This window comes from Typha angustifolia, chromosome 11, assembly GCF_048772165.1.
Source record: "Typha angustifolia cultivar Huaian chromosome 11, ASM4877216v1, whole genome shotgun sequence".
NCBI classification, from domain to species: domain Eukaryota; kingdom Viridiplantae; phylum Streptophyta; class Magnoliopsida; order Poales; family Typhaceae; genus Typha; species Typha angustifolia.
Window position 1 is genome coordinate 8,642,019 of NC_133249.1, and position 144,179 is coordinate 8,786,197.

General features: G+C 37.9%; 5 protein-coding genes across 10 annotated transcripts; 1 reads left to right on the forward strand and 4 right to left on the reverse strand.

Moving 5' to 3' along the window:
• The first annotated feature begins 3,638 nt into the window (after positions 1-3,638).
• Positions 3,639-5,463, forward strand: LOC140770955 (senescence-specific cysteine protease SAG39-like). The gene is made up of 2 exons (XM_073112294.1): positions 3,639-4,237; positions 4,697-5,463. Exons 1-2 carry the CDS (start codon positions 3,817-3,819, stop codon positions 5,284-5,286), a joined length of 1,011 nt encoding a protein of 336 aa, XP_072968395.1. The 5' UTR covers positions 3,639-3,816; the 3' UTR covers positions 5,287-5,463.
• A 4,294-nt stretch (positions 5,464-9,757) lies between these two features.
• On the reverse strand, positions 9,758-10,744 carry LOC140770694 (RING-H2 finger protein ATL79-like). The gene has a single exon (XM_073111945.1). The coding sequence runs from the start codon at positions 10,562-10,564 to the stop codon at positions 10,073-10,075; it is 492 nt and encodes a 163-aa protein (XP_072968046.1). The 5' UTR covers positions 10,565-10,744; the 3' UTR covers positions 9,758-10,072.
• Positions 10,745-41,565: 30,821 nt separating this feature from the next.
• On the reverse strand, positions 41,566-52,724 carry LOC140771096 (uncharacterized). Its single transcript, XM_073112492.1, has 10 exons — positions 52,316-52,724; positions 52,163-52,241; positions 51,976-52,070; positions 50,087-50,191; positions 49,908-49,987; positions 47,427-47,517; positions 47,257-47,364; positions 42,479-42,565; positions 42,128-42,196; positions 41,566-41,931 (listed from the first exon to the last, which is right to left on the reverse strand). Exons 1-10 carry the CDS (start codon positions 52,529-52,531, stop codon positions 41,746-41,748), a joined length of 1,116 nt encoding a protein of 371 aa, XP_072968593.1. The 5' UTR covers positions 52,532-52,724; the 3' UTR covers positions 41,566-41,745.
• A 6,727-nt stretch (positions 52,725-59,451) lies between these two features.
• Positions 59,452-65,464, reverse strand: LOC140770295 (probable methyltransferase PMT18). 5 transcript variants are annotated; one of them, XM_073111405.1, is made up of 9 exons: positions 65,315-65,459; positions 65,136-65,196; positions 64,971-65,038; positions 64,831-64,891; positions 63,749-64,437; positions 63,466-63,676; positions 62,948-63,245; positions 60,541-61,008; positions 59,452-60,041 (listed from the first exon to the last, which is right to left on the reverse strand). In XM_073111405.1, exons 5-9 carry the CDS (start codon positions 64,430-64,432, stop codon positions 59,816-59,818), a joined length of 1,887 nt encoding a protein of 628 aa, XP_072967506.1. In that variant the 5' UTR covers positions 64,433-64,437; positions 64,831-64,891; positions 64,971-65,038; positions 65,136-65,196; positions 65,315-65,459; the 3' UTR covers positions 59,452-59,815. The 5 variants fall into 5 exon arrangements, with proteins under 5 accessions (XP_072967506.1, XP_072967504.1, XP_072967505.1 ...); XM_073111403.1 differs by lacking the exon at positions 64,831-64,891 and having other exon boundaries at positions 64,962-65,038; XM_073111404.1 differs by having other exon boundaries at positions 64,831-65,038.
• Positions 65,465-105,706: 40,242 nt separating this feature from the next.
• On the reverse strand, positions 105,707-136,416 carry LOC140771332 (sphingoid long-chain bases kinase 1-like). 2 transcript variants are annotated; one of them, XM_073112821.1, is made up of 8 exons: positions 136,293-136,416; positions 119,762-120,127; positions 114,327-114,420; positions 114,216-114,253; positions 113,294-113,440; positions 112,352-112,451; positions 108,757-109,595; positions 105,707-106,141 (listed from the first exon to the last, which is right to left on the reverse strand). In XM_073112821.1, exons 1-8 carry the CDS (start codon positions 136,317-136,319, stop codon positions 105,995-105,997), a joined length of 1,758 nt encoding a protein of 585 aa, XP_072968922.1. In that variant the 5' UTR covers positions 136,320-136,416; the 3' UTR covers positions 105,707-105,994. The 2 variants fall into 2 exon arrangements, with proteins under 2 accessions (XP_072968922.1, XP_072968923.1); XM_073112822.1 differs by lacking the exon at positions 105,707-106,141 and having other exon boundaries at positions 108,896-109,130; positions 109,216-109,595.
• Between the last annotated feature and the right edge of the window lie 7,763 nt (positions 136,417-144,179).

The window sequence follows — 144,179 nt, forward strand, 5'->3', positions numbered from 1 at the left end:
AAGAATGAATACACTTTAGAGGTGTCTTTTATTCTTATTTTCATGTTTATTTCATTGAAAAATAAGTTTTATCTAGGTCGCGTTCGAATACACGCGCTTGCGAACACCTTTATCAGGTTCGCAAAAATAGAGAATGCAAAATATACATTCGGACATGATCGGGCACGTTCAAACGCGAGCATTCAAACGCCTACATTAGGTTCGCATCGACAAAGAACGCTTTTAGTGCGTTCGAATGCATTCGAAACCCTCGGCAAAAATTCACTGTTTCTAGGGTTAATAATTGTCATTTTTGAATTATTTGGTTAGCCTCTAAAGGTGGAGATGGCAACCAATGAGTCATTATTGAATTGAGTTTTACCTAATCTCCTTCTTCTTCTTCTCTTTCGTTCTCTCATTCCCCACTTCCGCCTCTTCTAGCCTCCCTTGATTAGCCACTCACCCTAGTCCCTTAAAGGCAGCCCACTCCTCCCCCTTCTTCAAGTCTCTATTACCTTGCCCTAACCCCTTCCATCATCCATAATCCTTCCACCACCACTTACTCATCGATGCCACCTCATTACCGTCGGTCTACCACCATGCATCTTCACATAGGATCTCGTGCCTCCATCCACGGATCCATAGATGGACTCCTTGATGTTTGACTACTTCTCAGATGATATCTCAAGATCTTACCGTCCGATTTTCCTCAAACTAGATTTGTTGGTAAGCTCTTTTCCAGGGCTACAACATATCAAAATTTTACGTTGATTCAATAGTTACAACTTCCAAAATCTTTTTTCAAAGTTTCATGCTATATCTTATCCAGATCTGAAAACGGGATAGATCAAACCTTATCCCAAAGGGAGATTGTATCAGTTGAGAGCAAGTGGCTATCCAATGTGGGAAAGACATTCAAACAAGATTTTTTTTTGGAAACCCGTACGAATGTGTTTTGGAATGTAATGTGGAACTTCACCCTGTTTGAATGCTTTAGATTTGGTTTAAGCTATTTTGTTAAGTTCAGTCTCATTGGTCCAAAATAGGTATTTTTGGAGGCTATATTTCTAGTTATATAAAAGGGCAACTTGATAATGTGAGGAGCACATCTGAAGGTTACATTGAGCTACACTTGAGAGAAGAGATGCTCTTAAAGATGCTAGAAGCTTGAAGGTATTGGAGTCATGTCATGCTCAATTTGTCCAAGATTGAAGAAGATACTTGAGATTGCCTTAATGGTCACCGAGGCTAAGCTACGACTTGTAGAGTCAACAAGGTTAGGGACCAAGCATAAGAGACGTGTATTGAGGGAAGTCAAGCAAAACACTATCATAACAATTGTAGGTAATAGCAATCGATTTGTAAGTATTCTTGTAATCGCTAAATTCATAGTAGTTGGTTTTACCTCATAAAAGGGGTGGGGTACGTGGTTTTATCACCGTTAGATGGAAAGGATTTTCCATGACAAATTTGAGTTGTTTGTGAGTGTTTCATTCGAATCTTTTAATTCGTAAATGGTTCTGTTAGTAGTGTTCTTTGTCTAGTAAGTGTTTAGTTTTTTCAATATAAGTAATGGAAGTAAGGAATTAAATAATAGAGTTCGGTCTTTCAAACGGACTTGTCTAAACAAAATTTAAAATTGATACGGTTAAAATGGTACATTATGGGTGGATGTACATAGAAAAAATTGCCAATATGAGTTTTCAAACTCCTCATCAAATCACAAACATGTAAACAGTGAATAGGTGGACAAACAATTATTAGAGTGAGAATAGGTTGTTACATTGTAAGTTTTATGGCAAAGTTCCCAAAAAATAATATGAAATTTCTTATAAAATTGAAAGAAATAACACTATAAGATCCCACTAATCTATAGAAGACTATAAATTACGTTGTTGCGATGGGGGAAGAGCAATACCAAACGTGGACAACAACGATGATAGAAACAGGAACCAAGGATAAGGAAAGGCGACAACACGAGGAGATGGCGGAAAGAGGAAGCGACAACAACAGGGAGGGTTGCCGATGACAGAAGGCGGAGACAACAACTATAGAAGAAGCCAATAGGAGAGCAGATAGGGCAGTGAGAGAAATACTTGAAAACAAAAATAAGGATATTTTTATCTTTTTACATTGTAAATGATTCAAATTTTAATGTTAGTTACTCCAAGTGGTATTCATGCAAAAAATAAAGATTTTAAAAGATTTCTTTCCAAATTTTATATTTCGAGAGATATACATGTAAATATAAACTTTAGATAGACATACAAGCAAATAAAGAACTTTTTAAGGGTATATCTGCAAGAAACCTAATTTCAAAACACCAAATATGTTATAAACTAAATATTTTTAAAATTTTAGGACTAAAATACCATTATGATATAGAAAAGAATAATTAAATATTAAAGATAATTATCTAACTTTGCAAAAATAGTTGACTAGATCTCTTTGCCAAAAATCAGCCAAGTTGCACGGGCCACTAGCTCAACCATCGGGTTAATTAGTTTCTACTAGATAGATTACTTATCCGGCCTAATAACAAAACCGAACCGATTTGGTGGTCGATTCATTGGTTCACTAGTCCGACCACCTAGTTCGGTCCGGTTCTAATAATTATGGCTTTTAGGATGTAGAGGTGAAAACTTTCATGGCTTTATACTCACCGCCTTTTGGTGGAAATATTTTTAGGTTAGCAGATGATCCCGATTTCACATAGGAGTTAGCATGGATTACTTTTAGTTCTTTTATTTATCTTATTATTATAAAATAAGTTAAATAAATTGTAATCACTATGCGGCCATTTATTTTTGAGGTGTATGGAAATTTATTTCGAGGCTTGTTGTGCTTGAGATATTTTGGGCTTCATTCTGCTTATATTACTTATGAAATTGTCGTATTTTTCTCTTGTACATTGTGTAGTAATATTGACTAATAGGTTATGTGGAAACTACGTGAGTTTTATTAACATGAGTGTGTATTTAGTGGCGGGTGTATTATCATTAATAAAAAAGGTTAAAACACAAAAATGCCCTTTTGAGTACAGTGTATAAAGGGTTTAATAATATTTCTCTTTCTTTATACCGTTAAAAAAAAGGGCATAAAATTACATGATAGCTGATGAATGGAAAATGCGACGAAAGAGAAATTTGAAATAGTTTGAGGGTTTATGCGCCCAAAAAAGAAAAGCTCAGGTCGCTATTCAATAGTTTATAGGGTCAAAGTTGAATTTTCTTTTATTTTTTGCGTGAAGCAAAGAAGGTACGACGTAAACGTTTTCATTATGCTATTATGTACACAACTGCGCGTACAGCATTGAAGACATTATATATGTCTTGCCTTTGCAAGTATATATAACGACAGTGATATTATGTATGTATGTGTTGTTTAATATCTGAAAATAACCGCGTTTTGCTTAATTTGCTAATTCTTTTAAGATCTATGTGGCAACGTTTTCTAATCATATATGACCTGGTGGCTGGTGCTACTTCATATAGCTAGCTTGGTGACGTAGGTGTGGACCGAGTGGATGTAAATCTAACTGAAAGAGGGAGTTTCTTGGGAATGGATTAGAAGGAATTAAACGGGATTGAAATTTTAGCATATTTAATATTTCAAAGCCTGAGTAATTTATTTCATTGCAAGCATCTTTACGTATAAATTGCTGCCCAGCTACATAGAAGACCGGGCTATATATTGGCTGACAGAATGCATATCGCAAATTAAATATTGATCAAGTCTATCCTCCAAGCACTATATAAACGTACCTTATCCTAACGAGTTCAATATCGCCAAAAAAGAAATAATCCTTCTACTCTTAATACAGTTGGAGCATCGATCATGGCTTCTTGGCTCTATTTCTTTTCTCTTTTCCTTGTTATTTGCACGTTATTTGTAGGTCCAGTAGTCTCCGATGGCAGCTATGACGATGCCATGAAGGCGAGGCATGAGCAATGGATGGCTCAATATAAGCGAGTCTACACTAATGCGGAGGAGAAGCAACGTCGTTTCCAGGTGTTTAAGAGGAATGTTGAATACATAGAGTCCTCAAATAATAAACCTGGACAGAGCTACAATCTTACTGTAAACCAGTTTGCGGACTTAACCAATGAGGAATTCATGGTCACTCATGGCGGACTAAAGGTCACAAATGCTTCCAGGCAATCGACGTCCTTTATGTACGCAAACTTTTCTGCACCACCTAGGGTAGATTGGAGGCTCAGAGGTGCAGTGACTGAAGTTAAGAACCAAGGATCATGTGGTAAGGCAATCTGCCGAACAATTTCTTTTCTTTTATTTTTATTCCCCCAGTACTTCAGAGCTGACAAACTGATTTATATATAAATTTGGTTTACCCTCGAATATGTACTGCTGGTTTCTTATGAGCTGATCCTTACTCATTACAAATTCTCTGTTCCTTTCTTGTTTCAGAAATGTTCCTCAATTCATCATTTTCTTCCTTTTTATTTGAGAAATATCATTCATTGTTAATTCTTTTCCTTCAACGTGCACTAGTTACTCAGTGCATTTCCTCCTCTTAGTTAAAAACTATACAGTAGTCTCAGATATATCTGTTATTATATATATAACGTTTTAACTTTGTTGACCTTCTTGTAAATTAAATCATGCATGCCATACAAGAAAGTTTATTGGTTAATTAGTATTTGATTCTATATCTTGTGCTAATTCTAAATGTTGCTTTTCTATAAAATACATATAGGATCTTGTTGGGCATTTTCTGCAGTAGCAGCAATTGAAGGAATATTTAAAATCAGGAGAGGAAATCTAATCTCTTTGTCAGAGCAAGAACTAGTGGATTGCGACTTCTTTGATTCTGGATGTGATGGTGGCTTAATGGACAATGCATTCAAGTTCGTCATACTAAACAGAGGTATCGATTCTGAATCAAACTATCCATATCAAGGATATCAAAGCAATTGCAACGTGAGGAACCTATTGTTGAATCACGTAGCGACCATTAGACGCTATCAAAAGGTGCCTCGCAATAGTGAACCGGCACTCATGAGAGCTGTTGCAAGACAACCAGTGTCAGTTGGAATAGATGCTGGTGGTTCTGATTTCCAATTCTATCATTCTGGTGTCTTCAAAGGTAGTTGTGGGACTAGTCTAAATCATGGAGTTACAGTTGTTGGTTATGGGATAGATAGCGAACGAACAAAGTATTGGATAGTGAAGAACTCATGGGGCAAAGGATGGGGCGACAACGGTTATATTTTGATGCAGAAGGACATAGCTGCACCTGAAGGGTTGTGTGGAATTGCAATGCTGGCCTCATATCCCACGTTGTGAGAAGAAAATGTGTACCAAATACTTGATCCCCATATGTGGTGTGCGAGTTCAATTGTTGTGATCTTGATGAGTGAAAGTGTGAGAAATAAATTATTTGAGGGTGAGAGATTTGGAAAATATTATATATGTCAATAATGGTTCTGGAATAGCTTTGCAAGCACTATAATATCAAATGAATAAAGCAATTATGATTTGTTTGTTCGATTGGTTGAAATTGATAAAACATTTACGGATATACTAGGCTAGATCAAGAGTTGCCTCATATCATGCCCATAAAATGTTTATTGCATCCTTCTATATTTATGGAAATTATTTTTAGTGGCAGTTATATATAATAATTTCTCTAATACATACAACTGAGCTAGATTTTCTATGGACCAGATCTGGAATGATTCGCTCATAGGGAAATTATGAAATTTTAATATATGATGGCATGTTGGGGTTCTTTTAGCTTTAGTTTAAGTGAATTTGGAGACTTGAGCAAGAAGTTATGGTCAAAAGGGTGAGGGAAGGTTAGAATTGGGCTAAAATGGATTATTCAACGTTGTAGCTGTTGTTGGAGAGTGGCGGACTATCGTGGATAGGTGGAGGTCGACCATAAGAGTGAGTGGATTGTGAGTGGAGGTGGTGGCTAGGGTTTTGAAGCTTGGAATGATTTTAGGGTTAACATCTACTCCTAGGAAAGTAAGACAATCTAATGGCTATGATAAGATAACAATGAAATAATAAAATAACTAAATTCAATATCCCTTCCAAACATAATAATAACCTATGATCTCTGCTCCTATTTATAGGAGTAAAGTCATAGCGAGTCGGATCGAATTCACCCCATTAGGCTTATATCTGCTTTAATTTGAAATTAAAAGCCATAAATAAAATTACTAACTCAACTCGACTCAACTCAACTCGACCAAACGGACTTGACTTGTGGTTGGATTATAACAATATACCATGCTTCTAATGTCTCGTCCTCATGGTGACTGATCCCTAACATCGATCCTTGTACTCATATAGTCGATCATGCCAATTAGTTAGAGGTGATCATCAGGTGGGCTAGGCACTTTGTTCGCAGCTTGTTAAATAGAGAGTCGAGCTAGAACGGGTTCGGGTCGAGCTAGAATGGTCAAGCCTGTTGCCACCCACCAGCCCGAGAGAGGTCAGGCCAAGCTAGGTTAAATAGGCGAGCTTATCTGTATTAGCTTTTAGCAAAGCGACTACTACACAATTCACAATTCTAGTTTGAACATCATGTTTATAAGGTCATTAGCCTTTAAATACTCAAAAATCTTTGCACCCATTATTGGAATCTTATTTTGCAACCAAGATGTTAATATTTTATCTAATTCTTTCTACAGATGAAATCATTTCCTCTCTCTATATTTATTGCATCTAAATTTATGAGATGGTCGAGCACATCTCTACAGAACCATTCACAATTTAAAATTTGAAACCTAAGTTCCTCAAAAAGGCGAATGACTAGGAATTGATCCCACACTTGTCGTGCTCGTGCTCCTGCCCCGAGGCCGAATCTTATCATGCATTCAATTAGACTGATCTTATATATGAGTATGCTGGTTTGTTAAAAAGATAATTAGAGATAACTATACTATTATGACATTATGTCGAGATAATTATGAATATTCATGTAATAGACTAGCATGAGTATGCATGTGATATATGTGTGATTCGAGATTGCATCGCATTATTTCTCTTTTAACTCCTCTTTTATCAAAATTTCTAATATATATGACTTGACATAGTACTGAATAAAATACATATGATCTGTCATTTAGAAGAAAATCATAAAATTTGATCGATATGATAGTTAATAGAAAGCGTGGGGATACTCGAGTAGGTGCGAAGGTTAGGATGCACTTAGTGCATAATTAATCGCTTGACATAATCGTGATCCTATGGTCTTATGTCCGAGATCATTAGTTTGTGTGCACAATAGACATTTGGACACATGCCGTTCATTAAAGCACATGTGGCAAATTATCCTCACGTATTTCTATTGGCTAGAATGGCGTCCGATCTATATGGATGTTAATATCCTTAGCGGATGACAAGGTATAGTTATGATTGAGATACTCTTTGTAGATGGCAGAGTATACTCTGAGCCTTCAGGTATAATGTTGAGACTGGGTACTAGATGTTGACTATGCATAGTGGCCTAGTATGATGATAATATTTAGAGATGACATTAATGTTGAAAAATGCATATGATTTTATTATCGTCTGATATACTTAATTATCGAGTATATATTATGCATCATATGTGGCTGTATTTGATATCATAATATGGTTATGGTTAGCATGCATCATATGTAGCATATTTGATAGAGTTATGATAATGGTATGACATGAAGATTTATTTATACATTGTCAAGAATTATATACTTGATCAATTATGACATAATTTAATTTATATATTATTGAGGATACATTCATATACGCATTCATAACATGATGCTCCTTTTCTGATTCATAGTATCCAGTATATGATTTACTCTCTATTTGGCATCACTGACTTAAGGTAAAGTCTATTTACTAAGCATTTAGCTCATGACTCTTTTTATTTATTTTCTAAACCCCTTAGATATACGGTCTGTGATAACGACTTGAGATATCTTATAAAGATATTTTAGAGCAAAGATGAGGTGAGTTGTAGACGTAAGATGGTATAGAAGACAGTTTATCTAGATATTAAGTTGTACTCATATATTAGTAGTTTTAGTTATATCGTGATGGTTTGTCATGGCCTATGTAGGTCCTACCAAATTATGTAGTGGTTTAATGTATATTATTGTGAACTTAGACTTTCATATATTAATAGGTTTATTTGGTTAATAGTATGTATTATCTCTAAAATGAATTATGTTGATGATAAGTGTATCTATGCATGGCGGCTCCGCCCGTCCTATCTAGTGCGTTGCATATGCCATGTGGGCGTGCACGTGCCGAGCAAGGGCGTTACACTTCTTGTCACAAACGGAAGCATAGCCCCTTGGAGTGTTGCTCCTCCACCTAAGCAGGTGTGAGAGTCTGTTTAGGGGTCTAAGTGGATGCTTCACATTGTTAGAGAGCCTCAAGGGAGCTCTCGCTCTAATAGCAATCGTCAATGTCCTCCACTCGGTTGTGGCATTCCCGGTTGTTGCGCTCGATCGATCGGCTTAGCATGTGTCATATCTGATCCACAATGTTCTCTAGTGCAATCTTAACTCGTGTGCTTCTCCTCCATAAGTAGTGCATCCTCCACCATCTCCTCCATGGTACTTAACCTTCGGGACTTGACATCTGCTTGGATATCGCCATGAAGACCAGATAGGAAAGCGTTACATTGGTGAAGATCAGACTATGGTGGATCGCATCAGCTACAGATGTGCTTAAACTCTACCATGCACGCTTTCATCAGTCTTTCGGCAAACTTTGGTAGGCATGGTGTGGAAGTTGTTGTACCCGGTTGGACCAAATCACTTGCACAAGGCCTCGATGAAGTCAATCCAGGTCCGAATTTAGCAATAGGAACTTGTCAAGCAAAACCACCGCAACAGGGTGTCCTTGAGATGGAATGATGCTAATACTTTAAAATTTTCCATCGAAATGCTCACCATATGTGCATATCTTGTGCTCGTTGCACCCAGTTTTTTAAGGCCTCGTTCGGTTCATGTATATTTTTTTTAAATAACTTTATGCACATCTCTTAAACATAAATTAGGTATATTTATAACTTTACTCACATTTTATTGTGTGGTTATAAAATATAATTATTATATTAAATAAATTTATGCAAGAATTTGTGTTTGGTTACTATAAATAAGTATGTTAATTGTACTAAAAATTTCGTTTAGAAAATGTACATAACTTTATCACACACCCTCTATTTGTAATAAGATTGTGAATAATATGTTACATGATTTATCTTATATAAAGTTTAACGAAAATATACATAAATGAGTATTTGTTTGTAAAATATATTTAAGAAAATTCTAAATTATAAAGTATTTCTTATGCACAAAATAAAACATATCTAAAAGAGTTAGCTCAAATGTCCCATCTATATACTAGAAAGAGCAAACATATATCCTATGGGCTTGTGATTAATGAAAAAGAAAACTACGGCTTGCAATCGTTGTGGGAGTAAAGTTAATTCTCTTTTAAATAATTTAATATTATGGGTCCTAATAAAGTCAGCATATACCCAATTATTGCATATTCCATTATTAAAGAAAAGTATGGTCTAACTAATACTAGCTATATTTTCATCCAAGTCATCAGTTACTTACATTTCCGGGGCAAATCATTTGACTACAGAATTTTACTGCAAATAATGGTGTAAACGATTGGCTTGTTTAATAAACAAGTCTTGTTTTTCTTACTTTAGGCTTGGCTCAACTTAAACTGAGTCGAGCTTCAGCCAAGCCGCACCGAGCTCAAGTTGAGCCGAAGTCGTAAATGTGCTGAACTAAACTGAATCAAAACTCAATTTGACCAAGTAAAATTCTACGACCAACCAAAAGCTGCCAAGTATTCATATGTATGAAATTCCTGCATCTGGCCCACAGACAACCATGACTAAATAACCCAATCCCAATTTTAATCCACAATTCGTTCTAATAGCAGAATCCAGACCAAAAAAAAAAATTGCAGCCCAACTCAAGTGCGAATTCTTCATCGGCTACACGGGATTAAAAAGAAAGCCACAACGATTAAAGAAATACGCACCGTTGGATTCTCACATCACGGTACAAAGATTAGATGCTAATTTTATTCACACGCCAAGCCTCTAAGCCTCTCCCGCCCCACTCTTCTCCGGCGCCGCCGCCGCCACGTGGCAGCTGGTCCTGCAGGTCGGACAGGAGCTTCGTGCGGCCAGCCACCGCTCGATGCATCGCACGTGGAATCCGTGGTTGCATGCGGGGAGAACCCTGACGGCGTCCCCGTCGGCGAACTCCGCCAAGCAGATGGCGCACTCGGCGCCAGCTCCGGCGAGCTTCGTCCCAGCGGAGAACACCATGGCAGGCTCCTGCGCCGGAGTACTCTTCTCTAGGTCGTCCGAGGATGGGCTGCGGCGGCGTCGGTGGCGGCAGAGGAGGTAACGGATGGCGGCGTTGAGGGCGAGTGCGAGAGCAAAAGCGGCGAAGAGCGCGGCAAGGATGACAGCTATGTTGGCGCCGAAGTCGCCGGGTCCCGAGTAGGGGCCCCACTTCTGGTTGGTAGAATGTGAGGGAGAAGGAGGAGGAGGGAAGAGGGGAATCTCGTGGTAGGGAACTGGCATGGCTGTGTGGAATGGATTACGAGAGAGAGAGAGAGAGAGAGAGCGAGAGCGAGGAGAGAAGTGGGAAGTGGGTGTTGCTTTTTATTTAGTTTCTTTTTGGATCCAAATGAGTAGTAGTGGAGAGAGGCTGCGGGATAAGCTAGTGAGTAGTTATTAATATCAGAGGAAGTTATAAAGTGGATGTCTACTTTGCTTGTCATGTTAATCTTCTGCGCTTATTGGGTCTTTTCAATCATTTATTAAGGATTAAGGATATATATTAGGTAATCATGATGGGTTGTGGATTGCCTGCATCTTTATTAGTTGCGGGGGTAATTCAATGAGCTGGATATAAAGAATAACCAAGTTGGGCACAGTAGAATTGCAGAACTAAGCAATCCACTTGGGTATTTGATTGAAAAGAGGAATCTTGAACAGAATTAGTAGCGAATGATATTTTGACTTGTAGGTTGGTTACAGAAATTTACTAAAACCTGAACTGTAGAGAATCTAATATGGTCACTGAGGTGGCGGGTAGCCTATACTTGGGTAGCATTTGGGTTCAGTGATTTTCAACCAAAAAAAAAAAAGTATTTGTATTTAATTTAACTCCAAAACTTAATTAATAATTCTCATTTCTTATATAATCTTGAATAAAGTATTTTAACTAGATTTACGAAAATTAGATGTTTGATTATAAACTAGATTAATAGTGTCATTATTATTTTATTATGGCATAAATATCTTTTATAATTGATGGAAGACTAGAAGAGGACAGAGGAATATGATACGATTCGATTCATATTGGCTCCACGCGTGACATTGGGTTTATAGGAATGAGCCTATTTATCTAGTTGAGTATGTAGAAGCAATAAAATCAATTTTTGTCAGGATGCGTCTGAACAAAAAACGGTGCGTTTGAACGCCTACATCGCGTTCGCATCAACAAAGAACGAAAATTTCGCATTCGAACGCAATTTGGCGCGTTCGAACGCACCGCGGCGTAACTGTGGATTAAATTAGGGATTGTTAAGGTTGTTTGGAGTGTTTTTATGTTAATTAAGGAGTTCTTAGGGTAAGCCTCTATATATATGTGGAGGAAACCCTAATTAAGATTATCTTGTTATTGGAATTGGTTTTAGCCCTATCTCTTTCTTTCTTGTCTCTATCCATTGGCACCTTCTCCCTTCTCCTTTCTTCCTCCGCCCAAATCTTTGGTCGGCATCTTCCAGCCTCTAACCACTCTCTTCCACAACAACTTTTCTTATTTCACACCAAGAACTAACCCTAGCATCTCTATAGCCATTGGAGGGCTATCAAGCTAGGATCTAAGTTTCGGAATCGTCGCGGATCGGATTAGGCTGGTTCGTAACAAAATATGAGAAAAAAAGAGAAAAATTAAAATAATAATTGAATTTGTAAGTAAATATAAAATAGTTGGATGGATGACAAGCTAGAAGAATGATTATAAAATAGATTGCTGGTAAACTTATTTTAGTTTGGATTTTTTTTCTTTAAGAACACACTTAAACTCAGTGCCGACGCATAGGCATTTATTAATAGGATGTACTCCACATTTGTGTAACCAATCGTCCGAATCCAAACATAGTAGATGGAAGAGTGCAGTAAATCCGAAAGAGAAGCAGGTGGGCATAATTAATATGTTGTACCTGGTTGAAACAACGTTCTCAATTACAACCTCATGGAAGAGATAAGTTTTTGCTATATTAATTGCTAGTACTAAGGGGTGCTAGATCCACTAGCTAGATAAAATTGAGTCCGTTAATTAATGGAATAGTGGAATCCCCAATATACGAGTAGAAAATACATCAGCTATTGTAGAAAATACATCTGCAAGGTCATGGCTAAATCAAATCAATGAATCAACAAGTTATCCTCCAATGAACTCCAAATTAATAAAAACCTTATCAATGTCAGATTGCTAGACTGTCAAATATTATTAACTCAAAAACTATCAAGCTATATATGAACTACTCAAAAACTATCATTCTTATTTCACATAGCCAATGCCTTGTATGACCAACAGAGGTGGTGAATATGGCGGTGTGGAATACCTCTTTCGGTGGTGAGAATACACATCTTTGAACAAAGGTATGCACCCGCGGGTTGTAGTCTTGTTCTTCTGAAGTAGTTTTCAATATATTTGCTCGGTCTTTTGTTGGACATTGACAATGTCATGTCCCCTTGAGCAAAAGCAGCTTATAGGCTAATTAATTTGGAAGTAAATGATCATGAAGTAGAGAGCATCTCGGTGATTCTGTAAGGTTTTTATGTAATTGGTAATGTGTTTCAAAATATATCTAAAATATTTTGTACAAGCATATACACAGGTTCTATATAGGTGAAGAAAATTGAAGCGAAAGTAAATGTTCAAGAAATGGTTCTAACCCAGTGGAAAGTGGTTCGAATTAAAAATGTCAAAAAGTTTGGTTTGAAGACAATTTCTTACATTTATATAGTTAGAGAATTTTGATGCACAGATGTTTAAAGTTTGGTTGAAACAATCTACAAAAGGAGATTGGGTACATATGCTTTTAGACCTTATGCTCGAACGCACTTAATTTTTCACTTTTTTCATGACTTTGTAAATCAATTTTGAGAACCATTACGTCCTATTTGGAAGAAGTATTTAAGGAGGTTTTAACTTGGCCCTTGTAAGCCTTTTTTTCTTAATTTATTTGAAATATCTTTTAGAGGCTATTGGAGATTACCTTCTAGCTTTGGACAAAATGTGTTGAATTATTCTTTTACTCTATATATCTATATTGGATCCAAAAGAATTAATCTTGAGAGTCACTCAAATGGAAAAATCATCCTTGAGAATCGTTGAGGTTGAGAACTAGTCATGAAAACTGGTGCATCGTGGATTTTAGCAAACAAGATTTTATAAAAATAATCATGGGGATCAATGGACTTTCTGTAAGTCAATCTTATAATTGTTATGATTATTAGTGATTGATTTTTGATCTAAGTTTGAATTGTAAGTTCTTTACGTAGTGATTTGTATTTTTCTATGTAAAAATCTGTATTTGAGATTATTCTTTCTATACTTATTAATTTGTATTTTATTATTGATAAAGTGTGGTAGATCCGTCTCTTAGGACATTATTATAAATTTTCAAATCTAATCTAGGTAAAAGGTAAGGTACAACAGGACCTAATACGGTATTCATGTTGCATGCGGCTACTTTAGCAAGAAGTTGGAGTAGAAGAGTGACTAGTTCAAGTCGATCTTCTCCATAGATGAGATCTCTAACTTGGTTGATCTTATTCGAGAGTAGAAGGTTAGATAGATCTATATAAGAAAGCTATGGATCATCCTTGATTGAGATAGAGGCGCTACCTCCCACAAGCCACCCAATGCCTACACTTAGATTCTTACACACTTTGATAGTCAAGGACCACACCCAAGATGGGTTGTCTCATATGGGTGCAAACCAAAAGCAAGACCTAGCATAATATCCACCCTCTCTGTCGACAAACCCTAGTTTTCCTTTTGATATGTCCATCACCCTTGGTGGACCTTTTACCAAGGAATACATCTATTGGATTTATACCGCCTAGTGTGGAGGCCTAGCTTGGGAAACTCGACATCTTATTCCATAAATTTTCTTTAAAGTTAGATATGGACTGAATAAAAAGTCAATCATCCTTTGCTATAAAAACACTTAAGTCTCCCACTAAGTTTTTTTAGTCAACATACAAAACCGTCTTAGTATAAGTTTCAAATCATTATGCCGCTAAGTTATTGCTCTATCTAATCACTGTTGAGCTGCTCCTCTAATTCAACACATCAATGAGCCATTGTACTAATTTGAGCTCAGTAGTATCATGCCACTAAGTCAAGCTAAATTATCAAATAATTAGATAATTTGTTTATAATAAATTTGTAAATTTGCTTAGAATTAGAGTTGAACTAATGACCTTCTAGATCATCCATGGATGCTCGTCCAACTTTCTAAAATTAGTTTAAAATAATATATAAATGCGTGTCATTTTTTTCTTAAAAAATAAAGGGATAATAGTTTGTTTTCTACTCATGAAGGTCCAAGTAACCATACTTCCAATGCAGATAAAGTTCACCCTTTTTTTGCAACAATCATTGAGCTATGTATAACTTCTATCGTCTTTGTACGGCGGAACGAAGACAAAAAGAAGAGGCGGACAAAATGACTTTTACCTCCATATCCGGCGTTATGCTCTTTCTGCTATCCTTTCCTGTGTGCCAAGTACGAACTGGTTTTGAAATGTTGTCACTGTGCCTTATGCTGTCTAATTTGCAAGATTCAACAACTTTTTCTACGTTGAATCGATTTAGATAAAAGTCGAGTAGTCCAAGATCTTCTATTTTCCACCACAAAAAGAAAAAAGAAAAAGAAAAAAAAAAGAGAGTCTTCATTTATTTCTTCTTCACCATATATATGCCTAAGTATTTGATCATTAGATGAGAGTACTTAATTTCTTCAATGCTTTTAGGGTCTGATGATTCAAAATCTGAGTAGTTTAACAGTTAATACGGCTGTCGTGGTTCGTTAAGAATAGATATAAAAAGAATATTCGAAATGCGCTCAAAACAATAAAGGAGACATGGTCACCAGGGTATATAAAGGAGCAAGGTTCCAAAGATAATAAGTTGAAGTATGGAGACATTGCCGTATGGAGGAGGGAACTAACCGACATGATCTTAATTTATTCACCTGCTTATTTCATGCAAATAAAAGAGAGTAGGATTTTACCAACTTCAGCCAAGTTTAGCTGCGGAAACTACCTCTCTACTATTTAACGGACATATTCTGATAGAACAACCCTAATACTATATTAACTTATTAATTATATATTAATTCTAAACTTTTAAGCTGATATGAAATGATGATTTTATTTGTTTATATTTTAAACACTGTATGTAATTTTTCCTCCCTATATTTCATGCGCAGGTCTCTTTCTTATAAACTGATAACTCTGAAGTTGTTCATAAAGGGAAAAGAATCAAATTGTACGAAAATTAAATACACTTTCAGACTATAAGTTCCTGATAAGCATAGGGTCAGTTTCTAAATAAATAACAATGGGACCGCAACATTAAACGTCGTTCCAGTATACTCATCCTCGAGATGAAAGGAGAATCTAAGGCAACTCTAACTAAACTCCCAAAACTTTAAAGCTAACTAGTTAACTTTAAAGCGAACTAGTTAACTGGTTCATCAATGAAAATCTCAACACTGTGCAAATTTATAAAGAACAGTAGAATTCGGTTTTTATTATTCAAGAGTGAAAGCTAGAAATAGGTTTGACAAAGGATCAATCATCCTTAGATACAGAGACACTTAGGCTTCACCAAATTATAGTCAATATATTAAACCGTCTAGTCTAAACTTCAAGCCTTATGCATCATCGAACTATTGCTCCAAACTAAATATTGTTAAGATAATACTACAAGCAGCTATGCTATTGAGTTGCTCCTCTAAATTAACTGCACTGTCGAACTATCAATCAAGTCAAACTATTGAACCAAATAATAAGCCACTAAATTATTAAATAATTTTTTTATATTAATTATTTAGAGTCAATTACAACGAAGGATACGTACCAATCCTCCTAGAGTAGTAGGTCGGTTAATAACACTGAAAATGAAAACAATACTAGATGAAATGAACTTCTTTTTCCCCAATTCGATTTTGTCTTTAAAGGTTCACATGGGGATGGAGGATGATCTTCTTGGCTGCAAGTCATATCTCATCGTGTCAAGGTAAGAGACTGTAGCTGTTACCTTTGTTCCTTTGTGGTCCTCTGGAATTCCGAAGAAGGTTCCAGATATGGATAGTTCTATTCCGTCGGTATGTCAGATGTGACTCTTCAAGAAAGGATAAGGCGTGGCGCTTAGTGCGGTACCCTTCAAAGTTAGGTATCAAAAGCGTGACTATATCTCGGTTGTTGCAGCTTGCGATTTGGAGAAAGAGAAATTTGGAGAGAAGTGTTAGCCTTTTATCTTTTATTGGTCTAAGTTAATCATAATTATTAGATTAAATTATTTTATAAAGATATAATTAGATATAAATCTAATCAGATAAATATTTTATCTTAAGTTGAGATTGGAATTACGATAGGGTTACTTGATGGACTATGATACCTATTTATTACACTGTATATATGGTCAATCCCTAATCTTATATATATATATCAACAAGTTTTTCATGACATAAGATATTTAGGGACTAGAAGGTCGTTTTCATGACAACTCAAGCAAGGACGTGGATATTAAGAATAGCAATGCTGGTAAGTACATGATCTACTATATAGATAATATAGTCTTAGTACAATTTATTAATTGATATCAGAGCAAAGATATTGTTCGAATTCATAAAAAAGTTAATATTAATTATGTTCTTTGATATATAAATTATATATTTCTAGATTTAATAAATTATAGATTTAGTTGAATGGTACGAACTATTAATAAAATGTTTATCTCCATCTCTTCCCAATTAAAAAAAGAAAAGAAAAACACCTGGTCTATTAATAAATTATAGACAATATAGTTTTTTTTGGGGTGTTAATTACGTCTACACCTCTCGAACTATACTTGATTTTCACAGAGACCCTGATACAAACTAGATATGGACCGATCTATTCATAAGAAAATTATGATCATTTTATATGTGGTAGCCTCCTGATTGAGTTAGGAATTTGTAGCTCGAGTTTCACATGATTCTAAGATTGTAATGAAAAGTTGAAATTGAAAGACTAAAGGAAGATCGAAATTGGATAGATACATAAATAACCGACATTGCGGTGTGCGGTCATTAGAGGGTGGTGGACAGTCAAGGGTGGTGTAGAACAATAGTAAGGTAGGATAGCTCATGGAGAAAGATAGTGGTTAGATTTGGAAACTTAGAAGAGTTCTAGAGTTAAGATCTATGTTAGGATTCAACTTGTGGTTTCATTTATTATGTAATTTCTAGTTTTTCGTAGAAAATAAAGTTTCTGCCACGTGTGCTCAAATGCCAGGAAAGGGCGTTTGAACGCGGCCGTTCGAACGCCTAAGTGTGTTCCTAAAGATAGAGAACGCATAAATTGTGTTCAATGACTGCGTTCAAAGGCCTTAGTGCATTTGCAAAGACAAAGATCACTCAAAGTGCATTCGAACGCGTTTCAGGCATGTTTGAACGCACTCGACGAAGATGCTTGTATTAGGACGTTATTTTTAGGTTGTTTTGCTAGTTAGCCATCAATACATAATGTGGATGGCAGCCATATTAGGGTTTATAAATTAATCAAATTATCTTTTCTTCTCCCCTCTAGATTGAACTCTCCTTCCTCCTCCTTCAAGCCCAAGCCATGCACCATCGTCGTCGGATACCCCTAGCCTCCTTCATTTGTTAGACTCTCCCTCCTTCTTGGGACACAGACTCATTTCTTCCTCCTCTTCCTTCACCCTACAGCCCTCGGGCAACCCCTATCATTACCCCATATTCATTACATCTCCACCATTGCCATCACTTCCCCTCATCAACCCTTCCACCAAGATTTCCTTGAACTTTATCCCTCCGAATCTACAAAGGGAGAAAATACCAAAAGCTTAGTTCAGAAAGATACGAATTGAACCCAACTAGTTTCATAATTTTCTAATAACAGTACAATATTTAGCGAATATTTTCCACAGACTGCTAGTCTGTCTTCCTACAACTATGGTTAACCTGGGGTAAGTTTGGTTCATATCATTCTTGGTATTAGAGCTGGTCAAACCTTGGCCACCCATAGCTACAATAAGATCCATGGCTAGAAGAGGGGAAGAAGAGGACCACGTAGGAGAAACTACTCAAAGAACTTGAGTAGACAAACCTCCACCTGAGGTTGAAGCGCAACGTGAGAAAGTGACTCTGTCACCATCTACCAAAGCACCGACAGTCTAGATCCATGATCTCAACCATCTCATCCTCAATCTTATCGCAAACACTAACGAGAATACCATGTATTTGAGGCAGATGAGCAAGAGGCAAGACTGTTTTTTGGAGGAACTCAAAAGGTTAAACCCAGAAAGCTCTACCAAACGAACGATTTCAAATCCTCAACAAGACACCACTGATATACCTCCAAGATGTGAGGGGTTGCTGCCCAACCCTGGGGAGCATTATCTAGAGGCCAGGAGGCATCAAGAATATTGTGGCCCAGAGGTGAGAGGGTTAGATCATCAACCAGCACCACTTGGACGCCACCCGAGGGCCAAACTGATAGATTGGATAGGCTTCAATCGCGACGACTTCTTACATGACGTTCCTAACCGAAGGAGACCCTATACAGACATGAGCAACACCCTCAGCCCATTAGAGAGGGTTTGGGCTTGGACCCAAACTAAGAAAATGCCATTCGGCCGACTGTGCGTGTGGAATTCTCAAAGTTCAAAAGTAGGGGTGGCAATCGAGTCGAGTTAGCCGGGTTTGGGTCTAGTCAGGTTCGGGTCAGGTCAAAGTAGTACTAACACGAACATGACTCATTTAATAAACTGGTCAATTTTTCTAAACATGAACACGACTCGTTTATTAAACGGGTAACACGACACGATCCATTTAACCCATTTAATAAATATATTATACTTTTTATTCAACCCATTTAACCCATCAATACAACCTGTTTAACCCATTTAAAACTCTGTACTAAGTGAATTTTCTGTTATAATAATATTGCATCAAAATAGGGTAGCTAGTGAAAAATAATTATTCTTTCATTTAGCACCCTATACACTACTAACAACCAGTTTAACTAGTTTACATCCATTTAACACAACACTCATTTAACAAAAATATCACACATTTACACAAATCCATTAGATTTATAATATTATGGGAATATTTAGTAAAAATAAATTCATCGGCAGCTTCCAATAGGTGAGGCATCGTGGGAGTTGGCGAAACGGCGGCGGCAGAGGCAAGGCTCTAGGAGCTGGCTCTCATGGCGACGAGCTCTAGATCTACCAAGGAAGACGAGGCAGGAGAGGTCAGAGGTGGTCGATGTGGCTGAAGACGGAGAGGCGATGGCAGGCGGAGATGGGGACGCGCAGTAGGCGAAGACAAGGAGAGAGGCACTACGGCAGATGGTTGTGGTAGGCGTAGATAGGAGCAGGGATGGCAGGCAGAGAAGGGGAGCAGAGATGTAGAAGGCAAAGACGCGAGAGGCTGTAGGCGGTAGGCAGCAAGCACGATGGCAGGTGCGGGAGGAGGTAGGCACGGGAGGCGGTAGGTGAGGGAGGTAGCAGGCACGACTGCAGGTGTGGGAGGCGACAAGCGTGGCAAAGCTGGAGAGAGAGGCGGGGCAATTTTTTTCTTTCGAAATGCTGAGGTGGCTAGAGAAGGTGAAGTTGAGAGATTGAAATTTGAGAGAGAGGGTTAAGTTAGGGTTTATATATATATATATAGGTTAGCGGGTTGACTGGATCCAACCTGACCCAATTCGACCCATATACTTAAACGGATCAAACAGGTCAAAATAGGTCAGTTGTGTAAACCCGAACATGACCCGTTTATTAAACGGGTTAGGCGAGTTGACCTGTTTACAACCCGAACCCGATTATAGTAAAACCCAAACTAGATTAAGAGCCTAGTTATTGTGTCGGGTTATCAGGTCAGGTCAAATTTTGCCACCTCTATTCAAAAGCGACGACCCAACTAAGTGGATATATAGGACCGAGAGGTACTTCACTTGGCAAGGTACCCCTAAGGACCGGAAGGTTCTACTAGCCTTGATTCATTTGGAGGAGTCAGCCCTTCATTGGTTTAGATTAGCGGATGCACAAAATGAGGTGAACACGTGGAAAAATTTTAGCACTGAGATTTACCAGTGTTTTGGTACCTCCAGATATGAGGATTACCATGCCTTGCTGACCAAGATCATTCAGAAGACGACGGTGGACACTTTTAGAGAGGGATTCAACAAGATAAGTGGAAAATGTGTTCCTCCTTGGTCAAACCTACAATTGAAATCCATCTTCATTGTTGGATTTTGACATGACATTCGAGTAGATGTGAGGGCATTGCGTCCAACCACAGTGAAGCAAGAGATTGAGGATGCTCTCTTGATGGAAGAGAAATATATGAAGTTGCAATCGATAGCGAGGAATTCATGGACCAGTAGAGATGGACGGACAACAGCACATCCATCGCAAGCCACGGCATACCCGGTGGCGGGAAACCAGACCGCAGCTAGTTCATTGGGTTCAAGGGCACCACTTTGGGTGTCCAATGATGTCAAGGGTATTGTCAAGACCCCTGGGAGAGTCCTAACACCTGCTCAGATTGAGGAATGAAGGGCCAAAGGATTATATTTCAGATGTGATGAGAAATTTGTCCCCAAGTATCAATGTGCAAAATTGATGGGTACCGTTATGTTGATTGACAGACTCGAAGGTGCTGAAGAAGATCTGTACCTAGATGGACTAGCGCATGATGTTACTATTGAAGAGAACCCAGAGGACGTCGAGGAAGAGCTAGAGGTCAATGACATGAAAGCGGAGATCTCATTCCATTCCTATTCCGACGTCAATGCACTGAAGACCCTACGGGTGGACGGAATCATCAAGAAGGTCACCGTGAGCATCGTAATTGACGCCGGGAGCATGCACAACTTCTTAGATGAGCATCTGGTCCGAAAGTTAGGCTTGGTGACCGACGACCCTATTGTGGGATCTGAGGTGGTCATTGGAGATGGAACGACGAAGCTCAAGGAGGAAAGCGTGTGCAACAGAGTCCAAATGTGGGTGCAAGACCACATGTTCACATTGAATTTGTACCCTATTACCTTGTGAGGAGCGGATGTTGTTTTTATAACTTAATTCTATGACCTCTTTGATCATAGGAAATGATACGTACCAACTCTATTAGAGTAGTAGATTGATAAATAACATTAAAAATGAAAACAATACCAGATGAAATGAACTTCTTTTCCCCATTTCGATTGTCTTTAAAGGTTCACATGTGGATGGATGATGATCTTCTTGGCTGCAAGTCATATCTCATCATGTCAAGGTAGAGACAGTAGCTGTCACGTTTGTTCCTGGAATTCCGAAGAAGGATCCAGATATGGATAGTTCTATTCCGTCAGTATGTCAGTATATATGGTTGCAATATAGAGAACGTATGCCAGGGAGATGTGACTCCTCAAGAAAGGATAAGAGGCATGGCACTTATTGCGGTAGAACTTCAAAATTAGGTATCAAAAGAGTGACTATTTCTCAGTGAGTTGCAGCTTGCGATGTGGAGAAAGAGAAATTTGGAGACAACTGTTAGCCTTATATCTTTCATTGGTCTAAGTTAATCACAATTATTAGATTAATTTATTTTATAAAGATATTATTAGATAAAAATCTAATTAGGTAAAATATTTCATTTTAAGTTGAGATTGGAATTACGATTGGGTTACTTGATGGACTATGATACCTATTTGTTACACTATAAATACGGCTGGTCCCTAATGTTGGATATATATCTATAAATTTTCCATCAAGTAAGATACTTAGAGATTAGAAGGTCATTTTTGTGACAACTCAAGCAACTACTGTAGTTAATAGACATTATAGTTTTATAATTGTTGGCTAAATTATTTGTGTCAATAAATATTTTTACTAGCTAACATATTTATTATGGCACTGAAACGTTCACTATTCTTACTAAACTAATATAAGAATTTTAAGAAAAAGTTGCATATATCCTGGTATCAGAAAAGTATGACAGTGATTACAATTCGATTAAGTTCCTAGTTCTTTCACTTCGGAGATTTAGTAATCAACAAAGCTAATTCAATTGCCTAGCTTTATTGGAAGTGATTAACTTAGAGCTACAGCTGAGAAGATAACGGAGAATTCCAAATGTTTCCCTTCCACTTAGTTGCAACTAAGAGTCATCATTCAGATTACTATTTGCAGTATATTAATCCAGCTTGCTTTTTCTGAGAAACAATATTCCATAGCCAATTAAATGTTGGCTGGCGTGAGGCTTTAGCAATAAGATCCTAGTTAATTGGCTGTTGGCCTTTTTATAGCTAATGAAATAAGAAATAGTAGTTGCAGCTAACAAAATTATCTGCAATAGTATATGTCTTAATTGCCCAAGAAGTTGGGCCCCTCGAGAAATCCTGATGCTCAGATTTTATCTTTGATTGAAGTGCTAGCACTTGTGACCAATTGGATTTAAAGCTGAGTATGTATAAAGAAGGCACTTTCAACTATGAGCATTTTTATTTGCATGGATGGCTTTACAACCTTCGCAGTTGTATTAATAGATTGATGTAAGCGATGATCCAATAGATGTATAAACTTTTGCATACGTTGGTTGCCAATTAATTTCGACCACTCCAATCAGAAAACAAAATCTCAACCAAGGTGAAGTGAAAATGACAAGCAACCACAACAATTCCACTTGGAGCTAGCTAATCGTTTTCTTTCAGATCAGTGCTATTTTGTGATCTTCCATAGAAAGTCTATAATAAAAACTGATTTTAATGCTGCCTAATACTTCCCGCTAAAGGGTGGATTAGTTAATTATTTGAGTAGGTTTCTTTTTTTTTTTAATAATAAATTTGAGTACTTCCATAATTGAGTTCATCATCTGTTCCAGATTTTTGGTTTGGCATAATCTAAATATTTAGATAAGAAAACTTGTTCCATTGAAAAAAATTTTGTCTTACGATGATGTAAGAGTGATTGTGTGTGTAAACTTGGATCAGCAGACAAAAAAATGCTTAGAAAGCAAAAAAGGGGTTAATTATATTAAGTATTTACCAAAATACTAGGTACATACCTTACCACTATTAGAGATAGTACTCAGAAATGATCATATAATTGAGTATTCGAATATATACCTAACAGATATCTTTCTGGTTTGGTCTAGTTAGCATAAGCAGAACCTATGATAGCAAACAGAACGGTGGTAGTCTATAAGAAAAAATTATGTATCTAAAAGATTTATGTTATTAAATTGTCAATTTGATCACGAGGTTATGAAACTAGAAATATGTATTTTAGAGGAATGATTGGAGATGAATTATATTGAGTTAATCTCTAGTATGAATAGGCATATGATAAATATATGATTTAAGATTGCATTATATTATTATTATTATTATTATTATTATTATTATTATTATTATTATTTTGGACTTTTCTTACTACCTAAATTCATGATATATTTGATTTATTATAGTATTGGACAAATGCATATGATTTATCATTTAGAAAGAAAGTATAAAATCTCATTAATTAAGATAATTGATCGAAAGAGTAGGGATACCTGAGTTGGTGCTAAGGTTAGGGGTGCCTGGAAGTAGATTGATCGATGCGATCCTGGGGCATACATCCGACGTGAGTAGTTAGGTGTATAATAGATATTCGAACACATGTCGTTTGCTATGACCTATGTGGAGAGTTATTCTCATGTGATTTTCATTAGTTGGTAGGTGACCGATTTGAATAGATGTTGATATACCTTTAGTGTATAACAGAGTATGATTATAACTAAGATATACTTAGCATATGTAGAGTATGTTTTGAGCCTTCAAGCAGTATTGTAAAATTGGGCACTAGGTGTAGGTCGTGCATGGTGGTTAATATGATTTTGTCATTTAGAGTTGATATTGATGATTTTGATATTGATAAATATAATAATTCTGTTATATATTGATATATATGATTATCGAGTGATTATCATGCATCAAATAATAGTAATATACTTGAGGAAGTTGTAGTATTGTTGCATCATTGGATATATATATATATAGTCTTTGAGGATATATATACATGCTCATTTATGACATAATACTTATTATCTATTTATATATTATTTAGGATATATTTATGTACTCATTCATGACATAATACTCATTTCTAATTTAGATTATTTAATATATGATTTACTCTTTATTTGGCATGACTAATTCGAGATAAGGTTTATTTACTCAGCCTTTATTTTGTGACTCTGTATTTAATTTCTAATCTCATCAAAAATGTGATACCTAATAGTGATTGAGATATCATGAAGAGACATTTTAAAACGAAAATAATATGAGTTAGGCATGAGATAGTATGGAAGATCATTTATGTAGAAATTGAGTTGTACTTATGTTGTAGTATTTGTATTCCATTATATTATAACAGTGATTTGTGTAATACATGTATGATTATATTTTACTCATGTATTAATCGTAACTTGATGGTTTGTCATTGCCTGTGTGAGTCTTGCAAATTATGTAATGGTTTGATATTGTTACTATAAATTGGGAAATTTATACGCTATTATATCTATGTGAATTGTAGTATGATCTCTAGGATGGATTATCTTTAGTACATATTTATCTTTGTGTTACCGCATTGTCTGCCCTGTCGCATGCATTCTACGTGCCATATGGGACCTTGGGCAAGCACATGGCCACTGGATAAGGGCATATATTACTAGCTCCTCCAACCTGCACGTGAACCTCGTGGAGGGCACATGGCAAGTTTGGGGTGTCTTAACATGTTATTAGAGTCTAGGTGTTACAGTCAACCTCTAAGAAGATGAATCCAATCCGAGATGCAATTATGGAGAGAACTAAACATAAAAATTTTGAATGCAATGCTAGTTGATCTAACCATTGAAATAACCAGAGATTTGGATATGTCAGTCCTCCAGAAGTCAGGAATCTAACTCAATTGAGATCTCATCATTTGGATGACAAGATTGCAAGTTATGGGTAATACAATGAATGAAGGTTTGGATGCGAGATGGATGTGGTTGGTGGAAAATGGTGAGATGGCTAAGGTTAGGTTGTGGATAGTGGTTGATGGCTAAGATGGATGTAGGTAATGTTGGAGCTAGACGAGAAACGAGAAGGGGACCAACCGTACGGGAAGGGAGATGGTGGCGGTGGCCATGGCCGGGGTCAAAGCTCGACGTAAGGGAGAACGCATGAGAGGGAGAGAGAGAGGGGGGGAGATCGAGTTAGGGCAAAAGTTCAATTCATTCAATAATTCCCAAAGTGGTCTACACCTAAATATTTATAGGAGGCCACGGTAAAAGTCGGTTCAGCTACCCTAACCAAATCAACTTAAATCTAACTAAGAGATAAAAGAAAATGCACCTAATACAATGACTAAATTGCAAAAGTAAACAATCTAATTAGACTAAGGGGTTTCAACCCTTATCTGGTCAGCATGAGATGATTCAATCGACCTGAGTCATATCACTCCGTACTTCCATCATCTTGGTCTCAAGGTGTGAAATATAGAAGTAGATAGTTAGATCAATATAGATGTGATTATCAAGGTAGCTCATGGAAGCGTGGAAAATAGATTTATTTCTGATGTTTGTGAGAAGATGGATGAATTGCTTGTGCTAATGATGATATGGATATATTGATTTATTATAATTTAGCAGTTTCAATTTAAATTTATTTGCAATTTAGATGACTATTTGGATTTGGTGTTATAGTATTAAATTGAAGATCTAGCCATTTCTAGAAAGTAATAGAGATTTGATTTTTATGTTTGAAGGTAATTGAAATTATTTTTGGATTATTACTTCATAAATTCATCTAATGGAATTATATTTTAGTATTTGATTATTATTTAGGCTTTCGTGTTCTCTCTAATTTTATCTTAGAGATTCGCGGCCATCATGTTCCCGGATAGGGGCGTGACAGAATGGTATTAGAGCCATGTTTCAATCCTAAGACCTATGGGTTATGAGACCAAGTGGACTGATTCGTCAGCTTGACAAGCCACTCGATTAGCATCGGCAATCTAGCCCTATGGTGCCTCCTACGTTGTGCCAACACTTAGACTGGCTTAGGTGGTCCATCTCCTATTGTTGGTTTGTTGGCTTAGGTAAAACCTGATGGTCGACTCGGGTCTAACTCGGCCCTTAAGGACCAAAACATGGAAAACTAGATGGAGCTCCCTCAGATAACTCCAATCGATAACTACATGTCCAATCCGTTCCACGATTCAGTAGGGTCCAAAAAATTTGTAATTCAACTTCTAATTTTGGATCGGCCTCAAGATAGCTTGATGATAGGGTTGAACCCGACCGTCTGACGCACTTCAAATTCTTTCTCACGTCAGCCTTTGTCGTTAGTCTATTTCATCTGATTTTGAGTTGTTGCTAAATGAGTCTTCAACCTCCTCAGCATTTCATCTTAGTCCACTAGCTTAAGATCTATCTCATTCTAGTTTAAAGCTGTAGGCTGATTGTATGCATGCAAAATAGGTGTGCGTGTGCCCGTAAACTGCCTCAAATAGGGTCATTCCTATGCTCAAATGGTGTAGTGTATTGTATGACCATTCAGCCAAAGTTAGGAACTTGACCTATGAGGATGGAAGGATTCATCAAACAAACCATTGCCAAGATCTTGATAGATACAGGAAGTACCCATAACTTCCTAGATAAGAGACTCTTGAGGAAGATAAGCTTGGAGGTCGAGTCAACGATAGGCTTGGAGGTGGAGTCAACGGTAGGCTTTGACGTGACTATAGGCGACAACATAGCTCTACAAGCTAATGGTGTATGCCACCGAGTATCACTACGGGTGCAAGGCTTTGCCTTCACCCTCAACTTGTACCCATTGGCACTAAGAGGAGAGGACTTGGTGTTGGGCATTCAATGGTTGCACAGCTTGCAGTCCGTCAATTTCAATTTTGGACCTAACTCTCACATTCCAGCGCAACGATGAAATAGTCTGACTAGACGGTAACCAAAAGCACCTATTGAGCTCACGAGCTTGTTGCATTTTTAGTTCTGTCATTTTCATTTTCACAGACCAAAGGAGAGCTGGTGAGGATAATCCAGAGGTAATCAAGTTGGTGAAGAAATTGGCTAAGGACCCGTCGAGCCATCTGGCAAGACCCATGACAGACTACTGCTTGAGCGTGGGCTAATTTGGGTGCCTGCGGATCCAGGCCTTCAGCAGGCCTTGATCACTCGCTTCCATGATGCACCTATTGCTAGAAATGAAAGGACCTTGCACACCTACAATCAGTTGACCTAAAGCTGTACTTCGGCATCGATGAGGATTGACATGAAGAAATAATGTACAAGTGCGAGACTGGTCAAATGTCAAGGACGAAATAGTAAAACCAACGGGGCTGCTAGAGCCACTCCCTATACCTAAGCAAATCTAGGAAAATATATCCATCGACTTCATCAAAGAGCTGCAGGAGGTCAAGGGACAATCCATGATCTTGGTGGTGGTGGATCAGTTGAGCAAGTACGTATACTTTGCAACATTAGCACATCCATTTTTAGCAAAAAAGGGTTGTTGAAATTCTTTTTATGTGAGGTGTTTCAACTACATGGCATGCCCAAGTCTATTGTTTCAAATTGGGACTGGAGCTTCATCAGTGAATTCGGGAACAAGTTTTTCAAGTTGCACGGTGCCAAGTTCACGCTTAGTTCAGCTACTTTTTGGTGCCATACCCAAGTACGCGTGCATCGAGATATCAGCTACTATATCTTCTTCATTCTCCTCCTTCCTAGCCACCATTATCTCTTGAGACTCCTCCTTTAGGCATTCCACAGCAGCAAGGTCCTTCCTGTTGGGCATGTGCACTGCTATTCACTCCCCTCCCAACTCCTTTTCTCCCTTTTCCTTCCTCCCTCACCCCGCAACCACCATTCTCCCCCTTCTTCTTCCCATCATGTCAAAGCGCTTGCGGAGCCTTTTAACCTATGGTTCGATAAGTCTTCTTCCAACTTATGAAATTAGTTTTAGTTTAATCAGCCCTATAGTGTCTTCTTCCTTTCTTTTCCTTGTTGCTAGTCCCATCAAGTGATCGGTCGGCCGACAGCCTCAATCCTCCTGACTGGCCATGATAGTATCCCCTCATTATCCCCTTGTTGGTGGTACCTCAATAGGTTATTTCTCCCCTCAGATGAGGCTACACATGTTAGCCTCTCTCATCAGCTTGCGAGCCTTTTTTGGGCCATCTCCTCGGCGTCTCCTATCCCCAATTGGTTGGTAACTTTCCTCTTCATGAGGTAAAGTCTTCAGTGCTCTCATGGCGCGATGAGTTGTAGTGGCAACCTCCATGGCCGTCGGCTATGGAGAAGGTTTTTCCTCACAGCCAGCTGCTCTAGTCAGCCAACCCTCGAGTTGTGTGCACTCCCCTTGATCTCTCCTCATCTTTTTAGCATGGTTTTCTATTGGTCTCCCTAGTAACTCACGATTTGCTCTCTTCCTCACCATCAAGTTTCTACAGTTGAGATGAGCTCGTGCTTTCTCTCCAACATTGTTGGCACCTCATGTGTTTCTTCCCCGCCCCCCCCCCCCCCCCCCCCCCCCCCCCCCCGACTATCAACGAAGGTAGGTGGCATTTGCCGCCAACCACCCCTTGTTCTCCTTGGTTGGCCTTCTATCAAGGGTGAGAAAGGAGGGGGAAGGAGTGTGGTTGGGCTACGCTAGGTGCAACCTAGCCTAAGTGGCATTTTGGGGTTAATTGCTTTGAGGCTTTGGGCTCAATCTTGGTAGGTTTGTGTTGGGGTCTTTTAACTTTGAGCTGACCCAAGTGGATTAGTTGCTCTTTAATTTAATTTATTTATTGTTGTCAATTTGAGCTTTAATATTAATTATCGATAGAGAGTGGCTTTGTTAGTTATAATAATTATTATAAATCAATATTAATAAATGAGGCCGTGGTATAAGATAACTTCTACTAATTTGCCCCTAATAAGGAATTAACTCTAATTGGAGATTGATAATCATATTAAATGTGTTTTTATATTTAATAAAGTATGTTAATTGAATGTGGTCTATTTTATTTACTTTAAATCGATAGTAATTAATGGAACAATAAATATAATGATAATTGCATTAATAACCCTTAATAATGTGTTAGAACATCAAAATTAGTATAACCAGCTCTACCTGATTAATAAATGTAAGAATTCCTAGATAGAACTACCCAAACTTGTATGATTATTTAATTAATTAATGGTAGGAGTGCTTATATTTATTACTTTTATTATCAAGGTAATCGGTACCGTGCGAGAACGATCTGTGGTATAGTTGGAGTTAATTAACTTCAAAGCGATGTCAAGCAAGTAATTTTTCACAGTCTAAGAATAGTGTAGTATTGAAGTGATGTTTGACTTTATAATTTTATGACATTCATATCGTATATGTCCAGATATCTATTTACCATTCAACATAATTATATTTATTTTACAATTTTATGGTTATTCATAGATTTTGGTGCATTTATGAGTATGATAACTTCGATGTGCATGTCATATGATTGATGATATTGGTCACCGCATTACTTGCATGTATCACCACATAGTTAAATCTCATACATGTGCAGATATTTATTTATCGTTCAACATAATTATATTTATTTTACAACTTCATAGTTAGTCATAGATTTTGGTGCATTCATGAGTATGATAACTTCAATATGCATGTCGTATGATTGATGATATTGATCATCGTATTACTTGCATGTATCACCATATAGTTAAGTCTTGACTAGGTAGTGCCCTCCACTCACTTAGCCCATAAGGTGTATTATATGGTATTTATATTTAGCGATCTGCACTTGAAGTCATTAGCCTTTATGGCATTTAGGTGATCACACTGCCTTAGTGGAGAATAGACACTAGATGATTTGAAACTGTGATTGGGAAATAGTGGTCATAAATCTAGTAGTACTCGATGATGTAAGGTTATGACATCCACGAGCTATATGCTCTTGATTCCGTTATGTGTGATATTTTCACTGTATGCGATGATGATGATGATAGAGGTAGAATTGTGGGCTTACGATTGAAGTCATTAATCTGATGGACACAAACAACCGGCCATATACAGCATCGCAAAGCATGTACACGGTGATATTACCACTAGATATCTATCCCTTCTTGATGTGTAAATGATACACTTAGTTAGGATCTTTTCTTATTGCATTAGGTGTTTATTTTTATTAAAATAAAATTCCTGTAGGTTGCGTTCGAACACAGGTAGGGTCGCGTTCGAACGCCCTTGTGAATGCCAATATTAGGTTTGCAAATATAGAAAATGCATATTGTGCGTTCGAACGCATTCGGGTGAGTTCGAATGCCTGTATCGCGTTCGCACATCTAGAGATGGGGCTTTTTGAGTGCGTTCGAATGCGATCGGACGTGTTCGAATGCAATCGACGGGAATCCTCTAGAATTAGGGTTTTATATTGTTTTAGGACTTGTTGGCTAGCCTCTATAAATATATGGAAGGCAGCCAACTTTATTATGCTATTAGATTATTGATTTCTTGCCTCCTATCTTCTCTCTAGACTTCTCCCTCCTCCCTCTTCACCATCCTTCCACATCTACCGTTGGCAAGGTTTCTCCTCGCTTCTAATCTTTTCCGTCAATCGAGTCATTCCTCTTCCTTGGGATCTCGACCACTTCATTCCCTTCATCTACTTCCCTTAATCACTTTCACAATCCTCCCTCATCTTCATACCCATCCATAACCCTAACATCCACTTCACCCGTCACCACCACCATCACCCACGTTATTCCATATTTTTGTCTTTACTACACTTTGAATTTGTGAAGAGCATAAATACAAAAGTTGTAGATCAGGAAGTTATAGATCCAACCTAATTAGTTTCGTAATTTTTTGACTACCGGAGAATATCTGACAAATATTTTTCTACAGTTGTGCGAACTGATTCTTATAATACATTCAGATCTTGAAGGAATCTTAGCGTAGCCTATCTTTCGTTCCAAACCCTATCAATTGGTATCAGAGCCCATAATTGGTATCTGAGCATACAATTTGGTATCAGTGCCCATCAAATTGGTATCAGAGCAGGCGAACCTCAGACCTAAATTAATAGTTAAAATAAGAAAGATGACATCAACAAGGAAACCTATGGAGAACACACTGGCAAGAGAGGACTCAATGCATGATGATCCTAACCGTGAGGCCAATTCCTTTCGAGCGACCACGGTAGAACCGAGTCAACCAACGTCTATCGGTTCGAATATGGATGAACTTATGGGCATATTCTAAACATTGTTGCATAGAGTTGACAACATGCAAAAGGATCACAATGAATTCAAGAAATATGTCGTGAATCGATTGGGTTCGTCATCTCCTCGATGATGAATAAAGTTTCAAGAATGACCAGCGGTGGGACCTCATCGAACCGATAACCCATAGGTCCAAGTGCGTCATATGAGTATCAATGATCTCATCCTACCTATGCCTTCACATCATCTCCCACCTCCGTTACAAAACCCAAGACCGGCGGTGATGGAACCCAAGAGGCGTGCAGCACCAGTGCGCTTCGTCAATGAGGAGGTTTGGCACTATAAGGATGAGGTTGATCCCTATGGAGATGGTGATGGACGTGCTCGGGGATTTAGAGAAGGTGATCAACATGCACAAAAGTTTAGATCTGAACCAAAGATCTTTCGCGAACCCGACAACTCTATTCGGGGGACAACCACACGTTTGGACTTTCCAAAATTTCAAGACGGTGATCCAACAAATTGAGTGTTTTAAGTTGAACAATATTTTGATTGTCAAGGTGCAGCGGAAGATGAAAAAGTATAGATGACAAGTTTTCACCTCCAACGAACGGCATTGCATTGGAATAAATCAGTTATTCGTGGTGGTGGATTTACCGGATGGGCTGATTTTTGTAGGAAGAATGTATGCAGATTTAGGACAGCGGCATATGAAGATTTTGCTGCCATATTAAGCAAGATGGTTCAGAGGACTACCATATTGGAGTACCAAGCTAAGTTTGAAAAAGTTAATAGTCGCTGTGAGCCACCATGGCCCAAACGTACATTGATGAGTATATTTATTTTAGGGCTGTGAGAGGAGATACAAGTGGATATTCGTGCTCTATGTCCTACTACTCTTGAGGAGGCCTTTGAGAAGGCCGTAAGGATGGAACAAAATCATAGGGCTTTAAGGATGGCAGTGAAAAATAATTGGGGCAATCGAGATAGGTGGTTTGCACGTAGAATGCCGACTGGAAATTCTACGGTTTCAAAAACAGTGGTTGGGAGTACTATACCACGACCACCTTTGAGACCTTCTTCCGATGTTAGAGGAGGCACAAGACCCCCCATTCGAACTCTCACACCTACCCAGGTGGAGGAGCAAAGAGCGAAGAGCCTTTGCTTTCGATATGATGAGCGTTTCACCCCCGATCATCGGTGTCTAAACCGATCGAGAGTGTGATGCTTATCGATGGTCCTAAGGAGGATAAAGAGGTTGATGATGATGGAGTGTCTAGAGGAGACCCATGAGGAGACCGTTAAGGAGGGCGTGGAGGAAGATATCCAAGCTGAAATATCGATGTATGCATATTCGAGTACTTCCGCATCGAGGATGTTACGAGTGGACAGACTCGTTAGAAAGCATTATGTGCACATCCTCCTCAATTCGAGGAGTACACACAATTTTCTAGACGAGAGGTTAGTGAGGAGATTGGGTTTGGATGTCGAATCGACTACGGGGTTTGATGTTGCTATTGGAGACGGCACGAAGCGTAGGGCGGAGAGCTTGTGTCGTCGGGTCGATATACGGGTACAAAGACATGACATCATTGTGGACTTGTATTTGTTGGCGCTGTGAGGAGCGGACATTATCCTTAGTGCTCAGTGGTTATAGAGTTTGGGACCCGTCACATTTGATTTCTGAAGCATGTGGATAAAATATAAACAATGAAACAAAGATGTGCGGCTCGACGATGTTTGGTCTTCGCCGATTCCTACGATGCACCCTATGGTAGGGTTGCCTTGTGCGTATGATTTGGCCTATCTTCTTTAGTTAGGACCAGTAGGAGATGAGCCTCAAACAAGTTCAGGTATTACCATTGAATTGTCTAATTTATTAGATAACTTTTCTAAACTATTTGAGGAGCCACAGGAGTTGCCACCAAGGAGAGCGACGGACCATTACATGGAGATTGTACCTAGGGCTGCACCGATGAACGTGAGGTCATATCGGTATCCACATATGAAAAAAAAGTTATCTCAAAGATGGTAGCCAAAATGTTGGAGCAAGGCCTTATACAACCAAGTTATAGCTCATACTCATCCCCCGTGCTTTTGCTGCAAAAAAAGGACGGGACACGATGTTTTTGTGTCGACTATCGAGCACTAAACTCTATTACCGTCGAGAACTAGTATCGCATTCCGATTATCGAGGAGTTGCTGGATGAGCTTGCATGGGTGACTATATTTTGTAAGCTTGACTTGAGGGTCGGGTATCATCAAATTAGAGTTCACCCTACAAATGTGCACAAAACTGTATTTCGGACTCCGGACGAGCATTACAAGTTCTGAGTGATGCTTTTTAGTTTCACCAATGCTCCAGCTACCTTTCAAGGCCTCATGAATGATATATTTCGGCCTCTCTTGCTAAGGTATGTGAAACACCCATTTTCAAAAATCACGTGTTCCTCACATGGAGAGTTCCACGTGATTCTCACGTGACTTGTCAGTGAAATAATCTCATAAAGTATCTGGATAAGTCTAGAAATACCATAATAATCCAACAAATAATCCAAAGTTATAATTATCACAGGCCTCAACAAGTTTTGTAGGAATACAAGTCCATACACAAATTTTAAATATAAATACCATCGCAGGGGCTCAATCCAACTAGAAATAATAGAATAAACAATACTAAATATGGAAATGAATCTACTACTCCTCGATATCCGTGTCCTCCATAATTAGCTCTGAAATATTTCCACCAAAATGGTGGTGGGCACGGGGCCCAGCAAGTATAATCCAATAGTAATCTATGAATATTGTATTGCATGATAAATAGAAATACAAATCCATAAACATGTCAGGGAATGTGTACATTACAACTTTTAATAACTTTCATTATCATAGATCAATTTACATAAAAATCCACACAGAAACCGAATCACTAATGGCATGTCTCACAAAGCATCATAAAATCGAGGGAGACTAGTCATCTAGTAGTATTATCGCCCATACATGCCTGGCGACGCTCCATATGACCGGTTGTCTGTGGCCACCAGACTAAGGACCCCAGTCGTAGGCCCATCAACACCACTATAGTAAATCATCGCACAGAGCAGAATCATCGCATACGGCGGGTAAGAGCACACAACTCGATAGACGCCCTGACCCTGCGTCCTCAGGTACAACTAAAACTATAACCCTACCTCTCAATTATCTTTTCTAATATCATATTAGACTAGTCTCCAACTAGGGCAGTGTAATCACCTGAATACTCCACCAGCTAGCAGTCTCAGGTGTAGACCGCTAATATAATACTATATAATACACTCTATCCTTAACCCTGGGTTGAGTGGGTGAGAGGGGCACTACCTAGTTGGGACTTGACTAACAATAATACGTGCACATGGTGCCATAACCTCTATTATTTATTATATCATGATCGTCAAAATAACATGTATTATAAACAATACATAGAGCCTATCATATATGTGCAATAAGTAGTAAATAATGCAAGTAAGAATTGGCATGTAATTAATACAAGTATGAAATAACATGTAATTATTACAAGTAAGAAATGACATTTAATTAATGCAGGTAAGAAATGACATAAGTATACATTTTTCGTAGACTAATATAGGGTTCTACTCGCCTGGAATATCTCTGGAATCCGTCTCTCTCTCCTAATCAGTCGGTCCCTCCTGAATTTCGAGATCCTCCCCACATAGTAATGGGTCTAATAATTTATAGATAAAATAAACATAAGAATGATGAACTTATAGGACTAACTACCTTATTGTATAAATTAAGTTTGATTCTCTAGGTTCGAATATATTATTTTGTATTAATTTAAAATGGCCATTTATGGTAAAATTAGAATCATTCACATTTGCAGGTGTCGAAGATAATTGAAAAGACTAATAAATTCAAATGCCTATTTTAATTATGTATTGTTCCTAATTTTATTAATAACATGGTTGAGAAAATAAAATAAATACAATAAATGTAGCTAACAAAAGTTAAGAAAATAAAAGACTAATAATAATTAGTCTATGGTCCATATGTTGGGCTGGGCTCAAGGCCCAGCATTTCTTAGATGAGAAAGTGGGCTGCTAACCTACTGTAGCCTACTAAGCCGAAAAGAGGGGTGGGCTACGGCCTATTGTAGCCTTAGAAAAGGCTTAGAAAAGAGCCCAGTCCATCGAAGCCTTAGAAAAGGCTTGTGGGCGTGGGCTACGGCCCACCCCACAACCTAGATGAAAACGCGGTGGGGGTTGGCCCAACCCCCACCTCTTCTCATCGTCTCCTTTCTAGAGAAGAAAACAGAGGAGAAGGAAGAAAAGAAAAGAATTGAAAAGAAAAGTGGTGCTGCTACCGGTGATCCCCATCGCCGGTAGCCAAGCTCTATCCGCTCCCCAAGTTTACGAGGTCGACTTGGGTTTGCAGGTAAGTTTCAACCATCGGCTAGTGTGGCCGATGGTGAGAGTTGAGGAACTCCATGGCCCGCGGCCATGGAGCTTCCTAATTCAGTGAAAGATGGGATCAAAGCCCTCATCTCAAGTACCCACCTCTTCCATGTGAAGAGGTGAGCAAATCGAGGCCAACGAGCAAAACCACCACCGCCGGTGGTGGCCGCTTGTGTCCAAGTAACCCGGCGGTGAGAGGCGACATGGCATCGCCTCCCTCGCACCCCGTGGGTACCCATAGCAAGGGGCTGAAGCAGGGAAACTTTCCGGACCGGTGGGTAGTCGACCCGAAGTCGCCGGCCAGCTAATTTCTCCGACGAAGGTAGTAATGAATATACTCATAATTAATCATGATTTACCAGGCATTATTCAAATTAAACTAAAGAGGAGATGGAGGCTAACCAGAAGATTGAGATGGGGGGTTTTGGTTGGCTGCCGGCGCTCCGGTGACCCACTATCCGTGACGAGGTCTTCGGCGGTTCGGAAGAGAAAAAAGAGGAAGGGGTGGAAGAGCAAGAAGGAGAGATTGCGAAGAGTAGAAAACTCGAAGGGGAGAGGTGACGAAGTTTAAATAGGGATGAGGCGGAGAGGGAAGCGGAGTGGAGTTTGTTCCACTCCAGCGCACTTCTCTCCCACCTCTCGCAACAAACTACGAGAGGTAGGGGAGAAGGAGAAACAATCAGCGCACGCGCCAAAAGCATGTGCTAGCAATTAGAGTGCACGCGCCTGGCGCATGCGCTAAAATTTTTTTTTTTTTTACATGGGTGTTACAGTATGTTTTGGTATTTTTTGATGATATTTTAGTGTATAGCAGGACTGAATTTGTTAAAGCAAAACCAATTGAAAATCAAGAAGTCCAAGTGCCTATGGAGAGTACCAAAGGTGGAGTATTTAGGCCACATCTTTTCAGCGGATGGTGTAGCGGCGGATCCTCATAAAGTTGCATGCATGACCACTTGGCTTATCCCTACTACTACCATCGAATTAAGAGGATTTTTGGAGCTAACCGGATATTATTGATGCTTCATCTCCAAATATGGCAAGATCGCTACTCCTCTCACTTCTTTGTTGAAAAATAATTCTTTTAGATAAATCGATGAAGCCACTCCAGCCTTTGAAAAATTAAAAACAGCAATGACGATAGCACCCGTTTTAGCGCTATTGGACTTCACTTAAGAGTTCACTATGGAATGTGATACGTCGTGTGTTGGCATAGGAGATATACTAATGCAAGAAGGACGTCCCATTGCCTATCTTAGCAAGGCTTTATCACAAAAATCTCAACAATTATTGACTTATGAGAGAAAGATGTTGGTAATTCTGTATGTAGTGACAAAGTGGATGCCTTATTTGATCGGTAGACGATTCATTATACGAACCGATTAAAGGAGCCTTCCATACTTTATGGGATAGGCATACACACTTCGGCATAGCAGCGATAGGTCACAAAATTGCTGGGATATGATTATGAAATTCAATACAATAAGGGAATGAAAAAAACAGCGACGGATGCACTATCGCGCCAACCCGATACCGCCGAGCTTTTAGCCTATTCATCTCCTACCTTTCCCTTCCTTGACAAGTTGAGGTATGCATGTATATCTCACCCAGATATTTTGAGATTGTTACAGGAGGTGATGGATGATCTGGAGCACCATCCCAAGTTGGAGAATCGAGGCGGTTTGCTGTTGGACCGTGGATGCATTCAGGTGCCCGCAAATAATAGATTGCGATAGAAATTGTTGGAGCATTTTCACCAAACTCCAGAGGCTACTCATAAGGATGTCTTGAAGACTTATAGGAGAATATCTCATAGTTGCACGTGGCTAGGATTGAGACAGGATGTGAGGAGTTTTGTCCGTGCTTGCGAAGTCTGTCAAAGGGCTAAAACAATCATCTTGAAACCGACCGGATTACTACAACCTTTACCTATACCGGACTGTGTTTGGGAGGACATTTCTATGGACTTCATAGAGGGTCTTTCGCTGGTGCATGGTTATTCTATTATCTTTGTGGTGGTTGACAGATTGAGCAAGTATGCGCACTTTTCAGTATTGTCACATCCGTTATCAGCTAAGTCGATGGCTGAAATTTTTGTTAGGAATGTTGCTCGATTACATGGCATGCCACGCATGATTGTCTCGGATTATGATCGTGTATTTATGAGCGACTTTTGGATTGAATTTTTTAAATTGCAAGGGACTCGATTAAACTTCAGTTTGGCCTACCATCCATAGACGAACAGCCAAAGTAAGGTGGTTAATCGAGGCATTGAGCAGTATTTGAGGTGCTTTGTTTGCGAGATGCTGAGACAATGGTTGGAGTTCTTACCGTGAGCGTTGTGGTCTTATGACACCGCCCATCATAGCAGCATTGGCATGACTCCATTTGAGGTGTTGTATGGACGCACGACTCCGACGTTACGTGCTTATGATCCAGTGGCATCTGCAGATTAGACGGAGGTAGACTTAGCACTGATGGATAGAGACACCACATTGAGGAGGTTGCGTGCTCATCTTAAACTTGCGCAAAACTGCATGAAGTAAGTTTATGATCGTAGCCATAGGGAGCTAAAGTTCGACATCGACAGTTAGGTGTTTGTGAGGGTGCAACCATATCAATAGGTGACCTTATGTCCGATGCAAAACCAAAAATTAGCACATCGTTACTTTGGTTCGTTTCGAGTGTTGGAGTATATTGGTCCGGTTGCATATCGTTTAGAGCTGTCGGAGGGGTCGAGAGTATATCATGTCTTCTATGTTTCATTGCTGAGAGAGCGCATTGGAGATCATGAGATTGTTAGATCGGTTCTACTGGAGCCATTGGAGGAATAGAGATCGTAGAGCCAGTTCGTGTAATTGCTAGGCGCCGACGACGACATGGTACCAGATTAGAGATGGAGATTCTAGTTGACTAGCTTGGCAAGCCATTTGATGAGGTAAAATAGGAGTTGGAAACTGATATCTTGGAGCATTTTCTTGACTTTTCACCTTGAGGGCAAGGTGGGGGAAGCGTGGTGGGCTGGCTGATACACTTAGTTAGAATCTTTTTTTATTGCATTAGGTGTTTATTTTCATTAAAATAAAATTCCTGTAGGTCACGTTCGAACGCCCTTATGAATGCCTGTATCAGGTTCGCAAATATAGAGAACGCATATTGTGCATTCAAGTTTGAACGCCGTCGGGCGAGTTCGAACGCCCGCATTCGAACGCCTATATCGCGTTCGCACATCTAGAGATGGGGCTTTTTAAGTGCGTTCGAATGCAATCGACGAGAATCCTCTAGAATTAGGGTTTCATATTATTTTAAGACTTGTTGGCTAGCCTCTATAAATATGTGGAAGGCAGCCAACTTCATTATGCTAATAGATTATTGATTTGTCTTGCCTCCTATCTTTTCTCTAGACTTCTCCCTTCTCCCTCTTCACCATCCTTCCACATCTACTGTTGGTAAGGTTTCTCCTCGCTTCTAATCTTCCTCGTCTATCGAGTCACCCCTCTTCTTTGGGATGTCGACCACTTCGTTTTCTTCGCCTACTTCCCTTAATCACTTCCACAATCCACCCTTATCTCCATACCCATCCATAACCCTAACATCCACTTCACTCATCACCACCACCATCACCCATGTTATTTTGTACTTTCGTCCCTGCTACAGTTTGAATCTTCGAAGGGCGTAAATACGAAAGTTGTAGATCAGGAAGTTACAGATCCAACCCAATTAGTTTCATAATTTTCTGACTACCAGAGAATATCTGACAAATATTTTTCCACGGTTGCACGGACTGATTCCTATAATACATTCAGATCTTGAAGGAATCTTAGCGTAGCCTATCTTTGGTTTCAGACCCTATCAATTGGTATTAAAGCCCATCAAATTGGTATCTAAGCGTATTAATTTAGTATTAGAGTCTATTAGTAAAATAATATCCGAGCAGATGTTTATTATATGATTGAGAGCTCTATGATCACATGTTTATTTATGTGATGGATAGCTTTACGAGCATATAAAGATAATTCATAACTATGGCTCTGTGTGAATCTGAGATTAAGAATTTGACAATTAGAATAATACATATCATATGTTCTTTATTAGCTCCAAACCCTTTACGAAGATCTATCATCACATCAACGTCACCATTATACAACTTGGCGTCATGCAAAGCCAATCCCAACTATCTTAACCTCCATCCTCACTTCATTTAACCTAAAACCCTCAAGAACACTTGAGGAATACCTTAAATCCCAACATATACACTGTGGGGTTCTATGCCCGATTTTGTAACACCGAAGACAAACCAAACTATTTTGCCAACCGACAGCCCAATAATCCTTCTCACTCATTAGACATGATCAAATGGCCCAGCCCGCCCATGCCCGGCCCAACCCGGCCTGGTTTGGACCGGGCTAAGCCCGGCCCGAACCCGGTTTAGGCTCGGCCCGGCCCGAGCCCGAACTACCCATGGGCGGCACGAGCCAGCCCTTTGCCCGCCCGACCCGGCCCGAAAGCCCGCCCGTCTGCTACAGTGCTTTGCCCGTTTTGCTACAGTAATTTACCATTGCTACAGTAAAAATATTTTAGTATTATACCATTTTGCATTATTTTAAGCAGACTTTTAAAAAATTTTAATTTTTTTAAATTTTTTTTAAATAGAGGAATATAAATATTTAAAAAAAAATAAACTAATAGTTAAAAAAATTCTAAAAATAGCTGAAATATGGATTGGGCCGAGTGATTGATGGGTTGGGCTGGCCCGGCCCGATCTCTCACGGGCCAACGGGCGGTAACGAGCTAGACTATTCTAGCCCGGCCCGAACCCAGCCCGGCCCAAGTGATTAATGGGTCGGGCCGTGAACAAAGACTTAAGCCCGCTTGGCCCGAAAAGCCCGACCCGAACCCGGCCCGGCCCGCGCGGTTATCATGTCTATCACTCAGCAAAAATACCCACGAAACCCTCATCTTTCCAGAAACCCCTTCAACTCTTTTTGTAAACCAAAGAATTCAAAACCGGCCCAGACCTACTCCATTACAGAGGACGTCTGTGTAAGACCCCTCTACAATCAACCACCACTTTGCCCAACTTCTATCAAACAACATCCCCTTACTCTTTTCAGAAAGTGGGGCTTAAGTATCAAGATTACCTTGAATATTGCTCTTCGCATCTAATACACCTGCAGAACTGATACCGAAATGGGACCTATATTTGAACAAGACGAACTTAGATTAGGATCAAGAAGAGAATCTGATACCGAAATGGGAGAAGAGGCCAACTCTCTGTAGGTTTCTTATCGTGCAGCGGCCAAAAGAAATTGTAGGCAAGTTTATGCTCACACAGACAAGTGCAGAAGATTAGAACAAATTTTAGATCCTCATAACGTAGATGCTAATTCGACCAACTTCTCTCTTATAATGGCGATGTTGCAGCACACAATTGGACTCAAAAAAATTTCAGTACCATTTATCTGCTCCCCACCAACAACGACCCAAAATTCTAACAAAACCTTACTATATAGTAACCCCTTTTATGAGACAAACTTTAAAGGAGAGCTGAAAGGCTCTAATAAATAGTTGCGCTTCATCGTAGAGGCTAAAGTAACTTTTTTGAGGCATCCAAGGTGCTCATTGTGGAAAACCGCCCACTACCTCAATATTGTACATAAGATTAACAGAAAGCTTGAGGGCATTCGGATGGAAAGCTGCGGCAAACAAAAATAAGGCTTTACAGAGATGATTAGCATCAGAAAAGACAAAATATCTTTGATTATGATGTTTTTGATGCATCTGAAGCCCGTGACATGTCCGTTGGTGAAGGGCACTGATTGAAATCCTGCTTGCTTCTAGTCTTCTTCATCTTTGCCTTGAACCTGGACTTGGTCATCAGCGTCTGCACTGTGTTGGCAAAGTTGCCGACTGCCATCACAACAAGCAAGATTCCACAAACTATGACCTGTTGAAAGTAGAACAGTTAAGGATCATTCATATAATACAAAGAATACCACATTCTATCAGAAATCCTTTGGAAATTATAAGAGGAAGCAATTAATTCAGCTGTACAAAGATAGAAAATTTCTTGTAAAAGAAGAAAGGCACTATAAAAGCAATTATTAAAAAGAAAAAAAAGGAGAGCCATAAATTGTCCATGCCTGCCATTCAGGGATGACACCACCCAAAGCCGTCCGAAGTAGCAGCAACCCATTATATGCTTCAAAACCCTGAAACCATGAATTTCAGACAGCAAATATGTACTAGATCAGTGCATAGTGTAATCCTAGTGCAGTGAGAAAAATAACACAAGAACTAATACTATTGCATAAACAGTGAGGGCCCTTTTTAAAAAGTTATTTACTCAGATCTTTGAAAACCATAATCCTTATGTTGTCAATAATGGGGTTAAGATGAAATTGGCCATCTATCTAGATTTCTAGACATCTTGCGACAAACAGCATTGCATGTAACAGCTACGCTGACATGATTCAAAGTTCAGATCATCATACCTGTAGAATGAAAAGGATGGGGCATAACAGCAACAACTGGCCTTCAACACCAGCTGTTTCTCCCCACACAACATCCATTCTCTTAGCCTGCAAACACCAAGATGAATTGAAGTTCTTTTAGACCATGAACAGCAAGAGATGAAAACAAGCAAAGTAAGGTCTATATTCACATACGACATTTAAATAAACTCACAAAATACAACATTAACGAACACAAAAAGAAGATATCTGCTTAGCCAATTTATGTGCAAGAATATGAAAATTTGTCCATCAATTATAAGTTCACAACCACCACCACCACCAACCCTTTTAGACCCGAGTATTTGGGATTGGGTAAGTCAAATGCCTTTATCAGTCCAATGGATTTTAAGTCAAATCAAGCAGTATCATGCCTTTGTCATGCTTTTATTAATATGCTTGCTTGTTTTATTATTTCAAAATATACCGGACTACAATAAGTTCAGTTGATTCTGGCTGAAATTCAAAATTGCACTTGTATGCCTGTTCAAACCTCAAGGTAATTATAGAAAAGCATCTAGATAATATTCCATACAGCTTTTAGAAGCAAACATCATTCAACAACTTACAATTCACCATGTGGATTCAGATAAATAGGTTCTTGATTACTTCAATAAAAGCCAAAGAAAGTACTTTTTTTCCTTTTAATAAATAGAAAAGAGCATAAGTAATCCAACAAGTGAAACAAATATGCCGGAATCCACATTGACCAAAACAGAGACATACCAGTTCCAATTATGATTACAAGAAAACCTTTCAATTATGTAGTATAGACATACACAAAGAATCTGGACGTTGGATTTGAGTCCACCGATAAACATGTCTCCTGATTTTATAAGAAAAGAATAACACACATACTTATATATTTACACATGTAATTTGTGAAGTTTCGAACTGACTTGGTCTTTTATTGACACTATCAAGCTCCATTAGATCACATAAATTATTTGAGGCTGATGAATAATACTTGTTAGTTAAGTATAAAGAAAAAAGAAAAGAACAAACCTGATCATATAATTGCATTTGACTAGTGATCCTACCAAAACTGGAACAAACCTTATCATATAATTGCATTTGACTAGTGATCCTACCAAAACTGGAGCAGATATTCCTTTTTAAATCAATGCTAATTTCTCTAGTTGCTTTGATCAATCTCAGCAATATATCGGGGTAACCTTTTTCTATTTTACAACTAGCTTATGGTTACAAGTCAAGGTACAGTTTAATGATTTTATAATAAAATAAAGACAAGTACTCACCATAACCCATATTCTAGAAAGAGATATTTAACCAATTAGCAGCTAATCTGTATCAGCATATCATCAGAAAAGACATTCAATTATAGTAGAGATATAGCATTACACATTCATTAAATGCTTAAATGTTCGGGTATTCTCTGTTACATATTTTGGGTTAGCACCGAGATTAAGCAATTCAAGGATTACTAAGTCCCTCTCTTCAATATTTAAACAATGTTCCTTCTTTAAGAGAGATCTATCTCAACAATCATAAATTCATGCAGTAAAACATAACCTACAATTCCTCCATACTATTTTGAAAAAGCACAAAAAAAAGAGTTTCCCAATATTTATATCCTTTGGCAGATGAACGAGAACATATAAAATGAATAAACAAATTCAAGGGAAAGGAAACAACTCTTCAATATTTAAAGATCCATTGACAATGAGTAAGAAAAAAATTATGCATAGAGGCTAGCCAACCAAGACAAGTGACTTCGAAATTCACACAGATATTTATTCCCATAGTCCAGAAGACTAAAACTGATGCCTTAAAAGACCAGAAGCTAGGTCGTCATATAAAATTATTTTAAATAAGTCAACCTAATCAAACAAATATACAAAAAGAAATGAAAGCCCCTCACAACATTCCAGTAAACTATGTGATCCAAAAGAAGAGATTTAGTAGAAAACTCGAAAAGCATGGCATTAAAAGCAGGAACTAACTCATCTTAACTTAGTTCTTAGAATAAAAAATCATATTGTAAGCAAAAATTATTTCTTCAATGGTTCTGATCAAAACAAAAGCACTATATTACTATATACCTTGAACATCCAAAGAGCACGTATGATTGAAATGTTTTACAAGAGCTCTAAAAATATCTTTAAAAAAGTTCAGTTTCTTGCAATCTAATAAGATATGAGAATAACCATGCTTATTTAGATTAGGAGGAAAGAGGGTTCACAACTTTATCCTCATTGCCAGAGGCTATTTAGCTGGCCTGAATGGACCATAGGGGGTTACGGAGCAAATCTTACCTATATGTTTACAAGGAAATCAAAGAATCAAAATTTGAATGAAAATAACTTTCCGAAGGATCCGAATTCCTTACTAGCTTCCTATTATCATGATTTCCTAGTGAATTCATAGCGTCAAGGAAATCAAAGAATCAAAATTTGACTGAAAATAACTTTCCGAAGGATCTGAATTCTTTACTAGCTTCCTATTATCATGAGTTCCTAGTGAATTCATAGCGTTAGCATCAAGATTCCAAATATTGGGATCGAGATCAGCCACTCGAAAAAATGCATGTACTGGCTGTTTCAAACAGCTATATTGAATTTTTGGCATCAAACCATTTTTTAATCATATATAAAATCAAAAAATTAAAAAAAAAAATAAAACTCACTAAATATCTCTCTCCCTTTCCTCTCAATCAAAGACAAAAAAATCCCCTCTCACTCACTCCAAATCTCCTCGCTCCCACTCTTTCTCTCTCACAAATAAAATATATTATTTCTCTCTCTGACTCTCTTTCACACTCTTCTCCTTGTCTCTACTACTCTTAGTCTTTTACTCTCTCTCACTTGCATGTTCTCACTCGACCTCTCTCACGCTCTCACTTACTATTGTTGCAAAACATTGAGGGAAAACAACTGAAAGAGAGAAGAGAGAGGGAGAGTGAAAGAGCGAGCGAGAGAGGAAAAGAGAAAAGAGAGGGAGAAGGAGAGCAAACGAGGGAAAGGGAGAGAGTCAAAGGCACTGAGAGAGAAAATGAGATCATCGAAGAGAGGAGAAACAAAAATAAAAACCTAAAAGAAAAAAGAGGACTTATCTGAGGTTGTCGGAGTGCAATATCGTAAGATTCGATAGAGGAGGAGCTCCATGTCTACTTCGATGGATTTGCATCGGAGGAATTTGCCAAGGTTTACCTCTACGAACTGTGATGAAGAGAGAGAAGGTTGATGGCTTGGTAGGTTTTCAGTCGAATCCTATTTTCATCCAACCCATTTCAAAACCCATGAAGTTATTTTGGTCAATCTAGCCGAAACAGGTCCAATACAAATTGGTTTTGATCGACTACCAAAACTAACTAAAGGGTGGGGCAGGGATTAGCCAAAATTGGGAACCTTAGTTATTAATCAAAGTCCTTTAGGATAGGTCTCTCAAATAGATCTTGGTTACTTCTAATGACGTTGTTTACAGTAGAATTCCTAAAATCTGATTATCTTCATATTGAGTTTAATGTTCCGGATGATCATAATCCTTTCCAAACCCATTGGATTTATAATAACATGTCATTGAGAAGTAGAGTTGCATCATGTGAGATTTTTGGTGTTCTCTTTGTTTCATGTTATTTTTTATCCTGTCCAATGATATCTTTTGAAACACCAATTAATTACCACAGATCCAAAAACCTCAAACATACCAACCAACAGTTGGTAGGCATAATCATATTATTTTTCTTTTTCTTTAAAATGCATATTTCTCACCACTAAACAGGTAATGAATTATTTCATTACTACTTCAATTGCATCACAAAATCCCACTCATACTCACGGCTGTTTTTGTCTAGTAGACAACTATTTCCAAGAGCAATAGGAATAATGCCACCAGAATAATCTAAAAGCTGGATGAAGTTCTCAGATAGACTGCCACAAAGGTTTCTTTTCTGTCTTTGCCGCTAATTAAGACCACACATTTGATTCTTCTAAAGTTCTAATCAACTAGAGTACGACCAAATATGTGATCTTTGTTATAGACCTACTCAGACTCCAATACGCAAAAGCATATTTAGATAAATTGTACTACATTGCCAATACACTATCTCTTTCAGGAGCTACATCAAGCATAATGTCATACCCACGTCAACGATAATATCCAGATATCCTAGTAAAGAAAAGATGGAGCAGAAGCTAATTCCATAATGATGAAATTCTGAGGATGTTGTAAATCACTTTCTTGATAATTTGTGCCTCTGCCTCAAAAAGCACAACAGGTTGGGATAAAAAACTCATCATTCCACAACACTTCTGAACTCCATTTTCATTCCTCACCTCCTCACCTCATGTTTACCTCCCAGAATACAATAGCAGGATCTCCACAGTTAAGGCCTATATCCTATTAGGATCACAACATTAGAGCTACTCAGAGATTGTGAACAATAGAATATGCAAAATAAAGTCACTGGGATATGGTAACAGTTTATGCCTAATGCAACTAGTTAAAAAAAATAAGTTAACCAGCAAGTACCTTGCCATACAAACATAGATAGAAGCATGAACTCCTATAAGAAGTATATAAGAACCTCCTAGTAAATAATAATTGTTTGACATTTTGACCTTACTTACAGGTACACAAGTTAGGTAAGTAAGACAATATGAGATAAGTATGATTATCAACAATAAAGCATCTCATAAATAGAGCCCTCGGGAGATAAATTGCAGGCATGAATGGCATGTCAATCAAGAAAACTAGTTTTCCATATACCAGAAATAACTAAAAAAAATGTAGATTATTACCTTCCCTAGAGCAATGCGAGTATATAATCTTTGGCGCTGGTATCTGTTCTGAAGAAGCATTGCAACACCTTGCATTATAGCCCATGCTAAAAATAGTTGCACCCCTCTCTGCAAAAAGCTATTGGTTGGGTTCAAGGATCATAATGATGAGGAAATGACTAAGCAAATACCTGTTTGTTGGCACAGTCAGGTTGTCCCTTTATCTCCCATGTAAGACTTACAAGAGCCATCAGCATGGCACAGTAATGATGGTATATCCACCTAAGGAACAGGGATTGGTAATTACAGTACAATCAAGGTGTAAACAAATTGGAAATCAATAAAAATCACTTTTACAAATAAGATAAATCATGACAGGACCAGGACAACAAGATGGATCCAAAAGAAAGATCTCACCGCCTTGCCTTGCAAGAAGAAAAACACATCCATGTGCAAAGGGCCCCCCCATGTACTGTGTTCAAACAACACGGTTCTCTTCTTCTCCACCAGGAGAGTTTACTATTTTCTTTCACAATCCTGACAGCACTTCTTCTCCCTTATCTTACTTTTCTCCCTCACAAAGGGTAGTATTCCCCTCCATTTCTCCCTCTCTTCTTTATTGTTATCCTTTCAGCTGAAAATCCTATTTTGACATCTATTCAGCCTATCTTGTGGTCATATTACCTCGTGACTGAAACATTAATATGATGAAAGAAGGCAAAATTCCTACATTTTATCTAGTATTAAGTCTGCTGGCTGATTTATTGGTGTTTTTTCCATGAAAGAATTCATTTTTACTGTAACTTTTCAGATTGAAATTACTCATTGATGGATAAGGAGACGCAATGCTTTCTAAGGTCCCTATTCTGCTTTTTTCTTTAATTTCTTTTCGTATTCTTCAAAATCTAAGGTGAACAAATTGAAAATAGAGTGGCAACGTATCAAATAGAAGATGAAAACAAAATGCATCAAAATACATACTAAATCCAACGGTTGTCTCTTGATTCTTTTGTTATATATAACATAAATCTGTCTGTCTAGTTGCCAAGTGTGGAATTCATCCTGCTAGCTAATCAATTTATGTTTACTCTACCTAACTACCTAACTACCTAACTAAGATATCTTTGAAAAGGTGTTGCCAAAGGTTCTACTCTAAATAAGGAATGTATTTATGCATACTGGTGCTCATCAGAAGTAATGTTGACAAATCATGCCAGCCATTTCCTAACTCTGTTGCTACCATTGTTCCAATACAGCCAACCAAGCCATCATGCAAGAGTTAAAAGTATCAATACAACAGTCCTTTTCTTATAGACAACAGTATACCCTTATTTCCTATATTCAGATATTTGCATAGTTGATCATCTAAATGAGCACTTCCAGGCTAATTTACGGAACTTTCTCTATCTAGCAGATCAACATTAGAATAAGGTCATTGACCAATACTCAGAAATTGAAACCCTGATCATGCTAAGCAAATATTCAGCAAGAATCTTAAATATGGAATCAAATTTCAATGATATCAAAGACTTGACTATTGGGCGCTGTTATGAGACCATAATTTTCAGCACTGCAGTATTTTATCTGCAACTCACTTCCAGATTTCACATTATTTGAACCGTAGATTGCAAGTGATTTAATAGATAGAGAAGATTGGATTTATAAATAATTAGGGTAAATCACCAATTCCTATCTTTTGATGAGACAACATATCTATATATTCTAGGTCAATCAGAAAGAAATCCATATGTATCTGATGGATATATATCATAGTCCAAGTGGCTTACAGACCAGCAAAGTTCTCTTATCCTTTGTGCCAATGACTGGGCTTATCTCCTCCAAGGAAAAGAAAGGTATTCTTTTCTCTTGTTATTCGCCCCCTCAATGCATTCCCCAGCATCGTCCCAAACATAACGAAAGAGTGAAGCACCAACTGGACCTATAGATAGGCTAACATAAAGCGAGGAGTTGAGACAGCTGGTGAACCAAGCCACTTTCGTAACCCTACTTCCTACAGCTAACACATGCCCAGTCCAGTGCAAATGAATGAGAGCAGCAAGGATCATAGGAAGATTTCAACCTTACTTGCAGCATCTCTATTTGGAGGAGTGCTTGAACCAAGTCAAAGATGCCACAAAGACATGATCAAAATGAAAAATGTAGTGTTTAAAAAAAATCTTATAGTGCTTAGATTGATAGGTTGATTTAAAATGAGATAGAGCTGAACAGAGGAAACAATTTTACACAGTTGAACCCATTGCAGCAACAAATTGCTCGGTGTTGATGCCAAACCCAAGTACATTCCATAAAGGCCAAATGTGCTCTAGTACTCATTCTTGTTAAGGGAAACATCACCACACTGAGGCTATGATATTATATGCTATTATTCAACATTTGAAAAGGATTACTGTAATTTCCAATATACCAAGACAATTTTTTACTTACTCCAGCTTTTTCCCAAAATATGGTCTGGACTGACATTGGCACTGAAGCTTCAGGAGAAAACAAATGACTTCTCTTTACAAAAGATTGCCCACATATAATTAAACTATACAGTTTTCCATTTAAAATTAAATTCCCTCTACTAGAAGGCAACAAAACATTTTCCTGAACTTAATGACGACAGGACATAGCATTTGAAAAGAATTGCATGAGAAGAAAATGTTACTTACCAAGAACGAATGTCACTTCCATTAACTCTCAATATGTTTTCTCGCAAAGCTAAACTTGTGTAGAGAAATAATAGCCAAGCCTGTAATAAATAAACCAGTACTATTATTACTAATATTTTGTACTATAGAAGTGTGTTTCATATAACTATAAGAGAGAAATATTTTCAGTAATCTAATACCTGGTATAACTGAACTGGCAATGCTGGAAAGCATCCCTCCCATATCCAAGACCTTAAGAAAAGTAAAGTGGATGGAAACAGAAGAAACAAAAATGCGGTTCTATCCTGTTATGAAAGAAGTTAACATTACCAAGGTGATATGGTAAGAGTGATCAAGTACTAAAATATAGAAGTTCTCTTATCTAATCTAATAATTAGTTCATGTGCAGGTATGGTAAGGCTACTGCTATGATAAATTCAAAAGTTCTCATTTTCATCACCATAACATCAAATCATGAAATATGACCCGATTGAGAAGAAAAAATCTTATGGCCCATTAAAAAATACTTTATTGAATTGTTCCATGCAACTTATTTAAGATATATAATGTATCAATTCTTCTCATATGCCCTCTTGTATATTGTACAAGAACCATCAGATTAAATTATGCTGTGATTTGACTAATATTTATGCTCACTAATGACATGACCAAAATCATTTTAACTATCACTATCTGAAATCGCTCATCAAGAGGTAGTACCAAGTTCTGCATATTAATGAAATTGTTCTACCAATATCAGCTTATACTGCCCAATCCCTTGGATGGCATTGGCATCAATTTGTGTGCAACTAGCACTTCAGTGACTTCTTCATTCAAAATTTAATATTACAAGAAGATAGGATAGATTTAATTACAGCTAAGAAACAAGTGGCTCTTCATATTTGTTTTACCTTAAACTTACAGATAGAAGAATTCTGTAGACTATGTTTGCTAGATAACTCAACAATCAGGACATTGCTAGAGACTCATCTTACTATCCTATGCTTTAAGAACAATGCTCAGCCACATCATGAATCTCTCTTCAGGTTTGCTTAAATCTTACCAGATTTTCTTCAGAAATGGATAAACTTATTAAAAATAAATCAAGCATCAGACAAGTAGTAGACTGCCTCACTTCACATGCTCATCTCTGTTTCCCTCGACTACATATTTTTTTAAGAAATGGATAAACTTATTAATGGTGAATCAAGCATCAGAGAGGTAGCAGTCTAGTAGACACCACATACTTTTTCCAGAAATGGATAAAATTATAAACGGTGAATCAAGCATCAGTGAAGAAGTAGATTGTCTCACTTCACATGCTCATCTATATTTTCCTCTACTACATATCTATATTATAACTATTACTTTCATATCTACATAAAGGTAAATGATGTTAGCAATAGCGCATGTCTCATGTACATGCATTCTCAATTTTCACTTAACTAACTAGGAACATAGAAAGACAACAAATAAATGAACTGAGTCAGAAGTCATCAAATAGCTCCATTATAACTGGATCAAAAACCCAGAACATTAGGATAGTCCATAGAATTGGAAATCTAAGGAAAGAGAACTTTGAATATGGCTACTCTCTCCGCTGCTCTAAAATGAAGCATCTCAACAGAAATACATACATATAAGACAAAAGCCCAGTGCACAATTGCTTACTTCAGCGCATCTAATTCTGAGTAATGCTTGGCAATTATCCTAGAATGCGGATACAAGTCTTGTTTAGATGCATCCTAGAAGGAACAATGGCACCTATTCACAGTAACCGCACCTAAACTAACCACTACAGCGATGCTTTGACAATTAAATGTCTCGTCTTTACAAAGACGAAGACATGATCTCTACTCTACAAACCACTCATCTATTTCCTGCTCATCACCACAACATGCAGCTGCATCTTGGCATGCATGCTAGTTGTCACTGGTGAGAGCCACTCTTCCAGTGCTACCACAACAGAAAGAATGCAACAAATCACGTCGACCTAAATTTTTCCAAGCTCTTGATATTATCAAGTTATTGCAAAAGATATGGCATGGATATCAATCTCCACATAGCACAAGGAAAAGGTGGTGCCTACCCTATAGCTGTTATATTCTTCCTTCATCTTTAGCTGCACATCCTTCCTCGAGGCCCGCACATTCACCGGGCCAAGAAACATCTTCAGGAAACGTCCTAGCCAATCCCAAAATCAAGAAAAGAGACTCAAATCAACAGTCAATAAGAGCACAAGAGAAATCGAATCTGGAGAAGCGAGAAGAACCAACCCTGAGCCTTGCTCGGAAGCAACGAGGCCACATCCCCATCCCCAATCGCGCACCTCGCCCGGTACATCTCCTCATCGATCTAAAACATAAACATCTCAGATTTCGAGACTTTACTGCGAATCCTACCACATTTGAAGCTACAAAAGGATCAACCTTATCCGCGATCTTAGGATCGAGGGCACCCCCGCGCTTCTCGATCGCGGTCTGGAGTCTCCGGAGATCGGATTCGACCGCGAGGGCTCGCTGCCGCAGGGATTGCTCCTCGCTCCAGGTCCTCGAAGCGAGCGATGCCGCGGCGTCGCGTAGCTCCCGCGTCTGCTCCGCCGCACGCGCCGCCTCTTCCAATAGGGCATCGGAGGATCCCGCCATCTATCCTTCTCTATACACAGGATGAGAGACAGAGACAGAGACAGAGACAGAGACAGAGACAGAGAGGAGAAGGAGATGGTGGGTGTGTTCGTCCTCCGTCCCTCCTCTCTATATAAGATTGGGGTCTCTTTTGATGAGCGCCGTTGTAGAGGGGAGAAGAACGGCCGCTTCCTTTTAGGTACTACTTCCTGTTAATAACTTAATTTATTTTGCGGGCAGAGAGAGAAAGAGAGGGGAGTTGAGAGTAGTGCGGTGGGGTCGTGAGTGTGCGTGTAGGTGTGTTTAGCTGTTGTGAGTCACATCTAGTGTTCTATTTGATATCTGACGTGCGATTTTCTTTTATATTAAAAAAGATTGTACTAGTCGAAGGGTATGGTCATGATAGCTGAGAAAGGAGGAATCGCTTACTCTGATGCAGTGCTATTGTAACTACTTTTCTTATCATAAATTAATGGCTTCATATATTCTTCTAATATCAAGAAAGTTACAAAATATCCATGTGGTCAGGGCAAGAATCAAACTGCTCTAAAATTTTACTTTTGTATTACTTATTAATCATAGTTTTCTTTTTCTTTTTTTAAACCAAACTAATAAATGTTGTCTCAAGACCGTTTCTCAAATAGACCACCCTAAGCTTTATATTAAGAGGAGTATGTTTTAAGGCAGCTATTTGTCAAATGTTGTTAGATAAGATTGCTAATAAGTTCAACATTTATATGTCTTAAGTTAAAAAATAAAAAAAGAACACTAATTTATTAGTATATCAAATGCTGAAACTATCAGCACCTTATTTAAAATTTATTAAATGAAACGCTGATTGATTAAGCTTAAGTTTGTCTTAGCTTTTTTTTCAATTGTCACGTATAAAACGTTAATCAGATTAGTATATTATATATAAAACAAAGATACTGAACTTATTAATATTTTCTCCTCTTAAATAATTACAATCATAAAATTTTTGGTCTAAACTTAATTAGAGGTTGTTAGGATTATCAGACATTTAATCTATCAAATGAATATTGTCAATACCCATGTTGTCCTTCTATTTCAATTAATAGTTTGGAAGACTCTCCAAGGAGTCAAACTTAAGGGTTAAAAATAGATATTGCAGCTATAGAAGTCTTTCCCAGCACTCCAAGCTCTTCTCATCCATCCTAAAGCTACTAAATCAATCACCAGTATGTCATTTCATCCTATATCTGTCATATTAGTATCTTTTCTTCCCATCTCTCTCTTTCTTTATATTTAAAATCTATATATATTAAAAAAATTCATAATTTAAATATTAAATTTATAAATTAGGTATAAAATTTTGACAGTAATTTATACTTTTTTAATCAATAGATACTCGATACTATATTTAAAGACTAATTATAAAGACTTATATATAAAAAAATCATTAACCCTCTCCTTCTATTCTTCTTTGTATATTTTTCTATTAATTTTTCCCTAACACAAAAGTCTATCCATTTATGAATCATCGTAATCCTCCTTTTGTACCCTTTGTACCATCATAGATTTTAATCCTTGCTTTCTCAATATTATCCTAAATGTTGGCGTCAATCTTTACTCTTTGCTTCATTGATGGCAAATTGGCTCTATTCCTCATAAAGCCATCATCACTATGTTAGACGCCCATCAAAGTAGGACCATATATCTTCAAACATCTCTGAGTGTATTAATTGTGGTGCCCTAGATTTCCCAATTAGCAAGAAACATCTCCATCGTGGATCATCAGCTGTATCATCTAAAAGAAAGAGAATGAAATGAAATAAGAGAAAGTAAGATAAAAGAAAAAATAACTCACTCTCATCTTGGTTTTAAGAAGAGAATAGAAGAAAAAAATAATGTATTTACTATTATACCCTTTATCTAATTTTATTATAATAAGCCAACAGAAGTTATAATATCTATAAAAATTACCCTTTAAAATAAACAAAAGTAATATAAACAACTGTTGTTTAATGTTTTAAATATTATACATTATTCCTTTAAGTTCCTCAATTGGTATCCAAAAAAAGTCTTATGATAATGAACTCTAACATTAATCAACTAATTGAAAACCTCTTCTTCTATATAAATACGTTGTCACACCTTTTTTTTTTATAATAGCATTAATTTTCTATTTTGATTGCTAAAATATGTTATGAAAATTTTTCTATATGACTCCACATTCTTTCACTCACTCATCTCTCAGAGCTTTTTTCTTTTTTGGCCTTTTGAGGACGATGTAACTTGAGAAAATCTTTATACATTTAATTCAGGAACATTAATTATAAAAAGTGGATCATCAGTCATATTACTAAACGGTTCCAATGTTGCTTCATTCTTCTTTACCATCTTATTAACATATTGAAAGCCTTCATATTAACATTAGCATTCAAACTTGTAACTATTATCTTTTTTAAATAGCTGTAACAATTTATGATAATGATTAATCGGCTTCACCATTCATTTTGTCATTGCTGAACTTACTTATAAGAAAGAAAAATAAATAAATTAGCAAGCAAATTACAGTTAATGTGAGGTCATATATTCTACAAAAGAATTTATGTTATATTTACATACGCAATTCAATTAGTGCTTTCCAACCTTTTGGCTCTACGTCACATATTTTAGTCCTAGGCTCTACATAAAACCACTCATTCCTTCAAAAATAACATAACAAGCTTTAAATATAGTTTGATAAATTTTAAAATTATATAATCAACTTCTTCATATAAAATACTAAAAAAGAAAATATCTAAACTACGTGATTAGTGTGAAAGTAATATTGAAAATATTTAGTTTGACATTGTGTACCTCTATATCATTCATAAGTTATTTATAATTTTAATATGATGTATTATAAGAAAATAGTTACCGGACTCGTGCGTGAAAGTCATCGTTACATTAAAATGATTATTTGATATAAAAAATAAGTGGAGAAAGATTCAAAAAATTAAAAATTAAAAATATTTTGAATTGAAAGGGAAAAATGTGAACTAAGTTTGGTTTGACTTCAATTAAGTGAATTCTTTTGATGTTTGATGTCTTAGAATTGTCTTATATTTTTATGTTTTACTAAAGCAAATTATCGAGACACTACAATTGGATATTTTCTTTTGATAATTTTGAGTGATCAAACTGCTTAGTTTATGATACGACTCGGTCCATATTGTCTCCACTCGCGACATTGGGTTCATTAGGATAAGCATATTTATCTAGTTGATTTTTGTTTGAAAAATAAAAGGATTTTTTACTGGGAGCCTGCACACGTTCATAAAAACAGAAAACGCAATTTGTGCATTCAAACGGGCTCGAGCCGTTCAAATGTGATCGTTCAAATATCTACACACGTTCGCAACGACAAAGAACTATAATTCTATGTTCTAACATGATTGGGCGCGTTTGAAGGCACTGTGGTGAAAATGGTTGATTTGTTAGAGTTTTTAACTTAGTTTATGAGTCCTTAGGGTAAGCATCTATAAATATATAAAGGAAACCATAATTAGAGTTTATTTGATAATTGAAAATAGCATTGTACATTTATCTCCTTCTCTCTTGCTCTAGCCATTGGTGCCCTCTCACATCTCTTTCCTTCCATCGTCCGAGTCTTTGGTCAACTTCCTCTAACTTCTAATTCATATTTTCTACAACAACTTTCCGTCTTCACTCCAAGGAATTAACCTAGTACTTATTTAGCCATTGAAGAGCTATTAAGCTAGGGTTTACCCGACCTTCAACCACTGTTTGGCCGATATCTCAAGATTTAGCTATCTAAACCCAACGATCTTAGATTCATTGAAAAACTCTTTTCAAGGGAGACAACATATCAAAATTTTAAAAAGATTCAACAGTTAGATCATTCACAGCTTCCTTTGAAAATCACGTCCTCAATCTAGTCCAGAACCGTTATGGATCGGATCAAGCCGATTCGTAACCATTTATAATATGCTAACGTAAATATTTATGTATCTATTTACTCTCGACTTTATAATAAGTCTAATTTCTTTCGTAAGCTAATTTAAAATTGTTGAGTGCATCAACCAAAAATGTTAAATCTTTTGATTTGTGAATCATTTTATGGCTTTGAATACTTAAAAATTTGGTTTGACAGGTAGAATTTTTTTATGCGTTTTTTGAATTTATTGGCTCAAAAATGATGTAAAATAAACTATAAATTTCAAGGGAAGCATGAGCATAATTATATTCTTTCTCAAATTATGACAAAAAGGGGAAGAGTGAGATATAATATGGTTATTTGGATTTAGTTTGCTATGGATTACTTAATTATTTTTATAGCATCACATATGTTTTACATGATATGAGTATCGAAGTTGTGTATGATATTTAATAGCAAAAAAAAAAAAAAACTTAGTGCTATACTCTATTAGGGTGTATACATTGTTATCAGTAAACACTTTGTATTCTAGAAAGTTATGTTTTGTCACAAATTGCCAAAGGGAGAGATTGTTAAGTTTTATTTGTACTTATGTAATTAACAAATTGCATTTCAGAATATAATTTATATTCATGTAATATATCTTGATTTTATGTATGAGTATATGCACAAGTTATAAAATATTTGATGAAGAATATTAAAATAGAAGAATATTTTTTAAGTCAAAGTATTCGAAATAATTTTACAATCATTATTAAAGTGCTCAAATTGTGTCATGATGGTCGGAGAAGTACGAAAAATTATTTAAGGACGCAAGAATAATCACTCTATATCCAACTATCCTTCGAAGTGTGTTTGAATGCACTCTAAGCTGTTCGAACGCATTATGCAACCGTTCATACGTGTTCCCACATATAAAGAGCTTGTTTTGGTAGTTCAAACATACCCTACAACCGTTCACACTTACAGAGGTGTTGATTTGGCCATTCGAACAGACCCGACAATTGTTCACAATGCATTCATACATATAGAGAACATTTTTTAGTTGTTCGAATGCACTTGAAGGCTGTTCGGATGTGATTATGGAACTTTGCAAAATTTGGGATACGTGAGATTTGATTTAACTTAGAATGTCACGAGAAGCAGTATGTTCGTGGTTTAGCGAACAAAATTGGTTCAGATTTAATTATGAGAATCGACGAGTAATCTGTAAGCTTCTTGTTAAATGCTATAGTTTTTAATAGTTAATTTCAATCAGAATTTAGATTCATAGTTTTTACCTGATTTGAAATTTTTTTTACGTAAAAACTTTTGTATTTGCGATTATTTTTTTTCACGCGTTATCTTTTGCATTTCATTATTGATAGTGAACGATATATCATATCTCTTAGGACGTTAATTATATTTTTTCAATAAGTATTATAGCATACCTAAGAATTTACATCAATTTTTTTTTTCACAATAAATCGTTGCAAGAGTTGCTACGCAAACTACGAAGAGTCAACTCACACAAATTACTAAGGCACATTATTCCAATAGTCACTACATCAAGTACCAAAAGTCGTAACAAATTGCTAGACCTTTTTTTTTTTCTTTAGACTCTTAGTTTTTTACTCCAATCCTAATCATCCAACTGACATGGCTGCTGATATGACTGTATCATAGATTTAAATATTTCTATCATTATATTATGTTTGGCATGTGTGTCCAAAAATAGTATTTCAAAAATACGAATATGGATTGAAGATCATGAATAATCATCCACATATCAAACCTATTATATAAATTAAAGAAAATTATAAAATAAAACCTGTTTATATGTTTTATGTGAATCTCTAGTATTTCTTTATATATATATATATGGTATTACAGATTTGTCATTTTAATAATTTCTCTTTTCTTGTTGTTATTATGAATTAAAATTGTATTTACAGAACTATCAAATTCTTGTGCTATGTTGAGTTGTTTACCAAACTATACCTATTTTTTAATTTATTTACCAAAATAAATCACTCCTAAACTTAAATATTAAAAGAGTCTATTTTACTATCGTCCTAAGTAAAACGCTTAACTACTAAGTGTTTTTATTTAAATATTTTAGATAATGCTTTATATCCCTTAGCCTAGGAAGCTCTTTACTTAGAAAAATGCTTAACAATTAAGCGTTAAAATACTTAACAGTTAAGCGTTAAAATGCTTAACAGTTAAGCATTAAAATACTTAACCGTCAAGCATTTTTATTAGAGCTACAGTAAAATATACCTCTTTTGATATTTAAGTTTGGAGTTTAACTAGTGCGACAGTCGAACTTATTTCTAGCAAGGATGGCTCATATTTGAAACAAGTCAGAGGTTGATCGTGGATCATGCTCAAACTTAAGTTCAAGCTTGATAGGACCTAAACTAAGCTTAATTTAAAATAGGTTTAAAATCTGCTTGTTAAATAGCTCGAAATAGCCTCAAATTGAAAGTAATTAATCCAAACTTGATGATGATTTGGCTTAGGCTCAAAATTAGAGCCAAGCTTGAACAGATAGATCTCGGCTCAATTACATCCGTAAATAGAGTCAAGAAAAAAAAAAGCTATATCCAGAAGTTTCACAAATGAAGTAATTAAATAAAAAAAGCTTTTAGTCTAGTCTTTAAACCAAAAGTAGTTGTTACTAAATGGGTAAAGTAGTTCAACCTGAAAAGAAATAATAATAATAATAATAATAATAATAATAATAATAATAATAATAATAATAAGGTGGTTCAACCTCTTGGAAAGGTGGTCGCGAGTTTGATGGAAGGAACTTGGTTACGTAATCTGTCAAAATGAAGTCTGAGATTCCTTAAACACACTTTATCTGGCAGCCTGTGATAGGGTCTGATCCCCATTGAGTACAAGATCGTTCAGGAAGTTGGAAAATTGATGATTGTGGCGATGCTACTGAGTGCTGACCAAGTTGTCAGTTGTAAATGTACAAAGATTCAGATTTCCACACATTACAATATAATATACATAATTTTCAAACTACTACAGTTGATATGACATCTGAATGAAGGAGCTGATCAGGTCCACTTTGATTTGGTATCTCAAAATTGTATACAATACCATGCGCAATTCACATTTCAACTATGACAACTTCTGAGATATGAATCCAACAACTAATCTCACTCCTTGTAGATTTCAGCAAGAAAAGTTAGCCCACCTACCTATGTTTCTCCCTGACTTGTAAACAAAGAACCAACCACACCAACCAACACTTCTTTGAAGCCCTCCAAAGAACTCCCAAGGAAATTGGAAGAGGGGAAAGTAGAGTGGAAGCATCAGGTAGTAATACTAAAAGAGATTTGATCACTCACAAATTTAGTTGTTGTTTTTTGCTGAGATTAGAGGAATAGCAGTTCCAGTAGCATTCACTGTTTTTCAGTAGGCTGGCCAGTCCAGTAACTCTTGACAGCTACAAGGATCTTCTCCGGATTGAATGGTCCAGTCTCATGATCCAAGATTTGACTCTTCCACCTCATCCCGTCTATTGTGGATTGAATCTTCACCAAGATATCCACTGTGTCTCGAAAAATCACTGTTCCTTCTGGCCTTAGTATCCTATCCATCTCCAAGAGAATGTATTTTATGTCACACCTGCAGCCATTTCAATTAAATTAGATCCATATTCTTGCATCAGGATTTGAAGCAGAAAGCATATTAAATAAAATTGGTATCACATGTTGTGCAGGCAGAATAAGCCCTTCTAGGATGTGTCATTGTATCGGCGTCCTCTCTCGGAATCGTTATTTCATATTATTTCCTTTTGATGTGAAAAATGTTGAAATGAACCAAAGTATGATTATACTGCAGTGAGATTCGACAAGATGCAATGCCAAAGGTAGAGCATATAAGAAAGCTACTTCAGCAAAAAATTATGAAGTCAGATCATCTTCAAGTGCAGTTATCTACAGAATATGACTCCAACAAAATTTTAAAAAGTACAATAAAATTATGTCCATCAGAAACCTTATGTCTAGGATAGACTGGATCCAAGAAAGTGGTAGCATGAATAAGATTCACAGAATAGACCAATTAAGCAACACATAACAAATAAATGCCCATTGGAGATTAACCCAACTACCTCTTTCGTTACCTGTCCTGATAAATGCTGAAAACACCATCAGCATGGATGAGGTCATAGGTCCTTGGATATGTTGAGAAAGCTTCACACCAATTGTGATATGTACCGATGAAACCTCTCTCATATATAACACCAAGTGTGTCCTTTCTAGAGTCGGTAGGAACCACATTCATTACCCACACTGGGTACTTCATCATTGCTGCTGCGAAGCTTCCCAAGTTTGCATTCATGTCCATCACATTTCGATAGCGACCCTGAGTTAAAGGTGCAATTATCTTCTTATAGTTCTTCACTCGCTCCGCCCACAACTTGTTGTTCTCTTGGAATTTCTTAGTGGTTATCCCTGGAATTAAACCTCTGCTTATTCTCGCCGGAATAGCAAATGCCCTTTCTGGCCACTTCGCTAGTTCTCCACCAGCGACTTCTTTTGAGCTGTTCACCTCTGGTAATGGGGTTATACAAGTCTCCATCTTCTTGTACCTAAATATGAGTATAGCATTTAATACTATAACAGGAGAAAGAAATACTAGTATACAAAGCGCACGAGTTGATTTTTAGCATAAATTTCTAAGAAAAATGATTTTAGCAAAAAGAATTCATCTAGAAGTTAGAAGTCAATTGATCATTGGTGCCTAGCTAAAACCTATCTCAATAATGACTTACAAATTTTCATTGTCGTTACTTTAACAGCAATTATTCATTGTATTTTAACATTAACAGACTGATGAGAGAATAATAGAAATCAGAACTCAATTGGGAAACTGAAGCCACATGGATCTTTTAGATATAGTAGTGTTCAAAAACTCAAAAATACGACTTAACTTGGAAGTCAGCCGAGTGGAGGCAAGCTGAAGACTCGACCGAGTACTTGTTGATTTTGAGCACAAAAACTCAATGGTATCATGGTAATACATATTGTATAAGCCTATAGCTAGCTAATGATCAAGTATTAGATCTATCAATCAATGTAGACAACTTAATATAACCAAAGGTGTGACAATAATTTTTGTTTATCTTGCAGATAAGTACACCCTTTCTTTTACATAGTATATACAATCCTTCATATAAGGTCATAGATATGCAGAGGTATAAGCAATAAAAAGTGGGGTAAAATCAACTAAAATTCTAAAACTCAATATTGGGATTAGGATCAGTCAATAGAAAAAACAATATGTATCAGCCGTATCTGTTGTATTGGTCGTATTGATCGCCAACCCATATCGGTGGATTATCTTTTAATTATAAAATATAAATATTATTTAATAAAACAAAAAAATTTCTAAAAATTTAGAAAAAAATAACAAAATAATGAGAAAATAAAAATTAACAATATATGAAGCCTAAAAAACTAAAAAAACTCACTCAAACCCATAATGAATTTTGACCTAAATATAATAAATTTTTATTCTTATAAATTAGTATCACAGAGCAACAGTAAAGAGAGAGCTCTCTCTTCAATACTGTTTAGGAGCAATAAGAAATTGAAAGTTAAAAGAGTAGATGAGAAAGCAAGATAAGAGAAATGAGAAAGAAAAAAAATAAGAGAAAAAAATGCTCACTCGAGTTCACCAGAGTTTAGAATAGCCAGAGGAGCTCATCGTATTGGCAGTCGGATAAGCTTGGTGAAATGTGAGGGTTGGAAGAAGAGTGTGTGTGAGAGATAGAGGGTAAAAATTGAAAATTTGAAGAGAATGCAACTTGGTTTGAGTTTTAATAAACTCGTCGAGTTTGACCAACTTATAAGCTATCTGAATTTATTGACAAGTTCACTAGAAATTTCACCAAGTAGTGACCAAATTATAAGCTATCCAAGTATATTGACAAGTTCACTCGAAATCCTGCCTAGTCGAGTCAACTCGGTCAAGTCTTCACTTGACTTGGCAAGATTTTGAACACTGAGATATAGTTATTGCCTTAAAGATTATTTCTCAAGCATAGATTACATCATGCAAATATAATAAACACTGTTATATACTAAAAACAATGAGTAATATATTTTGAAGGAGACTAGTACTCTGAAGAAAACAGAATAGTGTTGATATGCTTTTCAGAATAAAATCTCATTGACCAATTATATGTTTTCATACTGATTTAGGAGTGTTTTAGGAATAAGTGCCTAGCTTGTCATGAATTGCCAAAGTGCAGCAATTACATTCCTCCAGATCTATTAAAAAGTGTCCAATTTCCAATTTCTCAGACCGTTACATGTATTGATATTGATAATAGTTACATGGAAGTGTCGGTAGAAACAAGCTCATCTTTACCAAATCAGTTTACTTTTCCATTGCAAGCTTCAAGTCTTCATTCTATTATTCACCACAAAAGATATTTACTGCTATAAAACCTGTCAAGCTTATCATTGAAAATCAAACAGTTGATGTTGAAACAAGAAAGCATGAATGCCTAATAGATATCTTACCAAGCAGCATCTGGGTTGTTTCCCTTGCAAATATGTGGAGTTTTATAGACATTCCGACTTTGAATGCATTCTATGTGGTTGATGGGTTTTTGCCAAATTGCAAGATCGCCCTTCTCTATCACCTTCTTCCAGCAAAGGCGCTCTGCTAAGTACTCGATCTCATCTTGCTCTTGTTTCAAGTCATCTTTGGTCCGCTCCCACCCTCGGTAGTGTTTCTTCCAATTAATTGGGGGACCGGAAAGGATCCAATAGCCTCCTGGTCTTAGAATTCTGTCCACTTCAATGAGGTAGAGGCCATCTGTTTAGATCAGAACTGACTGTTAACAATTTCCAAGAAATGCCAAGTGCGGACCAGTAGCTGCAGATTCTCTGTAAATCTAGGTGCAAAATTTTGCCTGATAATATTGGACTTTAATAAAGAAATACAGCAATACAGATAGCTGTGCGAGATAAGATAGCCCTGTAATATGAACTATCACACAATAAGGATACAATATAAAGGGTGGTCAACAACTTACCAAACTTATTCCAGGGGATCAAGCATCTAGAGCAGTGAGCCATGTCAAATGCTCTGGCTGGGTATGGTATCCGTTCCGTCGCCATGATACCAATCATGGCGGGTACTCCCCGTTCCAATGCAAACTGCACCTGTGCCTCATGTGAATCTCGTGGTGCAAATGACATGGTCAGGATGTCCCTCTTAAGAAGAAATGCTCCCCAGCTTGCCACCTAAACAGAAGAAATAAATTAGATCCAGTAATTTGTCACTGAATTGTTCAAAATACAATGGCATTGTCGTACCCCACATCCAGTATCAAGTGCATTCCTGATCTTTCCATCAGTTAATGGAATGAGCGCATTAATGTCGTCAATATAAGCATCAGCACCCCTTGGGAACATCGTTCCGCCACCAGGGAACCGAAAGCGCTTTCCCTCAACTTGGATCCAGTTCTGAACAGCCTTCTCGATGCTTAGCTCCCTATGAGGAATGTTATCATACCAAGCAAAGTCTCTACTCTGAGGCCACTTGAAAGGGTTCTTATAGTTTGGCGGGGCAGGAATTAAGCAATGCAGAAGCTCTTCTTTCCGTGGGCAGTGTCTCTCCCGGTATTTCAGCATTGTTTTCTCAAACTTTCTCGCCCTCTTCGGGTCTTGACAAGGGGTATACTCACTGTATTTCAAGTCACAAGGTTCAAATTTTTGAGTTGCATGTGAGGATCCATTGAAGCCCACTTGGTGATGAGCTTGGAAATCAAGGTTAGAACTTGACGAGCCTGATGATAAATCCATGGATCGAGAAAGGATGTCATTGCACCCAACCTTAGTGGACGCATTGGAGATATTGGGGCTGGATGTGGTACTCTGCCAAGCTCCAAGAATGTAGAAGACTGAGCAAAGACCAGCAATACATAAGATCCAACCTATTTGCATCCTTCTAGATTCCAGCTGATGGATCTTGGAAGAGGCGTTATACTCCTTAGCCATCAGACCTGCAAGATAGATTCACAGATGGGTTTCTCAACCAAAACTGGAGCGATACAATCTTTTAGAAATCAAGTAGCAATGGAATAGTAAAAAAATCAACAAAGCAACACTTGCAGCAAGTTTCAGTCATTAACACAAGCAAATTGAGCGCAGTATATCGTATGTCTCTAAAAAGGATCTACCTTACATGCATCTGTTTAAGTTTGAAAAAAAAAGAAAAGAAATAAGAACCGTTCTTATGACTCATATGAGAAAATACTTACATGAACTCTTTAAGCTATAAAGGATATCAATTAGTAGAGCCTATGAGAATATGAACAGAAAGACATGTAATGATACCAAATGCTAAAGACTTTATGAATCTACCAAACATCAGTTTCAGCGATAAATGCTTGTACCCAAAAAGGAGTTCTTGATGGCTGCAATGCTTGATACAGAACCAGAAAGCTAAAAATTGACCTGCCATTGATGGACTTGCAGCAAGAAGAAGAAATTGGGAAAAATAAATAAAAATAAAAAAAGAGGCCACCTTGACTACCACATGCAAAAAGAGCTCTGAACCCCAATCATGCACTGGAGGAAAAAGGAAGCCAGACTAGCAGAGCCCTAAAAGGAGTATCATCATGTAAAGCATAAGCCATCAACGGCTGCCCCCAAACTTTTAGTGGCAGGAAATATGAAAAGAAATTAGAAAGCTATCAACCTGTGATCCACCGCACTGAAACCTCTCACTCAATCCAGACCCACTACCCCTTCCCTGCTATCTATCAATCATCCCAAGAGTCAGGAAAAATAAAAAAATAAAAAACAGCATCAACGGCCCCCGGCGATTTCCCTTTAAATAGTAAAAAAATCATCATAAAATTCATTTAGGACTTGCACCTGAACCTCCTTGACAAGATCTTCTCTCTCTTCTCCTTCTTCTCCTTCTTCTGTCTCTCTTCTCTGCCTCTATAATCTATTATAGGTAGCAGAGAGCATCAACTGGGAACAAGTCATCAGGGAGTGTGTCCGCTGTCTTTTAATTATTGTAATAGAGGTCTTTGCTTGCTTCCAGTTTAATTAATTTAAGTAAATGATTCTTTCTTTCTTATTTTTTTTTATAATATCTTGAGAGGGACTTAAAGACAGAAATATAATGACCGGCAGTCAAGTTGAACAAATGTGAGAAGACGGGCCACACTTTTTCTTTAAGGTTAGTAGAAATGCATTAATCAAATGGCAAGGCGCCAAATTAGTTATCCATTACTGCATCAAATGGATGTGAACTCAGATATGCATGAGCAATCCCACGTGAAGGATGAAGAAATTAATCTAGAGTGAGTTGCCAGCCAATTGTTAGCAAAACTTATTTTAAAAAAAATATATGATTAATTATTATTATGTTAAAAGTCTAAGTAAGGTGTTATATATTGGTAACGATGATCTTGAGGATTTGGTTGTCATCTCCCTTAGCAAGAAAATGAATTAGTTGTTTAGAATCTGTATCAGTAATTAGATTTTGAATGATGAGGGTTTTAATTTTGTTCGGCTCCTCCTTTAAAGCCCATGCTTTAGTAAAAAGAGTAATCTCATGATTGAGAGGAGCTCCACCTTTTAGAAACTAAAAAGCCATTCCTTCTTCACCTTCACCGTTGGCTGAATCAATCAAGAGATTCATTAGTTTATTAGGTTTTTCTTTTACTATCCACTGACACACATTCTTTTTTCTTTTATTTTCTGAAAAAAGAAAAAGAAATATCTGGCCCGAGTTTAGTAAAGCGAGTTACATAGAGTCAAGATGTGATTTTCATTTTAAAATAAAAAATTGAGCAAGATTGTGAGTTTTCTCATTGTTTCCTCTTCTAGTATAGTAAATTTGAACGTGCCAATGAAAAGTTAAGAAACTCTTTCGCTTCTCCCATGACGGAATAGATTTGCCAATCAAACTTTATCCACTAGTCCAGTCTAACCCTACACAGACACAATTTTATTGAAATTACCAACCCACGATTTAGTTCTATTATGTTGGTAGTCGATGTTCAAATTTGCTTCTATGCTGTTTAGGATGCTTGATTTGGTTATATGGTTAAATTAATAAATAACCGAGGGAAGATAAACTCCCACCTAAACTCTTGCCTGCTTGAGTCAAGAAAGGTAAATTAGACTTTCAACATATTTTGTTTATACCGTCAAGAGATTTGCAAATTAAAGAGTCAATATGCAGCAAAATTTTTACAGAGGAGGCCTAAATGAAAATGGGCATTGAGATTATCCTGCTTAAACTCATTAGCTAAATTTCTCTAGGATGAAAACCCATATCAATATGACAGAATTGTGTCCATTTTGGCATTTTAGTTGACAATAGGAGTTGCCAATATGATGGGAGTATGCTACACGAGTCGCGAGAACAACTCCGAAACTCATTTGCTAGCCAGCCATGCCGCTCGATCACGATCGGCGGCAGAAAGGGCCGGCCTTCTTCTTGTTGAGATAAGTAACCCTACATTCACATGAATACAATAGTCTACAGACTTTACTTTAAAAAAAAAAATATATGATGGGTAGGATGTCATATTTCATCTGTTATAAGAAGACAACTGTGGGAATTGAATCCCTATTAATGCTCTGTTTTCTACTACTGCGGTGTCACTGCAGTCACATTCACTGTTTTTAGGTACTATTCTTTGAACAGTAATTACCCATGATATTAAATGTATATATATAGTAGTCAATCATTTGTAGACTTCATAGAACTTTTTCCCCTGAGTTTCTGGAGCTTTTTTGACCAAATTGTGGCGACAGTAAAAATAATATTTTCTAAGGTAAAATACTTGTTAAAATCCTAGACAATGATTCTTAGTAAATTGATCAGTTTTTAAATAGGCTAAAATATAAAGAACAAGTTTAGATTATCATAATTTTGCAGTGTGTTATCTGTTTTAGCTATAAAATATATCGTTGCGAAGATATGAAAAATATTTATAAGATAAAATGGCATAGTGATTCCCTTCAATCAACAGAGTTTTGAATCACAAAATAAAGACCATATCTCCTCCAAATTTTAATTTCAAAGTTTTATATAATAGTTTACATAAATCATCTACTCTAAAAGTGTTCTGTATAAAAACAATGGTAAAAAGAAAAAATTGCTATTAAAGACAACAATATTCCTAATAAATTTTCAATGTATCAAAAAATTAATTAATTTATTTAAAATTACTATTTGAGACAACAATTTTATTATTGTACTAGTTTGAAAATAGTTTAAATAATAGTATGCTTTAGTAAATAATTTACACTGTAGCAATACTTCGAGTTTTGACCAACCAGACCATCCTCAGAGATCTTTTTTACCAATAGGTCATAAATGGGTTAGGATACACACAATTATTCAAATTTATTTAATTATTTAGATTATGAAAGGGTTTTTCTTATTATAAATGAGTTATTTTATATTATAAACTAGTTAGATGGGTTATAAATGAGTTAATCGCATCATAAATATATTAGTCAGGTCATAAATGATAAATAAGTTAGCAGGTCAAGTCATAAATGAGTTACGAACATAATTCATTTAATAATCAAGTTAGACAAGCTATCTCATTTATGGCTCGACTTGAATTAGATTAAATTTTAAATCCCTTTATAAGTTTACACCCCTAAGCATGATAGACTTATTACTAAAATGAGTCCTTTTACTCATTATAGATGTCATGTCATAAGATGCCTAAAGAACCCATAAAAAAATTCAACGGTTTAGCAATTCTTTTTAATAGTAAAACTTCATGTGAGATGACCTCATGGAGGTAGATATATTACATGTGATCCTTGTACAGGGCAAATATAAAGATGGCTGCAGATAAATATGTTACAGTATAAATTGAGTCAATTAAAGGGCCGAACTTTTTAAGGCTTTAGTTATAATGTAGAATGCTAAAAGTTTTAGGACTTTCCTGTCGTGAGTCAATAAAGATAATAAGATGGCAGCTGATATATCTCAAATAAAATTAATTGGTGTTTAATTTGAAGTGAACCATTTGGGTAAAAGAAGCTTGTTTTTGGGACTCTTAGTTTGGTCAAACCACTCAAAAATTCTAAGTAATTTTTGTTCGCATGGCAAAATAACAATGACTGAGTGAATGCTTGGATATCTCCGCCTCTTCCTCCCCGTGAGGATGCTGGTAGTCTTTCACAGTTTCTTGTCCTTTGCAATTAGCTTTTGATTGAAGTCATTGGCAGATTTGCGCGCAAGACGAGGCAGAAACATTGAAAAAAGGTACAAGTTTTTAACGTTGACATCGATGAAATTGATGGATACGAGGTCTACAACGTGCGCTTTAAATGGGAACATTAATTTTATGAGTTTAATTTGGCTAATTTTTGTAAGAAGAAAGAATATGTTAGGATTGGGAGTCCTAAAATAAAATAAAATGAAAAGAAGTTGTGATGTTGTCATGCCACGTGTTTGTAAAACCTTTGCAACTTGTAAGCTCTGAATACGATGAAGCCAACGGACGGTGCAATTTCTACTCTGATCGAGACAGAATTCATGTTCACCACTCGATGGGAAATATTAGAGTATACAAATTGAACAAAAAACTTACTCAAATCAGCACATGAGAGATTTTAAATAGAGTAATGCTCTTCTAAACGAGCGTTTTTGCGGGATAAATACTTGATATAGCAAATTTCTTTTTTTTTACAATTATGAAAAACAGTAGATTATGTTGTTAATTTTTATTGACCAGTTACAATTTGATACAAAAGAAGAGAGAGAAAATAGAGTAAGAACCTTAGGAACAAACCTTATACTTGATTATATTACATGCCGAACTACAATTATAGCAACGTATCAAGAACAAAAAGTCAAGGGCAATAAGAGAAAGAGGAAATAGAGAAACGGTTTAGAAATAAGCCTCCAACTTGTTCATTTGTGGCTATACTACAAATAAAACATGAGTACTCAACAAAAGAGCAAGCCCAGATAGAAATATATGCACATTAGTGATGGAGTCCATCAATTATATAGAAATCGCCTGAAGGCTCCATTTGAGCAACCTGTGAAACTAAGAACAACAAAAATAACAAAGAAATAAATGGGGACAATAAGAAGGGGATAGATCTGCTAATTACATCCATGAACAAAAAATATATTTTCTCAAAGCATGGATGAAAATTTAAAATTAGCCAAGCAGTGGTAAGCCTAGCTATCTAGGAGAACATGGAAGTGCATTGAGGCAAATGTTGAAGCAAAAGTGAGATAGAGTAGTTCAAGTAGAATGATGGCGACCTGCACGGATGGGCCAAGACGGGGAATGAGAGAGGAGAGTTAGAGGGGGAGTCTAAACCCTAGCAGAGCGTTGCTAGCTGGCACAGTTCATAATTATGCTTTCGTTGTAATATCACCCAATTTTATTGTTTTCTAACCAATTTGTTGTTGTCTTACTTTTTTAAAATGTAAGAGATAGCTCATTTTCATTTAATGTAGTACCAATCTAAATAAAACATGCATATTTACTGATAGGAAAAGGTATCATTGCTTAAACTCTTAGTCCATCTCGTAGGAAAAGCTCTTAGTCCATCTCCCTAGCTTCATTAGAAATGCCCTCCTCAAAGGCAGAAAATAACCAGATTAGAATCCATTTTCGTTGATATCTTAATAGATAAGGATGCTCTCACAATATTTGAAGTGTGCCCGCTATGCGGTAAAGTGATTAATATATTTGCCATGAGGATAAGGTAAATATCATATTTTTTTATAACTTAACATCATAGTAGTAAAACACCCGAAACCCACCAGGTCTCTCATGTGAGACTCACATATAAGTTGGAAGAGTTAGAAAACAGTAAAGTTTAGAGGCCACAACAAGTGGATTAATAATACAAAAGTATCCGAAGTCCCCAAATACATAAATATATGCTAATTAAGCTACAGTAAGAGAAGAACATGCTCTTTTACAATGCTACTATAATAAGTAATAAATGAGTCCTAATACCTCACTAAGTAAACTGCTAGAAAAGCTCCTGCCACAACTATAGTTGATTTGAATAATATATTAAATATAGATAAGCCTAACACTCAACAAGTGACACTACCTCTAGTATGATAATGCATAAAGTATTTTATTGCATGTCAAAGTTTATACATTTACACCCAACATAATAAATATATAAATAGCCAAAAAAAAATATGATGTCAATCAATTTCAAACTCATCTCCATGTTATACTCATACTAAAGATTAACCCCAAAAATAGCATATGGATGATATACTTATCTTTAATCATCTCATCGTACGACATGAGATAAGTATAAAGTTGTATTAGTTAGCACGGTTCAACTCATGTGCATGCTAACTTTTACTACATAATTGAGTCCACCCATTAGTTGACACTCCCACTCGATTAAACACCTCCCTAAGAGAGAGGGTAGACCTTTGTGGTAGAATTGCCTACTCATTACCAAAGGAATACCTAAACAATTGCCCACCATCATAGACTAAGGGCATCAGTTGTACACTTATCACCAAGACTCACTATCACGCTGTAACACCCCAATTTATATATATAAAAAAATTTCCCTGACGCAAGCGCCGAGCGCGTGCGTCACAGGCGCCTGCCACCCCCCGTCCTCTCTTCTCATTCTTCTTCCACTTCCCTTGCCATGCACGCCACCTTCCCCATCTCCCTTATCTCCTTCCCCCCCACCGCAGCCATTTCGACCCCCCCCCCCCCCCATTTTCTCTTCCACCTCACTACCTCTCTCCCTCTCTCTGGGTTGCCGACGCCGGAGCCGACAAAGCCGAGTGCGCGGATCGCGGTAAGCCTCAACCCTGTTAAAATTCAATAGTTAATTTCCCCCCATCTCGCCATCATCCTCGGCTGTTGGTCCAAGAGCTTCGAGGAAGGGGCTTTTTGGATGGGGCTTCAAGCCTTTGGGTTGGGTGGAAGGACCTCCATGGCCGCCTCGTCGGCCACCCCGGCCATGGGGCGAGCTTCTCCTGCTCCCCTGTAGGTGGCGGGGAGGACGGGCGGTGGCTCCTTTGCATCGTGGGTTACGCCCGTCGAGCCGAGCCGCGCCCTCCTCTTTTCCGTCGTGAAGCGCCGACCTGAGGGCGGGCTGTTGGCGGCGTGGGCCCCTAGCAGCGCCGAGCCTTCGCTTCTCGCCCCTTTCATCTCCCTCCCTCGAAGGAGATGGGGGGGGGGGGGGGGGGGGATGAGTGTTGGTGGGCTGCAAGCCGCAGCCCACTGACTTAGACTCGGGTGGACTACAGGTCGCAGCCCACCTGGACTTAGATTCGGGTGGGCTGCAGGCCGCAGCCCACTAACCCAAATGTTGGGTGGGCTGCAGACTGCAACCCACTAATCCAACCTTGGTGGGCTGTGGTTGGCTCCCAGCCCACCAAGGCCCTCTTGTCTATTGGGTTGGGTTTGAGCCTAACCTAATACCTCTACCCTAGCCCATTTGGGGTCATTTGGACCCTATAACCCTGTTTATCTATTTCCACCTGATTTAATTAGCCTGAGCCCCGTAATGATAATTTAGTATCATGTGAATTTTAGGATAACATATGACTCGCCCTAGGAGACCCTTGACTCATGTATTTGCCAAACATAAATGTTCTAATAAGATAATTAATTTTATTAGTTCGCTAATCTTACATATGGCTTACTTGCGTGAATTAATAGGATTGACACCGCGTGAAGGGGATTTTGGGATTCCGAAGGAGCCGGCTAGCTGACAGTATTTAGCATACTATGAAGACCCCCTAGGCAAGTAGAGTTATACAAATCTAAAAAATATAGTTATAGTCATTATACTAGTCATGACACTATAGGATATGTCGGTATTAATACATGCATTTAGTGTACCATGTTATATCTTTACATATGCAATAATTGATAACTTGCTCATCATGATATTATGAGAATGTTAATGTAGCATAAGCATTAGTGTGATAATGTTCTATATGTATTCTGTATGATATACCCTTGTATATATATATATATATTTCTGTTGTGAATATAAAATGCAATGATCATGATGACTATGACATGCTTTGTACACTCATAGACATTGCACCACTTCCACCTATCATTAGTAGTCGGATTTTGACTAGGCAGTATCCTTACTCACACAGCCCAAGGTTAAGGGTAGTGTGTATCTTATATGACTATATTATTAGCGATCTACACCTGAGGTCAAGAGCCGGTGTGGCATTCAGGTAGTTATACTGCATAATCAGGATTAGATTATAATGATAGAAGAACATGATTGTGAGGCGGTGATATAACTCTAGCGGTACTCGACGACGTAGGGTTAGGGCATTTGTTGATGAGCCGAGAGCTCCCGATTCTCCTACTGAGGGCAGTGATGATTTAGAGAGAGTGAGATATGGGCTTACGACCAGAGTCCTTAGTCTGATGGCCACAGACAACCGGTCACTTTGTAGTGTCGCCATACATGTGTAGGTGGCATTACCGCTAGATGTGTATATATCCCCCCTCGATGTATGAGATGATGGATGTGATAGATGATTGTTTCTCGAGAGTATTTACCCTGTATGGTGAATAGCTCGGTGATCGATGATGTAACGCCCCCGCCCGGTACGGCACGTGCACGCCCATGCGCCCACACAGCACGCGCGACGCACAAGACAGGTCGGGCGGGGCCCGTCACGCACAGATACTCTCCTATACACCTATAAACATGACATTATCAAATAACACCTACTAACATATCCATGATCACATAATCCATCGTCGAATAAATCGTACTATCAATCAAATAAATCTGTTAACATATGAATATCCAAGTCCACAATAATAAACACTAGACCGCTATATAATCTGGCAGGACCCATTCAGGCCATAACAAACCATCAAGATACAACTAAACAGCTGATACACGAGTGCTATAAAAATCTGACATAAACTATATAACTCATCATCTGATACAATAAGGTACAAATATAGCAAACAACGATACAACTCAATGTCTGGTTAAACTATCTTTCATACCGTCTCGCATTAATAGCTCACCTCATCATCACTCTAAAATATCTTCTCAAGATATCTCAGGTCGCTATCACGTACCACAAATTTGAGGGGTTAGAAAAGAAATAAAGAGAGTCATGAGCAAAAGGCTCAGTGAATAGACCTTACCCCGAATCAGTGATGCCAAACAAAGAGTAAATCATGTACTGGATAATATGAATTAGACAGAGCATCATGTCATGAATGAGTATATGAATGTATCCTCAATAATACATAAATGAAAAGTAGATAACATGTCATAACTGATAAGAATACATAATCCTCGACAATGAATAAATAGGTCACCACGTCATATAATCATCATAACTTTCTCTCTCAAATATGACACATGATGCATGCCGACCATGACAATACTATGAAATCAAATGCAATCATATATGATTAATATTGACTACTCGATAATCAGGTAACCGAATGATAATGAAATCATATGCATTTCTCAACATCATAATCATCACCGACATCTCGGTATAATATCATCATACTAGACCACTGTGCACAGTCAACACCCGGTACCCGGTCTCAACATCATGCCCGCAGGCTCAGAGCATACTCTGCCATCCGCAAGGAGTATCTCAAATATAACCATACCCTGCCATCTGCTAGGATATCAACATCCATCCAGACCGGGCACCCTTCTAGTTGATAGAAATCTCGTGAGGATAACTCGCCACATATGCCCTGGCGAACGGCATGTGTCCGAATGTCTGCTGCGCACACAGACTAACGACCTCGGACGTAAGGCCAATAAGATCGCGACCATGTCGAGCGATCAATCATCCACCAAGCGCGTCCTAACCCTCGCGCCCACTCGGGTATCCTCACGCTTTCTATCAACTATCCTATTAATCACATTTCATGCTTTTCTTTTTAAAATGACAAATCATATGCATATATCAAGTACGATAACAAGTCAATGCATAACAGGAATTTAGGTGGAATAGGAATCAAGAGCAAAATGATGTAATGCAAACTCCAACCATGTATCTAACACATGCATACTCATGCTAATCTATCACATGCATACTCATGATAGAAATCATCTCGACATAAAATCATAACAGTATAATCATCTCCAATCATCTCTATATATCACCAATGTATTCATATCCCAGATCAGCCTAATCAAATGCATGATAAAATATGCTTGACTGAAATCATCTCTATATAAAATCATATAATCATGCTGAAAGCCAAATTATGCATGTACATAATATGTAATATATCTTAATTTGAGAAAGGGATCTAGGGGATAAGACTACTCACAGTCTGATCAGAAGATACAAACCACGCATCTCTCACGTCCGTCAGGTAACCGAGTGACACTCATCACTAGCAAGGTCCACGGGGTCTCAAATAAGAGGGTTCGGAGTCTGAAAATATTTAAATAATATGATGTTAGCCGTTTTTCCCATTTAGAATTCATTGGTGTAAAATATAATAAATTATTTGATTTTATTAAATAACTTGATATACCTTATATATATATAATTATGATAACCTTATTCAATTATATGGCAATTATTACTTTTACTTAACTAGTTACTAATCATACATATATTAATCATTATTCATAAATATAAAAATGATTATCTGAGCTCAGCATTTTATTGCATATAAAATAATATATAATAATAATGATTAGTTGCTAGAAACACATTGTATACTCAAATGTATTAAATATATGCATGTATAAGCATACATAAACATTAATAGAAACTTATAAAATTTAATTATTTTTAATAAAACTAACTATATAAAATATAAGATTATTATCTATATGATTACATGTATTAATCTAATAAACAGTGGTTATACTATATATAATCATATGCAAGTACTTATAACTATAATTAATAAATTATTATACTAATAATACTTAACTAATACTTATGCTAGAGAGTATAAATTATTAAAATAATCTATCATCCAGATAACTGATTCACCTAAATTTTAAAAACTAAATCATATAATTAATATAAACAAATTAAAAAGGGAGCAATCCCTTGTCACAGTGCTGGGCTCGGCACTGTCTGCTACAGTGCTGGGCCGAGCCCAGCACTATTGCAGAAGGGAAATAGCTGAGGAAGATGAAGAAGAAGAAAGAAGAAGGAAGAAAGGAAGAAGAAGAGAAGAAAAGAAAAGAGAAGAAGGGAAGGAGGAGGAGGGAGGTGCGGACCCGGGCCGGCGGGAAGGGCACCGGCAGCTGGTGGCCAGCCAGCTGCCGACCTCTCGCCGGCGGCTCGGCTCCGACGGGCCCGAGCCCAAGGTAAGAAAAAGAGAAAGAGAGAGAGAGAGAGAGAGAAGAAGAGAGAAGAAGAGAGAGGAGGAGAAAGAGCTCACCGGCGCTCGTGGAGGTGGCGGCGGCGGCGATAGTCCGGCCTCGGCGAGAGAGAGAGAGAGGTTTAGAGAGAGACCAAACGGGAGAGAGAGAGAGAGATTTAAAGAGAGAGAGGGAAGGCGGTGAGGGGGGGGGAGGGGGGGGGGGGGTTTGCGGCGGCACCGGGGCCCGCCGCGGCCAGCTGGTCGCAGCCCATTGGCTGCGGCAGCGGCAGCGGGCGCGTGGCGCCCCCACCACGCAAGCTGCATGCGTAGCTTGCATGGGCACGAGGCCGGCCACAGTGTGGCCGGTCGCGTCGTGCCCAAATTTTTTTTTTTTTTTAAGATTGGGTTGTTATAGATGATAAGTATGATAAATGCTTTGGTAGGCATGAGATGGCTAAACTACTCTTTTATTACTATACATAACATGTAAACACTATGATTAAGAAGTGTACAAATAAGAGATTGTATCAAGCTTTATATCTGTGTGTACATATCTTGATACGTTAGGAACTAACATGTTCCAGGATAGTGACTGGTAATCTTTATCGATTGCATTGATTTGATAACTCATGTCAAGTCATTTCAACAAGCATATTGCTATTACTAGTAAATATAGGCATACAATGTATATACACATGTGATTTCATTATTTTAGATGATATGGATCCTACTCGCTGGGCTGTAAGCTCACCACCTCTTGGTGGCATTATTTCAGAGCTAGGGGACGCAGGTGCGGGTAGCAAGGAGTAACTGTCTTTCTTTTTCAGTATGTCTATTAGTTGTATTAAGCCCCTGTGAGGGCGTTATGATTGATGATGTATTTTGGACTTTAATATGGTATTTTGGATGTGTATTTAGAAGGATTGTTGTGGCATGTGAAATTTGTATCCAGATTTTTATGGTTGAGTTTATTTATAGTAAATTTGTGCTGTTGTATGCCTTGCGAGATCCTTGTACTGACAGGTCATGTGATGCACCGCGTGGGGAGATTTACCTATGTGGTTTACACGTGTATTTGGAGGTTTGGGTGTTTCACACGCCTTGATGCTATCTACCTGAGCTCACAGCTTAACATTATCACATTATTTGTGAGAAAATTATAAAATATCACTCAAGGATGTCCTAATCTTACGTCATCAGGTTTTGTTAGGTTTATACTATCCCACTTTTCTACTATCATTTTAATATCCTAAGGGGTTTTACTCTTATCAATTGATAGAGTAAAACGTTATACTTGATTATTTGGGATCTATAGACTAAGATTGTAGACCCTAATATATAATATTATAATATGACTTTCTCACCCCTTAGGGTGGTGTTGGGTAATATCATGACTTAGACACACCTTTATAGGTAGTGCACATGTGCTAATGACATGCTATCATGTAAGTCAAATATTAACATGGCAATCGATAAGCATAATCGAGAACACCATCATCATGGGATAATTATGTGTTGTATTAAAAATATGCTATAAAAATAAAGTATTAACTTGACAATCAACACTCACATCGGAGAACAACATCATCGTAGAAGAGTTATGTGTATGTGTTGTATTATAAATATGCTATCACATAAATAAGGCATCAATATGGCAATCTGTAACATCCTTAACAAAAAAAGTGCACGCACATGCCCGACACGTGCTAAACCCAAAGGGTGCACACTAGTCGAGCATGTGTGCCCCTCTCTAGTCCATTCGCCCCCCATCTCTCTTTTAACTTTTTTTCTGCACCGTCGAGGGGATTCGATTGATTTTTGCCTCATCGAAGCGACACCAAAGCTCACCAACATCACTGTTCGATCTATTGGTACCTATGGTATGTTAATTTCAATGTATATGTCTAGATAGCATTTCCCTTTTTATATTCTCCTTTTCGACATCGACAAAAATTGGCCAGCCGGCGACCTTGGGTCAATGTTGTGCTGATCCATGGAGCTTCACCTTATGAAGCTCTCTCAGTTGACACCCTTTGGGCTCCCCTGCTCTTGGGAGAGGCCACAATTTTAGGTCTCTTTCCGTTGGCCTTTCAAGCTATTTTGTGATTGTCGTCGTGGCGGCTTTACTCCCCAACGGTGACTTACTTTAGGGCACTCATAGCCCGAGTGACGGTGTGGGCTAACTTTATGGCCATCGGCCATAGAGAAGCCTTTCCCTTTGTTGCCGGTCACGAGTATGTCATGTACACTCCCTCGATATCTCTGCCTTATCGGTAGCCTTTTTCCTTATCAGTGGTTCTATTTCTTTTTGTTGTTGTCCACAGTCTCCCCTTCGACCAAAGGTCTCATGCTCTTAGCCTCCTTTCCTGATCGAGAGAGAATGGGTGGTGATGACTCGACTACCGATGACCAGCTTCTCCTTCTCCCCTTTGTTGGGTTGAGATGGAGAGGGGGTAGTGCTCTGCTTGGATGGGTTGTGACCTAGCTTAGGTGGGCTTGGGTTAGGTGCGCCCAAGCCTTTGTTGGGTGTGTTTGGGTGGGCTTGGGCTAGGTTCAACCCAACCCATGTGGTTTTGGTGTGGGCTGGTCTTAGGGATGACAATTGGAGACAGGGATGGAAAAAATCGTCCTAAAAAACCAGCGAGAAGAAGCCACTTGATATGGTCTTTCTTGAGGAAGCCCAAAAAATAACAACCAAGAGAGCTTCATGAGGTGATGCTCCCCTGACCGACACTACATCAATAAGAGGTCTCCAGCCTGCTAACCCCTCTAAGGAATAGCAACAAATGAGAGAGAGATGAGATTCTATTGGCTATTAAAATAAAATTAAATAACGAAGGAAGAGGACTCACCAACAAATCGATTAGTGGCGTCAGTGAGCCTGGCAAAGCTTTGATGTATGGCAAGAGGAAGAAGGTGGTATGGAGAGAAAAGAGAGAAGAAAGGTGGGGGGAGGAGGGAGATAAGGTAGCACACGTGCACTCATTTTTTTTTATTTGGATGTTACAGGTTTTTGCATAGCAGCTACTTTCTCCCCTCTCTTTCTCTAGTTGAGTACTAAGGGAGGGGAGAAATTTCTTCTCCCTTTGAGGCAAATTTTCTTTCCCTCTTCCCCTTTCCCATCCTCCTTTCTTTTTCTCCCTGTCTCCCCTCCATAGTTGATGGTTGGAGCTCACTGATCCCCTCATATGAATGGGTTGAGGGTGGTGGAGCCTGAGCTGACATCATCTAGAGTCCAAATCCCATCCCATTGTGCCTCCACCTTGCTTTACCTCCCCACACCCACCTTTGTCTTTGTTCGATCTTTTCTCTCCTCCCGATCTCGCCTCTGTTTTTTCCTCTTAATTGCATTGCCACTAGCCAAGTTGACCTCCTCCTAGATCACCCACTAGTTATGCCATGCCCCTTGACTCCGCCTCCATCTCCGCTAGTGCCTTCAGCCACTCCTCCGCCTCCTCAGCTTCTCTTCGTTGCTAGCTCCTCTTGTACGTCCGGAGCTCAAGCTAGTGACCATGGATAACCACTCCATTGCCCATTGCTTAGCCTTACCGTTTGCCTCCCTACATTGTAACTAGTTGCGAAGCCATGTTGCCCTTGCAGCAAAGAGATAAAGTAATACACGTGCCTCGCACATGCACTCATTTTTATTATTTGGATGTTACAGTTTTTTTGCACAGTAGCTACTTCCTCCCCTTCCTCTAGTCGAGTGCTAGGGGAGGGGAGAGATTTCTTCTCCTTTTGAGGCATATTTCCTCTTCCCTCTTCCCCTTTCCCATCCTCCTTCCTCCCTTTTTTCTCCTTGTTCCTCCCCTCCATAGCTGGTGGTTGGAGCTCACTAATCCCCTCGTATGAATGGGTTGAGAGGGTGGTGGAGCATGAGTTGACATCATCTAGAGTCCAAATCCCATCCCCTGTGCCTCCACCTTGCTTTACCTCCCCACACCCTCCTTTGTCTTCGTTCGATCTTTTCTCTCCTCCCGATCTCGCCTCCTTTTTCCTCTTAGTTGCGTTGCCACTAGCCAAGCTGACCTCCTTCTCGATCACTCACCAGTTGTACCTTGCCCCTTGACTCTGCCTCCATCTCAGCTAGCGCCTTCGGTCACTCCTCTGCCTCTTTAGCTTTGCTTAGTTGCTGGCTTCGCTTGTTTGTCCGGAGCTCAAGCTAGCAACTATGGATGACCACTCCATTGCCCGTTGCTTAGCCTCATCGTCAGCCTCCCTACATCGCTACCAGTTGCGAAGTTGTGCTGCACCTGTAGCCAAGAGAGAGCCTCCCTCCCTGTCGTTAGTGGATCTGTTGCATTGGTAAACTATAGTTGCTAAGGAGTTGACCCATGTTCTCAGGGTGGTTTGTGTTGATTGGCTCTATGATGGTTAGTTGGGTTGGTCCTGTTGTATTGGTTGGTCTCTTTGTGCGTTAGGTCTAGTTTAGACGAAGAGTCTTAAGACTCTGACTCTTTATGAGATGTGCTTCGAGTTCAAATCTCTTACATCTAAGCTCTCTTGTTGTGCTGCCTCTATAAGCTAAGTGAAAAGCTTGTTCTAGTGTTGATGCCCTATCCCTTCTATTTTTTTTTATTTGCTTGAGCACTTGTGTAGTTACATACTAATACCTCGGGCTTTGCTGCTGGTTAGTGTGATCTTAGCAAAGTGTGGGGTTTGTTCAAGGATTGTTATCATATCTCTATTTTTATTTGTGTATCAAATTGTAACCTTTATTTAAGTGTAATGAATTCTCTCTCTACAGGACTTTCATAACTTTTTTTTTTGAAAACTATGGCCTCCATTTTGGCATTTTAGTTGATTACATTGCCGATGAGATGCGTAGGATGTCATATTTCACATGTTTGCAGACCATCACTTAAATATTTGTTACAAGAAGATGACAATAGGAATTGAATCCTTATAAATGCTCTGTTTTCTACTACTGCGGTGTGATTGCAGTCACATTCAGTGTCTGTTTTCAGGTACCATTCTTTGAACAGTAATTACCCGTAATATTAAATGTAATGATAGTCAACCATTTGTAGAGGTAAATATATCACATGTGATTCTTGAAATAGGGAAAATATAAAGATGATTGTAGAGGAGTGTCTATGGGTACAAATTGAATACTATTATATTAAGTCAAGTGCTGAATATTTTAGCACTCCAGTTATAGTGTAGGTGCTAAAAGTTGAATATTTTTCTATCGAGCAAATAAGATGGATGCTGATTTATCTGAAATAAACTTCACTAGTATTAAAGTTTGCAGTGAATCATTTGAATAAAGAAGCTTGTTGGGATGCTAAGTTTGGTCAAACCACTCAAAACTAACAAAGATTGAGTGGTTTTGACCAATAATTAGTTTGTTTGGTATCTCGGCCTTCTCCTTCTCGTGAGGGTGCTGGTAGCCTTTCACATAGTTTCTTGTCCGTTGCAATTAACTTTCGATTGAAGTCAATTGTCAGATTTGCGACAAGGCAAAAGCATTGAACAAAGGTACGAGTTTTTAATGTTGACATTTTTGATATTGATGACAGCTAATTTGCTAGTACCAATTTAAGTTTTTTAATGTTGACGTCGATGATAGTTTTGTAGGATGGGGATGAACACATTGCAGAGTTCTTTTTTTTTTACCTCTAATTATTAGGTAAGATGTGTATGAGGTTTACAATATGCAATTTAAATGGGAACATAACTTTCGTCAGTTTAATTTGGCCAATTTTTGCAGAAGGATCATACGTAAGGATTGGGAGAATCCTTTTCTTTTATGCAGAGTTTTGGGTTCAATTTCATGGGTTCCCTTTAGAGTACCTCTCTACTAATACAGCTCGTGTTCTAGCCAAGAAAGATAGTTATCTTATTCCTTCAGACTCCCTCAATGAAGCGAAATGGTCCCGTTTTATCCTAACATGTATTAAAGCCGACATCTCCAAGCCTCTTACCTCATTCTTCACCATCACTCTTCTCAATGGAATTATCTAGGAGATTGTCGTCAAATATGAGTGCCCCTCGAGTCAATGAATATTCCGTGTTTATCTCAGCTATGAACTGCTGGAGTGTGCTCGAGGAGGAAAGTTGGAGATGAAAATAGCCGGTGGCTGTCTTCCACATATTCACTAGAAACTTTTAAAGATGTTGAAGCCAAAGTTTCTCCATAAGTGCTTCGCATTCTTCTCCTGTATCATGCTATCTCAAATGGGAAGGTAAGGAGTTGTTGGTGCCTAGCAAAGATAAAGCCTAAGTTAGGGTTCTCCACTCCCTAGCGTCGACCTTGCCGGCGTGTCTTACCCACTCCAGCAATAGGTTGGATGCTGCTACTCTTGATGATGGGACTACTATCGATGATGCTAAAGAAACTCCCTCCATTGGTGATGAGGTGTCACTTTTATCCACCCCCTAGGATACATCCATTTGCCACCATTAATATAGCTCCCACTCGTCAGCCAATAATCAAACCGAAACTCTTAGACTGTCAATTCTACCTCCACATACCATCTCCCCGCTGACAAAGCCATTCCTATACACCACATCCTAGTTAATTCTTCCACTGTCTATGCCAGTTATGCCCATAGCAGCTACCTTCACCATCCTCTCACTATAAAGAAGTCTCTATCCCAGACCTCAAACCTAATAGCCCAATCACCCTCCCCTATTGTTGTCTAAGTACATCAGCTCCTCTCAAATTCGTAGCTTGCAGCCACTCTCGAACATGCAAAACCCCATTGTTCACATACCCTCTACTGACCCCATTTCCATCACCTCAAAAAATGACTCCACTATCCATGTACCTATCTACACTCTCTCCACCGTCAACTCTTCGAACATTGAAACTATCAAAACCCTATTATGGAAAATTGTGATAGTTTAGAGGGTGAAAAAAGAATTATCTCTTAATAAAAACCACTCAAATTGACAAGCAAGGCCAAGATCTTCATTTGTCGCCCAAGTTTAGGCTTTTGATCTTCAGTTCCTCTTTGGCTCCCTAAAGTTCCTCCTTGACGAAGATGATACCCGGTTCTTTAGCTAAAATCAAGAAAGGCTAGATAGGGATATGATTGGGCTCCTCAACATCCTACAGATTAAGACGGAGAGATGACGAGGGTCTAGCTTCCTCTAGCAGTTGTATGGTAGGCCTCCTTAGTAAACTTTGGTGGGTTTGGCCTAGGTGTGCTTCTGAATGATGGGCCCTAAGTATTGAATTGGTTGTGTCGTTAGCTAACAAAGAGAGAGAAGGAGATGAGGGAGATCCTTTGCCTATTCCAATTGACCTACCCCTCTAACTCATCCAAGAATGGGTCCACCCATCTTGAGGAGCACTTGGCTTTAGATTTAGACAGCCAGAGGGGTAGCAATGTGCAGATCCACTTCTGTGGTATGGTCAACATTTCCATGCATGGGGCTCTTCAAAGATGAGGCACTATCTACCTAGCTGTGCTAGAGGATGTTACGATCAGACCACATGGGTTAAGACAAGTCAACTCGAGTCGAGTCGAGTTAAGTTAGTTACTTAGCTTTATCTTATTATTTTTAAATAATCAGATAATCCGCATGTGAATCCGATCCGCTAAGGATTTTACTCCTATAAATAGGGGCACACGTGTTGATAATTATCATTGGGAGAAATTTGAATTTAGCCAATTATTATTTTCATCCTTATCTTTTGTCTAGCTGTTAGATTGATTTATCTTTCTAGGAGTAGATCATGGCCGTAGAAACATCCCAACCCTTCAAACCCTAGCCACCTCTTTCCTCCAGCAGCCATCCTACAATACGGCCATCCACTACCACCCTTGGCTGTCCGCCACCCTCCGACGACCGCCACAACGTCGGATATTTATCGTTCTGCCCTCTCTGACCTACCTCAACTATTTTATGTTTAACTTTTCTTTCCAACCTCTGATTTAGCTGAAACAGAGCTATTAGAACTCTAACTCACGAGGCTGCCTCTACTTAAATTTTTATAATTCTTTTACCTCTAGATCGGTCCAAATCTGGTTTGTAACAAAATGAGCCATTTTTAGAAGGTGGGGAGGAGCTTCTGCTAGGGCGGCAATCATAGTGCTCTTGATGACCGTGGCATGCTTGCACTCCATCTTTTCTCGTGGCTTTGTTCTCAAAGAATACACCTAGGATATCAAACCATGCATTTTAGTTGGTACACCAATCTCTTTAGACCGCTAAGGGCAAAGGAGGGATCCTCGAACCTAAGAGTTAACTAAATGTCCATATGGTGGCGGTAATCTTTAGCTACCACCCACATCCTCCTAGGGATGTTTATAAGGTTTTTACAAGAGACGATCATCCAAAAGTGGGTCATCTCCTTGAACCAACAATAGTTGAAATATGTAATAACCCTACTCCGCCACGTGACTTTTATGAAGGCTTATCCCTTCCTATGAGCGTCACGTGGGGCATTAGGAGCTCAACAACAAGTCACCAAGAATGAAGATACCCAAAAATTAAATGAAAATAGATAAGGGGCCTATAGGCCACAACAAATCTATCCAAATACAATAAAAGGAGTGGAAACCTTTACAAGAGTACATGCTGAAAATAAGATACAACAAGGGAACATAAATCCCTTAAACATAAGTACAGAATAAAGCATGAAAAATTGGCCTATCGCCCTACGAAATAAACTACTACCAAACATTTTGTTAGGGTACTAGTCAATTTGCATCAAGTATCAATATGGAATGAGCCTAACGCTTACTTAGCAAGTGACACTATCACTAGTTAAATATCATGGATAATAATACACCTAGCATAGAAAATGAATGTGCAACTATATTACTGAACATAACATAAACTGAAATATATATATCATGTAATTGGCTAGCATAGTCCGACAAGTTTACAACTATTTTATCCATCAATTATGTTAGGTTTTTATTTGTTGTCAATTGTGTACAAAATATTCTAAGTGTATTTTTTCATATATATGAGCTTTACACAAGTCTAGAATATCTTTGGTTTGAAGAATTGCAAGACTAGTGGAGAAAAGCTGTTGAGTTCACACCGCGTTCACAAACGCGTTCGAACGCGGTGCGTACACAAACGTGTTCAAACGCGGGTACTGCATTCACACAGACAGAGAGCCGCGTTCACAAACGCGTTCGAACGCGGGTACTGCGTTCACACAGACCGAGAGCCGCGTTCACAAACGCGTTCGAACGCGGGTACTGCGTTCACACAGACCGAGAGCCGCGTTCACAAACGCGTTCGAACGCGGGTACTGCATTCACACAGACCGAGAGCAGCGTTCACAAACGCGTTCGAACACAACCTGAAGAATTCAAGCTGTTGCGTTCGAACACACTTGGTCCCGTTCGAACGCACCTGAGATTAAGTCAGGCACGCACCCGAGCCGCGTTCGAACGCACCCGGGCCGCGTTTGAACGCACCTATGAAGTTTGCAATTTATTGGATTTTCGTGAGTACGGATAAGACTTGGATTTAGCTCTATCTTGGAGATCATATATAAGGATTGTGATGCCCTATCTCTAGGGTAGTTGAAGAAGCATTATTGAAGGAGACTTCTAGAGGCTACATCGGTTCTTCAACAAACAAGGTTCTTCTCATCTATAAGAATTTAATCTTTCGTCTTAAGGGCTATCTAGACGAAAGATCAATCTCGATGGCTACTGAGATTGGACTTCAATCACAAGAAGCAGTGAATCGTGGGTTCTAGCGATCAAGACTGAGAGGAACAAAATCGTTTGGATCGACGGGTTGTTTTGTGAGTCAGTCTTGTAACTGCTATTATCATAGTGATTGGTTTTGATCCGAGTTTGGATCCGTGGTTTTTTTCCCGTTTTGGGTTTTTCCACGTTAAAATCTTGGCGTTCATCTCTACTTTCGTTCTTAATATTTCTTTGGACTTCTATTTAAGCGAACGAGCGATATCATTGCCTAGTGTTTAGATACATACGTGTGTCTACGGGTTTTTTCAAATTATATATGGCATGCCTTCCAAATAGGCCTTTAGCCTCCAACCCCTGCTTAACAATCGTAGCAATTCTCAAGGGAGGGTAGATACTAGCAGTATGTATAATCATCTATCTATCACCCGAAAAACAACATGACTGGTCGTCTACCACTACAGATTGGACTCTAGTCGTAAGCCCGTCACATAAGTTAGTATCACACATTGATATGACCATCTGAGTCTATGATTCCACATCATCGCACCACCATGCGAAAATTCATGAGCCATTGCTCACGGATGCGTTATTGGGTACTACTAGATCTACGTCATCCTATCCTTACTCTCCTAGCTTAAACACTCTAAAAGGTTGACTCTCACCAATCGATAATAAATCGCTCATTACTCGATGGAATGGTTGCTTGATTATCTGGATTCCACAGGCTAAGACCTTAGGCATGGGTTCTACTATATAATAATATAAATATCCTCCACTCCTAACCCTGACTAAGGAGGTGTCGAGTACCGTCGAGACAAAGAGATCATTTCTTTTATGGTTGGGCTCTAGTTCTAATGGTATGGTAAGATAAACATGACTAATATAAGGTAATTGTAAGAAGGGTAATCATATCTAAGCATGCGGATAAATGCACTATCATAATTAAATTACTAAAAGTTATGTCACGCAGCATATTAATCAAATAGGTATCACTATGATAAACGAATTAGTATGTCATATATGCTTTTGTTATCACCTATCACATTCAAGCGCTTATACAAGAGTTGATAGATCAATTGCTTGGATTTGCTAAATTTCTAGTGATAAGTAGTCCCCACTTTAATCACGGTCGGCTCTAGGGTGACCACTAGTCCTAGGGTGCTCTATGACAGAATCACTAGGTCAGCACCTATTTCTAAATTTAAGGGATAGTGAAAGATAGGACAAATAATAATAATGAAAATAATAATACGAGAAGGAACAAAAGCCGAGCTTAGGCCCTACCCAACCCAATAATGATAAAAGAAAAACTCGAAAAGGCTCGGGTTGACAAGCGGGGCCAAGCCTAGTCCGCAGCCAAGGGGCTTGGGCTGGGCCAGGCCTGACATTGAGGCCTACTACTTCTAATGAGGCATTCTCTTTAGTTGTTCCGATGGAGTCTAAGTTGGATTAGTTGAACTAGATCCGCAAGGAGGAGAGAAGAAAGATGGCCCAAGCCCATGATCCACTAAAGACGGTATTTGCCTTGACTTAGCCTGCGTCGATGGTTCAGCCTAACCGAAAGATGATCTCGCGCCGTTTTGTACCCAATGACTTGGAGGAGCGTCGGAGAAAAGGCTTGTATTTTTATCGTGATGATCGATTTTCCTCCGATCATAAATGCAAGCGCTAGCCAGCTCACATCATATTCCTAGGTGGACTCGAGGAGGATGAACCCAAATCCACTCATTGGCATGACAAGCTGTACGAGCACAATAACGTAAGAGACTAGTTTCCTTGAGGTCAATGTATTGGAAGTGTGGTGGATTGTTATGATCTAACTACATGGGTTAAGTCGAGTCAAGTTAGTTAGTTAGATTTATCTTATTATTTTGAATTTCAAATAAATAGGATAATCGGCATGTGGATCCGATCCTAGGGATTTTTACTCCTATAAATAGGAGTGGACATTTGTTGATAATTATGATGGAATGAATCTGAGTTCTTATCTTTTACTATAACCGTTAGATCACATTTATCTTTCTAGTAGTAGGATCGGATGCTTAGTAAGTAGGAAAGAGAGGTTGCTAGAGGATTTCTTACTCAATGCATCAGCCACAACATTAGCTGCTCCCGGGTGATAGTTGATGGTGCAGTTATATATTTACCAGTTCCAACCATCACCATCGACGAAGGTTTAGAACTTTGTGTGAATAAATAGTTGAGGCTTTTATGATTAGAAAAAATTTCACACTTCTTCCCATAAAGGTGGTGTCACCAGATTTTGAGAGCAAAACAAACCGCGTCTAACTCCAAGTCATGAGTAGGATAGTTCTTTTCGTAGTCTTTCGATTGCCGCGAGGCAAAGCTACTACCCTCCCTTCTTACATTAGCAAGCATCCTAAGCCGCAAATGGATGCGTCATAGTACACCCAGAATATGCCCCATTCCTTGGTACTATGAGGACAGGGCTGATGTCAACCGATGTTTTAACTCTAGGAAGCTCTCCTAACAATCTAGGTCCCACATGAATTGTTGGTTTTTGCGAGTTAGCCTAGAAAGAGGGGAGGCAATTTTTGAAAATCTCTCGACAAAGCATTTGTAATAACCGACAAGCCCAAGGAAACTCTGAATCTCAGGCACACTAGTTGACCGCTTCCACTCCAACACCGCCGCATCTTCGATTGGTCCACCCGAATGCCATCTCTTGAAATAATATGGCCTAGGAAGACCACCTCCAGTAACCAAAACTCACATTTCAAGAATTTGGTGACAAGACGTTCATCTCTCAAGGTCTGCAACACCAACCAAAGGTACTGCTCATGCTCATGCACCTGCTCACTAGACAAATAAACCAAAATGTCATCAATAAACACCACCACAAACAGATCTAAGAACTGGCAAAAAATTCAATTCATAAGATCCATAAAAATGGCTAGTGTGTTAGTCAAGCCGAAAGGTATTACCAAGAACTCATAGTGACCATGCCATAAGTGAAACGCCAACTTTGAAATATCCTCTTCCCTAATTCTGAGCTGGTGATAACTCGTCCGTAGGTCAATGTTTGAAAATACACGAGCCCTACGGAGCTGGTTAAAAAGGTCCTTGATACGAGGGAGAGTATAAGCGCAATGTACCATCTTTCTTAACGAACAATATCGAGGCACCCCAAGGGGTTATGCTAGGGTGAATAAATCCTTTATTGAGAAGATAGTCAATCTGCCTTCAAAGTTTTGCAATCTCCAAAGGTGTCATCTGATAGGACGCTTTAAGATGGACACTAAGGACTAAGGTAATGTCAAACTTGATTCCTCGATCAGAGGGTAACCCTTCAATATCTTCTAGGAAGACGTCAGGGAACTCACAAATAATAGCAACATCGATAAAGGAGAAAGGCCCATTGGATGGAACTGGCTCTTAGGCAAAAAGGTTGGAGCAATAGCCTATCACCAATTGTCAAGTCTGAAATGTGGAAGAGATGCAAGCCAAGAAACCCTAGCGTGACTTGAGAACTCGACAAACTATTCCCTCACTCAATTGCAGCACCACTTCCTTTCAGAAGCAATCAATGCTAGCGTGGTATGATGCTAGCCAATCCATCCCAAGGATAACATCAAAATTCTGTATTTCTAGAGGTTGGAGGTCTACAGTCCCACTCCCTAAAGCCAATCACACAAGCATAGAAGACATGGCTAATCTCATATGCGTCCCCCAAGGGAGCAGATATCAGGAGAGGCTCGTTGAGAAACTCAGTAGGACGATTAGCGTGAGTAAAAAAAGCATAAGAGATGAATGAATGAATAGCCCCTAGGGCAAACAAGACCTAGCAGGCTAAGAGAACAAGGTCATAGTACCTATAGCCACCTCATTAGAGGCCAAATCATCTAGCTTTGTCATAGCAAACACTCGACTAGTGTGAAGACCTCTACCTCAGTGTGATGGATCAACATTTGCAGATCCATGAATATGGCTTCCATGAGAAAAGGCTTGAAAGGCTCTGGATGCCAAAGTAGCAGTGAGCAGAGAAGAGAGGGCAAATGATACACCTTGCTAGAGTCTTTTCTTATTGCATTAGTTATTTACTTTTATTAAAATAAATTTTCTGTAGGTTGCGTTTGATCGCAGAAGGGGGTGCATTCAAACGCCTTTGTGAACGCCTACATTAGTTCGCAAAAACAGAGAATGCGAAAAGTGCGTTCGAACGCAGTCAGGCTCATTCGAACACTTGTGTTCGAATACCTGCATCAATTCGCATCCACAGAGAACGCCTTTTGTGCGTTCGAACGCGGTCGAGCACGTTTGAACGCGATTGATGGGAATCCACTAGAATTAGAGTTAATAATTGTTATTTTGGCTTATTGACTAGCCTCTATAAAGGTGTGGATGGCAGCCAAAATCATGATGCTTAATAAATATTGGTTTCTATCATCCTTTATCCTCTTTAGTCTCTCTATCCTAATCTCCTTCCTCTCTCTTCATCAACCAGCCACCTCTACCATTGGCAAGGTCTCATTTAACTTCTAATCTCCCTCATCTGTCGAGCCCTCCCTCCTCCTTGGGATCTCGACTACTTCTTCCCTTTCGTCTTTATCCCTTAAACTACATCAACCATCCACCCTCATCTCCATTATCATCCATAACCCTAATATCCACTCCACCATCACCACCACCTTCATCCCCACTCTATTGTGTTTTCTTCTTAGTTACAATTCGAATCTGCAAAGGGAGTAAATACAAAAAACATAGATCAGGTTGTTATGGATCGATCAGCCTTGGTTTTGTAATTCTTTCACTATGACAGAATATTTGATTAATATTTTCCCTCGATTGCGTGAACTACTTCTTACAATCAATTCAGATCTTAAAGGGATCGTTCCGTAGCCTATCAACAAATCGTATCAGGTAGTGATCGCGAAGATGACCCTACTGGCAACACAAGAAGCAATGGGCTGGGCAATGAGATGGGGGCAATCTTTGGGTGTGTGTTCGGACCCAGTAGATACTACAGAGCCCTTAATTGAGCCAGCAATGCTAGCTTGAGACAAGGCACGATTGATACACTTTGTACTATGAGAGCTAGCACTAAGAGGAGCTAATGAAAGTAGAATTGCCTGCCTAATATGAATAATATGCAGGTACTGACTAGAAGATGAACTACCCGACCTGAGCTCAAACTAGGATGGCGGGCATCATGACCTCGGTCGTGATGATAACCCAATCTATCCCTTATTCTAGTTCAAAGCCCTCCACTCTAGAATATTTGGCTTAGCAACCATGGCCTGCTCGATAATCATGGCATAGGAAAGGGGCCCCAAAATAGATAATCGCACCCTAATGTTGAGTCTCAAGACCTCACAAAAATGCCCAGCCCTAGCCTCATTACCAAGACGACAAAATGAGATGGAGCATTGAAGGTCGCCTCATACTACAGCTTGTTCCTTACTGCTATGAGAAAATATATATGGTTGAAGACCTGTGAGAACATGGCCCAAGTGATAGCCTCCAACCCAAATGTCAGTCAGATCAACCTCTCTATTTCCTACCACCACCGCTAAACATCACCGCAAAGAAGGAATGTAGCTAAAAATGGGGGGGGGGGGGGGGGGGGGGGGTTTAGCTGCATAAATCAATTTAGGGATATTCCTCCTCTACTACTCTCGTGATGGCTAAGAGCCTCGTTGGTTCATGAGGATGCTGCACAGACATGAAGGATCTCCTCGTTCAGTCTTTCCTGCTATTGGACTAGGCGCACAAACGTCTCCACATCGATCGCTATAGCATCTGCATTGGGGTTCCCTACTAGGGTTGATGGTCCTTCTGAAACAGCGGTATGACATCAATGAGGCGGCATCTTGGATTTGTGAATCAACAACCTAAGTTGGCCTAGGAGGAAACACATAGATATTGACAACTAGATAGGTTTTCTTCGCATGTACTGTATTTCAGATGAATTTGCCAGAATTTTTGGAAACCTTGCTCTGATACCATGTTGTAACAGCTTGTACTCTACAACAAAATTATTAGGTCAGCACCTATTTCTAAATTTAAGGGGTAGTGAAAGAGAGGATAAATAATAATAATGAAAATAACAATAAAGAGAGGAATAAGAATCGAGCTCAGGCCTTACCTAGCCCAATAATGATAAAACAAAAACCTAAAATGGCTCCGACGGGCGGGGCCAAACCCAACCTGAGAAAGGGCTATCGAGCTGTGCCTTGCCTAGCCCAACCTAAGCCTGGGCCCGCTTGGGTTGGGCACTACCTAGCTCGAGCGACAATCCCTAGCCTGATTAGTTGTGGTGCTACACCAAAGGGGAGGGGCTTCCTCTCCTCCCCTACCTAAGTTGGCACTATCCCTATGATGGGGAGAAAGACCCGAGGACCAATTGCTATCGGACTGTCAAAGGTGGAGGGAGGATGAAGGCGTTGCGCCCGAAGCGCCATGCCATCACCGGCTAGAAAAAGAAAGAGCGAGGGAGGAGGAGTCATCGACGACGACAACTTCACCACCCCGACCATAGCAACGACAAGTACAGCGATGGACGGATGGAGGGGGAAGTAAAGGAATGAGAAGAATGGTGTGGGAGTGAACCGAGGGGAGGGGAAGAAATCAAGAAAGAGAAAGGAGCGCGACAACACATTGCCTAAGGCTTGCCCTCCGCGCACGCCATCGGTGGCATGCGTAGGGGGCTAGGCCTGCCCCTCCCTCTCTCTTGGCTTGACAAAAGGACTCCTTTGCCAGGCCAAGCATGGGGAGGGAAGAAGGGAGGGGTGAGGGTGGGCACGTGTAGGGCACTTGCTCCGCCCCTCTCTTGCTTCATTTTTTGGGGGGTGTTATAGAATCCAAACTTTCTATGCACTACAGCTTGAGGATAAATTCCCCATCAAGCTTAAGGTATCAAGCTTGGAGGGAACTCTCCCATTGGAGCTCTCGAGAGGGAAAGGAGACAACAAAGCTTCCCTCTCCAATTTCTATTGTGCACCACCACCATCTTTTGATGTACACATATTTGAGAAAGGCAAGTTCAATACCTTGGACAGTAACTAGGCAGTTAGCAAAAACAATGGCAGAGTGGTAAAAGTTATCGTAGGTCTTCTAGATTGAGGATGGGCTTGACTAGTAGACCATGCCTTCTTCTGTTCGACTCTAGATTTCTATTAGGCATAATTCTACTTAGATCCTCTAAATTATTCCTATTTTTTATATATACTCATTGAATATTTTACCCACATATATACCTAAACTAAGAAAAATATCTATATATACCCTTTAGAACTAAGAAAAAAAAATATTATAGGGATATGTAAACTAAAAGAACTTTTTGGATCAAGGGGTGTACCTAGTAAAAAAAGAGCTCAAAGAGTGTATGTAGAAAATTGTGATAGTTCAAGGGGTCTAAGTGGAATTATCTCTTTCTATTATAGAGATAGCTAAAGAAGAAACTTCTATGTCCCAATTTCCCACACATAAAGTAGCGAGTAAGATTTCTATAGGAGGTTGATTTTGGTCTTCACCCCCTATAATAGAAAAAAATATTTTGAAATAGAGAATAAGTGGAAAGATTGAGGGGAGGTGAATGAGTGAAGGTAAGGGTTTTCTTGTCACTTTTCCTGGGCTACTTTAACATGCAGAAGAAAGGCCACACCGAGATGGAGGGAGACAAGGAAATGGGTTTCTTGCCTAGGAGTGTGTTCATATAGGATTGTGTAAGTGAAATGATAGTCAATAATAGGTGGCTCACCCATTAGGAGCTTCCTTAAATTTCTGCCATTAAGCATTTGAATGGAGATGTGCTTTATAGCTAGGATGATTCCTCACCCATTGTTTCTACTTTATGACTAGGATGATTCCTCGCCCATTGTTTTTTCTTTATGACTAGGATGATTCCTCGCTCATCATTTTTTGTGAGAAACTGTTTTCCACCCATCCCCATTGGCATTAAATCAAAGGGTCTTGTAGGCAAAGGTATGATTAGTTTCTTGAGTGGAGATATGATTACCATGGAAGTGTTGCATAGGTGTGTTGCCTAGGGCACAAATCCTCTCTTTGAGGATCATATGTTTATCCAAGTCTGTTGCCTGGGGTACAATTCTATTGCCTGAGTAGAGAGCAACACCCACCTCCTCGCGATCCTCATTTTTCTTCTTATCGCTTTCTATGGTAGTTTTCTTTGAGGTATACAAAAATTTGATCTCCATAGAACCCAAATAAATCTGATCCTTTTTTTTCACATTGATATCGAGAAAACTTATGATTGACTTAGTTAATGGGGACCTCTAAGATCTTGTGTCTCTCCACTACTATGAACTTTCCTCCTAGATAGGCCAATTGGATTTATGTTGTGTCTCATCTATTTCCTATTCTTTCTTCATGAGCAGTTCCCTTCTCCATGGAGGACTTTTAGGATTAGATCCCCCTATTGCCCTTAATATGAATAGAAATATTGATATTGGTATTCACACTTCAGGGATCAAGTAGATACATGAATATATAGGGTAGGTTATCCCTTAGGTACAATATAATAATATATACATTAACACCCCCTTTCAAACTCAGGGTGGATCAAACATAAAGAGTTTGCCAACTAGATATTTAAAACATGGAGTGGGATGTGACTTAATGTAGAAATTCGCTATCTGTTCTGTATATGATATATGAGGAAGACTGATAGTGCCAGCTAGGAATTGATGTCAAACAAAATGACAATCCATCGCAATATGTTTTGTCCTCTCATGAAACACAGGATTGCTTGCAATCTGTATATCACTTTTGTTATCACAATAGAGAGCAATGGGCATAGGAGTTGACACGCCAATTGCTCCCAATAAACGGTGAAGATGGATAATCTCCTTGGAAGTAGTGAATATGGCTCTATATTCTATTTCGGTACTAGAGAGAGATCATATTTTGCTTCTTGCTCCGCCAGGATTTAAGAGTCACCAAGGAACACATAGAATCTAGTAGTAGAACGACGAGTGGTAGGATTAGTAGCCCAATCAATATTAGAATAAGCACAAAGAATAGGAGAGGAATGAGTAGACATCAAAAGAGAGCGAGTAATAGTCCCCTGCACATATTTGAGAATTTGGAGTAGTGCTGCATAATGAATAGATCGAGGGACCATCACAAACTGACTAACTATGCTCACAGCATGAGGGATATCTAGTCTAGTGATACATAAGTACATAAGCCGACCAACAAGTTGTTTGTATCTAGTCAGATCTACCAATGGCATGCCATCTATAGGACAAAGCTTCGCATGAAGCTCAAGAGGTGTATTATCTGTCCTATCATCATATATAGCTACTCGACTAATTAAATGAAAATCATACTTTTCTTGAGATACAAGTATGCCTCTCTCACTATGAGCAATCTCAAGTCCAAGAAAATAACGCAGGTGACCCAAGTCCATCTGAAAGTATTGAGATAGGTGTTTTTGTAGAGACTTAATGGTACTTGAAGCATCACTTGTAATAATCATGTCATCTACCTAGAGTAGGAGAATAAATCTTCTTGTAGAGAAGTGCGCGTAAACATAGAGTGGTCATGATCGCTCTCAACAAAACCGACCTTTATCATAGCTTGACGGAACCGCTCAAACCAAGCATGAGGTGCCTATTCTAGGCCATAAATGGCACGATGAAGTTGACAAACAATCCAAGGGGAGGCTACATATAAACTGTTTCAGTCAAACTACCATGAAGAAAAGCATTCTCTACATCCATTTGATATAAAGGCTAATGACGAATGATAGGTACAACAAGAAGGATAAGAACAGTAGTCATCTGAGCCACAAAGACAAATGTCTCCTCATAATCAATACCATACTCCTGGGTGAAACCTCTAGCAACAAAACGAGCTTTATATCGATCAATAGATCCATTAGGCTGCCTCTTGATTTTGTAGACCCATTTATAGCTAACAAGTTTAATGCCCGTTGGTAGTGGAACAACATTTTATGTTTGAGTGTGTGCAAAAACCTAAAACTCCTCATTCATAGCATGTTGCCACTCAGGATGCACGATAGCCTCCTAATAAGAACTAGGCTCATGAACTACGTGAAGAGCTGTCAGAAAAGTATGAAACTTTGAAGAATAGCATGCAACATCAATAAATCCATATCTCTGAGGAGGACAATGCTTACGCTGAGATCGACGTGGACCCATAGTACTAGGAGGAGAGGGTGTAGAAGATGGCGCAGAAGATGAAATAGGAGATTTAGATGAATGAGGTACAGGAAGAACCCGATGAAAGTACACTTGAGTAATAAGACAAGAAGGGAGCAAATCATTACGACATCTAATAAGAGGCTCATCAGGAGAATATAGTGGATACAATCTCAAGAGGGGGCTGAGGAGAAGATGTTGAAAATAGAGGTTCAAGAAATATGAGGTCCTGAGACTCTTGAGAGTAATAAGGAATATCCTCTAGAAAAGAGACATGATAAGCAATTCGCATCCAATGAGTCAAAAGGATTATAATATCAATAGCCTTTGTGTTTAGAATTGTATCCAAGAAGAACACCGCATAGATGAGCTGACAGCTTGTCACACTCATGAGCAGGGAGTAGAACGTACATCCAAAAATACAAAGATGACTGTAAGTTGGTTTAATAGAGAAAAGAACCTATGAGGAGAGCAATCTTGTAGAAGAAGAGAAGGCATACGGTTGATAAGGTTAACAGAGGTCAAAAGAGCTTCTGCCTAAAAGAAACAAGGGATAAAGGAACTAAGAATGAGAATGCGCGTAGTCTCTAAGATATGACGATGTTTCTATTTTGTTACACCACTTTGCTCATGAGTGTAAGGACAAGATTGTTGAAAAATGGTGCCATGAGAATGGAGAATAGAACGCATAGTAGTAGAGGTGTACTCTCAAGCACAGTTAGAGCTAAAACCATAATGTGCTTGTGAAATTGAGTATGAATCATAGATGTAAAAATCTGATAAACATGAGGAATCTTAGATCGATGACGAATGAGATAAACCCAAGTATACATGAAAAAGTCATCAATAAAACTCACATAATATAAATATCCACACCTAGAAGATAAATGTGCAGGTCCTTAAATATCAAAATGAACAAGCTCAAAAGATGAAATGCTTTACTATTACTTGAAGAAAAAGGAAGAGCGGATCGTTTAGCCAACTTACAACCCACACAAACTGACATAGAACTAGAACCAAAATAATCTTGTCTGAAGGCTCAAGAACGAAAAAGACCTTTAAGGACATATGACCTAATCTACGATGCCATAGCTCAATAGGAGAGAGCAACACCAACAAAATGAGATATAGGAGAGATAGGTAGATGAAGAAAAGAGATATGCTAAAGGCCGCTAGCTCTACGACCAACTCCAATCTCCTGGTCGGTAAGTGGACCCTGCACAACATAAGAGATAGTAGTAAATAAGACATCATAGCCAGAATGACAAATGCTGCTAATTGAGAGAAAATTCATGCTAAGATCAAGGATATGCAAGACATGAGGTAGAGTAAGATGACCAGAATACTCAGAGATAGTGGTAATAGATCTAGGCTAACAAATGGGAAGAAGAGATCCATTTGTAGTCCGAAGTGGTGGCAATTGTGGCATGGTAAGCAAGAAGTAAGTATAGAAGCATTTGGAGTCATGTGCTGAGTGGCACGAGAGTCCACAATCCAAGTATCATGAGTACTATTGGAAAGAGCAAACATGGTTGAGTGATCTGTTAGAGAAACAGACATGGTGGACACTAGGTTCTATAAAAGACGACTGAGGAGCTAACTTTATTGGGCCAATGTTTGCTCAATCTGCTGAAGATGATCTGGTGGAGCAATATGCATAATAAGAATAGTGGAGTGCATCTCAGAAGAAACATTAGTAGCCACATATACACTCAAACATGGATGACTCTTTAACTTGTGGTTCTTGCATTTATCAAGATATAATTCCAACATGTCTCAATCAAATGTTCTGGCTTGTTGCAATGAGAACATTGACGATGAGATCGAGAGTGATTAGAGCGAAAATTAGCAACTGCAGTGGTAAGAACCTTGTTGAATGAAATGCCACTAATAGAGCTTATCGAGAATGAACAGTATGAAGACGAGTCTCCTCAACAATGAGTTCAACCACAACTGACTCTAAACTTGGTAGTGTCATAATGGACCAATGTCCTAGCCAAAGGAACAAACTCCTAGCGAAGAGCATTCAAAAATTGGTAAGGTTGGCAATGCTCTCTAAAAACCTCATAAGTCAAAGGAAGGTTCAAAGGCTCTAAGGCATGCAACTCATGCCAAAAATTATGCATGTGACTATAAAATTGTTGAATAGATCATTCACCCTAAGCTATTTAGGCACTGGATAGAAGGTGAAACTAATGCGAACTAGGTCAGATCAGATCGCATCATGAGAACATTGAGTTCGATGGATCGAGTCTAGTTATCTTATTTATTTTTTTATGTAGTTTAGTTAGAGTTTAAGTATGTTAGAGTTTATTTAATTAGCTAAGTTCAGTTTAGTTAACTTATGCGTAGTTTTAGAAAAATATTCTACAGATATTCATCGGTCAACCAATATTATGAAACCACTTGGAGAAGATCGAAGACGTCCTGATTTACAAGTTTTGCATTCAAGGTTTCTCCAGATTAGGATTTTATATATGGAAAAATGAAGAAATATTCTGAGAAGGATAAAAAAGGCTAATTTAGCTAAGTTATGTTTATCTCTAGGTCATATTTATCTCTTATGTAAGCCACTAAGACAAGTTCAATTAAGTCATGTAAGCCTCTAAGACAAGCCTTAATTCGAGTCGTATAAGTCTTTAAGGTTTGTCTAAGACAAGTACTAGTTCTAAGTCTAAGTAGGACTCGTTGAACCCAACCTCTATACATAGAGAGGTTGGGCTTTATTCATCCAAGCATTCAAGCATCGAGAATTAATTGAGTTTAGTTTTTTACTTATTATCGTATTTACCATTTTATTTTAGCCATTAAATCATCTTTACCTTTCTAGGAATAGATCATAGTCGTAGAACCTCCAAAGCTTTCAAATCCTAGCCGCCACCTTCTTCCAGTAGCCACCCTACCCTACGACTGTCCACAACCACCCTTGGTCGTCCGCCACCCTCCAGCGACCGTCGCAACGTCGATATTTACCATTCTGCCCTATTCTAACCTATCTCTACTGTTTTATTTTTAACTTTTTATCCTGACCTATGATTTAGGTGAAACCATAGCCATTAGAACCCTAACTTATGAGGCTATCACTACCTAAATTTTTATAATTTTCTTATATACTGATTGGTCCAGATCTATTCGTAACATTGGTCTCAAAGCCAACATTCCTCGAACAATGGTGAACACATGATCCAAAGCGAACCTAGAGGAGATCGCGGCCATGGAGGACCAAGAACTCATTTCCATCCCAATGGAAGTTTCCTTGGCACCACCAACAACCGTCGGTGATAAGCCACCGGTGTGCGCGAAGGCATTGGCAGAGTCCACGGAGAAGAGAGCCACAAAAAGCTCCAAGAGGATCGAGAAGGCTCTCCAAGCCTTGATGGCAACTATCCTACCTCGTTATGGCCACCTCACACCACCTGCGCCATCGGTCACCGAAAACATGTTCCACCTCCACCTTCAAGCACTAATAATGGTGAAACCGTGGAAACCATCCAAACTGTAGCAACCATCTCTCCTCCGATTGAGGTGGAGCTCTCCATCCTTACGGATTGAGCCCTCCACTGTAGCAACACAGGAGCAGCCCCCAACAACGGTCGCGACGCGGTCTTCCCCACCTGCGGTGGAAGAAGGGGCCAAAAACTCTTGCTTTCTACTAATGGCGATCTAGGTGCTCTCGGTCCAAGCCATCACATCCACTCCCTTCCTTGGACCATTTGCACCCAAGTCAGCCTAAACTGTATGCACTAAGGCCTAGGCTCGAACCACTAATGGCTAAGATTTTGTCTGAGCTAACTACGACTAGGACAGACTATGGCTCAAACAAGTGGGCCCTCGAGCGAAACTCACCATGGGCCCCTCCTCCATGTCATATATGAGAACCATACGAAGATCAAGGACATAAAGTTCATAAGTGAATGAAGGTTTGGAAACCATCATGGACGCCTTGAGGACAAGGTTGTTGAAAGCGTAGTGGATTGATACAAACTGGGACAGATTGGATCGCATCATAAGGACATTAGGCTCGATAGATCGAGTCTAGTTATCTTATTTATTTTTCTTACGTAGTTCAGTTAGAGTCTAAGTAGGTTAAAGTTTATTTAATTAGCTAAGTTTAGTTTAGTTATACGCAGTTTTAGGAAAATATTCTACAAATATTTATCAGTCAACCAAATATTATAAAACCACTTAGAGAAGATTGAAGACGTCCTACAACTTTCATATTCAAAGTTTCTCTAGATTAGGACTTTTTCTTTGAAAAGACAAAGAAATATTTCGAAAAAAATAAGGAAGGTTGATTTAGCTAAGTCATGTTTATCTCTTATATAAGCCACTAAGGCAAGTTCAACTATGTCATGTAAGCCTCTAAGGCAAGTTCAATTAAGTCATGTAAGCCTCAAAGGCAAGTCCTAATTCAAGTCGTATAAGCCTGTAGAGTTTGTCTAATGCAAGTACTAGTTCTGAGTCTAAATAAGACTCGTTGTACTCGACCTCTATAAATAGAGAGGTTAGACTTTATTCATCTAAACATCTAAGCATTGAAAATTAATTGAGCTTAGTTATTTTCTTATTACTGTATATATCGTTTTATTGTAGCCGTTAGATCGTCTTTACGTTTCTAAGAGTAAATTATAATCGTAGAACCTCCTAAGCTTTCAAACCCTAGCCACCACCTTCCTCCAGCAGCCACCCTACCCTACGACTATCCACCACCACCCTTGGCTATTCGCCATCTTCCAAGAACCGCCACAACGTCGGATATTTAACATTTTGCCCTATTCTGACCTATCTTCACTATTTTATTTTTAACTTTTCATCCTGACGTTCGATTTAGGTGAAACTAGATCCATTAGAACTCTAACATATGGCCACTACCTAAAATTTTATAATTTTCTTACATCCGGATCAATCCAGATCTGATTCGTAACATTGGTATCAAAGCCGACGTTCCTTAGACAATGATGAACACATGATCCAAAGCTAACCCAAGGGAGATCGCAGTCATGGAGGACTAAGAACTTGTCTCCATCCCTGTAGAGGTTTCCTCGGCACCACCAGCAATCGCCAGTGACAAGTCACCGATGTGGGCAAATGCATTGGCGGGGTCCATGGAGAAGAGAGCCACAGAAAGCTCCGAGAAGTTAGAGAAGGCTCTCCAAGCCTTGACGGCAACTATCCTAGCTCGTTATGGCCACCCCGCACCACCTGCGCCACCGGTCAGCGAGAACATGAGCCACCTCTACCTTTAAGAACTAATAATGGTGAAACCGTGGAGACCATCCAAACCGCGGCAACCATCCCTCTTTCGATTGAGGTGGAGCACCCTCCATCCTTGCAGATTGAGCCCTCCACCAAAGCAACACCAAAGCAGCCCCCATCAATGGTCGCGACGCCATCTTCCCCACCCGCGGTGGAAGCTAGGGCCAAAAAACTCTTGCTTTCCACTGACGACGATCCAGGTGCTCTTGGTTTAGGCCATCACATCCAGTCTCTTCCTCAGACCATCCGCACCCAAGTCATGGCCTAAACTGTATGCACTAAGACCCAAGCTCGAACCATTGATAGCTAGGATTTGGTCTGAGCTAACCGCGACTAGGACATACTATGGCTCAAACAAGTGGGCCCTAGAGCAGAACCCACCATAGGCCCCTCCTCTATGTTGCAGATGAGATCCATACGAAGATCGGGGACAAAAAATTCAAGAGCGAATGAAGGTTTGGAAACCATCATGGATGCCTTGAGGACAAAGGGGTTGGAAGCGTGGTGGATTGATGCGAATTGGCTCAGATCGAATCGCATCATGAAGACATTGAACTCGATGAATCGAGTCTAGTTATTTATTTTTCTTATATAATTTAGTCAGAGTCTAAGTAGGTTAGAGTTTATTTAATTAGCTAAGTTCAGTTTAATTAACTTCTGCGTAGTTTTAGGAAAATATTATGCAAATATTCAGCAATCAACCAAATATTATGTAACCACTTAGAGAAAATCAGAGATGTCCTGATCTACAACTTTCATATTTAAGGTTTCTGCATATTAGAATTTTATCTATGGCAGAACGAAGAAATATTCCGAGTAAGATAAGGAATGCTGATTTAGCTAAGTCATATTTATCTCTTATATAAGTACTTAAGATAAGTCTAGTTAAGTCATATAAGCCACTAAGGCAAGTTCAATTAAGTCATATAAACTTTTAAGGCAAATTCAATTAAGTCATATAAGCCTCTAAGGCAAATCCTAGTTCGAGTTATATAAGCTTTTAGGGCTAAGTCCAAATAGGACTCATTGTACCCAACCTCTATATATTGAAAAGTTGGGCTTTATTTATCTAATTATCCAAGTATTGAGAATTAATTGAGTTTATTTATTTTCTTACTATCGTATTTACTATTTTATCATAGCCGTTAGATCGTTTCTACCTTTCTAGGAGTATACTATAGCCATAGAACCTCCAAAGCTTCCAAACCCTAGCCACCACTTTCCTTCAGTAGCCACCCTACCTTACAGCCGTCCACCACCACTCTTGGCCATCGGCCACCCTCCGATGACCGTCGCAACGTCGGATATTTACCATTCTAGCCTGTTATAATCTATCTCTACTATTTTATTTTTAACTTTTCATCTTGACCTCTGATTTAAATGAAACTAGAGCCATTAAAATCCTAACTCTATATTTGGATCGGTCCAGATATGGTTTGTAATACCTAAATACCACTAGACTCAACAAAACGTGACCGAAGATGACATTAAAGATCAGCTATGTAAGTAAATCAAATAAAATTCGGACGAAGAGTTTTGTCGATAGAGGCGATCAAATATGTCCGAACACAAGGATCACGAGTCTTTCTAGTAGCATATTCTTTGGAGCCATTAAAGGGCACAAGACTAGATTTGTCGAGGTGACACAGGAGATCAAGAACACCCATCAAGTGCACTCTCTACAGTTGCATACCAATATGGCCAATTAGCAATGGCGACAAGCACCAAGTCAGCGAAAGAGGGAAGCTAATCACAGGCTGGATCAGAATGTGCATTGGAAGCTACAGTAGCAATCAATTTAGCAACAGTAATTTAATTCAGTCATAGTAATTTAACTCTCGATCAGACTTGGTGCAATTAATTCATAGGTAGCAATTTGGTCTTGACAGACGTCATAGAGAGCAAATCCAACCAAAATCCCACCAGCAAACAGTAGAAAGGATGGTCCAACCAATTGATCTAGAGAAAAAAATTCTGCAAAGAGGAAAGGGGACACCTTGCTCGGATCGGAGAGGAAAGGGGTGATCGGAGAGTTCCTTCCAAGTCAACGGCGGAGTCGGAGAGCTCCTTTCAAGTCGACAGTGGAGATCCTTAGAGGAGGTGAGCGGAGAGTTCCTTGACCGAAATCTCTTGCTGGCTCTTGAGCTGCATAGTCGACGGAAAGCTCGACCGGAAGAGTCCTTCGTAGAGCTCCTTCCAAGTCGACAGCGGAGTCAGAGAGGGAGATCTTCCAAAGGAGGTGGCGCTCAAGAAAGGAGGTGATCGGAGAGCTCCTTGACGAAAAACTCTCGCTGTCCTCCACGGGTGAGCGTGAAGGCCTCGGTGATGAAACTCAACTCTAACCGCCAGAGAGATCGACCGGCTTGGCACGACGTTGTCGACGATGAACCTTGGGCTCCGATACACAATTCAAATCAAGTACATACATGTATATATAGGGTAGGTTATCCCTTAAGGATATATACATTAACATCCTATTTGATTATTCTTTGTTTCCAGGTCCTTGCCTTCTTTCTTTATAAATATATTATATCAACAACTTATGTTAACCGGTTGTCAATCTATTTATCATTATGAGGGCCGCTAATAGTAACCGGTTGTCAATCACATCGGTCAGGCCGAAAAATAAGCTGAGTGGAGCTTCATCTTGAAACTATACTCAAAATTAAATTCAAGTAAAACTTGAATAAGACTCGAATATATATATATATATATATATATATATATATATATATATATATATATATTTCTAACATAATTATTTTTATTTTTTTATAATTTATATTATATCTTTATAATTAAATTATGTTTTATTTTAAATTAAATCAATATAAGTTTGTTCAGATTCGAAAATAACTTAAATTGATAAGGCTTGATATTGCTAATTAAACTGCTAATTTAATCTCAAGCTCGGCTCAAGTTTAAATAATTTTAATTCAAACTTAATCACTGAGCCAGGCTCAAAATAAATTTGAATCTGAGTTTGGTCACAGCCTAAGCTCCGATCCACCTCAGCTTGTTTACACCCGTAATCACAAGTATGCTGCAATCACCAATCCTAAGATTAATCCTTCCAAATCCTCCTTTTATGTTCCTTCTTGGACCTCGGATGGTGCGCACCATTGAGCAAAACTTATAAACATTAACACGATCGTTTCCACTTGCTCATGCTTTGAGAGTTAAAAATTAGCAATAGGAGCTCCAGGTCTGGGCTGCGACGACGTCGTGGGCATGGCTAATGCAAGACTGGCCGGGTGGAAGCGTCCCGTGTCCCCATTACAAATCTTCTAGTTCGGATGCTATTCTTATTTGTAACCTCTTATATTAAAGAGCTTCCTAAGCTGCTGTTGAACAAAAATTTAACATACTTCGACACTATAGTGGGTAAGGATATGCAAGAGTCGTGAACTTTTTTACTCCAATTTATACTTTCCATCTGTTGCCAAATTATGAATTCATAGCCTTTTAATACTTCTGAGGGGGTCAACATTCCTGGAATTCCTTAGAGAGCTGATTTTATTTTTTAAATCCCAGGTGGTCAGTGAGATCAGTTTGATCAGCTTCCTTGATGTTCCTCTTCAGTCTTCCTCAAGAGCGTTTTATAGATATTTCTGACTTCAAATTCGAGGGGATAAGATGTCATTGGCATGGATTTGCGAGTTTACTATCAATTCTGGAAAAATTCAAGGGGAAAGCGCCAAGGTCTTTTTCTTTCAATGTACTTATACTTTGGAGATCATCTCCTCATAGAGACATGAATTGAACTTTGCAAATGGTTGTCCTAGTAATCAAATTACTGCACAGTTTAGATACAAACATTAACCCAAAGTTCACAAGGCTTGGTAGATGCTTAATAATGATCTGCGGGAAAGTTTGATGGAAAGAAAAGGAAGGAAGAAATTTTTTCTTTGAGGCACTAATTCCCGCAGTATTCTTTAACAAGATTGCAATCATTTCTCCAAGATGGGATGACATGCAATGTGAAAAATATCCTCTAAATAAAAAACATAACTTTTGATTTTCCTCACTGTCCTCAGAAGCTGAATTGCATATCTCAAATGCAGTAAGCTCATAAAAGCAAGTATGTATTGGGATGCTGTACTGCAAAGTGAAGGAATTGAAAATTACTCGACATTTCGGAAATGCGAAACTTTCCCAGCGATAATAGTAAATATTAATCTTCAACAGCTAAATATATTGTAAAATAATAATAATTTGCATGGGATACAGATGTTTCTGACAATTGGGAAAAAGGAAACAATTTGTCGCTATGAACATAGGAAATGAACCAAGAAGTCTTTTTTTTTGGTTAAAAGGACAGCTGCAATGGCAGCTATGGGTTAATTAAAAGGAGGATACAAATGATCGCAGGGGGAAGAACTATGATGAGAGGTGCCAATTCTTTCCTGTGCTAGGAGGTTTTGCTAACCTATCATAGTATTCAACAACCATTCAGGCTGTTTGCCCGCACCCAGAGTAAAAGAAACACCGAGGTTTGAGCAATGACCTCCCATACCTCTATCACAAAATGGCAATTATAGATAAGGTGTTCTGCTGTCTCATCCCATAGGCCACAAATTGGGCATAGATCAACAAGCATAATGTGTAAGTTATGGAGAAGCATTTTGGTAGACAATTTTCCCCAAAGGACTATTTAAATGACAGCTTTCACTCTTATTGACTTTTAGCTTCCATGACATTTTCTATTCAGTCTCTTTTAACTCATTTTTGGGCCTTAAGTAAGAATAAATAGACTTAGCAGTGCCCCCTCCTTCTCAGGTCTGGCCACCAAATCCATTTATCCTCCAAAGGGATAATTGCTTGGCGTGTGGCCAAAGGCATTCTCCGCCTAGGCCACATACTAGCAACCATTGCTTAACAGGTCAGAGACCCTAGCATCATGCATGAATGTATTGATATTCACAAAGGAAGGCTTGTAAATGGACCAAGAAGACACTATGAAGATGCATGGACATTTTTCTTGAAAAAGTAATAAGTAAAATGGATATTAAAATGCACTAATTACATGGATTCTTGGAATAACTTGGACCATACCAATGCGCCAGAAGGAGCAAGAGATACTCCAATGTAGAGAAACGATCCCGTTCATCATGCTGGTAATCGTTGAAACATATAGATACCCCAAGGAAAAGAAGAAAAGAAGGTAGGTGATGTAATTTGTGAATCCTAGTGAAGTGAATGTTGTGTAAAACTCTTAGTTCGTTGCAATTATTTATGATCAACAGGACGGCCAAGCAGCCTGAATTGTTTTGGGATGATGGAGCATATAGCTTGTTCATTTACACAAAGAAGTTCCCCATCGATGCCGCACCCGTTGTGAGTATTTTCAGTTGGCTTAATCTTCGCAGATTTCACCTGCAACAATGACACATAATTAACATTGGATCAAGGTTAACTAAAGCTAGCAAACATAAGGAGTAATGGATCTATCAGTAATGTAACTGCTTTAAACAAAAATCATGAGGCTGGTGCAAATTGCATATCACCGCTGAGAGGAAGTTGTGGATCTGAGAATGCTTGCACAAAGACTACAGCACATATATATCTATGTATATGTGGTTGAATATTTACACATGTGAGTGGGGGAAAAAAGAAGCAACTATTATTGAGTTTGTACTACTAGCTGTCAGTCTTTCTTATATCTACACAAATAATACAAGATATGAAGATAACCTAAGTCATCAGCTCCCTTGATTTGTTTGCACCAATACAGATAAATATGACTATTATATAATTTAAAACAGGTAGTTAAAAAGTCTGGACCAGTAATGTGAATGTAAAATATGTAGCTTTGAGGAAAATCCAGATTAAGGGCATGCATAGAGAATGTTTTTACACCAAATTGAGACAAATAAAAGCAATAAAGAAAAGAATTTAGAATTTAGTGGGAATCTTTTTTGTGATTTTGCATCACAGTGATTTGGTAATAAGGTTCAATGTCAGATGAATACTCCCACAACTAAGAGCTGGTGGGGGCTGATCTGTTACAAGTTAATGGGATCTGCTAGGCATCAAGTCTTGGCCTTCAAATAGGGCTGTTTCAGATGAACAGTGATTTCAATGTTTTTTCAAGGTTAGAGATTCCTTTTAGCCATGGGAAAGTAAGTAGTGGCTGGTGGGACCGGTCAGCAGCAGATCAGATCAAATCTACAAACTGCATAATAGAACAAAAGATGAGGGTGGCAAGGCTTTCATGTGGCAGGATCTTGATTAATAAGTCAAGATTGAGATTTGTCCAAGACTTAACAAAATTGTAGAAAAAGAAGAGTGGAAATTAAAAAAGAATGATAAGATTGAATTAATGGACCAAATACAGAGGGGGCTTATACTCATTGATCAGTATGCTTGTTCTTCTGAGGAATGAGGGACTTTCATCTTGCTGGTTTAAAGTCATTTGTCAATAAGTCCATTGGGTTTTGTGAAACAACTAGAAAAGAGCATTGCCAACTTGAGAATTAGTTTGCTGAAACAAAATTGGTTAATTTTAAAAATTAGGGTTAATTGTATTTTACCATCTTGTGGTTTATTAGCTCAATTTCACAAAATCTCCGTGCATTTTCAACTTAAATACTTAACCCTCATATGGTGTTAACTAGAGTGTAACCAATATAATTTCCATCGTATTTGACTATAATAGAGATCGAATTTGAAAATCCTTATTCGAGATAAAGTTGTAGAAAATTAAATAAACTTTTCAATGTATATAAAATAATCATGGATTCTAGTTTTGGTGGATTCTGATCCTAGGGCAAATCCAGTCTTGATCAAATCGACCGACATCCGATCCATTTTGGGTCGAGATTGGCAATCCCGCCGACAAGTACGGATGAGAGAGATAGAGAAGGGGTGAGAGAGAGGGAAAGAGAAAGAGGAAGAAAGAGAGAATTAGAGGGAGGAAAAGAGTTTGTGGGAGTCAGTGAGAGAGAGGGAGAGGGAGAGGATAAGGGAGAGTTTAAGAGAGAGAGTTAGATAGAGAGAGAAGTAGTAGGAGAGAGAGTTAGTGGTGGAGAGAGTTTGATAAGAGAAAGTTAGTAGAAGAGAATTTGATAAGAGAGAGTTAGTGAGAGAGAATTTAATAAGAGGAGAGAATTAGTAAGAGAGAAAGTAAGAATTTTTTTTATTATGTGAAAAGGAGAGTGACAAAACGAGGGCGATATAGAGATTGAGAAAATAGCCTTTATTTTTTTAGTTTTTAGGCTTTACATATAAATAATGTATATTTATATTTTATTATTATTTTTTCTAAAATTTTAAAAAATTTCTGTATTTTAAAAATTATTTTAAATTACAGACCGATACAAACAGCCGATATTACTGATACCGCTAATATGGCCGATACATATCATTCTTTTCAAACAGTTGATCCCAATTCCAATTCTGATTTCGATACTTAGAACCTATAAAATAATACTAATAGGATATGAGATGACAAAGATATGACAAAAATATACTTTATCATTTGATATATTTGTCATAGTTTTTTTATTTGAAATTTGATCAGTATTATTTTAGATGTGTTATAAAGCATATCCAACTCTCTACAATTTTATCTTAAACGAAGATCTTCAAATTCAATCTCTGATTTGGTCAAATATGATAAAAAAAATAATGGTTGTAATTTAGTCAAGACCATATGAGGTTACATGCTTAAGTTTGAAAGTATATTGTAGTTTTGTGAGATTATGTCAAACCACAAGGGGATAAAGTGTAATTTTTCCTAAAAATTGAAATAGCTACAATGAGTAAAAAATATTCTAATTAGTCTTAAGGAAAAGTAAGATGCAGTCAATTGGAAAATACATGCAACAGTCTTAAAGAATATGCATAACATGGTTCCATGTTTCTCCTTCACTAGGAAGAATGGATGCATGGTAAAATTCAAGATTCCAATAACTAGGACGGCACTATCAATTGGTTTTGACACCACCTTCAGAATAAAAGAAGAGGAATAAATGGAGAACAAGAAATACCTTAATATATTCAACATAGGGCAGTTGAAGATGTTGACCAAACTGTAAGGAGATAAAAAATCTCAATAATCTCAATCTCCCACTTCCATGGACCAACAGCAAGTCCAAACTGCTGTCATCATAATTGGCTTCCGGCACAACATGCTGAGAAGTCAAACTTTGCATAGTTCTACAAGAATGGTTGCAGATCAATATGCCAAGAAATTTCCCTTCCTTAACCACCCACTTCTCTTCTAATTTCTCATTCTCAACTGTACCAACTTCAAGGTCATTAGGTTTCTCTAGCAGCCGTGCAGGACTTTCAGCCTCCCAGTTAGGCTTGAAATTACAGTATTGTTCAGTATCCAAGTTTGCCTCAGCATTCCACATGAACCCTGTATCCAGGGATACTGATGAGATGTTTTTATCGTCATTTGATACTGCAGTTTCTGAACAACACCTAAGATCATTTTCATTCACCTGCGAGCTGTATATTGATGGACTACTAGTGGCAACTGACAAGTGATGGTTGGAGCTGACAACTTCTGAATCAGCCCCAGAATTGCTTTTTCCTGACAATAAGTCTTTAGAATGTAGGCCATGAGTGTGTGTGGTAGACACCCTCAAGCGCCTGGGGTTATTGCTTTGTCTGTTTGACTTCATTATACGTGGATGTGTATCTGACATACTAAGTTCATGTTTATCTTCTAAAACATTACCTTCTTTTGACTCTTCTGTTGTAAACGGAAGATATTCCAACTTGAAGCTGTACTCAGGTAAGGAGAGAAATTTTAGAAGACCAGCAATGAAATAACGAAGAGGGCCAAACTGCTGCCTAAATTTCTCAGAAAGTTCTAGAACTGCAGAAAAACATTAACAGGAAAGAAGATCTGCATTACAGATCAAAGGAATTAAGATATAGCATAAATTAACTTTAGATATCATGTACCAAATGTGATTCACATTCAACTATGGCAGTGCAGGAAGCATAACATATTACTTAGAAAGCCAAAAAATGGCATAACATACATATTTGATAATTGTTATTACAGTTTTAATCAATTTAAAAAAACAACCAACCAATTTGCAGAGGTCCTCTTTATCTATATTGAAACTAAGAGAATGAAGTGAAGCAACAATGCTGACGCTAATTTTCTTTTTCAAATTCCCTATCTGCTCCTAGTTCTCTCTTTAAACTTTCAGTGCCATGACAAAAGAAAAAGAGCATACCAACAAAACGAATCCTCTTGATTAAGATCTTCCTTTATTCATCTACTTGGTTTCTGAACAATTTTTAGGCCCTTGTCTGATGTTTACCATCATGTATGCTTGTCAGCAGAATGACCCAAGAATTATATTCTTGACTTTGTTCATAAATCCATGATTTGCATCAACATCATGTTTCTCTCAAGCAAAGTTAGTAGAAGGCATTGCCTAATTGACTAGCTGCTATAAATATGATTAACCAAGCAGTAACTAAAGTAAAGCTTGTTCATGATACTCCATGTTCCATTATGGCAGTCTAGTGTTGACAACTTTCTAGAACTTGGTAGTCTAAATAAAAAGCGAAACTTTATTTGATCATTGTCTTAACATCTTCATGTTAAAGCAAAGCTTCTGAACTTTACTTGCCTGAAGATGTAGGATAATTGACTCATAAATCATTATGTTCTATTATCATCTGCTTTTTCTCTCCTGTAATAGCAACCCTATTACCTAGGTTTTGTGACATGAGAGTATGATACTATATTGACCTCCATAGTTCATCTGAGACCATCAACCAGTAGCCCAAGGTTTATTATCTTACACAAGATGAAAATCAAAATTGTCATGAAAGGGAATGACAAATCAAATACCAAAGTTAGAGGCAAAAAAGGGTATTCAATGCTCAGAGTTCCCACAGGGCCTAGAAAGATGAGTAAACATTAAACCACAAGAGAGGTTGTCTCCGTGACTCAAACTCAAACCATAATGGGACATGGGGAACCCTTGACACAGGCCAAACGACATGCAAAAGCAAGATAATAAGTACCTATGTCAGCAAGATTGGGCTGCACATCTCCAATGCAAAGGCTCCAAATATGGAGCCAAAAATGGAGCAAGAGCCCGGTGTGCACTCCAATGCACCGGGCTACATATATATTAAAATAATAATATAGTATATATTATTATATTAGTTATTTTAAATTACTTAATAGATCATCTTAGCGTTATTATTTTTTAATAAAAAATATATGGTTAGAAAACTCTCATTGAAATCTTTAAAATAAAACTAATATTCAATAGTTTTAGAAGTAATTATAAATTACTAATTTTTTAATTAGAGGACCAACACGATTTGCCATTATTAAAGAACCAGCACGATTTTGGGATGAACGAGTATTACACGACATCATGATTGCTTGTGTGATACTACACAATATAACTATAGATGATGAATGGGACGAGGAACCCGATACTATTGTAGACTCAACTTCCAGTGATGATGAACGATTTCAACGATTCCTTGTTCGACATAGGAAGATCCAAGATAGAGAGACTCATTTTGAGCTTCGAAATGCACTAATTGAACACTTATGGCAGAGGCATGAGAATGAAGGAATATAAATTTTAATGTAATTTTTATTTGATGTATTTCATTTTTAATGTATTTCATGCTTGATGTATTTCATATCTAATGTATTTTAATTTTTCATATTTACATTGGGAATAATTTTGAGTAATTATATTTTAGGATACATAATTTATTAGACTCATTTTTATAAATAATAATAAAATTTAAATTTATATTAACTCAAAAATAATTTAATATTAGACTCATTTTTATAAATAATAAAAAAATTAAAATTAAAATTAACTCAAAAATAATTTAATATTAGACTCATTTTAAAGGTCTCGATGAGACCTTTCCGATAGTATTATTTTTGTTAAAAACCGATTAGTAAAACTAATTATATACTCAGTTTAACTAACTAAATTATTTAATAAAAGATACAAATGGAATTAAAATTATTGAATATAATAATTATTGGGCAATTTTGGCATTTTCAAAAAGTTGATATGATAAATGGAGCCTAGTTCTATTTTCATGGCTCCACTATTCCTAGTTTCAAATTTGGAGCTAGGTTTAGAGCCCCATTAGAGCTCAACCGGGCTCCAAATTTAGGATTTGGAGCCCGGTTGGAGTTGCTCTAAGAAGTAGAAAGCCAAAACCTCATCCGAAACAGGGAACCTTTCCATCTTTTTCCCTTTATAAATTTCCATATAGTATACTCACTCTCTTTTCTGACACAATACATACTCAAAGACAAAACAAGCACATGAACTCACTCTTAGATGTTGGCTGCCCTTCTTTTGTCATACTCGACAACCCAAATATTTTTATGGTTTGGTATGTTGCTTTCCAGTTCTATAGATATCTCTCTTTCCAGATTTCAGAAAGATATTCTGCTTGATGGATCATGAGGATAGACATCACAACTAATGATCAGAATATAGAGTAGAGACAACTTGCAAGTCAATAAACTTTTCATGAAGTAAGGTCAACAAAATTCAGCACAAGTTAAATTTACATCAATCTTAATATCCTTGGGCAAAGGAAATCTAGTTACCATACCATCACTTAAGAAACCAAAGTATGAAGCAGTCATGCCAAAGTGAGAAATCCCAGCCTGGATCCATTTGACAGCAAAAACATCTATATCTGTACAACCCCCCTAAAGAAACCAACACATAGTATAAGTAAACAGAAAAAATCTTGAATACTGACAACCATGATTAAACATAGTTTAAAGCTACCAATTGTGCAAAACTTTTATGCATAAAAATATTATGTAAGTACACAACCATATATTCAGTCACAACTTGTTATGCCTGTGTAATTCCTGGTCATCAACTACATCTAAGAAGAAGAATGCCTGAACTAAAAATTTCAAGAAAAGGAGAATGTGGGCAGGAGATATAATATGATGTTTAAAAGATGCATAAACAATATCTAAAAAAATCCTAACATCGGTTAAGTCCAAAAGCAATGACAGAGAATCATCCTAACCTAGTATCAGTAGATGCAAAATATGGTACACTGTGACTGATATTGATCTAGTATTTCTATACATGCCTTTATCTCCATGTAAGCATACCTATTAGCAATAGCAATTTGCATGGTTACAAATCATAACATTGCCAACTTATATTTGCTATAGGAAATTTTCCACATCGACATTTAGAATTTATCATGTTATTCAGAGTTGCCTATCAACTTCAATGATAGCTGTCGAGAGATTTTGGTTGCTAAAGAAAAGTGCCCAAATGTCCCCTATCTTCACCTAAGTGCCCAGCATCCCTCCTTACAGGTTTGATGTATTGTACTGGCTGAGAGCCTTAAATTGCACTGATGACTCCAAAAATCAGAACAGAAATTCAGAAGAATGAAATCTTAGATATTATTACAGTGAATATTTGTTTAGTCAAAAGCACATGTATTGCAAAAGAGTTGATACATCATCCTTGATATGTACTTTGCATGTATTTTGGGAATTTAGATACACATCATAATTACCTTAACTATAATCTTTGCAGCAGAAACTGGATCTCTGACACCAAGAACACTCCAAACAAGTGAATTGTCAGAACCAGAAGGAATGATACCAATTGGCGGTGAAATTGCTTTCCCCCAAGCATCTCTACTAAGTAAACCATTAAGCACCTGACCAAAAGTATATTATACATATATAGATTATCAAATCAATATCCGAAAAAAACTTCTCATGCTGAAATTCATAAAATACTTCACATATATCATCTAAAACTAACTTGTTAGATAACTCATCCAAGCAATTTGAAATGACAAAGGAGCTAATAATAGCGATAGAAAGTACTATATCAAGGATCAACTGTCATATATATAAGCAATAGGACATAAATAATAGATGAAGTAATATGTATTGTATAATTTATTTAGACTAGCTGTAATATGCCTAATGTTATTCCCAATGAGACAAGGGAGGAAGATAAGATCGTTCCTTTTAGGTACTCTACTTAAAGTAGTCTATTGCATTTCTTTGCATGTTATCTCTTGGAAGATTGCTAAAGTTCAGCGGTTTGATTCTCGGCCAAGCTTCCTTAAAGTATTTACAACTTTATTTACCTCAATGTCAGTTTCTAAAGTATAATAGGAAAGACAAGGGCCAGGATAAATGAGGAAAGATAACATGATCCACTCTGTCCGCCCAGAATTTACCCAAACAGATAAATTTCTGTTTTATCTGCTTCCTCACTACTCTTTTTAGGATCAAAAGGTAAAAAATTTCTCATAGTTAAGAATGTAAGTCTCATAATTCTTCCCAAAATGTCATTAATTGCACATGCCCTAAGCCGAAAAAATGTTACCCGTTTCAAAATAAATGTCATTCTTCAGATATTTTCCAAACAGTTATACCGTCAGAAATTTAAAAATAAGACTCAGTAGAGAACAATCTTACCTCATTAACAACCCCATCACCTCCAACACATATAATTCCTGCATGTTCACTGAAAACAATTCAGTAACAAAATAAAACGGCAGGGTGATATACTTACTGTTTGACATTTACCATCACTACATGTGCTAAAGTCAATAGTAGAAGCAAGAACTTTTGCGTGCTCAGCAGATGTGGTTTCAATGACTTCCATCTTGAAACCTGCAAGCTGCAACAACGAACAGCATAAATTAACAAGTTGACTGATGAAAACTGTAAACGTTAGAAATTTAACAAAAGCTAAATGTATTAGTGGCCTATAACCCTATGGTCCAATATTAAAAGTAAAAGGGAAACATGAGCAAGTTGTATTCCGAAAAATAAAAGAATATAAAAGTATAATTTTCAGGTAGGGAAAGAACTTTACGCCTAAGGAAATTTACAGGCCCCATGTCACAATTAATGAAAAGTCTAACACCAGATGAAGTGATTTTTCTTCGAAAAGATTTGCTCATAAGCACAACCTAGTAGTAGAAAGTTACATTCATTTTGGCAGTGACAGTTTTGAAACTGAGGGGAAGAGATTCCCTTTTAAACCCTCCAATTCCAAATCAAGAATGCTATTGCTAGAAAAAGTGAAAAAAAATTTGTCACAAAAAAAGGAGAGTAAAATAAACTTATTTGACTAACTCAAAGTAAAATAAACTTCTTTGACTAACTCATCCATTTAAATGTAATTTAATCCAGTAAATTGGTACAGGAAAAAGCTTATATGATAAAATTATCTGGATCAGCAATATTATAATAACCTAGAATAAAGAAAAGAATGACTGTTATTGGGCACGACATAGCTAGCCACACGTGCCCAACTGCATGAACAGGGGTTGCATGGGAGCACCACGCTCTCCTAAAGTCAGCCACGCCACTTGCCGAGGGCACCTAGAGGTCAGACCAAGCCCACCTCCCACTATGCCGCTGCCACATCAAATAGTTGAAAGATTATGAGCAGAATTATCCTGCACATAATTTGGAGTTGGCTGCTGTTGTGTTTGTTTTAAAAATATAGTAATGTTATCTATATGGGAGAAATATGAGTCTTATGAGATTTTATAGGTCATAAGATCTTTAAAAACTTGTTTACTCAAAAGGAACTCAATTTGAGGCAAAAGAGGTGGTTGGAATTAGTGAATGATTTGACTGTACAATAAATTATCATTCAGAGAATGCAAATTAGTTGCATATACCTTAGGTCAAAAATCAGCTGGAAATTTAGCATATATGATTACTCAACAACCCATAATATTTAAAGATCTACAAAAACTTGATGTTCCAATTGATCAAAGGTAGTGATGTTGGGTTGCTAGCACTATTTACTATTAAACCAATATTGCTGGATAGACTTACTGCTACTCAGAAAACTGAATCAAAAACTACTCAAATTGTCAATCAGGCGCAGAATTCTAGTCAACCAAAATTCTCTAAATACTTTATTAGGATACTATGATATAAAGGCAGATTGTATATTCCAAAGTTTCAAAACTCAGTATCGAGATCAGGATCAACCATCCAGAAAAACAATAAGTATCGGTCGTATTGATTATATCGGCTGTATCGGCCGCCCGTAGATTGGACTATCTTTTTAATCATATAAATTCTAAATATTATTTAAAAATATGAGAAAATTTCTAAAAGTTAGAAAAAAAAAGATAAAAAAAATAATTATTTACATATGAAGTCTAAAACTAAAATTTACATTAATTTATTCAAAACTTTGATGAATACCGAGTTAGGTCTCCTTTCTCTTTCCCCTTCTCTCTTTTCCTCTCTTTCTTTATTGTCAAGGCAAATTTACTTTTTTCTAATTTTCTTTCATTTCTTCTCTCTTATTACCATAAGACAATTTTTTTATTTCTTCTATCTCCCTCCTCTTTCTCTCTCTTACTGTCGCAAGGTAATTTTTTTCCCTGATTTTTTTTTCATTTCTTCTCTCCTTTCTCTTTCCCTCTCAATCTCTTCCTCCCTCTCTATTTCTCACTCTCCGCTCTCTCTTTCGTCTCTCTATCTCACTATTTGTTACTGCAGCAGATTTTCTGCTACAGTAACAGAGATTGAAGGAGAGAGAGAGACAGACAAAGAAAGAGATTGGGGAAAAGAGAGGAAGAAGAGAGACGCTAGAGGGAGAGTAGAGAGAAATGAGAGAAAGGGAGCATTGGTGAGAGACGAAATAAAAAAAAATAGAGAGAGAAGAGAGATGGAGTGAGAAAAAAGGAAGGGAGAGCCCATATCTTGTAGAATCGGCCGATACCTGGCCGAAACAAACTGGTTTCGACTATGGATTGGCCAATCTCGATCCGTTTTGGCCAATCCTGAGCGGTAAATAACTTAGCAAATAATTTTTGATAAAGCGCATACTTTTGCTTATGATATGCATCAACTTGAAGAAGCAATTCTTGTGGGAAGAAATGAAAAAAAAAATATTAGGGAATTTGTTGATGAATGTTTAATTTGTCAACAAGTCAAGATTGAGCATCAAAGGCCTAGAAGTACATTGCAAGCTTTAGAAATTCATGAATGAAAGTGGGCAATAGGTTTCCCAAATACACAAAAAGAAAAGAATGCAATTTGGGAGATTATTATAGATTAACCAAATTAGCTCACTTTTTACCTTTAGAACTATTGATTCGATTGAAAAGTTAACCACCTTATTTAGAGATGAAATCTTTGCTAACCTTGAAGTTTTTGTCGGGAACACTTCAGATAGAGATCCCTGGTTTGTGTCTAAATTCTAAAAACAATTTTATTTGTCTATTGGGATAAAATTGCAACTTGGCATAGCCTACCATCAATAGGCAGATGATCAATCTAAGCATACCATTCAATCATTAGAGGCTTTGTTAAAAGCTTGTATAATTGATTTTAGTTTAGGTTCGGATAGATATTTGCCACTGATAGAATTTGCCTACAACAATAGTTATCATGCTAGTATTGGTGTGTCTTCCTATGAAGCCTTGTACGGTGGAAAATGTAGATCGCCAATTCATTAGGATGAAGTTGGAGCACAGAAGATTGAAAACTTAGTGTTGGTGCAAACAAGAGTTGAAAAGATTAAAGATCATATGAAGGTGACACAAAGTAAATAGAAGAGTTATGTTGATATGAGGAGATATGATCTGAAATTTCAAGTTGGAGACAATGTATTCTTAAGGGTTTCAAGTTGGAAGAATGTGCTTCGTTTTGGAAAGAAAGAAAACCAAAGTCCTAGATACATAGAGCCTTATGAGATTCATGAACAGGTTGGGCCTGTAGCTTGCAAAGTGGCTTTATTATTCGATTTGGCTCAAATACATAATTTGTTTCATGCATCAGTGTTAAGGAAGTACATACCAAATCCTTCACATTTAATTCATTATGAAACAGTTCAACTTTAGCAAAATCTATCATATAAAGGGCAGCCTACAAAAGTCCTTGTAAAGGTACTTTGAACCTAGGTCATACCCCTAGTAAAATTATTACGGAGAAACCATGTCGTAGAAAAGGCATCTCGAGAATGTGAGGATGAGATCTAATCTAAATTTCCAGATTTGTTTAGGTATGTAAATTTCAAGATTGAAATTTTATAAGAGGTGAAGGACAATTTAATAACCTAGGGTTAGAAGAAAATAGAAAGTGAGTTTTATTGGTAATGACACGTGGGAGTGTCACGCACCCCATCACTAACCGCAGCCTGGTTGTGGCCATCGGGAGGTGGGATCAACCAACCTCCAATTTTACCGTTACCCCACATCACCACCCCCCCCCCCCCCCCCCCTCCCCGCCAACACACCCACCCTCCACGCTCTCTCTCCTCTCTCACTCTCTTTCTCTTTCTCTTTTCCTCTCTTTCTAGCTACTCCACTAGCTCTCGCCACCTTGGATCTCCGTTACTCCGCTAGCTCTCCCCACCTTGCATCCCCGTCAAGAAACGCCGTTGCCAAAACTCCCTTGCTGATGAGCTCTCCTCTCTTTTCTTTTCCTCTCTCTCTCTCACTCTAGAGCTCGGGTTTGCCGAAAATTGAGCCGCGAGTGATAAATGAGTGGCCATCAATGGCTAGGCACCCCCCCCCCTGGCCTAGATCCCCTCTTCTCTTCTCTCTTTTTCATCTTCCTCTCTGCTTCAACATAGCTGATCACCACTGTAGCAGTGAGATTTTGTCATTTTTCCTTTTTTTTATTAATTATTCATTTTATCTTTTGTAGTTAATTTAAATTAGATTTTGAGCAGTTATACCAATATGCATATATATGTGATTATATATGTAATAATAGTGTGCTCTTGATAATATGTTGTGACCTGAATGGGCCTTGTCAGGATTACTAATAAAATATTACAGTTTTACTTCGATACGAGTGATGATATTCATAGTTTAGATAATTGTAAATAAATTATAGTATTAATATAGGATGTATTTGATTGTCGGCAACCAACCGAGTTGTCTTGAGTGTCGCACGTGACGTGTGGGCTCGTGGCATGCACATGACCAAAGAGAATGGGTATTACAAATATGCTCTTTCCAAATGGAGTAAGGACCACTATATCTTTAGACATTTTTTTAAAACCAAGGTATCTTCTTTTCTCATTCCCAGAATGCTACAGTTACTAGTGCATTGTATCTTTGGTTTGTTCAATTTGAAATATGGCCCCATCATGATTCATGAGTCTTCTAGCCCAACTCTATCATTAGAAACAACTTCTAGACATTTCAAGCATAAGCACCACCATCAGCTAGCTTTTGCATGACAATTTTTGTTGATTCTTCAAGACATGTCCAAACCTGTCGCATTTTATCCCCATCTTATCCGGATTCTACTGCTTTCTGTTTGATGCTATTTGAGTAACATGAGACTAGCAGTTGAAGGATATAATATCATGCATGCAAGGCAGAGCTACAAAATTGATCAGAGATTGTTCCTATTGGTACAAAGAAGGAAGCATATAAAAGTGGCAAAAGGAATGTATTAAATTCTATAAAAGAAATTTAGTATTGTGGAGCACTGAGGACACCCTATTTTATTTGGATTTTCTTTCACAATTTTGGAGTGATAAACACTCTCATTTTGTGAGACGTATGGAGCACTAAAAATAATTATGGCATTACATAAACACATGCATTTGTGCATGTGCCCACGTGTGTAATGCCATCATTATCTTCATTTCTCCAAACATCTTTAAAATCACATAAGAGTATTTATCACTCCAAAATAGTGAAAGGAAATCCAAATAAAAAAGGGGTAAATCTAACATTATGTCTGTGTTGGTCCACATGGGGCCAGTGTCGGCGGCTGTCATGCACAGTGCCAGTGACAAGAGAATCCTTGCTAATATTAATAAGCATGATTAACTGACTTTTTTAAGAAGAGAAATGCTAATGAACCCCTAAAAACAAATACAAGAACTTCCGCAATTGGAAAGAAGCATCACATGATAAGTAGGGACAAAGCATCACAAGGAGTGAAGACCACTGATCAAAGTTTTGTGCTTCTATCCTAAATAAGAAATGCTTGCAGAACTTTGTTCAGATATGTTAATTCACCTTAAACATCGGTTCCACTTGTCGGTGGAAAACTTCAGATGAACAACCATGTCCAGAATGAGGATTAATAATCACAAGCACTTCTTTAGGATTCCCAAATTTGCTATGTGATTGATCATGCAGATCATTTGGAACGAAGTTGGAAACGTGCCTGTTAGTAGACCTAACTAGAGAACGGAAAGAACCTGCAAAACCCTTCCTGTCTCTTGAGACACTAGCCCACTTGTTGGCTTTGCCAGAGGTAGAAGTCAAAACACAGAAATCTTTTCTTCCTTGTGACTTCAAAATGCGAGCAACACCACGAAACCTTCTTCCTGAAGGACATGAATTGAAAGTAGAATGTCTAGAACCAGCACCATAGGACACCTGCAACAATATTATATAATAAATATCAGCACCTGGATGGCTTAACATGGGTACCAAGTTTTCTCATAAATAGCTTCTGCCAAAATACATCAGATCAAACATTGTATCAGATAATAAACTCAAAATTTAGAATAAAGAAGTAGATCCAAAATCTAAAGACGAAAGCGAGAAAAATATGCTACTATGCTAGAACACTATAATATTGAAGGAAAAAAAAAAAGATGTTATGTCATGTCTTTCTCTAATAGGTTGAGTGAATAATAGAGTAAATGGATGTTACATCATGTATCACCTGTAGATTATTCTATCATTAGAAGCATGGATAGCCGTACCGACCAGCACGGGGCGTGCCAGTCAGCACTTGCCGTGCCGGTGGCGTACCGGCACATGGCACGACGGGTGCCGCACGACACCCCTCCTAATAGTTCCGCTCTCGCCATCGACCTCGTTGTCAAGCTACCCATTGCCAATTGCCGTCGCCGTCGGGTGCCCTAGCTCGAGTGAGAAGGACCGAGAGAGAGTGAGAGAGAGATTGGTTAAAACTTAAGTTGCGGATGCGAATCTGGATCCGCAACTTGCATTCTCAATTTCTCTCTCTCTCTCGGTCTCTCCTTCTCCCACGGGCTAGGGCACCCGACATGCTCGGGCAACGGCGACGGCAACAGCAATAGTGATCAGCAAACTGCGACGACGAAGGAGAAGGTGAAGGTAAGTATCTTTTTTTTTTCTCTCCTCTTACGGCACAGCCGACAAGTGTCGCGGCACATGCCGACCGATGGTCGACACGGTCCGTGCCTGTGGCACAGCCATCGTTGGTTAGAAGTACTTGTGCTCTTGCACTATAGTGAGACTAGTTTAGTGCCTAGACTAAGTATCAATATGTTACAAGAATGCAAGAGGCCTATCAGAGAGATGTGAGCATCAACCCTTTATTATATTGATTTATTCTTTAAATACCATTATTTTACAGGAATGAAAGAGGCAAATTACTGATGATTCTAAAGACAAAGTACACATCCGTTGTATCACAGTCCACATAGGATTTGATATTTAGAAAGGGCTTCATGATGTTTTTAGGTTATATCCTCGGAATTCACAGTCATCAAAATCCCAAAATTGGGGTGTGACATGCTTTGGTGGTTCTTGCAATGCCACTGGTCTTTTAGTCTTCTAGAAATTTTGTAAGACTTGATGACCTCCAGCTAATGGAAGTACTATAATCTATTGAAACTACAATAAATGCCAAAGAAGAAATTCAAGAGGCTAGTTGAAAAAAAAGAAAAACCTATACTTGAAACTTTGGATAGGGAGGTTATAAAATGCAGTTTGGTGATATTAGGAGACCTTGTAGAGTTTAACCTTTTAGTAATGTAATAAGAAATGGTCTCTATAACCAAGTTGATATAATCAATGTAAATAAATTTACTTAGTAAAGCTCCTACTTCAGTGAAAATTCCACACTAATGTTTAAGAAAATAACTGGAATAGATCCTGAAACTAGGTGTGAGAAGATAAACAAAAAAGAAACCAACGATGGCCGTGCACGGCATGGCACTGCCGTAAGAGGAGAGAAAAAGGTAAGAGATACTCACCTTCGCCTTTGCAGTTGCCGTCGCCATTGCTCGCCGATTGCCGCTCGCCATCACCATCGCTTCGTCAGATGCCCTAGCGAGAGAGAGAGAGAGAGAGAGAGAGAGGGGTTAAAACTTAAGTTGCGGATCTGGATTTGGATCTGAGGGGGGGGTTAAAACTTAAGTTGCGGATCCGGATTTGGATCTCTCTCTCTCTCTCTCTCACTCTCTCTCTCTCTCTCACTCTCAATCTCTTCTCTCTCGGGCTTAGGGCATCCGACGAAGCGGCGGCGATGGCGACAACGAGCGGCGATCGGCGATGGGTAGCTCGACGACGAGGTCAATGGTGAGCGGCGAAGTTATTATGAGGGGTGCCGTACGGCACCCCTTGTGCCACGTGCCGGTACGCCGCCGGCACGGCCATCCATGAAAAAAACACTTGTGATCAAGCTTCTAACTCGAGGAAAAGGAACCAATTCAAGGTATTGACATCATACGATGCTTTTGATGCAAAAAGGATGTGTTGTTAATTTAATTAATAAACAAAACTCAATAAAAGATCAAGATCAAGAATTAAACCAATGAAAATGTCAGTATTTGTGTTGAAGTAATTAGCTATAATTAGCTGTCCTTGGCTATAAATTGGTAGGATAAGAATCCCTTAAATCAAGGGATTAGATTAAATAGCAAGCAGTTTATAGGAATGATTTAGTTTCCATAGATATCTCATGTTAAACTATTATATATTCAGGCTGTAGTCCTCACAGAAAGATATAGAAATTTATTCCTTTCATATTCTTTCTTAACATGGTATCAGAGCTGTAGGGTTTCTTTCTGAAGACCATATTCTCTCTGTTTAAGCCTTCATAGCTCCCCATCTTTCTAAAAGCAGCTTTCATTGCTGCTACACCTAATTATCTAGCCTTCATTGCACGCACTTAGACAGCCTTCATTGCCTTCATCATGTCTACAACAAATTCTTCTATTTCAAACAAATCTTCTATTTCAAACAAATCTTCTGAAGAATATAATGTTATTCAGAAGATTGGAGACCTGCAAAACATCCAAGCCTCTAATAGGCTCAATGGACAAAAAAAAACTACCTCAAATGGTCCCAGATGGTTCGTACCTATCTCAAAGGCAAAGGAAAACTTAATCAATTGCTTGGAAAAGGGCCAAACACAATAGATCAAGCCTTTGTGGCTTGGGATGAAGAAGATTTGGTGCAAAACATGGTGGAGAAAAAGATATGGAAGAAAAAACAAAGAGAGGAAAGGAATGGGGTTTCACACCTCCATCCAAAAAATGGTCTCACACCAATTTTCTCCAAGGAGCAAAGTCAAATAATCTTCATTAACCTCAAAAGAAAATACAACGGGTTTATATATCGACCTACAATAGAAATAAACAAAAAACACTATAAATAAAAAATAAGCAAAAGACACCCTCAATAAATAAAGAATACAAAATCGATCAATAACCAAATTCCTATAGGGGGATCATCAACCGTCGACGCCTTCTGCGTTGGTACACACACTATCAAGTCCTATTAGTGATGTCCGCATCATTATCTAACAACATATAATCTTGTGGAGTTTGTATCTCAGGCATCCTAGAGTGGTTTCTTCCTTTTCGTCTTCAAAATCTTCTTCCCCATCTACATGGTGAACATATCCATCAAAATTTTATTTAGGGTCTTCTTTAAAGGGTTTCTCAATTAAGCTAATTTTATATGGACTTGCACATTTTGCAACAACATGCCCATAGCCTTGACACTTATAGTATTTGACTCGGGGATTAATCTTAGAAAAGTCTTTCTCAATGCTCTTACTCTTATATTCTACCTTGTTTTGTGAAGGGCTAGGAGCAGATCGATTATAGGATTAATTGGCATATTTGGATTGATGAGAACCTATGGAGAACTTATGATTCTGAGGTCTCGTTTCATAACTCCTTGAGATGAGGCTAGATCTGAACTCCTCTTAGTTTTGAACTAAACTGTAGGCTTTTTCCAGAGTTATGTTACGAGCAAATAGTTCACTTCTCAAATCTTCACGCAGGTCAACCCTAAATTTTGACAAGATTCGCATAGGGATTTTCGATTTAATCACGTTGCACCAAACTAACAGCTCATCAAAAGCTGCAATGTAATCCTTAGCTAACCTACTTCCTTGCATAAGTCAGTTTCATCTGTCTAGTAATTTAGGGTAATAAGAATGTGAAAGATATTTACGTTTTAGCTTATTTTTCATATTAGCCCAAATTTCAATTGGTAGTTCACCCCTAATCTTACAAAGAGTCTTAACATTACTCCAGTATTGATTTGTTTGCCCAGTCAATTTCATGGTAGCAAACCTAACATTTCGAATTTCAGACATATCCTTGATCCAATCCAAACTACTGAGGATCTAACTGACTATCAAACATGCCCATAGCTTTGACACTTTAAGGGAATTTTTAATTTGGGAATTGCATGCTAGAGGTCTAGTAGAATATTTTGGATATGTGAAAACTATTGAAGCTACGGAACATCGATTTTTCTGGCCAAGCCTTAAAAGAGATGTTATGAGACTTGTTAGGCAATGTCACACATGTCAACTCGCTAAGCAGCGAAAGCTTAATACGAGATTGTACACACCTTTACCTGTTCCTAACTGTCCTTGACAGAATATTAGTATGGATTTTGTACTTGAATTTCTAAAAACTACTTGAAAGCACGATCCTATTCTTGTGGTAGTGGATCGATTTTCAAAGATAGCCCACTTTATATCCTGTTTTTGAATTTTTGAAGCTTTTCGAGTTGTCAAACTCTATTTTGATAAAATCATTAGGCTACACAGGCTCTCAAAAACTATTGTGTTAGATAGGGATATGAAATTCACTAGCTATTTTTGGAAAATCATATGGCATAAAATAGGACCAAGATTCAGTATTTAACCTCTTTCCACCCACAAACTAACGGGCAAACTAAAGTAGTCAATAGGAGGGATATACTGAAGATTCTTGTCAGCGAGAATCTACAAGATTGGAATCAAAAACTGTCAACCGCTGAATTTACATATAATAATTCTATTAATAAGTCAATAGGTCCATAAGCCCTACTGAGGTAGTATATAGTTACAAACCTAGACAATCTATAGATCTCATTCCTACAACCTATTATCATAGGTTGTCTAAATCGGTATATGCATTCGCATCACATATTAATGACTTGCATAAAAAATCAGTAATAGAATTGCTCAAAATAATGTCAATTATAAAATTCGAGCTGATCTAAGGAGATTCAAGGAATTTAATATTGGAGACTATGTGATGGTTCGATTACGTCTGAAACAGTTCTCCCCTGGAAATGTTAAACTGTTGCATGCACGAAATGCTGGACCTTTTAAAATTCTCAAGGAAATCAATAATAATGCTTTTGTTCTAAATCTACCAAATGATTTCGACATCAGTTCTACTTTTAATATTGAGGATCTAATAGCTTATAAAGATCTAAATTTTACCCCAGATAACCCACTAGCTAGTGAGCCTATTTATGAAAGGTCTCTTTACCTCCACTTCCCAATATTTCACCTAACACAGTAGACGAATTTGATAAAATTTTAGATGATGAGATTATTTCAACTAGAAAAATGTAGAACCTAATAGTATCTAGTATGTTGGGAAGGATGACCTACATATGATGATACGTGGCTTGATCGCCATAATTTAGAGAGGCATCAACCTGATATTTTAGAGTAGTATGAGAGCAACAGGGCAGCACATTCGACTGTGTCAAATTCTCTCCCACTTGGGGAGGATGATGCAGACATCACTGATAGAATTCGATAGTGTGTGTACCAGCGTAAGAGGCATCGACAGTTAATGATCTCCCCTATAGGGATTTGGTTGTGATCGATTTTGTATTTTTTATTTATTTATGGTGTCTTTTGTTTATTTTATATTTAGGGTGTCTTCTGCTTAATTCCATTATAAGTCTATATATAGACCCATTATATTTTTTTTTGAGATTAATGAAGATTATTTGACTTTACTCTTTTGAGAAAATTAGTGTAAAATCATTTTTAGGGTGGAGGTGTGAAACCACATTCCTTTCTTCCTTTTATTTTTTCCTCTATCTCTTTTTCTCCACCATGTTTTGCATCAAGTCCATGATCATGTCATGGCTGTGGGACTCAATGGAACCCAATATTAGTGATATTGCATGTTGTTAAACACAGCAAAGGAGATCTAGACATTCATCCACAATACATATTCAAAGGCTTGTGATGATGCTCAAGTGTATGAGATCAAAGTCAAAACTGAAGCCACTAAGCAAAGAGATAAGAATGTCATGGAATATGCAAACATTCTACAAAATCTGTGGCAAGAGTTGGATCACTATAGGGTGATTGATAGGTGTCATGAAGATGCCACCACATTGAGGAACTTCATTGAGAAGGACAAAATTTATGACTTCTTAGTAGGATTGAACCTTGAGTTTGACCAAGTTAGGGTTCAAATTATTGGGAAAGAGAACACATTATCTCTTGAAGAGACCATCTCTAGAATCAGAGGAGAAGAGAGCAGCAGGAGTGTCATGCTTGAATGCTCAATAGTGGCACATTCAGCCCTGATTGTGAAAACAAATCACCAGGAGAAACTAAGAGTTGATCTACCAAAGGTTTCTGCCAGAGAGCCACAAGTGAGGGAGAAAAAGGATCATCTGGTGTGCTCTTATTATAGAAACCAAGACACACCAGGGAGACATGTTGGAAACTACAAGGTAAACCACCAAATAGGGAATGGGGAGGTCATGGGATGCAACAGAGACCCCAGGTACATATTTAGCATTGAGAAGTTCAGCAAGGAGGAAATGGAGAAGTTAAGGAGTCTATTGGGATCGCTTGAGAAGCCTTCAGGATCCTGCAATTTGGCTCTAACAGGTGATCACCCTCTCTCTGTGCATGAATGCTTCTAAAATTGTTCCTATAAATTTTTGGATAATGGATTTAGGAGCCACAGACCACATGACCCCAGTATCTTAGTTTTTTCACACTTATACTCCATGTCGCAGTAGCAGAATGATTATTGTAGCCAATGGATCCATGGTAACTGTTGCAGGAACAGGAGATATCTCTCTCTCTCCTACTATGATCCTTAAGAATGTCCTGCATGTGCCCAAACTTTCAGCTAGCCTCATTTCCATTAAAAATGCTAACACGTGATCTGATATGTCATGCCAAATTTTCTTCCTCTGATTGTGTGTTTCAGGAACAGGACTCGGGGAGGATGATTGGACTTGCTAAGGAAAGGGCTGACCTATACTACTTTGAGCCAATTCATTAAACTAAAAGTAATCTGCCAGTTCTTTTCTTAGTTCTTCAAATAAGGATGCCATTTGGCTCCATCATTTGCGTCTGGGACATGTATCCTTTAGAGTTCTAAAAGTCATGTTTTCTCAGTTGTTTCAAGGGTTAGATGGTACTGAATTTCAAAGTGATATTTGTCAATTGGCTAAACACACTCGTGTACCTTATCCTATCAGTAATAAAAGAAGTTCTCATCCCTTTCACTTAATTCACTCTAATATATGGGGTCTTTCTCCTGTGTCTAACATTTCTGGTGCTCGTTGGTTTGTAACTTTGATTGATGATTGTACACAAGTAACTTGGCTTTTCCTTCTTAAACACAAATCTGATATCAGTACTGTTATTCCTAATTTTCACTCCATGATCCAAACTCATTTTGGGGTTAAAATCAAAGGCTTTAGAACTGATAATGCTAGGGATTACTTTAATCAAGTGTTATCTCCTTTCTTCCAGTCACAGGGTATAATTCATGATTCCTCTTGTACCAATACATCTCAGCAAAATGGGGTTGCTGAGAGAAAAAATGGGCATCTCTTAAATACAACTCACGCTCTATTGTTTCAAGGAAATGTCCCAAAATCTTATTGGGGGAAAGCTGTTCTTAATGCCACACATATGATCAATAGAATTCCTTCACATGTGTTAGGAAATAAAAGTTCAGTCGAAATTCTGAACAATTTTTATCCTCACTTCAAAACATCAAATGGTCTCATATCTAAAATGTTTGGGTGTACTGCTTTTGTTCACGTTCATGGTCCAAACAGAAGCAAACTAGATCCTAGAGCTACCAAGTGTGTCTTCCTAGGGTATTCCCCAACTCAAAAGGGGTATAAATGCTATCATCTATCTTCTAGGAAATATTACATCTCAACTGATGTTACATTTACAGAACATAAACCCTTATTCTCTAAGTCCTATCTTCAGGGGGAGAGTTTATCAAGGGAAGATAGTCCATTTGAGTCTTGTGAGGACTTTGAATCATTTAGACCTAGTAACCTTCCTCAGGGACCAACTCAGACTCTTGAACCAACTCAAACTGTAGAACCAACAACTCCTAAATTATCACAGCCCACTTCTGAACCCATACTACCTCATTCTTCTTTACAAAGATTTTCTCAGGTATACTCCAGAAGAAAGGTTGCCCCAAACCTCACACAGGTCCGAGATTCCAACTCAGGTTCTGGACTTGATGCCAATTCAGATTCTTGAAATGATACCATGGTAAGCTCTCAATTATCTCCACACACACAGTCAGTTAATATATCTACTGAATCAGTGGAGGATTAGGATCTTCCTATAGCTGTTAGAAAGGATTCTAGAGAATGTATTAGACGCCCAGTGTATCCCTTGACAAATTATGTCTCTCTTAATCAACTCACAGCTGCTCACAGAAGATTTATTGTGAGTTTGAATACTATTACTGTCCCTAATACTATGTCTGAGGCTTTATCAAAAAGGGAATGGAGGGAAGCTATGAGGAAGGAGATGAATGCTTTGGAGAAGAATCAGACTTCGGAGATTGTTGACAGACCAAGTGAGAAAAATGTGGTTGACTGCAAGTGGATTTTTACAGTGATGTACTAGGCTGATGGCTCTCTTGAAAGATATAAAGCAAGATTGGTGGCAAAAAGGTATACCCAAATCTATGGGATTGATTAACAAGAGAACTTCGCCCCAGTTGCAAAGATGAATACAGGAAGGATTCTATTATCCTTATCAGCACATCTTGATTGGCAGCTACTCCAATATGATGTCAAGAATGCATTTCTTGATGATGATCTATATGAAGAAATATATATGAGGATTCCACCAGAATTTGAGGGGAGCTCAAACAATCAAGTGTGCAAACTCAGAAAGGCTATTTATGGATTAAAGCAATCTCCTAGAGCATGGTTTGGAAGGTTTGCCGGGGTAATAAAGGAGTCTGGATCAAGGCTCTAAAACTCGGTATTAGAATCGGCTGTCCGGTAAAACGATAAGATGGAGTCTGGATCAAGGTTTGCCGGGGTAATAAAGGAGTCTAGATCAAGGCTCTAATACTGTACATTTCTTGGAGGTAATCGAATAACTTGGCGAAGCAAGAAACCTAATGTAGTAGCAAGATCTTCTGCAGAATCTGAATTCAGAGCTATAACTCAAGGGATCTTTGAACTTCTCTAGGTAAAGATGATGCAAATCTAAAATGAATGCAATATTTTCGAGAACAATCAATCCAAATAAGTAAAATAAGTAAACAATAACTGATAATAAGCTAATTGATTAAAAAGATCACTACTAAATAAAAGGAGAGAAAACCACTCAGATAAGACAGTAGCTTCCTCAACTCTCAAATAGGTTTGTCGATAGTAGAAAGGCGTAAAATATGGTGTAAGAAAAGACTTTAGATTTTAGGTTTACCAAAAATGGAATAGTGGTGCTTTTACTTTGAAACCAAGTCCTCATCTTCACGTCCGGGCACCCAAAGATTCTCTTTTACTCTGGAATCTTCTAGGCAGCAGCAGTAACCAATGAAAAGTAGAGATTGAAGGAGAGAGGTTTAGAAAGAAAATATAAGAGATTAGAGAAGAATCTTAAGATGGAGTAGAAGAAAATGAGAGAAAGGGAGAGAGAAGAAAAAGACCACGGGGGAGAAAGTGAGAGATCTCAAATAAATCTTATTCCAAAACGTTCCTTGTTTCTCATGCAATAACCCTAAAATAGGTTAACAAATTTGATTCTAGCTGATTCTAATAGGACTCTAATTGATCATCTTACCTAAATGGACTAATCCAATTTTGGTAATAAATCAATGTGGACATCCCCCACATATAAGCTTATCATAACTATCACTTGAGATTCTAATAGGAATCATTTCCTAATAGAATCTGATACGATCTTCCCTTTAATGTAAGGCTCGATCTATCCCGATTTTCAGATCTGGACAGGATCTGACACGAAACTTTGAAAATAGATCCTAAAAGATGCAACCGTCATATCAATGTGAAATTTTAATATGTTGTAGCTCCGAAAGAGAACTTTCGAACAAATCTAGTTTCAGGTGAATCGAATGTTGGGATCTCGAGATATCGTCTGATTAATAGACGAACATCAGGGAGTCCGTCTTTGGATCCATGGATGGAGGCACGATATCCTTGTGTGATGGTGGAGGGTGGTGGATCGAGGATAATGGGGTGGCACCGGTGAGTAAGTGGAGGTGGAAGGATTATGGATGATGAAAGGGGTTAAAGCAAGGTGATAGATAAATTAAAAAAAGGGGGAGGAGTGGGCCGCCCTAAGGGACTAGGATGAGTAGCCGGTCGAGGGGGGTTAGAAACTGCGTCGCCGAGGAATGAGAGAACGAGAGAAAAGAAGACAAAAGAGACAAAGGCAAAACTCAATTCATTTAATAATGATTCCATAGTTGTCATCCACACCTTTAGAGGCTAACCAAATAATTCAAAAATGACAATTATTAACTCTAAAACAACAAATTTTCGCCGATCGCGTTCAAACATGCCCGATCACATTCGAACATATATTTTGTGTTCTCTGTATGTACGAACGTGATGCAGGCGTTCGCAACCGCGTTCGAACGCATATTTTGCACTCTCTGTATTTGCGAACCTAATGCAGGCGTTCGTAAACGCGTTCGAATGCACTCCACTTGCGTTCAAACGTAACATACAGAAAATTTCTTTTTCTATAAATTAAACACTAAAATAAGAATAATAGACACCCCTAAAGTGTATCCATGCTTGAGACGATATCAGTAAAGTTCGTATCGTATCAGAATCCTAATTGATTAAGTCTTACCTAAATTGACTAACCCAATTTAGGTAATAACTCAATACGAACATCCCCCGTATATAAGCTTGCCATACCTATCAATTGACTAATTCAATTAATTATTTGAATTAAAAATTAACTCAACAAATTAAATGTGAAAATAAGTTGAGCCTCATTAGCTCAATTAGACCAAAATTGGACTCAAGCAATTTTATTTTGGTCAAATTGAAAATGGTGCCCTCATCAAAAGATCATCCTAAATGATCTAAGGATTAAGTGGGAAGGTCCTATAAAACTTTATTGTGACAACAAATCTGCTATCAATATCGCTCATAATTCTGTACAGCATGACAGGACAAAGCACATAGAAGTTGATAGGCATTTCATCAAAGAAAAGTTGGAGGAAGGGTTGGTGTGTCTATCTTATGTTCCTTTAGGAAGATAATTGGCTGATGTTCTAACCAAGGGTCTAAACATTACTAATTTCCATGATCTTATATCCAAGCTAGGAATGGACAACATTTATTCCTCGGCTTAAGGGGATGTGTCGAATTATTTAGCTATAATTAGTTGTCATTGGCTATAAATTGGTAGGACTAGAATCCCTTAAATCAAGGGATTAGATTAGATAGCAAGTTGTTTATATGAATGATCTAGTTTCCATAGATATCACATGTAAAACTAGTATATATTCAGGCTATAGTCCTCACAGAAAGATATAGAAAATTATTTTTTTTCACTTTCTTTCGTAACAATTTGGATGAAAAGTGAAAAGTTGTTTCTAAGTATAGATGATTAGCATACAACATACATGCAAAGGATAATATATTTTAGGATTACCTCAGTCACAATCCTTAGGATGGATCTTCTATTATTGTTATGAGTCTCATAGCTAAGTACGAACCTCCAATCTTGCTTCCTTATACACTTCCAATTCCATCAACCAAAAAAAGGCTACTGGAGTCCCTTCTCGTGTATCAACGTTCTCAAATCCAAGGTTATGGTGATAGACCAAGCAAAGGTGCCAAGAAGTAGGAAAGAGAAAGATATCTTTTATATGTAGTTCTCTAACACCAATTAGAGATATTTAAAGTATTGGAGATAATAACTACCTCCTCATCATGAGGGAATGCATGTTCCTCTCCACTATAAGATTACCAATCAGGAGTTATCATAACCAACCAACTGGGTTGTGATCCATTTGCCCATATGGTGGATCACAGTTCTGATCTAATCTGACCAGATAGAGTTATTATTAGCGTTGTAACTTCACTTCTAAGTATAATCACATTTTTTATAAGATAAATATAGTAGGTTGTAACACTAAGGATGATGATCACACAGTATGAGAGTTCCCACTTTCACAGGACAAGCAGCTTGCTCCTCAGAGGGGAGCTAATCCCTTGAACATAGTATTCCAGCTGCGTCGTACCTAGCGGTTCAGTAGCTTGATTTCATCTTAAAGGTATAGAATGCAGGTTCCTATTTTAGTGAGAACCAGCACGCCAATCATGGCTGCTCCAGCTAGTGCTGACTTGGTTGGTCCATAGTCTGCACATATTGGTGGGCACATTTCGACTAGGCCTAAACGTTCGATATTCATTCTTTTTTTTGTTCCTAGCACATGCATGGCATGTACCTATACAAGGGCCTTATGTGTTTATTTAACTAGGTTGGCCCACTACTCTTTAAGTGCTAAAGAACTAGGGTACAGCTATGGACTAGCTCATTTGCAACTTGGCAATGAAGCTCGTTCACCCATTACTGTTCATCTTTGACTTCCAAACTAGAAAGAGCCTCTTTTAACTGCAATATTCAAATCCACAAAACTTTCTCATGGGACATCCAATTAATGGATATGATATACTGTTGGAAAGCTACCGAAAAGAGAAATCAAATAAATAAGTTTTGTGATTAAAATTTACAATTATGAGAAAATCAAAATGGGAAAATATTAATATGACAGAGTTAATATTTCAATTTTCTCTTAATTTATAACTCCCAAATCCTAACCCAATAAAACTTTTCAAATAATAATAAGTTCACAAGGGCTACATCATAGCAGAAATCAGGGTGATTTTGGTCAGGAAAAGGGGATACCTACATGGTGTTATTAGTGAATGAATAACCAAAGGGCTCTGAGACCAAGGTAGATTAATAAACAATATGCACAGTGATAATAGGATATAGGATTACCTTAATTGCAATCTAAATGATGAATCTTATATTGTTGTTACAAGCCTCACTGCCAAGCATGAACCTCCACCTTGCTTCCTTGTACACATCCAATCCCATCGGCAGGAGAGGCTACTAGAGTCCTTTTTTGAGTACTAGAGTCCTTTTTTGAGTATCCGATTCTCAAATCTAAGATCATGGTGGTAGACTAAGAGAGTGCCGAAAAATAGAGAAGCAGAGAGAGGACGATATCTTTTCATATATCTAACATAGTTAAGAGATATTTGTGCTAATACGTGTCATGCATGTACTAAGCCCAATCTAGATGAGCCCAATAATCTACGGATACTGCTGGTCAACCCAATAAACACTAGTTGGAGCAACCACAATTATCTTGTTGGGCATAAAATAAAATATTATTTTTATTACATTGCATAGAGAGAAGAAAAAACTACTACATTGAATCTAGAACTAGTGGTATATACTTTTTGCCCCATAGTGTTGCTCATAGAATTGCGGTCTATACTTAGGAGTGAAGTTATAGCGACAATAATAACTTAGTGTAAGCAATCACTGGTGACGAGTGGTCACCCCACCGGCTAGCGACTAGACCAAAAGTGGGCACCAAGACGATCTAACATTTTTAATATATAAAAAATTAAAAATAAGCATATATTATATCTAATATATTACAAATAGATTTGCTAGTGTTTCTTCTTTCCTTAGACAAGTAGTAGCTAAGGGCCAATTATAAATTTCTACATTAGATTTCCTATCCAATTGGATCGGAAGAAGACCAAAGCCCAACTTAAACTTTGTACCTGGTAGAATAAGAGAAGGAATTTTAAAACACCTCCTTCTCCTTCTCCTTCTCCAATTCATTTCACGATCTAGGGTTTGCCCTTCTCCGATCTATAGTCTAAGAGCTTTCTCTTATTCTCTTCTCCGATGGACGACGAGGCTAAAGCCAAGGGCTACGCTGCCTTCTCTGTCCGCCACTTCAACCAAGCCATCACTCACTTCTTCAACACCATCACCTTCACCCCTTCCAACCACGTCCTCTTCTCCAAGACTCCAACCAATCCGCTACATAGGCATCTCTTCACTGCTACGCAGATGCCATCACTAACGCCAAAAAGACCGTCAAGCTTAAGCCTAATTGAGCCAAGGGATAGTCCCACCTTGGCGGCACCCTCCTTGGCCTTGCGGCGCCAGCTCGCCCAAAACGAGCAGCCTACCGCTTTTCATCACTAAGGCAGCCCAACACGATGGGTAACTACCTTTTTTTTAAGCCTTCTAGCTTAACGATTGCCATAAACGCCTTTGAAAAAACTAATAATAACTCCAAACTTCATGCTAATTATCGAGTTATGGTGGATTCATATCATATTTGACCACATGGGCAAGCAAATCTCAACCTGAATGGTCGATTTCGACATGTCCTAGTATTTTGAGATACTATCACTTACTGGAAAGGAATATCAAAAGTTTACTCATGATGAGGTAGTTATCTCCTAAATATTATAAATCGAGGATTGTCGTGTCGATCAGCACGGGGTGTGCTATTGCCTTACCGACACCTGGCATAGGATTTGCCAAAGGCGCACCCTATGATGAGGCGTGTCAATCCATGTCGAGCCCTGAATTGCCTGTGTCAAGCAATACAAGTATAGTATCAAGCGGCACCCATTATATGCCACCTGAAATCCCATTAACTTGTGGCAGGACCTTTCCCAAACAGAAAGTAGGAGGATGAGAAGTGGAGGAAAAAAAGAGAAGATCTAGAAGAAATTCCAGATTTGTTTTTCTCTTCAAATCCTATCAAAAAGTATAATTTCCTTTCATTCTCTTAGGTATTTCCTTTGTTTTATACTTTAGAAACCAATTTGGGGTGTACAATGATAGGTTTAGGCATCTAGCATAATTTTTCTATCATTTGTAAGTCATTCTACATAAATACTCTTCAAAATGTGGGAATCAAAGAAGAAATTGATTTCCCTAAATTTTTCCCTAAATTTCAAAAAATCTTAAATGAATATGTCAAATATAGTCAAACCGGCTTAAAATTAATGTAGGACTTATTAGATTAACTCCATATAAGTCTTCAATCCTCCCTGCCATTCTACGTTCAACTAAATATTTACTCTAGTTTTGGATTTTAATTACTAAATTATCATCAATTAATGAATGTGTTTAATCATATTATTTGTCAACTTATATCTCTACTTGACTATTGTTATATTTTTAATAAAATATATCATTTACAATATTATCTAGGGCTAAAAGACCCTAATATAGCTTTGATATATATAGCAGAACCTAAATATGTATAGAAACCCTTAAAACCGTATTGGAGGCACACAACATGCCAGTAGCACACTGGGCATGCTGACAAGGTATCGACACTGCAATCTTTGCTATAAATATATATAGTCGGTGCTAGAAATTTATATATGAAAAATTATCTTTCTACTTCACTTTCATACTTCTTGGCACTCTCTCTTAATCTATCAATGTGACCTTGGATTTGCAGATGTGGATATTCTAGAAGGGACTCTAGCACTCTCTTCTTTCTACAGGATTGGAACATGTATAAATAAGCACGATTGGACTTTTGTGTTTGGCAGTGAGGCTAGTAACAATACGGGATGATCCATCCTTTGGATTAGGAATCCTAAAACCTATTGTCTGCTGTGCGTATTTGTGTGTTAATCTTCACCAAACAGATCTTATCAAGGGAACAAGCTAATTGATGTAGTTCTGACCTTTCTGCAGAAACCATAAGGGTAGCCCGTGGTCCTCACGAGAAAATCTTGATTTTAGTTTAGAGTCTTCAATTGTCGAGCATGGAACAAGAATATCCTTTAAAAATGTCGTAAGGATCGGACATCTTCTTCATGCATGAGTTGTCAAAATCATGTTCGCATTCCTATAGTACCAAAAGAAACTTCTCCTGATTGTCGAGCTTTGCTGCAAAGCTCTCAAATTTGAGCTTGCCCTTTTCTCTTAGCTAGATCTCAAGTAAGGATTTACCATTAAACCCATGCTATTGCATATAAAGTGTCGAATAAATCTCAAAAATATATTCTCAGAAAAACGTTTGGAACCATCCCGTCATTGGTTCACCCAATTCCAATCTTTAAGTTCAGACTAAGAGTTTGAGTTGGTTGCTTTCTGATCAAGATATCACCAAGAAAGAAATGACTGAAATGTAGCAGAAGTTCAACCCATCTGGCATTTCAAACATTTCCATACTCGATTGGAACAAGAATCTCTAAAAACACGGAGAGAGCTGAGACTCACCGAGTCAAGCAAACCGAGAGTACCCATACGAGGAGCAACTTTCCCCTCGGGTTTCAATTCAAGGACCGCAGCGGAACGAGTATGGAGAGAAGAGTGGAAGAGTCTCCTCCTATCCCTTTTTCTTGTGCCAGAAACTAATATAGGTGATTTGGGAGGAGTGACGAGCCTGATACGACTCTCGGCCTAACCCGAAGGCGGAGCGACCGACCGAGATCGATCGAGCTCGATCAGGCTCGGATTGAAGTTTTTTTTATTAAACGCTCGGACTAAAGTTAATTCCAGAGCTTAAGGTTAAAAATCAAGATTGGTGGAGGTTTAATTTGAAATTGAAGCTTGGTTTTGATCCTATCTACTCGAGATGAACAGGAACCTTAATTTTGGCTGCAACAAATCGTAAATGCAACGCTGAGTGTATTGTAGTGCGCAAAGGGATTCAATTAAATCAAGCTTTATTACCAAGCATATACAATATATATATATATATATTCTAATTTTACAGAGCCAAGGTTTTGTTGTCCTGAAGTCAAATCAAGCTCAAACAACCTGATTATTTTTAGGGTTAATTATATTTAGACCTCTAAACTATTACTCATTTCTACAATAACATGTTTTAAACTTTTTGTGTATAATAGAGAGACCCCTTAGACTATAGAAAACATCTTAAACGCTCCTATTAGAGTTTCATTTTATTTTCATTTATAAGTTGGCATATGCAAGTCACCTAGAAGACATGATTACCCTTATGTTTTGGAGGGAAGATGTAACATCAAAAAAAAAAAAAAATTGGGCGCTTAAGGACACGCACGTGTGGGGCACGTGCGCACTTTTCCTCCCTTCTTGCCTGCAACTATCGTTAGCCACCTTTGGGATGTCGTTGCGCTAGACCACCGCTGAGCTCGCCGCCCCAGGGATCAAAACGCGGGAGCTCCCTCTCTTGTCAGGTATGTTTAATTTTAAAAAATGTTAATAATTTGGGTTATTTTCTTCGAAGTTTCCTTCTCTCGGTCTCACCATGATCTGGCTGGCCAGCAGCCTCATGCCTTGTTGTGCCAATCTGGTGAGCATCCTCTCCTCCCTTGGATGCCCTTGATGGCTTCCTTCGACGCCCTCATGAGGGGTTTGTCGGCGGTCAAGTTCATTAGCAGCTCTTAGAGGGGTATTAGTCGGCCTGTTGGCCCAAGCTGCCGGTGGTACTGGTTGCCGGCAACCATCATTCCTTCCTTCCTCTTGGTTGGGATGAGGAAGTATGGAGGGTGGTAGGGTGGAGGGCTACACGAAGTGCAACCCTACACATCTTGGGCTCGTGCTGGGTGCACTTTTGCCCATGGTCCGGGCTTGGGCTAAGTGCAACCTAGCCCAGCTTGGACTCAAGCTAGGTGCAGCTCAGCTCGTGGTCGGAGCTTGGGTTGAGTGTAGTCCAGCCCAGTTTGGGCTCGGGCTGGGTGCAGCCCAACACGGGTCTCAACTTGGGCTGAGTGTAGCCCAACCCAACTTGGGCTCAGGTTGAGTGCAACCCAGCCCATGGTCTAGGCTTGAACTCAGGTTGAATGCCACCCAGCCCATCTTGGGCTCAAGCTAGGTGCAGCACAACCTTTGGTCAGAGCTTGGGCTCAGGCTAGCTTGGGCTCAGGCTAGATGCAACACAGCCTGTGGTCTGGGTCCTAGGCTGACTGTAGCCTAGCCCAACCCACGGTTTCGGGATTGGCCATCTCTCAGCCCAGCCCATGGTTTTGCAGGTTAGGCTGTGGCCTAGCCCGAGTGGCTTGCTTAGCCTCTTGTTAGTTAGGCTTTAGGCCTAGTGTTATTGGTTTTTATAATGGTATTTGGGTTAGTTGCAGCCCAGCGTATTACTTTGGGCTTTGGATTGACCCAAATAATTTAATTATGTCTTTTTTAATTTATTTAGCTTTTTGTTTCTTAGTTAATCATTGTCAAACTTCAGCCTTAATTAATCATTCTAGAGGATAGCCTTGTTAGCTATATTAATTAATAAATTAATTTTAATGTTTTAGCTTGTGGCCTGATAGTGCCATTACTAATTGCTCCTAATTTAGATTTAGCTCTAATTAGAGTTTAACATAGTTGAGTATATTTTTTGCTAAATTAATTTTGGTAAATGAGTCGGTGATCTGAGCATAGCTATATTAATTTTTTCTGCTGGAGAATTAATACAAATTACTAAGGAAAATTGTATTAAGCAAACTGCATTATGTATCGAAGCTTATTAATTAAATGTTGTCTATGTGATCTTCTGTAAATTTGATAATAGTGATATAGGCGATAATTTAAGGAAAATATTTTTAATTACGTTTAATAACGTATTAGGCCTTGGTACAGCTATGCCAGTCCTACCTAACTAAATAAATAGGAGAAATCTTAAATGGACCTACCTAAGCTTATAGTGGACGTCAGTAGGATTATTTAATTAATCAATGGTAGGTAATTGTGCTTATGCTTTTTATTATTTTTCTTATCGAGGTGGACTCTGTAACCTATGAGGATGATCATTTGTCTTAATTGTAGCTAGTATTAGGAAAATGACATCAGACAAGTGAAACTTTTATAATATAAAAGTAGTGTAAAGAATATAATGTCTTACCTTATGACATCATCACATCCATATCATGCATGTGCGTACGTCTTCTTACTATTAGTAATGCATGTTACACATGATAATTTTATTTGATGTTTAGTAAAATTATGCGTATTATGATTTTTATGCATATCTCCTAGGCACGAACATATTTGATAGCACATAATATATGATAATGATGTGTGTTCCATTATGCTTGTTATGTTGTATAATATCATACTATTTACATATGTGCACGACTATAAGGGGGTGATTTCTGCGTCTTGACAATACCGACACCTCTCCATCTAGGTCTAAGGGTGATGGATGTATTATAATTATATATTAAAGCCCATACTTGAGGTCTCAGTTTATTGATCATAGACAATCAAGCAGCCATTTTATAGGACAACAGACAATTTACTATTGATCGACGAGAGTCATACTATTTAGGATATTTAAGATAGAGATAGAGAATGGTAGAATGACATAAACCTAGCGATACCTAATGACATAGTGTGAGGGCATTCGTGAGTGATGGCTTATGATTACCGTACGGTGGTGCGATGATATGGAGCCAAAGGCTCGAATGATAGTATTGCTGTGCGATATTGACCTATGTAATGGTCTTACGTTGAGATCCTTAGTCTGCAATGGCAAACAATCTATCATGCTATTCGTCGGGTGATGAGCAATTGATTCTACCGCTAGGGTCTACCCTCTCTTGGAGGTATGTGTGTGGTCGGGTGTGAGTGATGATGTAGCCTATAGGCATAGCTCAGCATGAGCCTATGTTACAAACTTGGTAGTTTTAAGATGATGTATATCATGTGGTATAGCATTGACATGATCTACGGGCAAAGCTTAGTTTGAGCTTGGGTTTGAGGACATGTTAGTCTAGATTAGCGCATATCATATTATTGTTTGTTAATGCATATGCATATTGGATGAGCATGATGAGTATGTGATACTAATGCATTCTATTTGATCTTGATATGTATATTTATATTTACCTATTATTGCATCCTTGTTTACATTACTTATATACTATAGAAGTAGATACTTGCTAGTTTTATGTTCATCAACTTTTGGTAATATTATTTTTCATATTAGTAGATGAAACCCCGAGCTCGTAGAGGATCTGGTGAAGACTAGTTTATAGTCATCTTTTTCTTATTTATTCTATTCATGTAAATTAAGCTAGATGATATGTAGCTCCTACGTGGGCATTGATTTATATTTTTATGGATAATATTTTAGGGTTTGTTGTGGCCTTAGGTATTATCGATTTTTTTTTGTTTGTATTATATGGCTTTTCTCTTATATATTGTATTGAAATATTGACCAGCAGGTCACATAGTGATCACGTAGGTTCTATCCATGTGAGGGACATGTGTTTGCTAGCAAGTGTTACAAATTCATAATTTCATATTAAACTACAAATTATTCATTTTGCCACAGATAAATTTCTAATCTAAAAAAATTTCTGAATACAAAAATTGTATATCATGATGTCATCGATTTTTTTCTACTTCGTATTCCTTTTCTACTTCTTTTTATGCTACTTCTTCTTCTTCTTCTTCTTCTTCTTCTATCTCTTAATTATTTTTTCTATACAAATCTATCTAATTGTTCTTTAATTAATATAAGAAGATTGATCAAAGATAGTGGTGAGATAATTAAGATAAATTAAATAAATAAAAACTCTCTAATCAATATTTTCAAAAAGAGAACTTAATCTATGTTGCAAATAAATTATAGAATCTACTTAAAAAACTTATCATTATAGTTAGAATTTCGTACTTAAACATAAAATTTCATACTTAAACTAAGAATTAGTCATGCTGTCATAGATAGATTCCTAATTTGGAAAAACTCTGAATACAAAAGTTGTAGTTCATGATGTTAGCAATATTATCCAATTAGTTTCGTAATATTTGGACGTTATATGATTATCTTTATAATATTTTTCTAAAACTGCACTAAATTAAAATTTTGTGGTTTAAGTACAAAAACTATATGACCCATACCATTTTCTTTTTCTTCTTTTTTTTTGGTGCAAAAAACCTTCAGATAGATTCCTAATCTAAAGAAGCTCTAAATAGTAAAATTCTAGATTTTGATGTTACTAATTTTATTCAATTTGATTCACATTATTTAGACGTCAAACAAATATCTTTTAAATATTTTTTCAAAACTATGAAGAATTAGAATTTGATTGTTTAAGTATGAAATTCATAGTTTAAGTACAAATGTCATACTTAAACTACGAAATTTTAATTCTACATAGTTTTGAAAAAATATCAAAAGATAATCATCTAATGTCAAAAATTATGAAACTAATTGGATAAAATTCATGACATCATAATGTAGAAATTTTGTATTTAGAATTTCTTTAGACTAAAAATTTATTTGTAGTGGAATGAATAATTCATAGTTTAAGTATAAAATTATGATAGTAATTTATAGTTTTTTTAGTGGATACTGTAATTTATTTGTAGCATATATTAAATTCTATATTTGAAACATTGATTAAAGAGCTTTTATTTATTTAAACTATCTCTAATTAGCCTCTTAATATAATAATTAAAGAGTGATTAGAGAGACCTACGTAGAAAAAAAAAGAGAAGATTAAGAGAGAATAAAAATAGCGGCAACAAAAAAAGAAAAAGAAACAACAACAGAGAAGAAGAAGAAGAAGAAGAAGAAGAAGAAGAAGAAGAAGAAGAGGGTATAAATCATTTCTATCTTATATTGTCTCATCAACATTTAATGAGCACTAAATGATAGAAAGACAAACTTAAAAGAAATAAAGGAAAAAAGTCTCATCTACAATAGGAATTGAAAATAGGCTTGACTTACAAAAACAAAAATCAAGTGGTTTTTTGTGCAAGAAATCCTAAAATGAAATGTTATATATTTTACCTAAGATGGGTGTACTTATATACATTTTATCATATTAGCGATAATGTTATTTGATGAGCGTTAGGCGCATCTATATTTGACACATGTTGCAAATTAATTGTTGTCATGATGGAAGCTTTTATAGAGTTTACCTTAGGGATGTAAATGAGTCAAGCCTGAGCGAGCTGGCTCTAGCTCAAGCTTGGCTTGAAATTAATTTTGAGCCCTCTAAAAATGTTTAGGCTCAGCTCAGCTCAAGTTGAGCTGAGCTCCAACCGAGCCAGACCGAGCCCGAGCTTCATTAGAAGAGGAGGAGGTGGAGGAGACGGCAGGACAACGACTTGCCGAAGGAATAAGAGGAGGCGGTAGCTTGCCGAGGCCGGAAGAGAAGGAGGAGGCCATTAGAGAGAAGGAGGAGGCCATTAGAGAGAAGGAGGAGGCAGACAGAGAGGAGAAGGTGTGTAACACCCCTGCCTGGCACGAGCACATCCATGCCCACGCGCCCACACGACACGCGCGGCGCATGCGACAGATTGGGCGGGGCCCGTCACGTACAAATACACTCCTGTGCATATATAATCATGACATCATCAAATAATACATGTTAACATATTCATACTTATCTAATCCAACACCAAATAAATCATATTATCAACAAAATAAATTTGTTAACATATGAATATCCAAGTCTACAATAATATACACTAAACCACCACCTAATCTAGCAGCACCCACACAGGCGACAACAAACCATCAAGATACAATTAAACAACTGATACACGAGTGCACTATAATCTGACATGTACTATACAAATTATCATGTGATACAATAAAATATAAATATAACAAACAATAATACAACTCAATATCTTGTAAAACTATCTTCTATACCACTTCACGTCTATAGCTTACCTCATCTTTGCTCTAAAATATCTCATCAGGATATCTCAAGTCGGTATCACGTACCATAATATCTGTAGGGGTTAGAAAAGAAATAAAAAGAGTCATGAGCAAAAGGCTCAATGAATAGACCTTACCCCGAATTAGTGATGTCAAACAGAGAGTAAATCATGTACGAGATAATATGAATAAGAAAAAGCATCATGTCATAAATGAGTATATGAATGTATCATCAATAATATATAAATGAAAACTAGATAACATGTCATAATTGATAAAAGTATATAATCCTCGACAATAAGTAAGATCTCAATGTCATACTATCATCATAACTATCTCTCAAATATGACACATAATGCATGCCGACCATGACCATACTATGATATCAAATGCAACCATATATGATGTATATTGATCACTTGATAATCAGGTAACCAAATGATAATAAAATTATATGTATTTCTCAACATCTCAGTCATCAATGTCAACTCTATATATCATCATCATACCAGACCATTATGCACAATCAACACCTAGTACCTGGTCCCAACATTATGTCCGAAGGCTCAGAGCATACTCCGCCACCCGCAAAAGTATCTCAAATATAACTATACCTTGCCACCCGCTAGGGTATCAACATCCATCCAAACCGAGCACCCTTCCTAGCTGATAGAAACCTCGTGAGGATAACTCGCCACATATGCCATGGCCAACGACATGTGTCCGAATATCTGTTGCGCACACAGACTAACGACCTCGGACGTAAGGCCAATAGGATTGCAACTATGTCGAGCGATCAATCATCCACCAAGCGCGTTCTAACCCTCGCGCCCACTTGGGTATCCTCACGCTTTCTATCAACTATCTTATCAATCATATTTCATGCTTTCCTTTCAAATAATAGATTATATGTATATATCTAGTACGATAATAAGTCCATGCATAATAGGAATTTAGGTGGAACAGAAACCAAACGAAAAATGATGCAATGTAGTCTCCAACCATGTAGTCAACACATGCATACTCATGCTACAGATTAACTAGACATAATCTTACAATAATATAATCATCTCTTATCATCTCTATTTATCATCATCATACTCATCCAAGATCAGCCTAATTATATGCAAGATAAAAATATGCTCAACTGTAATCATCTCTAGATAAAGTTATATAATCATACTGAAGGCCAAAACATGCATGTACATAATATATAATATAACCTAATTTGAGAAAGGCATCTAGGGGATAAGACTACTCACAATCTGATCAGGAGACACGAATCACGCATCTCTCACGTCCGTCAGTCAAACATCAACTCGTCGTTAGGATCCACAGGGTCTCACATAAGGGGGTTCAGGGTCTGAAAATATTTAAGTACCATGAAGTTAGTCGTTTATCTAATTAGAATTAATTCAAATAAAATATAACTATTTATTAGGTTTAGAATCACTTCTCTTTTATTTTCGATTACATAACTAGGTCTATATTATAGATACGATTCAAATACT

Excerpts from the sequence above, each read along its gene's own strand:
- LOC140770295 (XM_073111406.1), bottom strand. The coding sequence starts at position 64,432 with ATGGCTAAGGAGTATAACGCCTCTTCCAAGATCCATCAGCTGGAATCT. Across the intron at positions 63,246-63,465 it reads GATCCCCTGGAATAAGTTTG|ATGGCCTCTACCTCATTGAA; the intron begins GTAAGTTGTTGA and ends TGATCTAAACAG. Across the intron at positions 60,042-60,540 it reads TTCAGCATTTATCAGGACAG|GTGTGACATAAAATACATTC; the intron begins GTAACGAAAGAG and ends AAATGGCTGCAG.
- LOC140770955 (XM_073112294.1), top strand. The coding sequence starts at position 3,817 with ATGGCTTCTTGGCTCTATTTCTTTTCTCTTTTCCTTGTTATTTGCACG. Across the intron at positions 4,238-4,696 it reads TAAGAACCAAGGATCATGTG|GATCTTGTTGGGCATTTTCT; the intron begins GTAAGGCAATCT and ends AAATACATATAG.
- LOC140771332 (XM_073112821.1), bottom strand. The coding sequence starts at position 136,319 with ATGGGTACTCTCGGTTTGCTTGACTCG. Across the intron at positions 120,128-136,292 it reads CTCTCGGTTTGCTTGACTCG|GTGTCCTATGGTGCTGGTTC; the intron begins GTGAGTCTCAGC and ends ATATTGTTGCAG. Across the intron at positions 112,452-113,293 it reads CTGCAAAGATTATAGTTAAG|GGGGGTTGTACAGATATAGA; the intron begins GTAATTATGATG and ends TGGTTTCTTTAG.
- LOC140771096 (XM_073112492.1), bottom strand. The coding sequence starts at position 52,531 with ATGGCGGGATCCTCCGATGCCCTATTGGAAGAGGCGGCGCGTGCGGCG. Across the intron at positions 50,192-51,975 it reads AAGAATATAACAGCTATAGG|GATAGAACCGCATTTTTGTT; the intron begins GTAGGCACCACC and ends CTTTCATAACAG. Across the intron at positions 49,988-50,086 it reads TGCCAGTTCAGTTATACCAG|GCTTGGCTATTATTTCTCTA; the intron begins GTATTAGATTAC and ends TATTTATTACAG.
- LOC140770694 (XM_073111945.1), bottom strand. The coding sequence starts at position 10,564 with ATGCCAGTTCCCTACCACGAGATTCCCCTCTTCCCTCCTCCTCCTTCT.